General features: G+C 47.2%; 5 protein-coding genes and 1 long non-coding RNA gene across 7 annotated transcripts; all 6 read left to right on the forward strand.

The window, feature by feature from the left end:
• The first annotated feature begins 12,242 nt into the window (after window positions 1–12,242).
• Window positions 12,243–19,544, forward strand: LOC134492098 (zinc finger protein 883-like). The gene is made up of 4 exons (XM_063296248.1): window positions 12,243–12,505; window positions 14,344–14,470; window positions 15,958–16,044; window positions 17,427–19,544. Exons 1-4 carry the CDS (start codon window positions 12,497–12,499, stop codon window positions 19,061–19,063), a joined length of 1,860 nt encoding a protein of 619 aa, XP_063152318.1. The 5' UTR covers window positions 12,243–12,496; the 3' UTR covers window positions 19,064–19,544.
• Window positions 19,545–22,260: 2,716 nt separating this feature from the next.
• Window positions 22,261–55,134, forward strand: LOC134492099 (zinc finger protein 268-like). Of its 2 annotated transcripts, XM_063296250.1 has the most exons (4): window positions 22,261–22,347; window positions 27,288–29,448; window positions 53,657–53,810; window positions 54,334–55,134. In XM_063296250.1, exons 2-4 carry the CDS (start codon window positions 27,782–27,784, stop codon window positions 54,808–54,810), a joined length of 2,298 nt encoding a protein of 765 aa, XP_063152320.1. In that variant the 5' UTR covers window positions 22,261–22,347; window positions 27,288–27,781; the 3' UTR covers window positions 54,811–55,134. The 2 variants fall into 2 exon arrangements, with proteins under 2 accessions (XP_063152320.1, XP_063152319.1); XM_063296249.1 differs by lacking the exons at window positions 53,657–53,810; window positions 54,334–55,134 and having other exon boundaries at window positions 27,288–31,567.
• Window positions 55,135–57,717: 2,583 nt separating this feature from the next.
• On the forward strand, window positions 57,718–76,759 carry LOC134489798 (zinc finger protein 850-like). Its single transcript, XM_063292664.1, has 3 exons — window positions 57,718–57,834; window positions 59,549–61,827; window positions 74,836–76,759. Exons 1-3 carry the CDS (start codon window positions 57,718–57,720, stop codon window positions 76,757–76,759), a joined length of 4,320 nt encoding a protein of 1,439 aa, XP_063148734.1.
• Window positions 62,665–63,953, forward strand: LOC134492188 (uncharacterized). Its single transcript, XR_010067397.1, has 2 exons — window positions 62,665–62,904; window positions 63,335–63,953. It is a non-coding gene; the product is annotated as an uncharacterized LOC134492188 (long non-coding RNA).
• Window positions 76,760–79,025: 2,266 nt separating the features above from the next.
• On the forward strand, window positions 79,026–81,794 carry LOC134489799 (zinc finger protein ZFP2-like). Its single transcript, XM_063292665.1, has 2 exons — window positions 79,026–79,044; window positions 80,863–81,794. The coding sequence occupies exons 1-2, from the start codon at window positions 79,026–79,028 to the stop codon at window positions 81,465–81,467; spliced, it is 624 nt and encodes a 207-aa protein (XP_063148735.1). The 3' UTR covers window positions 81,468–81,794.
• A 6,200-nt stretch (window positions 81,795–87,994) lies between these two features.
• Window positions 87,995–106,950, forward strand: LOC134489800 (zinc finger protein 850-like). The gene is made up of 5 exons (XM_063292666.1): window positions 87,995–89,954; window positions 96,401–96,616; window positions 98,317–98,404; window positions 102,640–102,969; window positions 104,574–106,950. Exons 1-5 carry the CDS (start codon window positions 88,475–88,477, stop codon window positions 106,696–106,698), a joined length of 4,239 nt encoding a protein of 1,412 aa, XP_063148736.1. The 5' UTR covers window positions 87,995–88,474; the 3' UTR covers window positions 106,699–106,950.
• Window positions 106,951–120,126: the final 13,176 nt, after the last annotated feature.

Consider the following 120,126-nt stretch of genomic DNA (forward strand, 5'->3'; position numbering starts at 1 on the left):
GTAGCGTCGAGCTGCCTCCGTGCGCCGCTTCGGGTGGTCACGGCCATCCCCAGTTGCGAGGCGGATAGGACCGTCCCAATGGTGTCTGGGGCGGGCTCTTCGTCTTGGGGCAGCCGGGAGAGGGCGTCGGCCAGGAAGTTCTTCTTGCCCGGCATGAACTTCAACTGGAAATCAAAGCGGCTGAAGAATTGTGCCCATCGGACCTGTTTTGGGCTAAGGCGTCTAGGCGTTCGTAGGGCCTCGAGGTTCCGGTGGTCCGTCCAGACCTCGAATGGTTGGGTGGCTCCCTCGAGTAGGTGACGCCATGTTTCTAGTGCCGATTTCACCGCAAAGGCTTCTTTCTCCCAGACGTGCCATCGCCTCTCTGTCTCGGAGAACTTCCTTGACAGGTAGGCGCATGGTTTCAGGAGCCCCGTGGAGTCTTTTTGTAGGAGGATGGCTCCCAGGGAGAAGTCTGAGGCGTCGGCTTGGACCACGAACGGCCGTTCTGGGTCCGGGTGCGCGAGGATTGGCTCCGTCGTGAACAGCGCTTTCAGCTTGTCGAATGCGGTCTGGCACGCGGGAGTCCAATTCAGCACTGTGCCTGGGTTCTTGGCGCGTCTGGTGTCCCCCACCCCTTTGGTTTTGAGGAGGTCCGTTAAGGGTAGGGCTATCTCAGCGAACCCCCGGGCGAAGGACCTGTAGAAATTCGCGAATCCCAGGAAGCTCTGTAGTTGCCGTCTGTTGCGGGGCCGCTCCCAGTTTAGTACCGCTTCGACTTTTGCGGGGTCCATCTCGATGCCGTCCCCGGAGATTCGATACCCCAAATAGTCTAGGCGGTCTTTGTGAAACTCGCACTTTGTGGGCTTTGCATAGAGCTGCGCCCTTCTGAGCTTGTCGAGGACTTGCCTGACTAAGGTTACGTGTTCCTCGTATGTTTTTGTGTAAATAAGGACGTCGTCGATGTAGACCAGGACCCCTTTAAACAGATGTTCATGCAGTACCTCATTGATGAGCTGCATGAACACCCCAGGGGCCCCCGCGAGTCCGAAGGGCAGTACCTTGTACTGGAAAGCGCCTAGGGGGCAGTTGAACGCCGTCTTCCATTCGTCCCCCTCCCTGATTCGGATGCGATAGTACGCCTCGCGCAGGTCCAATTTGGAAAAGACTTTGCCCGTGGACAGGTGGGCGAGCATGTCCTTCACCAGGGGTAAGGGGTATTTGTTGGACAGGGAAGCCGCGTTTAGGCCCCGGTAGTCGGTACAGAGCCGTAGGGTCCCGTCTTTCTTCTCCCGGAATAGGACGGGGGCTCCGACCGGTGAGCATGCTGGCTCTATAAATCCCCTGTCTAGGTTTTTATCGATGAACTCCCGGAGGGTTGCCATCTCCTTCGGGGTCATCGAATAGATCTTTGGTCTAGGTAGGGGGACGTCGGGCAGTAGGTCGATTCGGCAATCCGTCTTGCGGTGGGGGGGTAGTTGGTCTGCCTCTGCTTCTCCGAAGACCTCGGAGAAGTCGGCGTATTGTTCCGGTAGGTCTGCAGTGGTAGCGGCGTTGTCTTGTGTGGTCGTCTCCGCTCGTCCTACCGTGGGGTTGCTTTTGCCAGCTGGTACTGGTGCTCGATACTCGCCGTCGCCGAATGTGAAGGTGCGGGTCGCCCAGTTGATCCGCGGGTTGTTTTTCGCGAGCCATGGCATCCCCAGGACTGCAATGGGCCGTCCGATGGGCGTGACTACGAACGATGTGCGCTCGGTGTGAGTGCCCATTTGCAGGGTGACCGGCTCGGTTTGTAGCGTGGCTGGTTTCCCCCCCGCTGTGGAGCCGTCCAGCTGGTGGAATGCCAGCGGCGTGGGGAGGGGGAAGCAGCGGAGTTCGAGTTTGGCGACTAGGTCGGGGTGGATAAGGTTTTTTGAGCACCCCGAGTCCACTAGTGCCGCGGCCGTGGTGGCTCCGTTGCCGGCCGAGAGTTGAATTGCTGCCAATATTACGGAGCTTTTGTCGTTTCGTTGAGGTGGTTCGCGTTGCTGTCCCGCCGCCTGCCTCGCCACGCGTTTCAGGGCAAGCGGGGAGCATTTCCCGCCGGCTGGTCGGGGTCGGTATTGTCCTCTTCTCCCCAGTAAGCGTCCCAGCCCTCTTCCGGTGTCGCTGTGGCCACGGTCATTCGGCGGTGAGGGGGCGGCCCCGGGTTGGGTGGTTTGGGGCTAATTTTCGGGGCGGGCTTGGGCGCGCTGGTCGGCGGTCGGTTGGCGAAGCAGTCCGCCGTCTTGTGCCCTAATTTGCCACACCTCCCGCAGGGCTCCCGGTTGAACTTCTTTTTAGGGTATATGGGGCCGGCCATCCCCCCGTGTGGTGCGGGTACCTTTTTCCCGACGTAGTTTGTGTCTTCCGTGGTTGTCATAAGGAAGGTGCGGTGCGCGTGTTCGGCTTTCCCCGCGAGGTGGATCCACCCGTGTAACGTTTCTGGGTCGTCGCGGTAGAGGGCCCATTGGAGAACGTCGCGGTTGAGCCCCTTTTTGAAGATTTCCAGCAGGGTGGTCTCAGACCAGTCGCAGACCTTTCCCGCGAGGGCTTTGAACTCCAGGGCGTAGTCAGGGACCGTGCGTGCGCCCTGTTTAAGTCTCTGGAGTGCGCTTTTCGCCCGTACTTTGGCTAGGGGGTCTTCGAAATAGTTTTTCATCTCGTTGATGAAAGCAGGGAAGGTGGCGAGGGCGGGGGAGCTGGACTCGTACAGTTGGACGTACCAGTCCGCCGCCCTGTCTTGGAGTTTGATTGCCACGGCGCCGATCTTGTCGGCCTCGGAGTCATAGGAGTGTCCGTGCCGCCCCATGAACTCCCTAGCGTTGGTGACGAAAAACGAGAGTTTTGAGGGGGTCCCATCGAAGAAGATGGGGAAGTCCTTTGGGGCCCGGGCGTTTTGCGCGGCCCCGCCTCTCGCTTCCCGGGATGTGGTGTCGGCCGCCTGTGCCGTCTGCTGGCTTTCCGCTGGCTCGTGTGGGTTCGGTGCTTCGCTCGGGGTGTGGGCTTGTGCGGGGACGTCATTGGGTGGCGCGGGGGGCATAAGCGCCTGGAGCATGGTCCGGAGTTCCGTCAGCTGAGCCCGCATGGCCGCGAGTTCAGCTCGTGCCTCCTCGTCCACAGCCCGCACCGCCGCTGGGGCCGGTTCCGTTGGCGCGTCCTCGGGGGGGGGGGGTTCATCGTCCCTCCGCCGCGGGTCCGCTTCCTCCTCCGTCTGATGGGTGTCTCCGTCGTCCTCCTCCGTGTCGAGCACCGTGGGGCTGTCGCTCCACGCCCGTTGCTGGGGTGCGATGTGGGGCGCGGGGTCCTCCGCTGGTTTCGGAAGTCGTGCTGCTCCCTCCCGCGGTCGGGTTGCCTCCGTCGCCATCTCCCCTTGGGGTTGGAGCTGAGGCTCGGGTCGGGTGGGGCGGGCGTCCATGGCTCCGGGAGTCCGCGGTGCCTCTGGCCTCGGTCGGTCCTCCTCTGTCTCTTGCCGCGCGGCTCGCCCTCCTTGCCCGCGCCGTTCCGGCCTCATCTTGCTGGTCTTCTCGCCGTCTACTCCTCCCGCGGCTCGTTGTCGTCCGGTGGGGCTCGGCGAGGCTGAGTTTATGACTCTCAGCTTTATGTCATGCGCTGCCTACCTCTGAATAACGTTCAGACACTGGGTTGCAAAGCAGGCTCTGGTTTATTTCAGGATAGGTACAACGTTGTTAGAAAAAGCTGAGAGTGACAGGAGCGCGCCGGTGCGGGGTTTAAATACCCCGCGCCGGTCAGCGCCCCCTCGCTCTCGGTCACGTCACCCCCCTTTGTCCCATGCGTTGCCCTGCCATTGGTTGAGGGTTTCTAGGATCGCCCATCCTCAGGTTTTCATTCTTCTGCTGATTGCTTTCAGCTGGGCGATCCCCGTGGTATTGCTGCTGATGGCTTGGGTGGCTCCGTGATCCGTTTATCTATTGTTTGTTAGCCGTTAGTCGTTGTGGGTTGATGGCTACTTAACTTGTACCCCTTCACCTATTTCCTTGTCATTGTCATGAGTGCCATTGCGCTGATTACTTTAGCTCAACGGCACTCATGACATACAAGTTCAGCCAGGTTTTGGATCTCCTCAGGCACTGAAAATAATGGCAAATGGGAGAAAATGCAATAAAAATATTTATTGTGGAGGTTACCAAAATTGTGTTGTGAGGTTCTCCAAAAACACGGTATATAAAATATGAACTAAAAAAAATACACAAGAAGGAAAGTCCAGCTGTGCCCTGACGTTCCTCAGCATCAGACTTTGGACAACCTGGATGCATGTGTGAATTGTATGTGCAGAATACAGGTGAGTAAATGGATATCCTAAATCAGGGAATTGTAGGGCATGTTTTGAGGGTTCTTTGAGGGTGTTTGCTCTGCCTAACACCTCCATTTTTTTTTCTTTTTTGCAAATACAGTTGCTCACCACTGCAATCCAGCAAGGAAGCAATCAAAGGGGGTTGTTTATTCGTTCAGTCGCTTCCGACTCTTCGTGACTTCATGGAACAGATCACGCCACAGCTTCCTGTCGGTCGTCAACACCCCCAGCTCCCCCAGGGACGAGTCCGTCACCTCTAGAATATCATCCATCCATCTTGTCCTTGGTCGGCCCCTCTTCCTTTTGCCCTCCACTCTCCCTAGCATCAGCATTTTCTCCAGGGTGTCCTGTCTTCTCATTATGTGGCCAAAGTATTTCAGTTTTGCCTTTAATATCATTCCCTCCAGTGAGCAGTCTGGCTTTATTTCCTGGAGGATGGACTGGTTTGATCTTCTTGCAGTCCAAGGCACTCTCAGAATTTTCCTCCAACACCACAGTTCAAAAGCATCGATCTTCCTTCGCTCAGCCTTCTTTATGGTCCAGCTCTCGCAGCCATATGTTACTACGGGAACACCATTGCTTTAACTATGCGGGCCTTTGTTGTCAGTGTGATGTCTCTGCTCTTAACTATTTTATCGAGATTTGTCATTGCTCTTCTCCCAAGGATCAAAGGGGGTACGGAACCCCAAAAACGTGTACATGAAGCCACGCAGAAAAGTGAAATATCTGGGCAAAAAATATTCCTGCCTTGAATACCTGGTGAATTCTGGCAGCATTCATATCAAATGTTAAATCTGAGAATGCTGTACCCAGATTAGCCTGGGGGAGGGGGCCATAGCCTGTTGTGGGAACCCAGCCAAACTGTTCCAGCATCTTTAGATCGCTGTGCAGGTTGGAAGATCTTCAGCGATCCTTAGCAGCCCCCTTCCCCAAATCAATCCAGAATGGATGGTCCAGCTCCTGAGAAGCTCCTGGTGTGTCTAAATCTTGAAAGTTGCACTTTAAAGATAATTATGCATTCCGCTGACTGAGAGTTCGTACAAAAAAATAGATAAATCAGAAATGCTGGGGTGGATAGTCTTTGTCTCCTCCTGAATACTCTATCCCACCACTTTTTTTAAAATTCACTTTTTAAATAATAAAAGTTAATCAGGAAGCTGGGATGTTGTACTGTAAAGCGAAACACTGCCTTCTGGTATCATCAGGGATGCCCACAGGGTGTGGTCAGAAAAGTCAAGATGGCAAACATGATGGTGTGACTGAAGCAATGCACCTAAAAACCATGGCCGCCATCTCGACCTTTTCAACCATTCCATGCAGACGCTCTGAATCGCACCCTTTTGCAGGAATGACTTGGTTGCCCCATTGCGCCCTTCGCAGGGTTGTTTGCCTGTTGAATTTGGGGATTGGCTGTTCCACAAGTAGGCAGCCTGCTGGTGGCAGCCATTTTGGGAATGCAGCTATGACGTGCTCCCCTAATTCCAGAGGCCTCCCCTGCCAGAAACAGTTTCCTGCCCTGAGAGGCTCCCCCTTGTAGACACAACCACTCAGCGTGGCACAGTGGCTGCGCTGCTCAGCTAGAAACCCGAGGCCATGAGTGGGTGACTTCGGGCCAGCCTCTCTCTCTCAGCCCAGCCCACCTCACAGGGCTCTTGTGGTGGGAAAAATAAGAGGTGAGAGCATTATGCATTCCCACCTTAAGGTGTACAAAAATAAAAGCGGGATAAAAATATACAAATAAATAGCTGGTAAAATAAATGTGCCACTGTAGAGTCACGAATTCTCTTCTAATCCGAGCCTTCTCCAATGCATCTCAAGGGCGTCAGGGCGAGGACCACCTTTATAGAATGGAGGCATTTTTCTCCCACTTTTCCTTTGCTTACTCTGCCAACCCCCTTTTTCCCTTTTTCTGTTGCATTTTTTCTCTCTCCCTCCCTGCCCCCCAGGAAACTTCTGAACTTCTACCATTAAAAAATATACATATTAACCTTGGAAGTGTCATAAGAAATTCAACCATTTCCTCTGTAATCCCCATTAAAATTTAACTGCCAGGATCTGGTTATAGGCCCAGAGAGTTCCTCATCAAAATAAATACTTGTTGCTCTATTTCCCTCCTTCTACCAGCATCAAGCGTCATGCCAAAATTGCTTTCCAAAGGGTCTTTGTTGGTGTTATGTGAGTTTTACAACAGCCTTGCAAAGTAGGCCAGTATTACTGTCCTCACACTGGTGTAGCTGGAAGGAAAAGAGTTCTGTCTAAGGCTTTATGGCAGAGAAGAGATCCAACCAACACACACACACACACACACAGACACCTTTTCTTAACATACTGTAGTTCCTTGAGCTGATAAAACTGTGTGGGAATCAGACCAAAGTTCACCCTCTTGTGACTCAGGTTGTGTTTCATCGGGTGCAACTGGAGAGTGAATCTGTCTCCACAATCAAAGCATTTGTACAACGTGCACTCTTGGGCATTCTGGGGTGAGCTTAGATAAGAGCCAAAGAGGCCCCGACGTTCCCCCAGCAGCAGCTCTTCGCCTGTCTCTCAGGGTCTTTCCCACACGCCCTCACAGTTAGGGACAGCAAGAACTGCTATTGAAAACAGATGCCGATATCACAGTGCTCTTATAGAAATCAGTGATGCAACCGCATCTGGAATATTGTGTGCAGTTCTGGTTGCTGCACCTCAAAAGGGATATAGTGGAGCCAGAGAAGGTTCAGAGGAGGGCGACTAAGACGATGAAAGGGCTGAAACAGCTTCTGCATGAGGAAAGACTGCAATGTTTGGGGCTTTTTAATCTGGAAAGGAGGTGAATGAGAGGGGACCTGATCAAGGTGTACAAAACTGCGCATGGTAGGGATCCAGTGGGCAAGGAGAAGCGATTTCCCCCTTCCCCAAAGACTAGAACCAGAGGTCACCCAAGGAAATGGACTCCTGGAAGAATCAGGACAGACAGAAGGAAATATTGTTCTACACCATGCAGAATTCAAGTCTGGAATTTGCTACCGTGAAGACTGGTGCTGGCTACCGGCTTGGCTGCTTCAAGGGAAGGTTGGACCAATTCATGGAAGTCTGGGGGATCCATGGCCATTAGCCTCCACGGCAGCGGCCTGGCTCTGAAGGCCCTCCTCTGGGAGGCAGTGGGCTTCCTGGTGTGGGTGGTGGGCCACAGGGAGAGCAGACTGCCGGACTAGATGGGCCAGGGGTCCGATCCAGAGGCACTGCTTAGATGCTTATGTTCTTGTCGCTGAAGGGGTTCCAGTGCAAGATGCCTGTCTTCACTTCCCATCATCTCGGCCTGGGGCCTCCTGGTGCATGGCATCTCCTGACTGCTCCTTCTGCCTTGGACCACCCACAGGCCTGGGCTGCCGGCCTGAAGGAGGCCAGGAAGGCCTTGGCATTGCTTTGTGGGCAAGGGAAGGTCATCCTGAGGAAGGGGTCTCCAGCATCTTGAGGAATTCCTGCCACTGGGTTTCCTACCCATCCAGAGCTATGAGGAAACGGCCCTCCCCAGGACCTGAATTCCCCCAGCCTGGATAACAAAAGGCACTTTTTCAGGGACCGTCATTCCGTTCTCCAGTTTGGCATCCAGCTCCTTGGAGTTCCTGGGAGTCAGGCAGCATATAAATTTAATGTATCCTCATCCTCATCCTTCTGTTTTTATTCAGTCCTTCCTTCTTGTTCAGATGGCCATTTGCACTGGGGCATCCCAGTGGCTCTTTCTGATCTTCCCATTTCTCCCCTCCTCTCCCCAAGGCTGGTCTCTTGCAAGAGCCTTAGTGTTGAGCAGAAGAAAAAAATCACCACCCCAGTGTCCAGATTTGGGATAAAATATGTTGATATCACCCATGGATCACAAGAGGCCAGTCTGCAATCACTTGGCCTAAGAAAAGTTTGGGGAAATTAAAAACTTCCATTCCCCCTTGTGCCATTATGCTTCGTCCTCTAATAAAAGCATTGCTCCATTATGGATTGATCCCCTTTGGGGATCAAGAGGACTAGCATCCTGCAAAATCTTTTCTTTAACTAAAAGGTCTCCTTTTTGCTTCCTGGGCAGCTTTTTCATTACTTGCACCATATCATCCTTCAAGCTATCTTTAAATACATTTTTACCTGCAGAATTCATTCAGCAGAACTTGTCTTGCTAAACAGAGCTTTCTATTTCCCCCGTCAAAACTAGAAAAGGGAACAATTTATTTGCCCTCTTTTAACCCCCCCCCCTCAGGATTTGGCTTCTTTACTTTGGTTTTTATTCAACGCATATCAGAGACAAAAGAAAAGGAAGAAAGGTGTAATGGGACTTGGGGCTATGCGAAGTAACCCTCCCAGCAGGAACTCTCTTTTCATTGTAGCTGCGGGAAGCAAATTTCAGTCTGGTGCTTTTGAAGGGCACTTTGTGAATCAACCTGAGGTTAGGAACAGTGGTCAATTTTCCAAAATAAGGAATTTGAGCCCAAAAAAGTCATTATTGTCCCCAGGGAAGAATTAATCTGCCCCGTTTGTATGCAGGCTGGTGAGTTTCTATCCTTTGATGCCCTGGGAAATCAGGGTGGGAACTTTAAAAAATAAGTCTTCAAGCAGAGCTTCACTCTAGGTGATTTTGTGGAAACACCCCCATCATTTTCCTGGCAACAAAAATCAATGTCGTTTCCTTCTGGGATTTTTTTTCCATTTCGCACTGTAGCCCACTCTCCTGGGATTTTCTTGCGGTCTCCCTTCCAAGAAATATCCATGTCTGACACATCCTTAAAACGTTCTCCATCCCAACACTGTCTTTTTTCTGGAATACTTTTTCTGACTTCCCGGTCCAGCCTCCAGCCCTGGGCTTTCCTGGTGGTGTCCCATCCTCTCGGACCGGGCTTAACTTTTGAGATCAGCCAAGGACGTCTAGGACAGGGTTAGGGCCTTCCGTACCGTTTTCTCTTCGCTCTAAACCCCCTCCCCGGTTTTCAGCATCGAGTCCCTTTGCAAGGTGCCCGTTCCGCTGAGCTCCGTTCCGGTTTTTACACCGTCCCCGTGACGCTCCTCTCCCACTCGCGTCCATTTTCCTGCTGCGACCTGCCTGCGGCCGGCGCGCAGAGCAGAGGTAGGTTGCGTAAGTTTGGCTGTTCCTGGGTGAAATCGAGATGAGCCCCACCCCGCGGGGTAAAATCGAGATGAGCCCCCCTCGTTTGTCTTGCACTCACACTTGCATTTGCACTAGCCCTTTGCGTGCTTTGGCTGCAAAGGGCTAGGGCGTCCCCCTCCCCTCCGTTTCCTCGCTTATATTCCTTAGCATCGCTGCCTCCGCTTCTCCTTCATTGCCGCCATTTCCAGTTTGTACCCCAGATGCCCAACCCGTCTCCGGTCACTCGTGACTCGCCTCGCCCGCCCTGAAATGCTCTGGCTGCCCGCGAGCTGATCAGCTGCTGGGGCTGCATCTCCCATAAGTCCCGACCATTGGCGGAGCTGTCAGGATTTCCTTGGTATTTCGTCTGGCAACCGGGCAGGACTGCGTTGCCTACTCCTGGGTCTTAACTCTGCCCACCACCCCCTCAAATAATTGGCTGTGAACTTAACTAACATTGTATTTCCTCTGTGCAGCACTCACCAATGGTGGTTGAACCCTCTCTCCCAAAGCTAAGGTGGGACCTGGCTAATGCTTGGATGGGAGACCACCAGGAAATCCCAAATGTAGGTTGGCATAGGAAATTGAAAACAAATTAAGGAAGGAAGCAATGGAATGCTGTAGCAGTTCCTACAAGAAAATTATATGGCTGCCAAGAAACCTCCCTCTAATGGAGTGGGTACACTTTGGCTTCCCTCTTTGAGCCAGTGCCATCTGATGGGACCCTGATGGTGTGCCTTTTCAGTAGTGGTGGCTACCCTTTGGAATGGTCTCCCACCCCCATCCCCCAAATTTTCACTTGGCCCCAACCCATATGGTTTTCAGAAGAATTTAAAAACGTTTTTCCCCTGAGGGTTGGGGCTGGGATGAGTAAATTCCCATCCAGAGAAGGCAGGAATGTAATCCAAGGAGGCCCATTGTGTGTGTATTGTTTTTATTTTGGTTGTTTTTTCTAAGCTATCCAGGGTTGCACCATTCAAGCTGGGAGGCCATATAAACTTAAGAAAGAAAGAAAGAAAGAGGGGAGGGGAGGGGAGGGGAGGGGAGGGGAGGGGAGAAAATTTATGTTACACAGTACAGATAGAAATGCAGCTTGACTCAAAAGTGACTTTTACCTTCTTTTCCTGCATTAGTACCCCTTGGCCACCTTTGTGAATGCCCTGATTCCAAATTTCCCAAATTGACACCTTCCTCATGGATTGAACATCATCTGCCTAGGATGAAGGATGCTGTAGTCTCCACCTTCCATTTCCAGGTGGCTCCACTTCACCCCTTCCTGGGATCTCCAAGTGCTGAGATACCTTTCAGGTTGCTTGAAACAGGTAATGGCAACGAACGAAGGAATTCTCTTTGAGGAAGTGGATTAACCTATTTTTTGCTTGATGGCATCTACCTAATACACATCTTCCTGTAATCCCAGCTCCCTTTCCTCTCCACCTAATCACCCCTTAGCAGCAGCACATGGTTCCTTGATGCTGAAGTTATGATGTTCTTCATCAGCATTCATCAGCTTCTCCTTTAGTATTACTGTCTTCAGGTATTACTGTCTTCACCCTGTAGTATTACGGCCTTCATCCTTTTTTGAGCCATGATGGAGCTTAACTAGAGGCAGCAAAGGAATCCATGAAGCCTAATGACATTATTTTTCACATGCTTTATGCAGCTGTGCCTTTTCCCTGCTTCAGGTCATCCTCGGTTAACAACCACTCGTTCAATGACCATTTGAAGTTCCAACGATGCTGAATGAGTGGGACTTATGACCGGTCCTCAAAGTTCCATCCATCCCAGCACCCTTGCAGTCATGTGATCGCAATCTGGGCTCTTGGCAACTGGCTCGCACTTAGAATCATGAATCATAGAATCCTAGGGCTGGGAGGGACCTTAGAGCAGGGTTCCTCAACCTTGGCAACTCTAAGCTGTGTAGACTTCAACTCCCAGAATTCCCCAGCCAAAGTCCGCACAGCTTAGAGTTGCCAGGGTTGAGGAACCCTGCCTTAGAGGTCTTCTAGTCCAACCCACTGCCCAAGACACTTACACCCTTGCAGCATCCTGCAGTCATGTGGTTGCCATTTGCCCCTGCCAGCTTCCCACAAGCCAAGTCAATGGGGAAAACAGCAGGAAAGTCGCAAATCACTCCGGAAAGTTGCCTGCATCCTCATCCACCCAGCAGCAGCCACTTACCTGCTGGCTGGCTGGCTTGTGAGCCACCTGGGACTCTCTTAACGACCCACAATCCTTGCTTAACGATGGCAGTGGGGAATGCCAGGATTGCCGTTGCTGAGCAATGCAGTCACATGACATCACGCTTTATGACCGCATCACTTAGCGACAGAAATTCCGGTCCCAGTTACTGTTGTTAAGTGAGGACTACCTGTACTGCAACATCCTGTGTGATAACTGGGACTGTGGCAGCGTCTTCTCACCTTTTTCCAAACTGGTTGGGAATTGCAACCCCAGCACTTTTGAAGCGTGTCACGTTGGGGAATGTGTTTTCAGAAAAGACCCGTCATTGCTTAGAAAGGTGACTTAGAGCCAGATCTTCATACAAGGCTTTTAGGGAAAGACTGGACAGCCATTTGTTCGGAATGGTCTGAGGATTCCTGCCCCGGGCAGGGGGTTGGACTAGAAGACCTCTGAGGTCCCTTCCAGCCCTATGATTGTATGATTCTAAGTATTTTAGCTGAAACACTGCTGCAGTTGGGCTCCACTTATGTCACAAAGAACGTGCTAGTTTTTAAAGTGTCACCAAGCTCAGGGTTGCAGCTGAATTTAATAAGGGAAGGAAAATAAGAAGGGGAACTACCTGTATCTCAAGCTACCCCAGTTTCTACTCCTGTAAAGTTTGAAGGAGCTTATGCTGACTAAATCCACGAGACCCAAAGGTGTGGCAGGTCCTCCTGTCACCTCTTTCTTTTGCCCTACAATGAGTCTCCAGGAACCAGCTTTGCTTCTCTTCCAGAGCAGCCGATCCCAAAATCCCAGGAAAGACCCGGTGTACCCTCCTTCTGCCTGCAGTGGAAACTGAAGTGCCATTGGGATCCTGTCTTTCTCGGGCTGGCGGGGAAGGAGGTGTTGGGCAGATGTGGCAGGTAAGAAGGGACATTTAAGGGCAAATTAATTTTAGGAAAAGAGAAAAACTGTATTTGGGGGACAGCACTCCCATACTCTGCTACAGGTTACAGCCTGGAGTCCTGGGCTAGGAAGGTCCATGCTCTATATTATATTATTATTTTATACACAACAACGTGAAATCACAGCTGCCAGTTCTTTAGTTGGTGTTGGTCTTCATTTGCATCGAGTTTTTCCCAAGAACCTGGAATGTCGTAATGTATCGGCGTAGTATATGTGTGGATCTAAGCAGTGTGGCCTTTTTAATTGACAGGTGGACATTTTATTTATTGATTGATTGATTGATTTTCTAACCTGCCTTTATTATTTTTATAAATACCTCAAGGCAGCAACCATACCAAATACTCCTTCCTCCTCCTCTTTTCCCCACAACGGAAACCCTGTGAGGTGGGTTGGGCTGAGAGAGAGCGACTGGCCCAAGGTCACCCAGCCGGCTTTCATGCCTTAGGCAGGTCTAGAACTCACGGCCTCCTGGTTTCTAGCCCATTGCCTTCACCACTAGACCAAGCTGGCTATGTACATGCACAGATTTCCTAAGTGCCCTCCAAGGCTTTTTGGAATGGCACCCAGCGTGCCGATAACTCTGCATTGCTTTTATTTTAATTTTTGCTACTATTACCATAAAGTGGATTTCTTTAGATGGAAATCAACCATCTGCAAGGGAAAGGGCCAACCTCAGGCATAATCTCCTAATGAGCAGCTCCTGGGTCCCACGTGGGGGAGATGGGTGGTGATAAAAATATAGATAGATAGATAGATAGATAGATAGATAGATAGATAGATAGATAGATAGATAGATAGATAGATAGATTTCAAGAGAAATTCTTAGGGGAGCAAAATTTGAGTGAGGCCCAGTGCTGATGGAATAGCCTGGCTAGAAGAAAGGTGCTAAATGAGATGGTAGAAGAGCCATTGGATAGAGGCCAAAGGTGGTGGTGGGAGAATAATTGATATTTGGGGACTGGCCATGCTCCCCCAACAGCCATTTGGCCTGTTTTCCAGACTGCCTGTTGAGAATGCTCTCTAGACCAGCCAAGATTGGCCAGTGATGCCTATCCATGAGATAACCAGATAATGAATCATAAGCAAAGAAGATGTGGTGGCCTATTAAGACGATCCCAGGCTGACATTGAGGTGGGTCCCTGAGCTCCTTGGAAGCCTAGTTTGTTCTCCAGGTGTCCAAGGGACATTTTCATTCCTGTTTCGGATAGTTTTTATCTATGCCTTTGGTACCTGGTTGGGCCCATTTGGAAGGATGAAATTCGGTGGGTGCTCCCCCAAAATGGCTGTTGGACAGAGGCTTGTCCACAGACCAACTGGCTGCCGTTGGGAATAGAAACAGTGCCAATGCTTGGATTTCTCTGATATCTACCAACCCTTCAGGCTGTGCCCACCCACCCCTGCTCCCCATGGAGATTTCCTCCTGCCCCAGTTGACTTAGTTGCTTGCCATTTCTATTTGTTAGGAAAACTTTGGGACCCTCCTTGGGAATAAAATGAGGCATGAATGGGGATAAGAAGGATGCTGTGGATGAGCCCTTAGCTTTTTAGCAAGTCAACTGCCTTTGTCCTAAAGAGGGGATTAAGGTTTGCAGAGAACTGGCATCCCCAGACACAGTGCTGGGGATCTGCAGCCCTCCTGCCTCTACCGTATTCTCTGCTCATGCAGAAATGGAACAAATGTAAATAAAATAAAAAGCATAATCGAAAGCATATGCAGAGGGGTATCTATTAAGAAGGCTCTTTTTCTATCTGTGAGTTGGTGCCATCTTTCTGAACGCAACCTTTTCTTCTTTCAGCCCCTGGTGTCCTTTGACGAGGTGGCCTTGTATTTCACAGAAAGGGAGTGGGATCTACTGGATCCCAGCCAGCAAGCTCTCTATAAGGATGTCATGCTGGAGACTTATAGCTACGTGGCCTCTGGAGGTGAGGACCTGATTCATTCATTCATTTATTTATTTATTTATTTATACATACATACATAAACATATACATATATAATATTATATATTATATATAGATACAGACAGACAGACAGGCCCATTGGCTCATCCATGATTAAATCAAGGGTGGTTGTTGTTTATTCATTCAGTCGCTTCCAACTCTTCGTGTCATGAGCACTGATGGTGAGCAGGAGGGGGCCCCTATCCAGTGGGGAAAACTCATGCGTAGTAGCGAGGAATTGAGCAGTCATTCAAAGAGACACAGAACAGACCCGCCTTGACTTTTGGGGGTTACCTGTCTGGATTTTCTCACGCTTCTTCAGTTTGGTAGGATTTTCTGTCTACTGTAGCAGTAATAAAACACTAGAGATTATTCCTCATCTCAGCATGGTTCCTGCCTGTTAGGACATCAATCCTAACAAACTGAAGAAGCGTGAGAAAACCCAGACAGGTAACCCCCAAAAGTCAAGGTGGGTCTGTTCTGTGTCTCTTTGAATGACTGCTCAATTCCTCGCTACTATGCGTGAGTTTTCCCCCCTGGATAGGGGCCCCCTCCTGCTCACCATCAGTGCTCATGACACTTCGTGACTTCATGGACCAGCCCATGCCAGAGCTTCCTGTCGGTCGTCAACACTCCCAGCTCCCCCAGGGACGAGTCCGTCACCTCTAGAATATCCTCCATCCACCTTGCCCTTGGTCGGCCCCTCTTCCTTTTGCCCTCCACTCTCCCCAGCATCAGCATCTTCTCCAGGGTGTCCTGTCTTCCCCTTATGTGGCCAAAGTATTTCAGTTTTGCCTTTAATATCATTCCCTCAAGTGAGCAGTCTGGCTTTATTTCCTGGAGGATGGACTGGTTTGATCTTGCAGTCCAAGGCACTCTCAGAATTTTCCTCCAACACCACAGTTCAAAAGCATCGATCTTCCTTCGCTCAGCCTTCCTTATGGTCCAGCTCTCGCAGCCATATGTTACTACGGGGAACACCATTGCTTTAACTATGCGGACCTTTGTTGTCAGTGTGATGTCTCTGCTCTTAACTATTTTATCGAGATTTGTCATTGCTCTTCTCCCAAGGATTAAGCGTCTTCTGATTTCCTGACTGCAGTCAGCATCTGCAGTAATCTTCGCACCTAGAAATACAAAGTCTTTCACTGCTTCTACATTTTCTCCCTCTAAAATCAAGGGTAAATGTAAACAAAGCTCAATTCTGATTTTACCATGGTTATTTTAATATTGTTTTTATCCTTGGATGTTTTTATTTGTTGTTTACTGCCCGGAGTCATTTTGGCAGTGAACATATCTAATAAGAAAGACAGAGTTCTGTTTGGGCCCTGGGTTCTCCCATTTCCTTCATTAGCTGGAGGTTTTTAGTCTTGTTTTTCCACCCTCTTGGTTTCGGGGGAGTGCCATTGCATTTGGAAGACCTGAAGATTTTAGATTCAGAATGACCTGCTGGTCTCTTTGTTTGACAGATATCCCCAAACCTGAGCTCATTTCTCGACTGGAAGAAGGAAGCGATCTGCTTGTTCAAGATGCCAGAGAAGGAGATCCGTGGAGAGGTAGCCAATTCAGCGGGTGGTGATGCTATTAAAAGCGAACAGAGGATGAATAATGCCATGGAGAAGGCATCAATTCAGGGTTATTTCTTCGTTGGCTGGATTTACTGTATATCCCGCCCTTCAGAAAAGGAGGTAGACTCAAAGGGAGCTGGCCCAGGGGCTCCACGGGAGCTTTTACGGCTGATTGGGGATCAGAAGCTGGGTCTCCCCCTCCCCGTAGTCCAGCCCTTTCCCCACTACCCCACTCTGGCTGTCTCTGATAAATTGTCATGAGTAAGGATGGCGAGCAGGGGGCTCCCATCCAGGCTGTAAAGCGCATGCGTAGTACTGAGGAATTAGGTGGCCATTCAAAGAGACACAGATCGGGCCCACCTTAGCCTTTGGGGTTTATATGTCTGGGTTTTTCCCACGCTTCTTCAGTTTGTTAGGATTCTCTGTTATGTAGCAGTAATAAAACACTAGAGACCTATTCCTTGTCTCAGCGTGGTTCCTGGCTGTTAGGACATAAATAAACACTATTTATTTTATATGGAAAGCAGATACGGCCTACTCCAGTGCTTTTCAGCCCTAGCAACTCTAAGATGTGTGGACTTCACCTCCCAGAATTCCCAGCCAGATTTTCAGCCTGGTCAACCTTTTTCTTTTCTCAGACATTTTCACCCTATCTACTGTGAATCGCAGTAAATCGTTTTTATTACATGAGCGCCCATTGTTGTCGTATGGCGACAATTCTGAGAAATTATACTTAACCCTCAAGCGGGCACAGACTATAGCATTGCAGCTTTTCACTTTTTTATTGTGTTTTTCAGAAGTCTTTTCCATTTTGGTGCCCCCAAAATTGGGCGCCCTAGGCCTAGATAAGTCGGTGTAACCGGGGAGAGGCGGTCCCTCAAATAAGCTGGCCCCGTGGCTTTAAAGGTCATAACCAGCACCTTGAATTGGACCAAACTGGCAACCAATGCAACTCGCGGAGCAGAGGTGTAACATGCAGTTGTGGAAACAAACATAACTGCCTGCGCTGCTGCATTATGCACCAGCTGAAGCTTCTGGATACGCTTCAAGGGAAGCCCCACATAGAGCGGATTACAGCAGTCCATCCGGAAGGTGACCAAAGCATGAGTGGCTGAGAGGAGAGCAAAGATTCCTTTGCCTTTTATGATTCTAGCCAGAGATAAGCCACCCAGAGTCACTTTTGGGAGTTGGGTGACCATAGAAACCAAATAAATAAATTTATCTCCTCCTCTAAGCCAGGTTCATATAGCATACTAACCCAGGACCAGGAACTTTCTAGAGTTAAAAAGTGAAAAGTAATTCAGGGGACTAAAATTTAATGTAACTGTTATTTTTTTAACTTGCTTTCCTTTTCCTTTTATCCTGAGCAGGTGAGGAACAAGGCAGTGACCGTCATTGGGAGCTGACCCTCTTGTCATTAGAAACAGCCAGACATCAGAGAGGAAAAGGGACGTGTGAAAGTCTAGCGGACATCAAAAACCAAGAGAGCACCCAATCAAAGAAAGGGAAGAAGAAATGCTGTATTTCTCGTGGAGTTGACATCCCGAAACATCTAATCTCCAGAGATGTGATGGGAAACAGAAAGAGAAACTACTCAATGAGTGAAAAAATGGAGAAACCTAAATCGAAATTAAGTACCCAAAGCGGGATAAATGCAAAAGAAAATCCACACGAATGTATAGAATGTGGAAAGAGCTTCCGTAATAGTCAGACGCTCGCTAAACATGAGAGGATCCACACAAGGGGGAACCCTTATCAGTGCCTGGAGTGTGGAAAGAGCTTCAGGTGGAATTCACACCTGCTTTTTCATTATCGGAGTCATACCCGGGAGAAACCCTATCCATGTGCAGAATGTGAACAGAGCTTCCGGGTCAAAAGTCACCTCACCTTGCATCAAAGAACTCACACAGGGGAGAAACCCTACAGATGCAGCTGGTGTGGAAAGCGATTCAGCTGTAGTAGCAGCCTGACTATCCATGAACGCACGCACACGGGGGAAAAGCCCTATAAATGCCTGAAGTGTGGGAAGACCTTTGTCTTGAGTTCTCTCCTCATTGTACATCAAAGGAGTCACACGGGGGAGAAACCGTATAAATGTCTGGAGTGCGGAAAGAGCTTCAGTCATAGGAACACCCTCACCACACACGAACGAACCCACCGAGGGGAGAAGCCCTATAAATGTATGGAATGTGGAAAGGCCTTTGTGCGAAGTTCACTCCTTATTCTGCATGAAAGGAGCCACACAGGAGAGAAGCCATACAAATGCATGGACTGTGGGAAGAACTTCAGCCGTAGGAATAGCGTTACTATCCATAAAAGAATCCACACAGGGGAGAAACCTTATAAGTGCACAAGGTGCGGCATGAGGTTCAGCCAGAGTGCGCACCTTACTCAACATCAGAAAAGCCACACAGGAGAGAAACCGTATAAATGTAAGGTGTGTGGAAAGAGCTTCAGCGTGAATGGATCCCTTACTTCCCATCAGAGGACTCACACGGGGGAAAAACCGTATAAATGCGGCGCATGTGGGAAGAGCTTCAATTGTAAGAGTAACCTTACCTTACACGAAAGAACACACCTGGGGGAGAAGCCGTACACGTGTCTGCAGTGTGGGAAGAGCTTTGTCAAGAGTTCAGTCCTTATCGTTCATCAGAGAACCCACACAGGGGAGAAACCGTATAAATGTATGGAATGTGGGAAAAGTTTCAGTGTGAATGGGTCACTTACTTCCCATCAGAGGACTCACACAGGGGAGAAGCCACATAAATGTAGTGAGTGCGGAAAGAGCTTTGGCCGAAAAGGTAGCCTTACCATACACGAAAGGACACATACGGGGGAGAAACCCTATGAATGTACTGAGTGCGGAAAGAGCTTCGTGAAGAGTGCAGTCCTTACTGTACATCGAAGGACTCACACGGAGAAACCATTGAAATGCGTGGAGTGTGGGAAGAGTTTCGGTCAGCGTGGGAAACTTGCAACGCATGAAAAAGCCCACAGCAGGGATTAATCATCATCATGCCTGCAACATGGAAAGAAGCGTCACAGGCCACATCTTTTCCCTTCTAAGACTATAGAAATGCAGAGACTACCAAGAGAGCTTCTACCAGATAGATACCCTTCTTTTTCTTCAAAGAACTCCCCTGGGAGTAAATCATTAAAATACAGGGCAACAGTCAGTAGCTTTCTTCGCCATGTGTGAACTCATTACCGGCACAAACTGTTTTAAGGCGTCAGAGGAAACTGACTTGGCTGGGTTCACACAAGAAGATAAACCATGGTTAACTAGGCAGCATTCAGACTTGGTTAAGGTTTTTAGATCTGGCCTGCAAAAATGCAGACAGCCACTAGGTGGCTAAATGAGTTAGTTTTTTGAGTATCTGCTGCCACCTAGTGGGCATTGCAGCCTGGATAAATTAAAACCAGCATGCCACGCAGGGATGTTGTTGTTGTTTATTCGTTTAGTCGCTTCCGACTCTTCGTGACTTCATGGACCAGCCCACGCCAGAGCTTCCTGTCGGTCGTCAACACCCCCAGCTCCCCCAGGGACGAGTCCGTCACCTCTAGAATATCATCCATCCATCTTGCCCTTGGTCGGCCCCTCTTCCTTTTGCCCTCCACTCTCCCGAGCATCAGCATCTTCTCCAGGGTGTCCTGTCTTCTCCTTATGTGGCCAAAGTATTTCAGTTTTGCCTTTAATATCGTTCCCTCAAGTGAGCAGTCTGGCTTAATTTCCTGGAGGATGGACTGGTTGGATCTTCTTGCAGTCCAAGGCACTCTCAGAATTTTCCTCCAACACCACAGTTCAAAAGCATCGATCTTCCTTCACTCAGCCTTCCTTATGGTCCAGCTCTCACAGCCATATGTTACTACGGGGAACACCATTGCTTTAACTATGCGGACCTTTGTTGTCAGAGTTTTGAGGCTGCAATCCTGATGTTTTTGACCCTCGATGCCACATTCTGGCTCAGCATGTTGTTTTATGACAAAAGGGCATAAGATTTAAGATTCTGAGAAGAGTTGCTAGATTAGATAAGTCTACTTACCTACTTATCTACCATCCTCTTGTTTCATACCACCCGGTTAAACATTTCTAAGAAATGGGGCAAGGAGACAGTGGTTCCGTCTCTCAGCCTTGTTCCCCAGGAGCTGACACTCAGTGGCAGAATTATTTTGGTCTGTATAAAAGACTTTTAACCTCAGTCCTGTCTGAAAGATAGCCAAGCGTTTCACCATCACCCTATCTTGTAGCAGTGAGTTCCATAAGACCATAAATGTATTATCTGAAGTCATAAATTTAATTTGGCTTGAGAGTCAGGTCAAAGCCCCCGGACCTTGCTGATGTGGGCTATGGGCTGGGGTATCCTTGGATGGGGGGGAGATACCTGGGAGCAGAAGCTGTTGAGGGGGGAGATGTGTTTGAGAAGTTGAACATGTAATGAGACAATTCTTTGGGGGCTACCGATGGGGAAGGCTGAGATTTCCAGTCAGGCAGCATTAGATAACCAGTATATGCAAATGTTTGTGAGACTGAAAATAAAATTTATACCAAAAGAAAACACATGCATTTTCCCTCTTTGCCACTATATACTGTCTTCTTCATTTTCTTAAAACCTTCATTGTTATTTAAGCACCTTGTCTAGCCTGAATTAAAAAGAGATGTTTTCACTTTTCTTGTTGACACTGGTGAAAGTTTTGGCAGCAGTGGTAGAACACAAGATGAAAAGCAGAAAAAGAAATTTCTGCTCTTTTTACGTTGGTGTGTTTTTTGAGTAATTTTATTGTTGAATTTGGAGGGGCACCCTGCCCTGCCACTTTTGATGCAGATCTAACATGGTGTGGAGGGTGATGGTGGTTGGACGGGGCCGTTTCAGCTCTTCACTCTAAACTCTCTTCCATGATGGGATCTGGATTAAAATAAAACTGACATAAAGAGGCTCTTTCCCTCATTTTATTCCCACTTACCTGCCTTCCTACCTACATGAACAAACTTTTTGCCTCTCAGGATGGCATGCTTTAATGCCAACGGTTCTCCCCACACAGCTCCCCAATTATCAAGGTACTGAGTTAAAAACAAAGAAAAAAATTCCCTGGCATAGGATACAGTGAAACAAAATGATGAGCATTCAAATGATCCCTTTGCCCCCTTGGCTCTCCAGTATTCGGGCTCGCTCAGATGGAATTGTGTAGCAGACAGTGAAAAACTTCTAATTTCTAATGAATCAAAATTTCTAATGAAAAAAACGAATGTCTCTCAGACAAAGAGTATGGCACTTTGTATACACTTCTGCGTGCACATGCGTAGTACCACCCTTTTGACAACCCTTTGAAATGTTTCTCTGGAAAGTTTATCAGTTCCTTTTACCATATAGAGACAGTCTCCCCCTCTTTCTAAGCCCCTTTTTCTAGGCACTGCTGCGTAGGTGTCTCTCTCGCTTTGACCTAAGGGAGATTCCTGTGCAAGCGAATTTACAGGCGCACATGGCATTGATTGAGCCTTTAGCAGATTTAGAATTTCCTCCTTCAGGAACAAAGCTGGCTTCGTGGGAACGCCGGCTCCAAGACCCTGGGCATGCTTCAAAGCAGCCCTGGCCACGTGAGAGAAAAGCTGGCTCTCTTGGAGCCTGTGGCCTGCTGGGGTTCCCGGCACCTAAATCCTTTTGAGCCCCAGGAAATCAGGAACAAAATTTTAGGAGGTAGAGAGGTTTTGATCTCCACCAAGAGCCAAGCCCTGTGAAAGCGCAGGATTCTTTCCATCAGCTTTTGATCTGCAAGCTGGTGCCCTCCAAGTGTGCCCAAGCGGCCTGGGAATTCTTCAGGCTGAAAGCTCACTCGTCCTTTTGCCCAGTTGCAGTGGCGATGAGTGCACCCTTGGGAGACCTCAAAGAACAGGTTAGGGATAGATCGTCATGGAGAAAATCTATCCATGTGGTCGCCGGGAGTCGAAAAGGACTGGATGGCTCAAAATCAATCAAGAAATCTTGCCAAGCCTTAGGGTAGAGACCAGACCGGTGGGGTTTTCAGCCACGTGTCGCTAGATGGCGCTGTAGAAACAAGCAAACCCCGCGCCAGAAAGCTGTCAATCCAGCAGCGGCCTCTGTGGTTGCTGAGGACCGACATGCAACGGGAGGGGGAGGGGCAGAGCTGAAACAATGGAGTATTGGATGGCTAGAGGGGATGTCGGAGGAGTGGAGGGGGGCAGAGGAAGTTCCTGTTCCGGCTCCCGCCTGGGGGGAGAGCGGCGCGGAGGAGCGCTCTGTGGTCTTCGCGGGGTCGGAGCAGCAGCGGCGGGAGGTGAGCGGAGGCCGGGAGGGAGGCGAGGGCGGGAGCGCGCGGGGCTGCCTCGTTTCCTCCGCGGGGAGAGCCAGGTGAGCGACCCCGCCGGAAAACGCCGGCTGCGCCCCGCGCCGCCCCTCCCCGCGTTTCCTGCCTCGGGAGCTGCGCGCTTTGAAACCGGGGCAGGCAGTTTCCTGGCGGTCGGGAGATTTAGAGGGTCTCCTTCGCGTCCGCGTTGACGCTCTGTGATTTTGGGGAGATGCTGTTTCCTTGGCAACCGCACGGGACGGATCTGCCACTGCTGCCTCCCGGGACGTTTTGGTTTTTTTTTCCTTCCGAGTCCAGCCAACAGACTCTCCCATCCCTGTATTAACCAGGTCCGACCCTGCTTGACCCAGCCCTTTTTTTAAAATAGCCACTGGGGGCGATTTGGGGCGTTCAGGTGTAGAGGTAGTCCTCGCTTACCTCTTGTTTAGTGACCGTTCAAATGGCACTGAAAAGGAGACTTCCAACCGGTCCTCAGAGTTGTGGCCCTCAAAGCGATTTGGGTGCTGGCAAACTAGCCAGGGTGGTCTAGTGGTTAAGGCACCGGGCTAGAAACCGGGAGACGGTGAGTTCTAGTCCGGCCTCAGGCATGAAAGGCGGCTGGGAGACCTTGGGCCAGTCGCTCTCTCTCAGCCCAACTCACCTCATGATTTGCTTAATGACTACAGCCAGAACTGATGTAAGTCAGCACATTCGTGTGACGTCATCTCTATTTTTTTATTTCTATATCCAATTTTCCCCCCAATCATGTCACTCGGAGAGCAACTTAATGAGCAAGCTGCTTAGTGACAGAGTTGCTGGTCCCAATTGCAGTCAGAAAGGAGGACTACCTGTATTGTACAGTGATGTGCCCAGAGTGGTTGTGAACAGGATTTTCTGCCCTTTTCTTATTTGGACCTGAGGAGTTGAATGGACAAAACTCGTGCTTTAAAACTTGCAGAGGCTTTGGGCACCATTTCATCTGTTGAAGCCTCCCAGCCCTCTCAAAGTAGCCCCAAAGGTTTGGCCATACCCACTTCTGGGACATTTTGTAGGCTGAATTACAGATGGATTTTCTGTTGTTTTTTATTCGTTCAGTCGCTTCCGACTCTTTGTGACTTCATGGAACAGACCGCGCCAGAGCTTCCTGCTGGTCGTCGCCACTCCCGGGTCCCCCAAAGACGAGTCTGTCACCTAGAATATCACCCATCCATCTTGCTGCTGGTCGGCCCCTCTTCCTTTTGCCTTCCACTTCCCCTAGCATTAGCATCTTCTCCAGGGTGTCCTGTCTTCTCCTTATGTGGCCAAAGTACTTCAGTTTTGCCTTTAATATCATTCCCTCAAGTGAGCAGTCTGGCTTTATTTCCTGGAGGATGGACTGGTTTGATTTTCTTGCAGTCCAAGGCACTCTCAGCATTTTACTCCAACACCACAGTTCCAAAGCATTTATCTTCCATCTCCCAGTCTTCCCAATGGTCCAGCTCTCGCAGCCATATGTTACTACTGGGAATAGGTAAAGGTAAAGGTTTCCCTTGACGTAAAGTCCAGTCGAATCCGACTCTAGGGGGCGGTGCTCATCTCCGTTTCTAAGCCTTGGAGCCGGCGTTGTCATAGACACTTCCGGGTCATGTGGCCAGCATGACGACTCGGAACGCCGTTACCTTCCCGCCGAAGTGGTACCTATTGATCTACTCACATTTGCATGTTTTCGAACTGCTAGGTGAGCAGGAGCTGGGATTAACAACGGGAGCTCACCCCGCCGCGCGGTTTCGAACCGCCGACCTTCCGATCGACAGCTCAGCGGTTTAACCCGCAGCGCCACCACGTCCCCACTACTGGGAATACCATTGCTTTAACTATGCGGACCTTTGTTGTCAGTGTGATGTCTCTGCTCTTAACTATTTTATCGAGATTTGTCATTGCTCTTCTCCCAAGGATTAAACGTCTTCTGATTTCCTGGCTGCAGTCAGCATCTGCAGTAATCTTTGCACCTAGAAATACAAAGTCTGTCACTGCCTGTACGTTTTCTCCCTCTATTTGCCAGTTATCAGTCAAGCTGGTTGCCATAATCCTGGTTTTTTTGAGGTTTAGCTGCAAGCCAGCTTTTGCACTTTCTTCTTTCACCTTCATCATAAGGCTCCTCAGTTCCTCCTCACTTTCAGCCATCAAAGTGGTATCATCTGCATATCTGAGATTGTTAATGTTTCTTCCAGCGATTTTAAGCCCAGCCTTGGATTCTTCAAGCACAGCACATCACATGATGTGTTCTGCGTACAAGTTGAATAGGTAGGGTGAGAGTATACAGCCCTGCCGTACTTCTTTCCCAATCTTAAACCAGTCTGTTGTTCCATGGTCTGTTCCTACCATTGCTACTTGGTCATTATACAGATTTCTCAGGAGGCAGACAAGATGACTTGGTATCCCCATACCACTAAAAACTTGCCACAATTTGTTACGGTCCACACAGTCAAAGGCTTTAGAATAGACAATAAAACAGAAATAGATGTTTTTCTGAAACTCCCTGGCTTTTTCCATTATCCAGCGGATATTGGCAATTTGGCCCCTAGTTCCTCTGCCTTTTCTAAACCCAGCTTGTACATCTGACAATTCTCGCTCCATGAATTGCTGAAGTCTACCTTGCAGGATCTTGAGCATTACCTTACTGGCATGTGAAATGAGTGCCACTGTTTGATAGTTTGAACATTCTTTAGTGTTTCCTTTTTTAGGTATGGGGATATAAGTTGATTTTTTCCAATCTGATGGCCATTCTTGTGTTTTCCAAATTTGCTGGCATATGGCATGCATTATCTTGACAGCATCATCTCGCAAGATTTTGAACAGTTCAGCTGGGATACCGTTGTCTCCTGCTGCCTTGTTATTAGCAATCCTTCTTAAGGCCCAATCAACCTCACCCTTCAGGATGTCTGGCTCTAGCTCACTGACCACACCGTCAAAGCTATCCCCGATATTGTTATTCTTCCTATACAGGTCTTCTGTATATTCTTGCCACCTTTTCTTGATCTCTTCTTCTTCTGTTAGGTCCTTGCCACCTTTGTTTTTGATCATACCCATTTTTGCCTGGAATTTACCTCTGATGTTTCTAATTTTCTGGAAGAGGTCTCTTGTCCTTCCTATTCTATTGTCTTCTTCCACTTCCACTCATTGCTTGTTTAAAAATAATTCCTTATCTCTTCTGGCTAACCTCTGGAATTTTCATTTAATTGGGTATATCTTCCTCTATCGCTATTGCCTTTTGCTTTCCTTCTTTCTTGGGTACTTCTGGTGTCTCAGCAGACAGCCATTTTGCCTTTGGTTTTCTCTTTCTTTGGGATGTATTTTGTTGCCACCTCCTGAACAATGTTGTGAACTTCTGTCCATAGTTCTTCCAGGATCCTATGTACTAAATCCAGTCGCTTCAATCTATTCTTCACTTCCACTGCATATTCCTTAGGAATATTAGTGAGCTCATATCTAACTGATCTGTGGGTCTTCCCTAATCTCTTTAGTCTGATCCTAAATTGTGCAAGAAGAAGTTTGTGATCTGAACTACAGTCAGCTCCAGGTCTTGTTTTTACCAACTGTATAGATGTCCGCCACCTTTGGCTGCAAAGGATGTAGTCAATCTGATTTCGGTGTTTTCCGTCTGGTAAGTCCATGTATAAAGCTGTCTCTTAGGTTGTTGGAAGAGAGTGTTTGTTATGCAGAGTGAGTTGTCTTGGCAAAATTCTATCAGCCTATGTCCTGCTTCATTTTGTTCTCCCAGGCCATGCTTACCTGTAATTCCAGGTGTCATTTGACTGCCCACCTTAGCATTCCAGTCTCCTGTGATGAAAACAACGTCTCTTAGGCGTATTGTCCAGTAGGTGCTGCAGATCCTCATAGAACTGCTCTACTTCAGCTTCTTCAGCATCTGTGGTTGGGGCGTATATTTGGATCATGTGATGTTAGATGGCTTGCCCTGAATTTGAACTGAGATCATTCTATCGTTTTTTGGATTGTATCCAAGCACTGCTTTAGCCACTTTACTATTAATTATGAAGGCTACTCCATTTCTTCTGTGATCCTCTTGTCCACAATAGTAGATCTGGTGGTCATCTGATGTGAAGTGGCCCATTCCAGTCCATTTCAGTTCAATGACACCCAAAATGTCTATCTTTAATCTTGACATCTCACCAATAACCACATCCAATTTGCCCTGGCTCATAGGTCTTACATTCCAGGTTCCAACGGTGTGTTGATCCTTAGAACATCGGATTCGCCGTTCACCACCAGCACTGTCGGCTGCTAGCCGTCCTTTCGGCTTTGAGCTAGCTGCATCATCAGATCTGGGGCTAGATGAACTCATCCTCTGTTCCTCCCCAGTAGCATTTTGACCATCATCTGACCTGGGAGTCTCATCTTCCCATCGGACATATCCCTGGTTGTACTGATCCATTTAGTTTTCACGGCAAGAATACTGGGGTGGGTTGCTGTTACCTTCCCCAGGGATCTTATTTAGTCTGAACTCTCTGTCATGACCTTCCTGTCTTGGGTGGCCCTTCACAGTTTTTCTACATACATATTTCATACATACATACATACATATTTCATGGATTTTCTACATACATACATTTGTGGGTGTGTGTATCTGTATTTCTCTCTGTGTGCATCTTTGTGTATGTGTAGAATCTATCCCCAGCATTTCCAGATATCCTTGAAGATAGTCCTTTAAGTGTTAAGAATCTGATTGACCCAAGTAAACAAGTGAATTTAAGGATTTGAACTCAGACCTCAATAGTCTTCTATGTGTCAAATGAATCATAATGACTGTTAGAGGTTAATCTAGCGTTTTGGCACTTTTCCTTTTTCATTGTAATGTATGCTGTTTTGTTGTTGTTTGCACATGTTGCGCAGCCATTTTATAGATAATAATTAATTTTATGTGAATCTTACAGAGAAAAAGGATACCAATAAGAGCCTTTGCGACAACTGAGAATCACAAGCAGCATTAAAAAGGAAAGCAAATCAAGCCAGCAATCAAATCTTTTCCACTTACTCCAGAGAACCCCAAAACTCTTCTCCTTCCACAGCAGGTGACAGACAAGGAAGAGAAAAACTGGAAGAGAGTTTTTGAGCTGGAAAAAATTGATTATGTGGAACTCAAATATTCCATGAAAACATCAAGGGGGACAATTTCCAAATTCCGAGAAAGAGGGAAATATCTGGAAGTCAGTGGGGAGGAAGAGGTCACCTGGCTAGCCACATAGGGCAGACAGTAAAGCAAGCCTAACCCTGTGAGGAAGGAAACAGTCACTTGAATCAAAGCACCACCAAACAAGGGATCAGAAATCGTTTCGATCTCCTCGAAAATCCAAGAATATCATTGGTGGAAAAGCCCAACAGAGGTGTATATTGTGGGAAAAGCACAGATTACAGATCACAAGTGATTATGCACGAGAGGACCCACGCAGATGAGAAGCCCAACCTGTGTTCTCAAGGCACCAAAAGCTTTAGCAAGGACGCCACCCTGGTGAATCACAAGAGGACTCACACCAGGGAGAAACCATATGAGTGTCCAGATCGTGGGACAGGTTTCAGTCAGAATTCCAAACTGTTGAGACACCAGAGGACTCACACAGGAGAGAAACTGTACCAGTGTCCGGATTGTGGAAAAAAATTCAGTCAGAATTCATACCTGGTGATACATCAGAGGACTCACACAGGAGAGAAACCGTATAAGTGTCCGGATTGTGGGAAAAGTTTCAGTCAGACTTCCCACCTGGTGAACCACCAGAGGACTCACACAGGAGAGAAACCGTATGAGTGTCCGGATTGTGGGAAACACTTCAGTGAGAAGTCCAGCCTGGTGATACACCAGAGGACTCACACAGGAGAGAAACCCTATGAATGTCTGGATTGTGGGAAAAGTTTCAGTCAGAATTCCCACCTGGTGATACACCAGAGGACTCACACAGGAGAGAAACCGTATGAGTGTCTGGATTGTGGAAAAAATTTCAGTCAGAATTCACACCTGGTGATACACCAGAGGACTCACACAGGAGAGAAACCGTATGAGTGTCCGGATTGTGGGAAAAGTTTCAGTGAGAAGTCCAGCCTTGTGGTACACCAGAGGACTCACACAGGAGAGAAACCGTATGAGTGTCCGGATTGTGGGAAAAGTTTCAGTCGGAATTCCGAACTTGTGAGCCACCAGGGGACTCACACAGGAGAGAAACCGTACGAGTGTCCGGATTGTGGGAAAAGTTTCCGTTGGAAGTCCAGCCTGGTGACGCACCAGAGCACTCACACAGGAGAGAAACCCTATGAGTGTCCGGATTGTGGGAAACATTTCAGTCAGAATTGTCACCTTGTGTTGCACCAGAGGACTCACACAGGAGAAAAACCACATGAGTGTCCATATTGTGGGAAAAGTTTCAGTTTGAATTCCCACCTGGTGATACACCAGAGGACTCACACAGGAGAGAAACCATATGAGTGTCTGGATTGTGGGAAGAGTTTCAGTCAAAATTGTCACCTGGTGTCGCACCAGAGGACTCACACAGGAGAGAAACCATATGAGTGTCTGGATTGTGGGAAAAGTTTCAGTCAGAATTCCCACCTGGTGAACCACCACAGGACTCACACAGGAGAGAAACCGTATCAGTGTCCGGATTGTGGGAAAAGTTTCAGTCGGAATTCCGAACTGGTGATACACCAGAGGACTCACACAGGAGAGAAACCGTATGAGTGTCCAGATTGCGGGAAAAGTTTCAGCGCGAAGTCCAGCCTGGTGAACCACCAGAGGATTCACACAGGAGAGAAACCATATGAATGTTTGTATTGTGGGAAAAGTTTCAGTCGGAATTCACAGCTGGTGACTCACCAGAGGACTCACACTGGGGAGAAACCCTATGAGTGTCAGGATTGTGGGAAAAGTTTCAGTTGGAATTCCCAACTGGTGATACACAAGAGGACTCACACAGGGTACAACCCTTATGAATGTCTGTATTGTGGGAAAAGTTTCATTTCGAATTCCCACATGGTAACACACCAGAGGACTCACAAAGGAGAGGAATCATATGAGTGTCCAGATTGTGGGAAAGATTTCAGTCTTAGGTCTGGCCTTATAAATCATGTAGCTTTACACATAGGAGAGAAACCCTTCAAATGCCCAGACTGTGGAGAGTGCTTCAGAATAAATTCCTCCCTTAGCAGACACAAGGACATCCACATGAGGCAGAAGGTGATGAGTGTAGAGAAGGCTTGAATTTCACTTCTCATCTCCCATTGAACATCCAGCTGAAACGTGAAGTATTTAATTTCTGGGCTGATTTGTTTTTGGTCAGACGTCTCAGTATGAGAGATGAGGGAGGAGAGAAAAAAATTGTAAAATGTTTGTTTGAGAAAGGCCAACTACCCGTGTCTGGCTCTCAGCAGAACTTCCCAGTAAGCTACTGCAGGTCCTAAAAGATACATGAAAAAAAAAGTGGAGCACTCAGGGTTTATGAGAGAATATATTGGGGAAGTTTGTGACAGTGACAAAAGCCGTGTAAAGTTTCAGACGGAAAGGCTCTTCTGCCTTGCAGTTGAACATGATGGATAAGAGCGGCAGGAAGATTGAGCTGAAGAGAAAAGGGATTGTAGTTTTGAGCGTAGGATCTCCAGGTTTATGAGCAGCCCCTGCTGTGATCGTGTTTGCCTGGAGGTGCCTCTTGTTAGCCTTGGACGGCTGTGGGCGATAGCAGTGCCAAGGGGCTGAGCCTTTTGTTGCATCCCCCTCGGTGGTGGAGGTGGGAGAAAAGAACTGCACAGCGGAAGATGTTTTATGTCTAGAAATGGATTGTGTAAGAACCATTCATGGCTTTTGAGAAGGAAAGAAACTGGGTAGTGTCAGCGTTGCTGTGAACGTGGGGCTGAGAAAAGGCAGAGCTCCCAAGACATGGGAGATGTTTCCATTTCTTTCCCTCCTTTCTCAGGGATTCTTTTGAAGTTTTTCCACTGAATCCCTACAAGAAAAGAGAGGAAAATTACTTGTAGCCGCTAAGTGGTATTTTAGCCGTGCAGATGAGTGATCCTGATTTTGCTGAGTTCAGAAGACCCCAAAGAATTCAAGGCTTGTTCATTTCAGGAACCCAGTTCAGAGATCAGGTGTGACAATCCACCCCTCTGATGTTAATGATATGGACTCTCGCCACAAGCCATGGAAGGACATGGAAAAGTTCTTTAGTCAATAGAAGTGGATAGGGATTAAGAGCAAAGAGCAGATTAAGCAGATGCGGGCGCAAACACAAATTTAAACATGGCAGATTCTCAGGCACTCCCCCACCTCCCCTCCCCCACCGGCTTGCTTCCCGTAACTCTAACCTGTCAGTCTTTGGTGTTCCCAGCTGGACGACCTTGGTGTCTGGTTCCTCTTTTCCCACCTTCAACCACCAGCATGCCATTCCTGTTGGGGACGATGGGCAGTGATACAAATTCAAATAAATAAATTCCTATCTCTAGCAGCTCTTCTTCTGTCTGGCAAGCACTCTAGCTAATCATCACAAGCCTCATGCTAACTAAATCTAGTTACTACAAAACCCGTCTATCTCAGGAAGGACGGCAGGATGGCGTCCTGACGTCAGGTTATCATTTTTTTTCCTAGTAGGTCACTCTGCATATGATCCCTTTGCAGAAGGACACTCAACAAGCAGGACCAGGGTGGGGTGGGGAGGAAGCAAGAGGCTCTTTTGGCCTGAGCCTCAAGCTCGGAGTGGCTTCAAATTTAAAGGTCTGCAAAGTTGTTGAACTTTAAACTGTTCAAATTATATTTACTTCTCTCCCCCTTCCTCTCTCTTGCTCTTTTTTGGTGCCGTATTTTTGTGCACACCTGTTATGACGTCCCATTTTATTATGGGCAGGAGCTGCCAATGCTTCTTTCCCTCAGGATTTATTTTGTAAGTTTGCCATTTTTGGGGCATTGCCAATTGTAGAGCGATATCTTCTTGGACATGGATGGTGTCAGTGCATTTATAGAAAGATCCATCCTGCAGTCGGGACTTTTCTCTTAGGAGATACAGATCGGGAAGCCCTGCTCAGGCCCACCAGTATCTTGCGCTCATCCCGTTCTTGAATTTCTCCCCATATTTAGTGGTTGGTTCTGCAGGGTTAACTGAAGACTTATCAATTCTATTCAAATTGTACTCTGCAGTCTATGCTGTGTTCCCTTCTTGTGAGTAAACAAACAAAAAGCTTCCTTAATGGGCTTTTTTCTGTTTCTTTCTAAAGGAGCCATTCCACTTTTTCCTACCTTTCAGAGGTGCCAGTGGTGGCAGAGGTGAAAATAACCAATGGCTGTGTGAAGCCTCCCTCAGCGCTAAATCCGTTGCTGCCAACCAAACGGGACATTAATACTGGGCCTTGTGGCCTCCTCTTGACTTTTGTGACCCCTCCCCTTCTGAAATCTCTGCAAATTACTGCAATAAGTGATGGAGAAAATGGTCCCATGTGAGGTTTTTCCCCTTATTGCTGATCCCGGTTGGGAAAGGGGGTTGCGTGAAATTCCCTCTGTTCGATTGGCCATGTGACATGGAGCATTGTGGTGGAGGTGCCCGTGCCGAATGTCGTTTCACCCTTGGGGACACTGAATTCTACTGGTGGAAAAGCCTCATTTGAGATGGAAACCCTGAAAACGGGAGAAGGAAGCCAGGAGGGTGACTGTCCTACTCAGAACAAGGGACGCTCCGCGTGTTTGCAGGAGAGCCCTGTTAGTCTGTGGCAGCCCCAGAGCTGAAGGCATCGAATAGCAGCTTTTCAGACTGAGCCAGGCATTTGAATGCAACTGGTTGGACAGAGAAGGTGCTACAGACTCCTCCTGACGTACTCTCCAGGGTTAGGTATTGAGCACATCCCAGGATTGCCAGCCAATAATGCCAGGGGCAGAGGATGGTGGGTTTTGTAGTCCAAGGGCCCCTGCAGTACTGTCTCACCCATCTTCCATAGTTATGAATTACTAATGGGCAACTGTAAATGCAGATCAGTGCATGCAACTTTCTTTTTGAATCTTAATTTCTTTTGATCGTTTGGCTTTCGGGGGGGGACGATGGGGGAGATCCCCTCTTGTGGGGTGGCTGGGAGATTTTGGGATTGGTGAGCCCCACCACCGCCCCCTCCCCACCCGGCTTAAGTGAGGGGTTTGAACGCAGGGAGCTTCTCCTTTCGGCCTAGAGTGGGGGGAGAGATGCGCAGGGCGAGAAAGGGAAACTAAAGGAGAGGGTCAAACCCATTTCCTGTTCCTTCCACCAGGGCTTCAGAACCAACCCCCCCCCCCATGGGAAGGGGTGCAGAAGCAGCGCCAGATGGGCATCTATCTTGCAAGAGGGTGATTAGGTCCCGAGTAGGGGAGGGGTGTGCAATCTTGAGGGGGAGGGTGAAATCCCCAGGTGCAAGAAGGGAAGGGGGGAGGGAGGAGATGGGCTTTTCACAGCGGTCCCACCCCATTCCCGCTCGCCTTCTGATTCCCCATTTTATTCCTGCTTGTCCTCTCAAGTTGCTGCTTCTGCAGAGGGCTGTCTGGTCTTCCTAAAATCCTTCCTCCGAGCCCCCCTCCTTCCCCACTCCAGCTCGCAGCACGAGGCTGCCTGGTGTTTTCCGGAAGGTTTCCCACATTCCCTTGTTGCTGGTGGGGATGATGAGGTCCCAAAGGTCTGAAGAGGAGGATCACAGGGCCCGTAGCTTAGAGGTGCCCCCTCCGTGGGCATGAACTGTGGTAGGAGGAGGCAAGGGCGGTTGGAGGCCCGATGAGAGAGACCTGAGAGGCATCCTGGCTTGGCCAATGGGCAGCCCTGGCTGGGGGGCATCTTTTCAGATGGATCTGCCTCTCTTACCTGTCCAGGTACCCTTCCTGATTGACTGCTGTGGGCTCCCATCCTTGTTCAGGTCGGCCCCCCTAACTGAACAGGACCGCACTTGGACGCTTTCAATTTTTTATGTTTAGTTCTTTTATGAGCTGTATAATTTTACACTGGAGAAGAAGCTTTCTGCCATTTTTACACCCACTGAAATAAAAAGGGCTTTCTGACAGCTCTGGAAACCAAGGATTCCTGGAGTCAGGTTTCACTCCGAATGGCATCTTTCCAGTGTCCCGTGCTGAGGTTTGTTTGACTCCTTAATTTAGTGTACAGCTTGGAGATTTCCTAGTGGGGTTCCATCTCTCATTAACTCGTGCAGCTCTGCCTAATTTGCCTCGGCCAGCTAAATGTGGAGCAGTTTTGTTTATGGGGCAGGTGGACTCTATTTTTTAAAAAAGTCCTAATGCATGTAGAAGGCTATCGCTTAGAATCATAGAATGACAGGGTTGGAAGGGAGCTTGGAGGTCTTCTAGTCCAACCCCCTGCCCAAGCCAGGAGTCCTCATACCATCTTGGAAAAGTGGTTGTCCGATCTTTTCTTGAAAACCTCCAGCGATGGCACACCCTGAACTCCGGGAGGCAAGCTGTTCCACTGCTGAAGAGTTCTACCCGTCAGGAATTTCCTCCTTATTTCCTGGTTGGATCTCCCTCTGAGGAGCTTCCCCCTGTGGCTTCTTGTCCGACCCGCAGGTGCCATGGAGAACACACAGACACCCTCTTCCCTGTGGCAGCCTGTGATGACTGGAATACTGAACTTCCCATTAAATCCGACTCATAAGTAATTACTTAGAATTCTCTGTAATGGTAGGTAGCATACAGGACAGAAGAAAATGTTGCGAATGGAAAAGCCCGTGCTTTTTCCCCATTAAACATCTTCAGTGACTTCAAATTCCACCCCCACTCCCCTCTCAGGTATGCCCCCTCCCTCTCGGGCCAGTAAGCGTAAGCATGTGCAGCTGTCTCCCACATTCTTTGCAGATGACCTTGGCAGTTCAAGATAGTCCAAACAAAATGATTTCACACTCCAAGATGTTCCCCCCTCCCTTTCCTTCAACTCACAAGAAAATGACACGTGTTGAATGAAACATGCATGCGAGTCGAATCACGTGTTCTGAGAACGTTTGAGCTGGAGCATGACACAGCCCTTCAAGTACTGGAAGACGGCTATCATGTCTCCCCCCGTCTTCTCTTCGTTAAGCCGAACTTGCCCAGTTCCTTTTGCCGTTCTTCATAGGATTACGTCTCCAGGCCCCTTGTCTGTTGCTTTTCTTGCTCTGTGGTTTTGTTTTTGTCTGGGCCTTCATTACCTCGTTTTTTAGACTATCCCAACCATCCTGACCTGTTTTCCCCCTTAGGATTTCCACCCGTGGAATCCTTCCTATTCTTCCTCACCATTTGTGGAAGTCAGCTCTCCTAAAGTCTTGAAGACCAGTCTGACCTAGTGTGAGGGTTTTGGTTTTAAGGCCTAATTTTAGAAACTCGCAGCACAAGCCATGATGAACATGCAAAGTTCTTTATTAGGTCTTTCTCTCAGTCTGTCAAAGCCATGACTGGCCCCACTTCCTCCCGCCTCCCTTCTTAAGCCTCCCACCTTTTCTTTGTCCCGCCCCTTCCTCTGCGTTGACAGCTTGCTTGATGGTGGCCTCTCAGTTGTGGATGGGGTTGTTGCTAGCTGCTCTCTTCTCATCTCTCGCCCCTCCATTGTTTCTCCTCTCTCTTTTATTTCCCTTGATGTGGAGGATCCAAGATGGCGACCGGATGCTAGACGCTGCTCTCGGGTGGGAGATTCCCGATCTTTTTAGATCCTTACCCCTTAATTTTGGCCTTGAGTTGGGGTACTGGGGGTGATTGGAAGAGCTTGGCCCCCATTCTTGATGTGTGGGTGGCAAGAACAGGGAAAACCCTCCCAGACAGAGCGGCGGCAAACGGCGGCAATGGCACTAGGCAGCAGGGAACCCTGGCTGGGTCCTCTCGACTGCAGTGGGGTAGTTGCTATTGCTAGCACTAGGGCTGGAACTTCCCACCTTTGCTGGAGCTCTGTCCTCCCTTCCAAGCTGGAGCCTGGTCCTGGCGGCGTGACGAATGGTGGAGCAGCAGGCTGGTTCTGCTGGAACTACTCCTGAGTAGCTGTGTGGCTTGGGAGTGAGTCGTCTCCCCCCCCCCCAGCGAATTCTGGGACAGAAGATCAATCCCAGAGGCATGGTATGTGGAGGAGCTGGCCCTGGTGGGGCTACGAGCGGCACGAGTGGTGGAGCAGCGGGCTGGCCCTGGTGGAGACGAAGCAGCAGACCGGCCCCGGCAGCCAAGCAAGCTCTGGAACTGCAATTTTGCTGGGCACAGTGGAGGACAAGGCAGCATATTGGGGCCTTGGAAGCACGAGCTCTGGCTTTGATTCTGGCATTAGCTGGGATTTCGCTGCGACCTTTGGAGGCCTCTGGTGGTTACATCAGTGACAACGTTAGGGGGACTACCTGGAGCCACTGACTTCTGGACTATAAAATCGCCTTTGATCTCTGGTTTATAAATCTCCAGAGTAGTTGGACACTGTATGACATGAGGCCTGAATTAGAGTTTGGCTATCCCCTCCCAATTCCCTTATCCTCCCAATAATTGGGTGCGGTAGGGGATTAATAAGGTCCCTCCAATGTGAATGGGGGCTCCTTCCCTGCGGGTGAGAGACAAGGGGGGAGCCGGAGTGTGAATATGGTCTGAGTGAGAGACGGGGTTGAGGGGAGTGGATGTGATGCCCCCTGTTGCCTAGTGAGAGAGGCTGGGGGTGGCATAGTGAGTATAGTGAGTGCCTAGGTGACGTTTGGGCCTATCAGCGCCGAGAGCAAGAGCTGGTACACTGCGGGGCCCACCATCCCCTCGTGGTTGTGGGAAGTGTGTATGATTGTATGAGAGGATGGAGGGATCCTTACTTCAAGCCAGGGATTCTGGAGGTCTAGAACTGAAGGCAGCTGGATTGGTGGAGCCTGGGGGATATAGGATGGGACATTTCATCGAGGAGGTGACCGGCAGGGGATGTTATGACAGAAGCCGGAGGGTGAGTCATCATAGAGGAAGACGCTCCAGATGTTTATTATCTGTAGTGTGTTCCAACCCTCCGGGCTTAAACCTAGGCCCTGGACAGCAGATTCATGGGGGCCCTGGCCTCCGACTGCTGCTGCTTAACGCTAGGTCAGTTAACAACAAGGCCTCCCTCATATGTGATTTGATCACAGAGGAGGGGGCAGACCTGGTGTGTATTACCGAAACCTGGCTGGGCCTGGAAGGAGGAGTGGCTTTGTCGGAGATGTGCCCAGTTGGGTTTCGGGTGTGGCACCAGCCGAGATGCCAGGGCAGGGGAGGAGGGGTGGCATTTATCATCAGAGAGTCTCTAGTGGCCTTCAGGGGTCCTGCTCCACAAGTAGCTGGTTGTGAGTCCCTATTTTTCAAGTTGGATGCCCAAGAGCAGTTGGGAGTGTTGCTGCTGTACCAGCCTCCCTGCTGCGTAGCAACCTCTCTGCCTGAGCTGCTGGAGGCTGTCTCGGGGTTGGCGGTGGAGTTCCCCAGGCTTATGGTTCTGGGGGACTTCAACCTGCCATCTCTGGGATGGGTCTCGGAGGCAGCCTGGGAGTCCATGGCCACCATGGCGGCCATGTGCCTGACTCAGATTATTCGGAACCCGACTTGAGATAGTGGCCTCACTCCAGACTTGGTTTCTTGTCAGAGCAGTGGCAATGTTATCTGAGGGGAGAGTTACATCTTTCCTCTTTGTCAAGGTCAGATCACACCCTGGTGACTGTGAGATTCTCATATGCCACCCGCCTCCGCAAGGAGGCAGGACCTATTTGATCAGTCTGCCCCCGGTGACTGATGGACCCAGTGCAGTTTCAGAGGGAGCTGGGGATTATACCTGAGGACCTGCTGCACAGTCCAGTAGAGTCCCTGGCTACAGCCTGGAATAGGGAGGCAGCTGGGGCCCAGGATAGGATCGTGCCTGTGCGGCCTCTCTTGCCTCATTCAACCCGACACTCCCCTTGGTTTACAGAGGTTGAGGGTTTTGAAGAGACTTAAGAGACATCTAGAGCACCACTGGAGGAAGACAAAGACTGAACCCGACTGAACACAAGCTAGAGCCGCAATTAGGCCTACCTTGTGGTGGTAAGAGCAGCGAAATGTCAGTATTTCTCCACTCTTATTGCATTCGCAGAATGCCACCCAGCAGCCCTGTTTAGGATCACACGATCCCTGTTAGGGAAAGGGGTCCCGGAAAATCATCTACAGGTCTGTGCTGAGGAGTTGTCGGAGCATCTGCAGGATAAAATCACTCGGATTCGCTCTCAGTTGGACTCCAAGCATGAAACAGGGTCTGGGGAGATGCCTAGGGAACATACTTACCCAGTTATCTGGGAACAGTTTGATCCTGTTCGACCTGAGGAAGTGGACAAGATCCTCTGGACTGTAAATGCCACCACCTGTCAATTAGATCCATGCCCCTCCTGGCTGGTGAAGATAGCTTGGGAGGTGACGTATGGTTGGGTCCAGTTGATGGTAAATATATCCTTGCAGGAGGGGGGGTTTCCGACGGCCTTTAAGGAGGTGCTGGTGTGCCCCCTGCTCAAGAAACCATCACTGGATCCTACCGTGCTGGATAATTTTCGTCCAGTCTTCCACCTCCCTTTTATGGGGAAGGTGGTTGAGAAGGTGGTGGCACTGCAGCTCCAGAGGATCCTGGAGGAAGTGGATTATCTAGATCCCTTTCAGTCAGGTTTCAGGCCTGGATATGGGACAGAAATGGCATTGGTCGCACTTATGGATGATCTCTGGCAGGAGCCGGATGGAGGCTGTGCATCCATCCTTCCTCTCCTTGACCTCTCAGCGGCTTTCAATACCATCGACCATGGTATCCTTTTGGGGTGGCTCAGGGAGTTGGGGGTGGGCAGCACAGCGTTGCGCTGGTTCACCTCCTTCCTCCAGGGCTGGTCCCAGTAGGTGTTAATAGGGGAGGAGAGATTGGGCTCATGGCCCCTCCTTTGTGGGGTGCCACAGGGGTCGGTACTCTCTCCTCTCCTTTTTAACATCTCCATGAAACCGCTGGGTGAGATCATCCGTCTCCATGGGATGAGGTATCATCAATATGCTGATGATACTCAACTATACATCTCCATCCCGGGGGAAGTAAGTGATGCTGTGACTGCCCTTTCCAGGTGCCTGGGGGCTGTTGGGGTCTGGATGGGGAACAACAGGCTTTGGCTGAACCCTGGTAAGACGGAGTGGCTGTGGGTTAATGGCCCCTTGGCTCCTAGGAATTTGCCATCTTTGGTTCTGGATGGGGTTGCACTGCCCCAGACAGACCCGGTGCGTAACTTTGGGGTCCTCTTGGACTCACAACTCCTGCTCGAAGAGCAGGTGGCAGTTGTGGCCAGGAGGGCCTTTGCGCAACTTTGTGTTGTTCGCCAGTTACGCCGCTTCCTGGAGCGAGAAGCCCTTCGAACGGTCACTCATGCCCTGGTCATCTCCCATATAGACTACTGTAATGCGCTGTACATGGGGCTACCCTTGAAGAGTATCCAGAAACTACAGCTGGTCCAAAATGCAGCCGCGCAGACAGTTTTTGGTGCCTCAAGATCAGCACACATTACTCCCTTGCTCTGTGAGGTGCATTGAGTGCCAGTTTGCTTCTGGGTCCAATTCAAGGTGTTGGTTATCACCTTTAAAGCCCTACATGGCATGGGGCCAGGTTACCTAAGGCACTGTCTCATCCCCGTTACATCAACCCATCCCACCTGATCATGCAGAGAGAGCATGCTAGGACCCCATCTGCAAGAGAATTCCATCTGGCAGGGTCCAGGAGGCGGGCCTTCTCTGCAGCAGCTCCCACCCTTTGGAACATCCTTCCCCTGGAAGTGAGGTTGGCCTCCTCACTTCTGGACTTCAGGAAACGGCTGAAGACCTGGTTTTGTCACCATGCCTGGAGTGGGGAGAGGAAGAGCCACTCTTGAGGCTGGTTGGTTCCCTAGTCCTGCCAGGACTGGTTCCGGTCCCCTTTGGGGGGAATTAGATCTGTCATCACTTGGATTTTATTATATTTTATATGTATATTTATTGATATTATTCTGATTTTATTGTATTTTATACTGTTTTATTGTGAACCGTCCAGGGTCCCCCAAGTGGGGGAGATGGGTGGTAATAAAAATATGATAAATTAAAAAAAATGTGTAAGGTTGGAGCACCCAGTCACAATTAGCTATTGCTTCTGGGTTCTCCAACCTTACATGCCACCCCACTTTTGAAAGATGGCCTCCCCCCCGTTCCGTCCCCTGGACCAGGAGGTACCTAGAAGAAAAAAAAACAATTAGGAGATAAATAAGAGAAGGCAACCAGTCTATCCTACGTTAGGCTTAGTGGGATATTGTTTATGGAATGCCATGACCAGGCAGGGTGCATGGACATGGTGGCTCTCCACCCACTCATTCTCAGCCACTGGTAGGTGTTTCCAGTGTACTAAGTATTGTAATTTCCCCTGTCTTAGTCTGGAGTCTAAGATTTCCTGGATTTTGAAGTGTTGTTCGCCCTCGATTAGGGTGGGGATGGGTGGTAGTGGTTTGGGGTGCCATTGCACCAACGTTCATGCTGGTTTAAGTAGACAGCAATGGAAGACTGGGTGAATATTGCGTAATGTTTTTGGAAGCTGAAGTTGTACAGTGACATCATTTATAAGTCTTGTGATTGGAAAGGGGCCGACATACTTTGTGCCAAGTTTCTTTGATTGGTGATTGGGTTTCAAATATTTAGTAGAGAGATAACCCATGTCTTCCACTTTTAAGGGCCACTGAATGGATATCTTCTGATCAGCATACTTTTTGTAATCAGCCTTGGCATTGTCCAGGGCCTTAACAATCGCTGGCCATCTGTCATGTAGTTGTGCGATCCAGTCGTCCAAGGAGAGTATTTTGGTGTGAGTTCGTGGGAGTTCCGGGATGGCCACAAAGTCTTGCCCATTAGTGACCTGAAAGGGAGTAAATCCTGTGCTTGCGTGTACCACATTGTTGTATGCTACCTTGGCGAACAGGAGTAAATCAACCCAATTGTCTTGTTGGTGGCTGAAACACCACAAGTATTGCTCAAGGACCTGATTCCTCTGTTTGCTTGCCCCATCAGTTTCCGGGTGGTGGGCAGAGCTTAGCGCTTGGTCGACATTGATGAACTTGAGAAATTGCTTCCAGAATCTGGAGGTGAATTGAGTTCCTCTATCACTTATTATATGTTTGGGGGTGCCGGGAAGGTGATAGATATGATGAATGAACATTTTGGCCAGTTGATTGGCTGTGGGAAGTCCGGCACATGGGATGAAATGAGTGTTTTGAGAAAAGATCGGTGACTACCCATATGATCATTTTCCTCTTGCTCTCTGGGAGTTCAACGATGAAGTCCATGGCGATTTGTTTCCATAGATGGTTCGGACTCACTACATTTTGTAAGAGGCCCCTAGGTTTGCCTCTGATGCATTTTGCTGTGGCAACGATGGGGCAAGATGCAATGTACTCCTCCACGTCTTTCCTCAAGGTTGGCCACCAAAATTGTCTTTGTACTAGATGGAGAGTTTTAACAAACCCAAAATGTCCCGCCACTTTGGCATCATGGCAATGCTCTAGAATGTTCTTTTGCAGGGTCTCTGGGATGTACAATTTCTCCCCTTTCCACCACAGTCCCATTCTTTCGACGAGGAAGGTTTTATTGGACCTCAACCAGGTATCTTGTTGAGAGGTGAACTGGAGCTCGGCTTTAAAGTTCTTATCCACTTTTGCTGCTGCTGTTTGACTCTGCATCATAGCTGCCAGCCAAAATTGGGTAGGTGGGATGATTGAGTCTACTACCTCTTCCCGTAGGCTGTTATGCTGAGGTAGGCAAGATAGGGCATCCGCCAAGAAGTTTCTGCCTCCTGGTAAGTATTTCAATGTGAAGTTAAAGCGTCGGAAAAATTGTGCCCAACGTACCTGCTTGGGGTTAAGTTTCTGTGAGGATTTCAGAGCCTCTAGGTTCTTGTGGTCTGTTCAAACCTCGAACGGGTGAGGAACCCCTTCTAGCAGGTGTCACCAGGTAACCAGTGCCCATCGAACTGCAAACACTTCCTTCTCCCAAACGTGCCAGCGTCGTTCAGTGACCGAAAATTTTCATGAGAGGTAAGCGCACAGTTTCAGTTCACCAGGATCATCCTCCATAGCAAGATGGCACCAACTGCTACATTGGAAACATCTGCCTGGACTATTAGGGGGCGTGCGGGGTTGGGATGACGCAGAATTGGTTCAGACATGAACAACACTTTTAGATGGTCAAATGCGGTCTGGCACTCAGCAGTCCATTGGATTGGAGCTCCAGGCCTTTTCGCTGCCTTCGAATTCCTTCTCTCCTTCATCTTCAGTAGATTGTTGAGCAGCAAAGCCACCTGTGCAAAATGTGGGATGAAGTGTCTATAGAAGTTTGCAAATCCTAAGAAGCTCTGCAGTTGTCTTTTGGTTTGCGGGGGTTCCCAGGCAATAATGTCTCTGACTTTAGCCAGGTCCATCCCAACCCCGTTGCTGGAGATTCTGTATCCCAAGTAGTCCAACTGCGTCTTATGAAATTCGCATTTCGAGAGCTTAACATACGAATGGTTGTTCAGCAGTCGCATTAGGACTTCTTTAATGAGTGCCACATGGTCCTTCATTGTTTCGGAATAGATGAGGATGTCGTCTAGATACACGAGGACGTCCTGGTACAAGGAGTCATTTAGGATCTCATTGATGAGATGCATGAAGACACCTGGCACCCCCTGCAGTCTGAATGGCATCAGCAGATATTCAAATGACCCTAGCTGGCAGTTGAAGGCGGTCTTCCACTCGTCCCCCTCTCTTATACGCACCCTGTAATATGCCTCCCGTAGGTCAAGTTTGGTGAAAATCTTGCCCTTCGAGAGGTGGGTAAGCATGTCTCTCATTAGGGGGAGAGGATATTTATTTGAAGTACAGACCACATTTAAGCCCCTATAGTCCATGCAGAGCCGTAAGGATCCGTCCTTTTTAGTTCTGAATAGTAGGGGTGCAGCCATAGATGAAGTAGCAGGGTGGATGAAGCCCCTTTGTAAGTTTTTATCGATGAACTCCCGAAGAACTTTGAGTTCACTAGTGGTCATGGGGTATAGTTTTGCCTTGGGGAGCTCCGCCCTGGGATAAATTCTGTGGCGCAATCTGACTTGTGGGGGGGGGGGGTAACTGGTCCGACTCAGTTTCGCCAAAGACATCCTGTAGATGTCTGTATTGTCTGGGAATGTGGGGTTCCTCTTTCATGGTTTCACTTCTTGCTGATTCCTCGAGGGCTTCCATGAGTTCGGACTGTGTGTTCAGTGGCACTTTGGTTGTGGCCCCCATCAGGGTAATAGATTTGGCCTGACCTCCAATCTACTTGGGGATTGCATTCTCGGAGCCAGGCAAGCCCTAGGACCATGGGATGGTGGGCAATTTACAAGGAATCTCAGGACTTCTTTATGCTTCCCCACCTGCATAAGTACTGGCTCGGTACAGTATTTGACAGGGCCCCCTTTCATATCCTCCCCATCAAGCTGGGTGAAGATGACAGGGCCATCTAGTTTATCCACCCGTAGCTTCAGCCTGGCAACTATGGCGGGGTGTAGCAAGTTGCGCATGCACCCCAAGTCTAGTAGTCCAGGTATTGGAATGGGGCCCCCATCCCTTACCGTTTTCAATCGTGCACACACCATCACTACTGGGTACTTCCCACTTACCATGGGATCCTTGAACCCATCCTTCCATGCCTGCCCTTTGGTGCTGTTCAGAGCAGGCTTGTTTCCTGGCAGAGGGAGTTTGTCTTCGGTAGATGCCTCCAAGTCCTCATATGACTCGCAATGACTCTTTGACGCAGCCACTGCTGGTATCTTGAGTTTTTTAGCCGGGGCCTTCTGGTTGCTCGTATTGGTCTTGGATTGCCCCTGCTTTGTGGGGCCAGTTGGCTGCTCGGTGTCCCTCTTTCCCACATTGAAAGCACAATCCTCTACATGCTCTTCATTCTCTTTCTTCAACCCATGGCTGGTCTGCTGTCCATCGTCTGTTGGGGTTCTTTGTCGTAGCGTGACGCCATCCTGTGGTGTATGATCGTTGTTAGTGCTGTACTTGGGCCCATACTTCCTCTACCTCTCCCACTAGGCATATCCAGTCCCTTAGTGACTTAGGGTTTCCTGGTGCTAGAGACCACTCTAGGATTTCAGGGCACAAGCCTCCCTTGAAATATTCAATCTTTAAGGATTCAGGCCAGTCATTTACCCTTCCAGCTAGGGTTTTAAACTCTGTAGCATAGTCAGATACTGACTTGCTCCCTTGCCTTATGGTTTGCCTGCTGGCTCTGGCTCTCATTGTTGCCAGCGGGTCCTCAAAGCATTTTTAGTGCCTTCATGAAGTTCTGGAAGTTTTGGAGTTCAGGGGCTGCTGCCTCATGTAGTCCCTCCAGCCATTCAGCTGCTTCTGCCCTGAGATGCCCCGATACATAGTGCACTTTGGCATCCTCTGATCGGAATGTTCCTTCAAATTCACTCATAAACCCCTGACATGTGTTAGGAAACATGCAAGTTGCTTGGGGTCTCCAGTGAATTTGATACTGAGGCCTCTGTCCCCCCAAAACTCCTCCCTCATTCTTGGGCTACTCAGCCCTGTAGTGACTAGTGGTTCTAACTGCCAAGTGATCCTTCCCAGCCTGTGGGCCTCTTTGCCATGACACCTTCCCAGCCTGTGGGCCTCTTTACTGTGTTGGGGCTTATTTTGTTTTCCCCTGTAGAGGGTGCCCATCTCCCTTGTAATGCAGCAATGGCTGCTGCTGCCTCCTTTTGATTGTCAGGTGTTCTGACTTCAGCCGGCTCTCTCTCTGCACGTGCTCTACACACCTCCCTTAGGGTCGGGTCTGCTGCTTCCTCAGAACCCCGTGTAGTCTCCCCCCAGGTGGGCAGTCCTCTTTCGAGCACCTCTGCCCTAAATGCCTGGCTGGGTCACATCCCTCTCCCTATTGCTGCAGTGCTGTTCGTGTCAGCTCTGCTCCCTGATTTAAATCTCCTGCCTTGGGGTAGCTCCGCCCTCTCCTGTGCTCTGCTCGCTCGCCTGCTCTCTCATTCAGGGCTCAGGATCCATTGCTTCCAGGGGTCTACTGCCACCCTTTCCCCTGTCACTGCCCTCCCCATCTTGCCTGCGGTAGCCACTTGCACTGGTTTTCCCCCCGTTGCCGCTTGGTTCCTGGTTCCAGGGTTGAACCTCCGGAGCAGACATTCCACTGCCTCGCATAGGGCCGACATGTCCCATTCCAACCTTGCCACTCTGCTCTCCGATTCTGTGGGTGAGTCTCTCATTCTAGGGCCGGGGTTTTCTGCCTTTTCCCCCTCTCCGCTCGCCCACCATGGTGTTTCCGGGGTCTGCAGGTTGCTCAGGATTCACAGCTAGCTGCTCTCTTCTCATCCCTCACCCCTCCATTGTTTCTCCTCTCTCTTTCATTCCCCTTGATGTGTAAGGTTGGAGCACCCAGTCGCAATTAGCTATTGCTTCCAGGTTCTCCAACCTTACACCTGGTTCCGTTCCCCTTTCCTGCATGATGGTGAATCCTAGCATGACATGGTCACTCTCCCGCAAAGCTTCTACAACTTCCACTCCCTCAGCCATTTCATCCCTATTATTAAGTTTTAAGTCCAGCGTTGCTGGCCCTCCAGTCCCCTCTTCCACCCTTTGGATGATAAAAGTGTCAGGAACGTCAGTAATCTCTTCGATCTCCCCCTTGCTGCTGAGCTTGTTTCCCAGGTGATGTCGGGGTGGTTAAAGTCCCCCGTTAGCTACTGCAGTGGTGTGTTTCCTGGACACCTCCGCCGACTGATTGGCAAAGTGCTCATCTCTTTCCGCTCCTTGGTTGGGTGGCCTGTAGTGCACCCCTACGGCAATGTCATCTCTTTTTCCCCTGATATTCACCCAAATGCCTCCAAGAAGGCATTCGTCCTTGATGCCATGTATTTCTCTACAGGTGTAGTAATTCTTTAATACAACACAACTCCTCCTCCTCTTTTGTTGGGTCTGTTTCTTTGGAACGCATTACATCCTTCTAGTAGTAGATCCCAGTCATGGGTTCCCTCCCACCAAGCTTTTGAAACTCTTACAAGAAAATACAATCATGCGCCTTCCAAAGTTTTGGAGAAAACCATTTAATGACAGGGAGTTAAAACCAACTGTCGAATTAAATGCACAGTGCCTTGTATCAAGCTAGACAAGACCGTTTCAGAAATTTTTAAATTCTGACTTTCTTACTCTGAGGATACTTAAGCTGCTCAGAGGCCTTCGGGGACCGGAGAGGCACATAAGCCCTGGGAAGCAAACAAAGCTCAATTCTGATTTTACCATGGTCATTTTAATATTGTTTTTTTCCTTGGATGTTTTTGTTGTTTACTGCCCGGAGTCATTTTGGCAGTAAACATATCTAATAAGAAAGACAGAATCCTGTTCGGGCCCTGGGCTCTCCCATTTGCTTCATTAGCTGGAGGTTTTTAGTCTTGTTTTTCCACCCTCTTGGTTTCGGGGAAGTGCCCTTGCATTCGGAAGACCTGAAGATTTTAGATTCAGAATGACCTGCTGGTCTCTTTGTTTGATAGATATCCCCAAACCTGAGCTCATTTCTCGACTGGAAGAAGGAAGCGATCTGCTTGTTCAAGATGCCAGAGAAGGAGATCCGTGGAGAGGTAGCCAATTCAGCGGGTGGTGATGCTATTAAAAGCGAACAGAGGATGAATAATGCCATGGAGAAGGCATCAATTCAGGGTTATTTCTTCGTTGGCTGGATTTACTGTATATCCCGCCCTTCAGAAAAGGAGGTAGACTCAAAGGGAGCTGGCCCAGGGGCTCCACGGGAGCTTTTACGGCTGATTGGGGATCAGAAGCTGGGTCTCCCCCTCCCCGTAGTCCAGCCCTTTCCCCACTACCCCACTCTGGCTGTCACTGATAAATAAACACTATTTATTTTATATGGAAAGCAGATACTGCCTACTCCAGTGCTTTTCAGCCTTAGCAACTCTAAGATGTGTGGACTTCACCTCCCAGAATTCCCAGCCAGATTTTCAGCCTGGTCAACCTTTTTCTTTTCTCAGACATTTTCACCCTATCTACTGTGAATCGCAGTAAATCGTTTTTATTACATGAGCGTCCATTGTCGTCGTATGGCGACAATTCTGAGAAATTATACTTAACCCTCAAGTGGGCACAGACTATAGCGTTGCAGCTTTTCACTTTTTTATTGTGTTTTTCAGAAGTCTTTTCCATTTTGGTGCCCCCACAAATTGGACGCCCCAGGCCTAGAACCAGCCCTGCACCAGGGACAATAATGCCCATATCGCGTAGATGGATTGCAGCTTTTGCCATGTGGAACAACGTTCCCTCCTGACCTTCTGTAAGGTTCTGAAAACCTTGTTCTCACCCACAGCCCCTCCAGATTTGAGAGGACTGGAACAGGAAATGTGTTGTGGTTGGCTTCATTTATTGCATTTGGAGGTTGTGGTTTAGTTTAATTAATTATTTTTTAAAATGGGTTTTTATTGAAATTTTAAATACATAATTAAAAGTTGGAAATAGAAAAGGAAATAGAAATACAAAATTAAGAAAAAGAAAAGAAAAAGTGTAGCAAAGTAATAGACTGAAAAAAGTATGAAAGATAAATAACTTCCAATCTATCTCTGGTCATTAGTACATAAGAATCTATCCTAAGTACTAGTTTTTCATACAATATATAGAAATAATTCTTTGTCTAATATATCCTATTATATTTACAATCTAATCTTCAAATCCCCATGTAAGCTTTGCCTCTCCTGCATTTCATAAATAATCCAATAATGGTTTCCACTCTTTGAGATAATAACAACTTAAGTTTTCTTTCAACAAACAAGTCCATTTGTCATTTTCTGCTATGTCCATCAATTTTAACAACCATTCTTGTATTGTTGGTAAAGTCTGAGTTTTCCAAAATTGTGCATAAAGAAGTCTTGCTGCGGTGATCATATATTGTATAATTCTGACAAGGTGCTTTTCTATTTGTAGATCCAATATCCCCAACAAAAATAATTCTGGCTTCAATGGTACCTGTATCTTTAATATACTCTGCATCAACATACATATTTGGGACCAAAATTTCTTTGCAACCTCGCACATCCACCACATATGGTAAAACGACCCTTCTTGTTTATTACATTTCCAGCAAACATTGGAAACATTCCCATACATTTTATAGAGTTTTTGGGGGGTCATATACCAACGGAACATCATCTTATAAAAGTTTTCCTTAAGATTATAACAGAGGGCAAATTTCAACCCTTTAGACCACATATGTTCCCATTGCTGCATAGATATATTATGACCAAGGTTTTTCGCCCATTTAATCATCCATTCTTTCACTGTTCTTCCACCATTTCCCCTCTCAACAATAATTTATACATTTTAGCAATTAAATGTTCATCCATTTCACAAAGTCGTACTTCAAATTCCGATTTATTCTGTTCAAATCCAAAGTCTTTTTTATCTTCTTAAATTTCTCTAAGTTGTATATAAGAAAACCATTGAAAGGTATATCCTTCTAAAGCAACTTGTTCTTTCGATTTGATTTTGTGTTCTCCTTGTTCTTTTTCTAATAAATCCTGGTAACTCAACCATTTATCTTTATTTCTTGTTTCTGTTCTATAAAATGCTTCCTATGGAGAGGTCCACAAGGGCATCCTAGGACATAAAATTGGTCTATATTTGTTCCAAATCCTTAGCAAAGATCATCTAACATAGTGGTTTTTAAAGTCCACATTAACTTTGACTTTACCATACCGTAATTATCCGTGCCATCCGAATCTTAAACTATGGCCTTCTAAGTTCAATAATTTGTCATTCTTCAAAACTATCCATTCCTTAAGCCACACTAAACAACAAGCAGCATAATACAACTTAAGATCCGGAAGGCCCAGACCACCTCTCTCTTTTGCATCTTGCAATACCTTATATTTTATTCTAGGTTTCTTCCCTTGCCATACAAATTTAGAGATGTCATGTTGCCATAGCTTAAAGGGCATTTCTATAGCCAATATAGGTATTGTCTGAAAAAGTTATAAGATTCTTAGCAAAACATTCATTTTAATCACTGATATTCTACCTAATAATGACAATTGTAATTTTTCCCATCGATCCAAGTCTTTTCTTATATCTAACAAAGGTGGGATATAATCATTCTGAAATAAATTAACATTCTTTGCTGTTAGATATATTCCCAAATATTTCACTTTTTTTTCTATTGTAAATCCAGTTAATTCTTCCAAGTTCTTTTGTTGATACCAATCCATATTCTTGGTCAAAACTTTTGTTTTCTGTAGATTCACTTTAAATCCTGCTAGCGACCCAAATTCTTTCAGTTTTTCCATTAATACCTCAATCCCATCCAATGGATTTTGTAAAGTAATAACCAGGTCATCAGCAAAACCTCTTCATTTATAAACTTCTTTCTTAACCAGAAATGCCCTCATCCTGCCTAATATCTCAAAGTAACTCCTCTAATACCAATATAAACAAAAGTGGAGAGAGGGGGCAGCCCTGTCTTGTACCTTTTTGAATTTCACATGGTTTGCTAAGGGTCCCATTGACAATTATTTTAGCCGTTTGAGGGGTATATATTGATTTAATCCATTTAATAATGTTTCCCCCAAAGTTCATAGATTCCAATACTTTAAACATAGAAGACCAATTGAACTTGTCGAAGGCTTTTTCAGCATCTAAAAATATCAAAGCAGCCTGTTTTTTGTTATGTTGTTCTAAATACTCCAGTATGCCCAAAACATTTCGTACATTATCTCGGATTTACCTTTTAGGCAAAAAACCCGCCTGGTCCTGATGGATAAAATCCTTAAGAATAATTTTCTTCTTTCCGCCAACACTGTTGTAAATATTTTATAATCATTGTTCAGTAAAGATATTGGTCTGTAATTCTTCACTAAAGTCAAATCTTGTTGATCTTTTGGAATCAGTGCAATATGAGCTTCCTTCCAAGATTCTGGGATTACACCCGTTTTTAAAATCGAATTCATAGTCAATTGTAGAGGGAGGCAAAGCTCATCCCTAAAACGTTTATAATAAGCCGCTGGCAAACCATCAGGACCAGGCGCTTTTCCACTTTTAATTTTCTTAAGAGCAGTTGTTATTTCCTCTACTGTTATGGGGCCATTAAGTATTAGCCTCTGTTGATCAGTTAGAACAGATAATTTTTGTTTACTCAGATATTTATCAATGTCTTCCATCAGAACATCCTGCGTTTTATATAATGTTGAATAGTAGCTATAGAATGCATCTTGAATACCTACATTATCCATCAAGTCCCTCCCCTCATGTTGTATTTTAGAGATTGAGTTCTTTTGTCTTTGTTTACGTATTTTATAAGCTAACCATCTACCTGGTTTATTTGCAAATTCAAAATGTTTCTGTTTCATAAATTTCATCTGAATCTCTAATTCCTGTATCATCAACACTGATATTTGTTTTTGTAAAAATTTAATTTGGGTCATCAAGGTCTCATCGAATGGATTGTCTCTCAAATCAGTCTCTTTATTTTTAATTTCTCCTAAAACCAATAGCATTTTCTCTTGTTTTTGTCTCCTCACCTGAGCATTATACTGTATAAAATAACCCCTCATATATGCCTTACTGGCATCCCAGACAGTATATATATTAGTGCCTTTATCTAGATTCAATTGAAAAAATTCTCCTTTTTTTTCCAAATATCAACTATTTCGATTTTCCTTCAAATTGTCTCATTTAATCTCCATCGAAATGTATTCCTTTTCCCTTTCATAGTCAACATGACTGGGTTATGATCTGAAAAGGTCTTAGGTAATATTTTGGCTTTAATAACATCTATCATCTGGTTTTTAGAGATCAAAAACATATCAATTTGAGAAAATGATCTAAATCTCTCAGAAAAGTATGTATATTCCCTAGAATTTCCATTCAAAAGTCTCCATACATCTTGTAAATCAAACATATTTTTCAGATCAAAAAATGTTTGGGGTAATTTTCCCTGCATAAGTCTCAGTCCTTTTTGAGATTGTCTATCTTCCATCGGGGAGATTACCCCCATTCCAATCTCCCATGGGGCACCAATTTTCATAAGGTAAATCCAACAATTTATCCATTAAGTTTTTATAAAATATTCCTTTTTCAACATTTGGGGCATAAAGTCCAATAATCAACATTTTAGTCTCTTGTATATTAACTTCGAAGGGTTAAACCGCTGAGCTGTTGAGCTTGCCGACCGGAAGGTCGGCGGTTCGAATCCACGTGACGGGGTGAGCTCCCGTTGCTAGTCCCAGTTCCTGCCAACCTAGCAGTTCGAAAACATGCAAATGTGAGTAGATTAATAGGTACCGCTTCAGCGGGCAGGTAACGGCGTTCCGTGTAGTCATGCTGGCCACATGACCACGGAAGCGTCTACGGACAAACGCCGGCTCTCGGCTTTGAAACGGAGATGAGCACTGCCCCCTAGAGTCGGACACGACTGGACTTAATGTCAAGGGAAACCTTTATCTTTTTATATTAACTTCAACTCCGACGTATCTTCCTTCATCATCAGTCAGTATCAATTGTGGATTCAATTTTGGTTGTATATAAAAGACAACGCCGTTAGTTTTCTTTAATCCAGCTGAAATAAATTCTTCTCCAAGTTGCTTATGAATCAGGTACTTGATATCTTTTTTACAAATATGAGTCTCCTGCAAGCAAATTATATACAATTTCAGTTTCTTCAAAGAATGGAAAATCTTTTTCCTCTTTTGGGGTGAGTTTGCTCCATTTACATTCCAAGTTAGATATTTATAATCCATAGACATGTTTATGTTTAATTTTTTTTTTAATCTGATCCAGAAGCCCCCAACTCATATAGATCCCCACCTGTTTCAGTGTCTTCTAAAATAGTTTCTTTTTCTTCTAAATCTTTACCTGCAGCACTTAAATCTGTCTTATATTTCTCTAAGAACGCTCTCACCTTTGGGATAGAATTTAATTTAAATCTTTGCTCTTATACATAAGAGGTACCCCTTCTAATTTCTCCCGTATGAACAAAATATGATGTTGCTTTAATTTATCTGTAAGGAAGGAGTAATCTTTTCTTTTTCTTAATATTCTTAAAGGTATTTCTTTTAAAATAATCACTCCTTTTCCTTTCAATCCAGTATTATAATATCTTTTCAAAACTTGATCTCTTGTAATTTTTCTCACAAAATGTATCAATATGTCTCTTGGGACTTTTCTTTCTCTAGTATAACTTAACTCTAAAACTTTTATTGATTTCAAGGTCAAAATCCTGCTCTCTCATCTCCAACAGTTTAGCTAATGCAGAGACAATCCTTTCCCTTATATTCTCATCCAGGAACTGCTCTCAGTCTCAAAATATATTCTTCCTCCCTCATTTCCGCTAAAGCAATTACATCTAAATTTCGATCTATATATTTAACAATTGTTTCTGATATAAATTCTAACTTCTGCACTCATTCTTGTGTTTTTTTAAAAATCAGTTAGCATATTGTCTACAGCTTCTTTGACTTTTTGAACCTTCTTCCTAAATTCCTGTTTTAAATCCTGAGTCAACTCTCTCTTCATATCTTCCATTTTTTAATCCACTTGGTGACCCAGTGTTGTAATTGCATCTAGTACCTTTTGCATTTCTATAGAGGATCCCTCTGGTGTTTCTAATGAGGGTCTTCTAAAATCTTTCTCTCTTTTTTTCTCTTTCCTCCCTCTTGTGGCCATTATAAAAATATAGTTTCACTACTATCAGACTTTAAAAAGTCTCTCTTCTTAAACCGTAATTCACAAACTATATTAAGTTCAATCTAATCCCAAAAGAGGGGTAACCCTTTTTTGTATTCAAAAAATCTTCTAATCAAAATTTATTAAAAAAAATCCAAATCCAGGCAAAGTCCATTTCTTATTTTCCACCATTTAACAGTTTCATGGCAAAGAATAGAAAGCAATTCACCAGCATCCACATGTGAAGTCCAGAGATAAATCTTATATAATAATAAATTCAAAAGAAAACAAAAAAAAAGCCAAACAGGAGAGCGGGAGGGAAAAAATAAAAATCCTCCTCCTCCTCCCCTCTATGCTATCTAAGAAGTCAGAATAAGCTGACGCTAAAGTCTCTACTTCGAGGTTTGCTGCGTTCCGCAGAGCTTGATGTTCCCCAGTTGCTTTCGCCGCTTCAACTCACCGCTTCTTTTGTGATGGTAAGGACAATAGAGCCGAGAGTAGCAGCAATCCGCAACCCTTTCGGGAAATCTTCTGAACTCTCCTTATCCAGGGGAGTATTTCAGTGGTCACTCTCCCTCCAAGACCCACCGCACACCAAGCGCAGCTGGGACGAATTTCTCAGAGCTTCGTCTAGCGTGTTGCCATGTTCTGACCGGAAGTCATAGTTTAATTAATTAATTTGATAAAATAAAAATTTATTTTATTAAATTTATATAGCTGCCCATCTCACGTTATGACTCTGGGCAGCGTACACTGTCAAAAAACAAAAAATATTCAAAATAATTAAAAACAAAACCATTAAAAATACAAAGAAAATTAAAAACGATAATAAAAACACAGTTCCAATGCACCTAACATTAAGCATAATGCAACCATTTAACGGGCTCCACACTTCCATGGGATCCTCTGATCCAGGCACTAAACCAAATTTTAAGGAACTTTTGGAAGGCCAAGAGGATTGGGGCCAATCTCATCTTGGGGGGAATGGTGCTCCAAAAGGTGGGTGCCACAGTGGAACAAGCTCTCCTCCTGGGTCCTGCCAAACAACCCTCCTTGGCTGATAGGACCCGCAATGTGCTTCTCCTGCCGGACCGGATGGGATGAATCGATATAACCGGGGAGAGGCGGTCCCTCAAATAAGCTGGCCCCGTGGCTTTAAAGGTCATAACCAGCACCTTGAATTGGACCAAACTGGCAACCAATGCAACTTGCGGAGCAGAGGTGTAACATGCAGTTGTGGAAACAAACACAACTGCCTGCGCTGCTGCATTATGCACCAGCTGAAGCTTCTGGATACGCTTCAAGGGAAGCCCCACATAGAGCGGATTACAGCAGTCCATCCGGAAGGTGACCAAAGCATGAGTGGCTGAGAGGAGAGCAAAGATTCCTTTGCCTTTTATGATTCTAGCCAGAGATAAGCCACCCAGAGTCACTTTTGGGAGTTGGGTGACCATAGAAACCAAATAAATAAATTTATCTCCTCCTCTAAGCCAGGCTCATGTAGCATTTGAGCCCAGGACCAGGAACTTTCTAGAGTTAAAAAGTGAAAAGTAGTTCATGGGACTAATATTTAATGTAACTGTATATGGCTGAAGTGTGGGAAGACCTTTGTTTTGAGTTCTTTCCTCATTGTACATCAAAGGGGTCACACGGGGGAGAAACCGTATAAATGTCTGGAGTGCGGAAAGAGCTTCAGTCATAGGAACACCCTCACCACACACGAACGAACCGACCGAGGGGAGAAGCCCTATAAATGTATGGAATGTGGAAAGGCCTTTGTCAGCACCTGCTCATTCAAGCATTCGCACTGGAGTTCTTTGAACTGGTGTATTGAAGCGTAATGAACGGTACAGAAGGAAAGCTGCGAATAAAGACTTCCCGCCAAAAACCTACTTTAAACTACATCCCCTTAGCTAGTTCCCTTTCCCACAAAACGTGTCACTCCCCCTCCCAACCAGATGGCATTTCTACCGTATCTCGACCTCCTGTCCTTGAAGTGCTTATAGCCAAAACAACCTCTTACATTCCAACTTCGCAAACCCCCTTCCACCTCCTTCCCATCCTGCAATCTGTGCGAATGACACAATGGGAGATGTCCTGATAAGGGTTTCTGTGAAACCTTTGATCAGGCAATCTGACAGCCTTTGTGTGAAGTTCACTCCTTGTTCTGCATGAAAGGAGCCACACAGGAGAGAAGCTGTATAAATGCATGGACTTCAGCGTGAATGGATCCCTTACTTCCCATCAGAGGACTCACACGGGGAAAAAATGTATAAATGCGGCGCATGTGGGAAGAGCTTCAATTGTAAGAGTAACCTTACCTTACACGAAAGAACACACCTGGGGGAGAAGCCGTACACGTGTCTGCAGTGTGGGAAGAGCTTTGTCAAGAGTTCAGTCCTTATCGTTCATCAGAGAACCCACACAGGGGAGAAACCGTATAAATGTATGGAATGTGGGAAAAGTTTCAGTGTGAATGGGTCACTTACTTCCCATCAGAGGACTCACACAGGGGAGAAGCCACATAAATGTAGTGAGTGCGGAAAGAGCTTTGGCCGAAAAGGTAGCCTTACCATACACGAAAGGACACATACGGGGGAGAAACCCTATGAATGTACTGAGTGCGGAAAGAGCTTCGTGAAGAGTGCACTCCTTACTGTACATCGAAGGACTCACACGGGGGAGAAACCCTTTAAATGCATGGAGTGTGGGAAGAGTTTCGGTCAGCGTGGGAAACTTGCAACGCATGAAAAAGCCCACAGCAGGGATTAATCATCATCATGCCTGCAACATGGAAAGAAGCGTCACAGGCCACATCTTTTCCCTTCTAAGACTATAGAAATGCAGAGACTACCAAGAGAGCTTCTACCAGATAGATACCCTTCTTTTTCTTCAAAGAACTCCCCTGGGAGTAAATCATTAAAATACAGGGCAACAGTCAGTAGCTTTCTTCGCCATGTGTGAACTCATTACCGGCACAAACTGTTTTAAGGCGTCAGAGGAAACTGACTTGGCTGGGTTCACACAAGAAGATAAACCATGGTTAACTAGGCAGCGTTTACACTTGGTTAATGTTTCTAGATCTGGCCTGCAAAAATGCAGACAGCCACTAGGTGGCCAAATGAGTTAGTTTTTCTGAGTACCTGCTGCCACCTAGTGGGCATTGCAGCCTGGATAAATTAAAACTGGCATGCCACGCTGGGATGGGGGAGGAGTAAAAAAACTCAAGATGGTGGCCATGATCAAAATCCCACCCCCTTTTTTTACATGCATCATATGTTTAAAAAAAAGAGTTTTGAGGGGATGCAATCTTGATGTTTTTGACCCTCGATGCCACATTCTGGCTCAGCATGTTGTTTTATGACAAAAGGGCATAAGATTTAAGATTCTGAGAAGAGTTGCTAGATTAGATAAGTCTACTTACCTACTTATCTACCATCCTCTTGTTTCATACCACCCGGTTAAACATTTCTAAGAAATGGGGCAAGGAGACAGTGGTTCCGTCTCTCAGCCTTGTTCCCCAGGAGCTGATACTCAGTGGCAGAATTATTTTGGTCTGTATAAAAGACTTTTAACCTCAGTCCTGTCTGAAAGATAGCCAAGCGTTTCACCATCACCCTATCTTGTAGCAGTGAGTTCCATAAGACCATAAATGTATTATCTGAAGTCATAAATTTAATTTGGCTTGAGAGTCAGGTCAAAGCCCCCAGACCTTGCTGATGTGGGCTATGGGCTGGGGTATCCTTGGATGGGGGGGAGATACCTGGGAGCAGAAGCTGTTGAGGGGGGAGATGTGTTTGAGAAGTTGAACATGTAATGAGACAATTCTTTGGGGGCTACCGATGGGGAAGGCTGAGATTTCCAGTCAGGCAGCATTAGATAACCAGTATATGCAAATGTTTGTGAGACTGAAAATAAAATTTATACCAAAAGAAAACACATGCATTTTCCCTCTTTGCCACTATATACTGTCTTCTTCATTTTCTTAAAACCTTCATTGTTATTTAAGCACCTTGTCTAGCCTGAATTAAAAAGAGGTGTTTTCACTTTTCTTGTTGACACTGGTGAAAGTTTTGGCAGCAGTGGTAGAACACAAGATGAAAAGCAGAAAAAGAAATTTCTGCTCTTTTTACGTTGGTGTGTTTTTAGAGTAATTTTATTGTTGAATTTGGAGGGGCACCCTGCCCTGCCACTTTTGATGCAGATCTAACATGGTGTGGAGGGTGATGGTGGTTGGACGGGGCCGTTTCAGCTCTTCACTCTAAACTCTCTTCCATGATGGGATCTGGATTAAAATAAAACTAACATAAAGAGGCCCTTTCCCTCATTTTATTCCCACCTACCTGCCTTCCTACCTACATGAACAAACTTTTTGCCTCCCAGGATGGCATGCTTTAATGCCAACGGTTCTCCCCACACAGCTCCCCAATTATCAAGGTACTGAGTTAAAAACAAAGAAAAAAATTCCCTGGCATAGGATACAGTGAAACAAAATGATGAGCATTCGAATGATCCCTTTGCCCCCTTGGCTCTCCAGTATTCGGGCTCGCTCAGATGGAATTGTGTAGCAGACAGTGAAAAACTTCTAATTTCTAATGAATTAGAATTTATAATTAAAAAAAGGAATGTCTCAGACAAAGAGTATGGCACTTTGTATACACTTCTGTGTGCACATGCGTAGTACCACCCTTTTGACCACCCTTTGAAATGTTTCTCTGGAAAGTTTATCAGTTCCTTTTACCATATAGAGACAGTCTCCCCCTCTTTCTAAGCCCCTTTTTCTAGGCACTGCTGCGTAGGTGTCTCTTGCTTTGACCTAAGGGAGATTCCTGTGCAAGCGAATTTACAGGCGCACATGGCATTGATTGAGCCTTTAGCAGATTTAGAATTTCCTCCTTCAGGAACAAAGCTGGCTTCGTGGGAACTCCGGCTCCAAGACCCTGGGCATGCTTCAAAGCAGCCCTGGCCACATGAGAGAAAAGTTGGCTCTGCTGTGGCCTGCTGGGGTTCCCGGCTCCTAAATCCTTTTGAACCCCAGGAAATCAGGAACAAAGTTTTAGCAGGTAGAGAGGTTTTGGTCTCCAGCAAGAACGAAAGCGCAGGAATCTTTCCATCGGCTTTTGATCTGCAAGCTGGTGCCCTCCAAGTGTTGTGCCCAAGCGGCCTGGGAATTCTCCAGGCTGAAAGCTCACTCCTCTGGGAATTGGGAAGGCTGCTCAGAGTAATTCTGCCCTCTAGCGAGATTCAGGCTCCGCAATGTAAGGGAGCTGCGCTTTGTGGCTGCCGTTTCCCCTCAGGATGCTGTCCCTTCGTTTACTTGCTGCTTCTTGCAAAGGACCTTTTTGCTCGGTTGCAGTGGCGATGAGTGCACCCTTGGGAGACCCGAAAGAACAGGTTAGGGATAGATCGTCATGGAGAAAATCTATCCATGTGGTCGCCGGGAGTCGAAAAGGACTGGATGGCTCAAAATCAATCAAGAAATCTTGCCAAGTCTTAGGGTAGAGACCAGACCGGTGGGGTTTTCAGCCACGTGTCGCTAGATGGCGCTGTAGAAACAAGCAAACCCCGCGCCAGAAAGCTGTCAATCCAGCAGCGGCCTCTGTGGTTGCTGAGGACCGACATGCAACGGGAGGGGGAGGGGCAGAGCTGAAACAATGGAGTATTGGATGGCTAGAGGGGATGTCGGAGGAGAGGAGGAGGGCAGAGGAAGTTCCTGTTCGGGCTCCCGCCTGGGGGGAGAGCGGCGCGGAGGAGCGCTCTGTGGTCTTCGCGGGGTCGGAGCAGCAGCGGCGGGAGGTGAGCGGAGGCCGGGAGGGAGGCGAGGGCGGGAGCGCGCGGGGCTGCCTCGTTTCCTCCGCGGGGAGAGCCAGGTGAGCGACCCCGCCGGAAAACGCCGGCTGCGCCCCGCGCCGCCCCTCCCCGCGTTTCCTGCCTCGGGAGCTGCGCGCTTTGAAACCGGGGCAGGCAGTTTCCTGGCGGTCGGGAGATTTAGAGGGTCTCCTTCGCGTCCGCGTTGACGCTCTGTGATTTTGGGGAGATGCTGTTTCCTTGGCAACCGCACGGGACGGATCTGCCACTGCTGCCTCCCGGGACGTTTTGTTTTTTTTTCCTTCCGAGTCCAGCCAACAGACTCTCCCATCCCTGTATTAACCAGGTCCGACCCTGCTTGACCCAGCCCTTTTTTTAAAATAGCCACTGGGGGCGATTTGGGGCGTTCAGGTGTAGAGGTAGTCCTCGCTTACCTCTTGTTTAGTGACCGTTCAAATGGCGCTGAAAAGGAGACTTTTCAAAGTGATTTGGGTGCTGGTCTTCCATTCAAGTATCACGGTTGTTTGACATGTGCTTAATGACCCATGATGATTTGCTTAATGACTACAGCCAGAACTGATGTATGTCAGCGCATTCGTGTGACGTCATCTCTATTTTTTTATTTCTATATCCAATTTTTCCCCCAATCATGTCACTCGGACAGCAACTTAATGAGCGAGCTGCTTAGTGACAGAGTTGCTGGTCCCAATTGCAGTCAGAAAGGAGGACTACCTGTATTGTACAGTGATGTGCCCAGAGTGGTTGTGAACAGGATTTTCTGCCCTTTTCTTATTTGGACCTGAGGAGTTGAATGGACAAAACTCGTGCTTTAAAACTTGCAGAGGCTTTGGGCACCATTTCATCTGTTGAAGCCTCCCAGCCCTCTCAAAGTAGCCCCAAACATTTAACCATACCCACTTCTGGGATGTTTTGCAGGCTGAAATACAGGTGGATTTTCTACATACATACATTTGTGGGTGTGTGTATCTGTATTTCTCTGTGTGCATCTATGTGTATGCATAGAATCTCTCCCCAGCATTTCCAGATATCCTTGATGATAACGCTTTAAGTGCTAAGAATCTGTGATTGACCCAAGGCAACAAGTGAATTCCAGGATTTGAACTCAGACCTCAATAGTCTTCTATGTGTCAAATGAATCATCATGAATGATAGAAGTTAATCTAGCCTTTTGGCACTTTTCCTTTTTCATTGTTATGTATGCTGTGTTGTTGTTTGCACATGTGCAGCCAATTTGTTGATAATAATTAACACTTCTCTGTGAATCTTACAGGGAAAAAAGATGCCAATAACAGCCTTCTGGACAATTGAGAATCACAAGCAGCATTAAAAAGGAAAGCAAGTCAAGCCAGCAATCAAATCTTTTCCACTTTCTCCAGAGAACCCCAAAACTCTTCTCCTTCCCCAGCAGGTGACAGACGAGAGAGAGAAGGACCGGAAGAGAGTTTTTGAGCTGGAAAAAATTGATTATGTGGAACTCAAATATTCCATGAAAAGGTCAAGGGGGATAATTTCCAATTTCTGAGAAAGAGGAAAATATCTGGAAGTCAGTGGGGAGGAAGAGGTCACCTGGATAGCTACAGAGGGCAGACAGTAATGCAAACCTCACCCTGTGAGGGAGGAAACAGTCGCTTGAATCAAAGGACCCCCAAAGAAATCGTTTTGATCTCCTTGAAAATCCAAGAATATCATTGGTGGAAAAGTCCGACAGAGAGGGAAAAGCAGAGATTACAGCTCACAGGTGATTATGCATGAGAGGACCGACACCGAGGAGAAGCCCAACCAGTGTTCTAGAGGGGGCAAAAGCTTTAGCAAGGAAGCGGCCCTGGTGAATCACCAGAGAACTCATACTGGGGAGAAGCCGTATGAGTGTCCAGATTGTGGGAAAAGTTTCAGTCAGAATTCCCACCTGGTGAGACACCAGAGGACTCACACAGGAGAGAAACCATATGAGTGTCCCGATTGTGGGAAAAGGTTCACTTGGAATTCCGAACTGGTGAGACATCAGAGGACTCACACTGGAGAGAAACCGTATGAGTGTCCAGATTGTGGGAAAAGTTTCACTCAGAATTATGACCTGGTGAAACACCAGAGGACTCACACAGGAGAGAAACCCTATGAGTGTCCGGACTGTGGGAAACGTTTCAGTCGGAATTCCGACCTGGTGATACACAAGAGGACTCACACAGGAGAGAAACCGTATGAGTGTCCGGATTGTGGGAAATGTTTCAGTCGGAATACCCACCTGGTGAACCACCAGAGGACTCACACAGGAGAGAAACGCTATGAGTGTCCGGATTGTGGGAAAAGTTTAAGTGAGAAGTCCAGCCTGGTGATACACCAGAGGACTCACACAGGAGAGAAACCGTATGAGTGTCTGGACTGTGGGAAAAGTTTCAGTCGGAATTCCCACTTGGTGACACACAAGAGGACTCACACAGGGTACAACCCTTATGAGTGTCCAGATTGTGGGAAGCGTTTCAGTCAGAATTGTCACCTGGTGTTGCATGAGAGGACTCACACAGGAGAAAATCCGTATGAGTGTCTGGATTGTGGGAAAAGTTTTAGTTCGAATTCCCGCCTGGTGATACACCAGAGCACTCACACAGGAGAGAAACCTTATGAGTGTCTGGATTGTGGGAAAAGGTTCAGTGAGAAGTCCAGCCTGGTGAGACACCAGAGGTCTCACACAGGAGAGAAACCATACGAGTGTCCTTATTGTGGGAAGCGTTTCAGTCGTAATTCTGACCTGGTGATACACCAGAGGACTCACACGGGAGAGAAACCGTATGAGTGTCCAGAATGTGGGAAATGTTTCTGTTGGAAGTCTAGCCTGGTGACACACCAGAGGACTCACACAGGAGAAAAACCATATGAGTGTCCGGATTGTGGGAAAAGTTTCACTTCAAATTCTCACCTGGTGATACACCAGAGCACTCACACAGGAGAGAAACCTTATGAGTGCCTGGATTGTGGGAAATGTTTCAGTCAGAATTCCAACCTTCTGGCACACCGAAGGACTCATACAGGAGAGAAACCGTATGAGTGTCCAGATTGTGGGAAAAGTTTCAGTGAGAAGTCCAGCCTGGTGAAACACCACAGCACTCACACAGGAGAGAAACCGTATGGGTGTTTGGATTGTGGGAAAAGTTTCAGTTCGAATTCTGGACTGGTGATACACCAGAGGACTCACACAGGAGAGAAACCGTATGAGTGTCCGGATTGTGGGAAAAGTTTCAATTCGACTTCTGGACTGGTGATACACCAGAGGACTCACACAGGAGAGAAACCATATGAGTGTCTGGATTGTGGGAAAAGTTTCAGTTCAAAATCTGACCTGGTGAAACATCAGAGGACTCACACGGGAGAAAAAGTATATGAGTGTATGGATTGTGGAAAAAGTTTCCGTCGGAAGTCCAGTCTAATAATACACCAGAGGACTCACACAGGAGAAAAAGCATATGAGTGTACGGATTGTGGAAAAAATTTCCGTTGGAAGTGCAGCCTGGTGATGCACCAGAGGACTCACACAGGAAAGAAACCATATGATTGTCTGGATTGTGGGAAAACTTTCAGTCGGAATTCCCACCTTGTGTCACACCAGAGGACTCACACAGGGGAGAAACCATATGAGTGTCTAGATTGTGGGAAAAGTTTCCGTTGGAAGTCCCAACTCGTGATACACAAGAGGACACACACAGGGTACAATCCTTATGAGTGTTCGGATTGTGGGAAAAGTTTCAGTCGGTATTACTCCCTGGTGACACACCAGAGGACTCACACAGGAGAAAAACCATATGTGTGTCCAGATTGTGGGAAAAGTTTCATTTCGAATTCCCACCTGGTGATACACAAGAGAACTCACACAGGGTACAATCCTTATGAGTGTTCGGATTGTGGGAAGCGTTTCAGTCAGAATTCCAGCCTGGTGTCGCACCAGAGGACTCACACAGGAGAGAAGCCGTATGAGTGTCCGGATTGTGGGAAGGATTTCAGTCTTAAGTCTAGCCTTATGAATCATGTAGTTTTACACATAGGAGAGAAACCCTTCAAGTGCCCAGACTGTGGAGAGTGCTTCACAAGAAAGTTCTCCCTTTGCAGACACAAGAAAATCCACAAGGGGCAGAAGGTGATGAGTCTAGAGAAGGATTGAATTTCACTTCTCATCTCCCATTGGACATCCAGCTGAAAAGGTAAGTATTTAATTTCTGGGCTGATACTTTTTGGTCAAACATGTCTCAGTATGAGAGATAAGGGAGGAGAGGAAAAAAGGGGAAAATGTTAGTTTGAGAAAGGCCAACTACATGTATCAGGCTATCATCAGAACTCCCCAGTAAGCTGCCGCAGGTCCTAAAAGATACATGAGAAAAAGAGTGGAGCACTCAGGTTTTATGAGAGAATATATTGGGGAAGTTTGTGACAGTGACAAAAGCCGTGTAAAGTTTCAGAGGAAAAGGCTCTTCTGCCTTGCAGTTGAACATGATGGATAAGAGCGGCAGGAAGATTGAGCTGAAGAGAAAAGGGATTGTAGTTTTGAGCGTAGGATCTCCAGGTTTATGAGCAGCCCCTGCTGTGATCCTGTTTGCCTGGAGGTGCCTCTTGTTAGCCTTGGACGGCTGTGGGCGATAGCAGTGCCAAGGGGCTGAGCCTTTTGTTGCATCCCCCTCGGTGGTGGAGGTGGGAGAAAAGAACTGCACACTGGACTATGTTTTATGTCTAGAAATGGATTGTGTAAGAACCATTCATGGCTTTTGAGAAGGAAAGAAACTGGGTAGTGTCAGCATTGCTGTGAACGTGGGGCTGAGGTAAGGCAGAGCTCCCTTCCCAAGTCATGGGAGATGTTTCCATTTCTTTCCCTCCTTTCTCAGGGCTTCTTTTGAAGTTTTTCCACTGAATCCCTACAAGAAGAGAGAGGAAAATTACTTGTAGCCGCTAAGTGGTATTTTAGCCGTGCAGATGAGTGATCCTGATTTTGCTGAGTTCAGAAGACCCCAAAGAATTCAAGGCTTGTTCATTTCAGGAACCCAGTTCAGAGATCAGGTGTGACAATCCACCCCTCTGATGTTAATGATATGGACTCTCGCCACAAGCCATGGAAGGACATGGAAAAGTTCTTTAGTCAATAGAAGTGGATAGGGATTAAGAGCAAAGAGCAGATTAAGCAGATGCGGGCGCAAACACAAATTTAAACATGGCAGATTCTCAGGCACTCCCCAACCACCCCTCCCCCACCGACTTGCTTCCCATAACTCTAACCTGTCAATCTTTGGTGTTCCCAGCTGGACGACCTTGGTGTCTGGTTCCTCTTTTCCCACCTTCAACCACCGGCCTGCCATTCCTCTCTCTAGCAGCTCTTCTACTGTCTGGCAAGCGCTCTAGCTAATCACCACAAGCCTCATGCTAACTCAGTCTAGATACTACAAAACCCATCTATCTCAGGAAGGACAGCAGGATGGTGTCCTGATGTCAGGTTATCATCATTTTTTTTCCTAGTAGGTCACTCTGCATATGATCCCTTTGCAGAAGGACACTCAACAAGCAGGACCAGGGTGGGGTGGGGAGGAAGCAAGAGGCTCTTTTGGGCTGAGCCTCAAGCTCGGAGTGGCTTCAAATTTAAAGGTCTGCAAAGTTGTTGAACTTTAAACTGTTCAAATTATGTTTACTTCTCTCCCCCTTCCTCTCTCTTGCTCTTTTTTGGTGCCGTATTTTTGTGCACACCTGTTATGACGTCCCATTTTATTATGGGCAGGAGCTGCCAATGCTTCTTTCCCTCAGGATTTATTTTGTAAGTTTGCCATTTTTGGGGCATTGCCAATTGTAGAGCGATATCTTCTTGGACATGGATGGTGTCAGTGCATTTATAGAAAGATCCATCCTGCAGTCGGGACTTTTCTCTTAGGAGATACAGATCAGGAAGACCTGCTCAGGCCCGCCAGTATCTTGCGCTCATCCCGTTCTTGAATTTCTCCCCATGTTTAGTGGTTGGTTCTGCAGGGTTAACCGAACGTATATCAATTCTATTCAAATTGTACTCTGCAGTCTATGCTGTGTTCCCTTCTTGTGAGTAAACTAACAAAAAGCTTCTTAAATGGTCTTTTTTCTGTTTCTTTCTAAAGGAGCCATTCCACTTTTTCCTACTTTTAATGGTTTTTATTCCTTTAAATCTATATTTTGCAGCGGTAGAGTTACAAAGCCGTGAGCAACCTTCTACATTCACCAGAAATTCTGAGGGAGGAGTGCCTCTCCCAAAGCTTCAATTCGTGGCAGAATAAGCAGCCAGGAGTGTTAATGCAGAGCGGATTGGTGACCAAACAGAGGTGCCAGTGGGGGGCAGAGATGAAAATAACCATTGGCTGTGTGAAACCTCCCTCAGCGCTAAATCCGTTGCTGCCAACCCAACCAGATGGTGATGATACTGTTCCTTGTGGCCTCCTCTTGACCTTTGCAACCTCCCCCATCTGAAATCTCTGTAAATTAGTGCCATTAGTGATAATGTTCCCATGTGAGGTTTTTCCCCTTATTGCTGATCCCGGTTGGGAAAGGGGGTTGCATGAAATTCCCTCTGTTCGATCGGCCATGTGACATGGAGCATTGTGGTGGAGGTGCCCGTGCCGAATGTTGTTTCAACCTTGGGGACACTGGATTCTACTGGTGGAAAAGCCTCATTTGAAAGATGGAAACCCTGAAAATGGGAGAAGGAAGCCAGGAGGGCAACTGTCCTACTCAGAACAAGGGATGCTCTGCGTTTTTTGGGGAGAGCCCTGTTAGTCTGTGCCAGCCCCAGAGCTGAAGGCATCGAATAGCAGCTTTTCAGACTGAGCCAGGCGTTTGAATGCAACTGGTTGGACAGAGAAGGTGCTACAGACTCCTCCTGACGTACTCTCCAGGGTTAGGTATTGAGCACATCCCAGGATTGCCAGCCAATAATGCCAGGGGCAGAGGATGGTGGGTTTTGTAGTCCAAGAGCCCCTGCAGTACTGTCTCACCCATCTTCCATAGTTATGAATTACTAATGGGCAACTGTAAATGCAGATCAGTGCATGCAACTTTCTTTTTGAATCTTAATTTCTTTTGATCGTTTGGCTTTTGGGGGGGGGGACGATGGGGGAGATCCCCTCTTGTGGGGTGGCTGGGAGATTTTGGGATTGGAGAGCCCCACCGCCGCCCCCTCCCCACCCGGCTTAAGTGAGGGGTTTGAATGCAGGGAGCTTCTCCTTTCGGCCTAGAGTGGGGAGAGAGATGCGCAGGGCGAGAAAGGGAAACTAAAGGAGAGGGTCAAACCCATTTCCTGCTCCTTCTGCCAGGTCTGCAGAACACCCCCCCCCCCCGTGGAAGGGGCACGGAAGCAGCGCCAGGTGGGCATCTGTCTTGCAAAAGGGCGATTGGATCCTGAATGGGGGGGTGAGTGCAATCAGGAGGGGGAGGGGGGAATCCCCAGGTGCAAGAAGGGAAGTGGGGAGGGAGGAGATGGGCTTTTCCCAGCAGTCTCCCCACCACCTCTGCTTGCCGTCTGATTCCCTGTCTTTGAGAAATTTTCTGCTTGTCCTCCCGAGTTGCTGCTTCTTCAGAGGGCTTTCTGGTCTCCCTAAAATCCTTCCTCCGAGTCCCCGTCCTTCCCCACTCCAGTTCCCAGCACGAGGATGCCTGGTGTTTTCCGGAAGGTTTCCCACATTCCCTTGTTGCTGGTGGGGATGATGAGGTCCCAAAGGTCTGAAGAGGAGGATCAGAGGGCCCGTAGCTTAGAGGTGCCCCCTCCGTGGGCATGAACTGTGCTAGGAGGAGACAAGGGGCGGCTGGAAGCCCGATGAGAGACCTGAGAGGCATCCTGGCTTGGCCAATGGGCAGCCCTGGCCGGGGGGCATCTTTTCAGATGTAACACCTGGATCTGCCTCTCTTACCTGTCCAGTTACCCTTCCTGATAGCTGTGGGCTCCCGTCCTTGTTCAGGTCGGCCCCCTAACTGAACAGCACCGCACTTGGATGCTTTCGGTTTTTTATTTTTAGTTCTTTTATGAGCTGTACAATTTACACTGGAGAAGAAGCTTTCTGCCGTTTTTATACTCACTGAAATAAAAAGGGCTTTCTGACAGCTCTAGAAACCAAGGATTCCTGGAGTCAGGTTTCACTCTGAATGGCATCTGGGTTGCTCTCTTGCCAGTGTCCTCTGCTGAGGTTTGTTTGACTCCTTAATTTAGTGTACAGCTTGGAGATTTCCTAGTGGGGTTCCATCTAATATTAACTTGTGCAGCTCTGCCTAATTTACTTCGGCCAGCTAAATATGGAGCAATTTTGTTTCTGGGGATGGTGACTTTATTTTTTAAAAAAATCCTAATGCATGTAGAAGGCTATCGCTTAGAATCATAGAATGACAGGGTTGGAAGGGAGCTTGGAGGTCTTCTAGTCCAACCCCCTGCCCATGCCAGGAGTCCTCATACCATCTTGGAAAAGTGGTTGTCCGATCTTTTCTTGAAAACCTCCAGCGATGGCACACCCTGAACTCCGGGAGGCAAGCTGTTCCACTGCTGAAGAGTTCTACCCATCAGGAATTTCCTCCTTATTTCCCAGTTGGATCTCCCTCTGAGGAACTTCCCCCTGTGGCTTCTTGTCCTACCCGCAGGTGCCATGGAGAATACACAGATGCCCTCTTCCCTGTGGCAGCCTGCGATCACTGGAGTACTGAACTTCCCATTCAATCTGACTCATAAGTAATTACTTAGAATTCTCTGTAATGGTAGGTAGCATACAGGACAGAAGAAAATGTTGCGAATGGGAAAGCCCGTGCTTTTTCCCCATCTTCCGTCATCTTCAGTGACTTCAAATTCCACCCCCACTCCCCTCTCAGGTATGCCCCCTCCCTCTCGGGCCAGTAAGCGTAAGCATGTGCAGCTGTCTCCCACATTCTTTGCAGATGACCTTGGCAGTTCAAGATAGTCCAAACAAAATGATTTCACACTCCAAGATGTTCCCCCCTCCCTTTCCTTCAACTCACAAGAAAATGACACGTGTTGAATGAAACATGCATGCGAGTCAAATCACGTGTTCTGAGAACGTTTGAGCTGGAGCATGACACAGCCCTTCAAGTACTGGAAGACGGCTATCATGTCTCCCCCCGTCTTCTCTTCGTTAAGCCGAACTTGCCCAGTTCCTTTTGCCGTTCTTTATAGAATTCATAGAATTTCCCAAGCATCCTGAACTGTTTTCCCCCCTAGGATTTCCACCCGTGGAATCCTTCCTATCCTTCCTCTCCGTTTGTGGAAGTCAGCTCTCCTAAAATCTAGAAGACCAGTGTGACCTGGTTCCATTCCCCTTGCCTGCATGATGGTGAGTCCTAGCATGACATGGTCACTCTCTCCCGAAGGTCCTACAATTTCCACTCCCTCAGCCATTTCATCCCTATTAGTAAGTGTTAAGTCCAGTGCCGCTGACCCTTCAGTCCCCTCTTCCACCCTTTGGATGACAAAGGTGTCAGGAACGTCAGTAATCTCTTCGATCTCCCCCTTGCTGCTGAGCTTGTTTCCCAGGCGATGTCGGGGTGGTTAAAGTCCCCCGTTAGCTACTGCAGCGGTGTGTTTCCTGGACACCTCTGCTGACTGATTGACTCATCTCTTTCCGCTCCTTGGTTGGGTGGCCTGTAGTGCACCCCTATGGCAGTGTCATTTCTCTTTCCCCTGATATTCACCCAAATGCCTCCAAGAAGGCATTGGTCCTTGATGCTATGTATTTCTCTACAACTGTAGTAATTCTTTACATGCAACACAACAACTCCTCTTTCGTTGGGTCTCTTTCTTTGGAACGTGTTATATTAGAAGATTCTGAGAAGAGTCTTGCTAGATCAGATAAAATGTACTGATCTACCATCTTCTTGTTTCATACAACTCATTTAAACATTTCTCAGAAATGGGGCAAGGAGACAGTGGTTCCGTCTCTCAGCCTTGTTCCCCAGGAGCTGACACTCTGGCAGAATTATTTTGGTCTATATAAAAGGCTTTTAACTTCAGTCCTGTCTGAAAGATAGCCAAGCTTTTCACCATTACCCTATCTTGTACCAGTGAGTTCCATAAGATCATAACTGCATTATCTGACATCATAAATTTAATTTGGCTTGGGAGTCAGGTCAAAGCTGTTAATGTTTCCTACTGCAGATTAAGGTTGCTATAGTAACTAATCATTTTGGCGGGATGAAGAGGTTGAATTTAATTGTCTCCTTTTCATGTGTTAATGGTTGCATCACCTGGGGGGGAGGAACTTGCCTGGACTTGTTTTCTGTTTCTGTTTCTCTTCTGTGCAGACATGTAGAGAGTCAAGCTGCTCTCACTGAGAGCCCAAGACTTTTAAATATGTTTTGCTTTCATTTTGCTTTCTGTAAATAAATTATTTTTATAGAAATGCCTGGTGTGTGTGACTTTTCTGATCTCTCCTGGGCCAAAGGCTTTCCCAGCAATCTGCCAACAATAGCTCCCAGACCTTATTGATGTGGCCTATGGGCTGGGGTATCCTTGGATGGGGGGGAGATACCTGGGAGCAGAAGCTGTTGAGGGGGGAGATGTGTTTGAGAAGTTGAACATGTAATGAGACAATTCTTTGGGGGCTACCGATGGGGAAGGCTGAGATTTCCAGTCAGGCAGCATTAGATAACCAGTATATGCAAATGTTTGTGAGACTGAAAATAAAATTTATACCAAAAGAAAACACATGCATTTCCCTGTTTGCCACTATATACTGTCTTCTTTATTTTCTTAAAACCTCATTGTTATTTAAGCACATTGTCTAGCCTGAATTAAAAAGGTGTTTTCACTTTTCTCATTGACATTGGTGAAATTTCATAATCATGGTGCCATTTTTAATGATGCCATTTTTAATGATGCTCGTGTTTAATCTTTTAAAACGGTTTTTCCATAGCTACATTGATAATGAAAAATTATTTGATAGACAAGTTTTGGCAGCAGTGGTAGAACGCAAGATGAAAAGCAGAAAAAGAAAGTTCTGCCCTTTTTACGTTGGTGTGTTTTTTGAGTAATTTTATTGTTGAATTTGGAGGGGCACCCTGCCCTGCCACTTTTGATGCAGATCTAACATGGTGTGGAGGGTGATGGTGGTTGGACGGGGCCGTTTCAGCTCTTCACTCTAAACTCTCTTCCATGATGGGATCTGGATTAAAATAAAACTAACATAAAGAGGCCCTTTCCCTCATTTTATTCCCACCTACCTGCCTTCCTACCTACATGAACAAACTTTTTGCCTCCCAGGATGGCATGCTTTAATGCCAACGGTTCTCCCCACACAGCTCCCCAATTATCAAGGTACTGAGTTAAAAACAAAGAAAAAAATTCCCTGGCATAGGATACAGTGAAACAAAATGATGAGCATTCGAATGATCCCTTTGCCCCCTTGGCTCTCCAGTATTCGGGCTCGCTCAGATGGAATTGTGTAGCAGACAGTGAAAAACTTCTAATTTCTAATGAATCAAAATTTCTAATGAAAAAAACGAATGTCTCTCAGACAAAGAGTATGGCGACTTTGTATACACTTCTGCGTGCACATGCGTAGTACCACCCTTTTGACAACCCTTTGAAATGTGTCTCTGGAAAGTTTATCAGTTCCTTTTACCATATAGAGACAGTCTCCCCCTCTTTCTAAGCCCCTTTTTCTAGGCACTGCTGCGTAGGTGTCTCTCGCTTTGAGCTAAGGGAGATTCCTGTGCAAGCGAATTTACAGGCACACATGGCATTGATTGAGCCTTTAGCAGATTTAGAATTTCCTCCTTCAGGAACAAAGCTGGCTTCGTGGGAACTCCGGCTCCAAGACCCTGGGCATGCTTCAAAGCAGCCCTGGCCACATGAGAGAAAAGCTGGCTCTGCTGTGGCCTGCTGGGGTTCCCGGCTCCTAAATCCTTTTGAACCCCAGGAAATCAGGAACAAAGTTTTAGCAGGTAGAGAGGTTTTGGTCTCCAGCAAGAACGAAAGCGCAGGAATCTTTCCATCGGCTTTTGATCTGCAAGCTGGTGCCCTCCAAGTGTTGTGCCCAAGCGGCCTGGGAATTCTCCAGGCTGAAAGCTCACTCCGCTGGGAATTGGGAAGGCTGCTCAGAGTAATTCTGCCCTCTAGCGAGATTCAGGCTCCGCAATGTAAGGGAGCTGCGCTTTGTGGCTGCCGTTTCCCCTCAGGATGCTGTCCCTTCGTTTACTTGCTGCTTCTTGCAAAGGACCTTTTTGCTCGGTTGCAGTGCGATGAGTGCACCCTTGGGAGACCCGAAAGAACAGGTTAGGGATAGATCGTCATGGAGAAAATCTATCCATGTGGTCGCCGGGAGTCGAAAAGGACTGGATGGCTCAAAATCAATCAAGAAATCTTGCCAAGTCTTAGGGTAGAGACCAGACCGGTGGGGTTTTCAGCCACGTGTCGCTAGATGGCGCTGTAGAAAGAAGCAAACCCCGCGCCAGAAAGCTGTCAATCCAGCAGCGGCCTCTGTGGTTGCTGAGGACCGACATCCAACGGGAGGGGGAGCGGGGGAGTTGAAACAATGGAGAACTGGATGGCTAGAGGGGATGTCGGAGGAGAGGAGGGGGGCAGAGGAAGTTCCTGTTCGGGCTCCCGCCTGGGGGGAGAGCGGCGCGGAGGAGCGCTCTGTGGTCTTCGCGGGGTCGGAGCAGCAGCGGCGGGAGGTGAGCGGAGGCCGGGAGGGAGGCGAGGGCGGGAGCGCGCGGGGCTGCCTCGTTTCCTCCGCGGGGAGAGCCAGGTGAGCGACCCCGCCGGAAAACGCCGGCTGCGCCCCACGCCGCCCCTCCCCGCGTTTCCTGCCTCGGGAGCTGCGCGCTTTGAAACCGGGGCAGGCAGTTTCCTGGCGGTCGGGAGATTTAGGGGGTCTCCTTCGCGTCCGCGTTGACGCTCTGTGATTTTGGGGAGATGCTGTTTCCTTGGCAACCACACAGGACGGATCTGCCACTGCTGCCTCCCGGGACGTTTTGTTTTTTTTTCCTTCCGAGTCCAGCCAACAGACTCTCCCATCCCTGTATTAACCAGGTCCGACCCTGCTTGACCCAGCCGTTTTTTTAAAATAGCCACTGGGGGCGATTTGGGGCGTTCAGGTGTAGAGGTAGTCCTCGCTTACCTCTTGTTTAGTGACCGTTCAAATGGCGCTGAAAAGGAGACTTCCAACTGGTCCTCAGAGTTGTGGCCCTCAAAGCGATTTGGGTGCTGGCAAACTAGCCAGGGTGGTCTAGTGGTTAAGGCACCGGGCTAGAAACCGGGAGACGGTGAGTTCTAGTCCGGCCTCAGGCATGAAAGGCGGCTGGGAGACCTTGGGCCAGTCGCTCTCTCTCAGCCCAACTCACCTCACAGGGCTGTTGTTGTGGGGGAAATAGGAGGAGGAAGGAGTATTAGGTATATTTGCTGCCTTGAGTTATTTATGCAAATAATAAAGGAGGAATAGAAAATTTTTAAAAAATTATATTAAAAAATTTAGGACGGCAGTGTCTTGCAGTCACGTGACTGCTGTTTGCCATCTTCTCGTCTGGCTTCTGACAAGCCAAATCAATGGGGAATCCCACAGGAAGCTGCAGGTCACGGTCGTCTGACATTGCACTTAATGACCCAAGGTAATATTTCCTCTTGCTGACAAGTCTAGCCAACCAACACAGGATTTCCCTTCCGTTCATGTGTCGGGATTGTTTCACACTGTGCGTAGGCCCATGATGATTTGCTTAATGACCGCAACCAGAACTGATGTTGTGAGTCAGCTCCTTCACTTGCCGTCACTTTTAGTTTTTTATTTACATATCCAATATTCCCCACCCACGTCGCTCGGAAAGCGACTTAATGACCAAGCTGCTTAGGGACAGAGTTGCCAGTCCCAATTGCAGTCCGAAAGGAGGACCCCCTGTCGTGTTGGTGATGTGCCCAGAGTGGTTGTGGACAGGATTTTCTGCCCTTTTCTTATTTGGAGCTGAAGAGTTCAGTGGTATCCTAACGGTATGCCATATTAAACAAATGTTCTTTGGATTGAATGGCTCTTCTCATAGAAACATCTGATACTGAGAGTTTGAATTTGGAGCAGGAAATCAATTCTTTAAAGAATGAGATCCAAAAAACACTGGGAGCAGTCAATTTTGAGGAGAAAGTCACCTCTCTAGATAACCAGGTAATAAAGGAATTTAATAATATTAAAGAAACAAAATTTAAGAAATTTCAAAGAGATCTTAAAGATTATGAGGATAATAGAGTTTATGATTTGTCTAAGAAGAGAATAAACCGTAGTTGTAAGTCAGTTTCTTTTAATACTACTGTTAATGCTAGTTCAGAGGTGGATACAAATAACTCTGAAGACAGTACCATAGCAGAGATTCCAAAAACTTACATCATTCCAGAACCAATACTTTACTGAGGAATTTTTTAGATCGACAGGGCAGGAGGTACATCCGTTCTGTTGCAGGCAAAATGCGGGCTTCTTGGTTCTTCGCCTGGCGCAATTTAACAGCCAATTGGTCACGCAGAGCGGGGGAATCAAGCAGCTATTTATTCAAGACGTCTAGAAGAAATAGGGTCTCCCCAGAAAAAGGGAAGTTTCTTCACGTACAACGTACATCCCACATTGTATCCCATGATAGTTCTTCGCATGTTCTCTGTTTTCCCCTAAATCCCTGCCTTGGGGTGGAGACTTTGGAATGGTAATTAGCTAGGGGTCAGTGCCTTGTGGTTGGGGAAGCTTGGTCAGTCAGGTAGACTTCCCCACCCCAGAGTCAGGCACGGATCACTGGGACATCTGGGAACAGATAACAAAGCCCCCAGCCCTCCTTCTCCAGCCTCCTGGCCAGTGCATAGATAAGCCAGATCCCTTGCGTCCGTTAGTTCGGCTTCCAATTCCTTTCCCTTATTTCTTAGTCCAATTTCACGTTCCAGGCTTCAGAACCACAGAGGCGACGCAAGAGGTACAGGACTTTAAGAACAGGCGTATAAGACAAGACGAAAATCCCAAGAACCAACAGGTAGTTAACTTGTCCAAATATAAATTTTCAGAGATAGAACTACCCTTACTTACTAAAGGGCTTAATCTGATACCCACGCCCAGACATGATCCTTTTAAAACTAATGTAGAAATTCAACGTTTATTCAGGAAGATTAGGTTGTCAGAGTTTTTGGGAAATAAATCACATTCTACACAGGAACTTCCTTTCAGACCCACATCCACTTTCCATCCTAGTACACACAATCGGAGAATCCTGGCTTTCCAGGATTTAGTGCTCGAAGGTACAGAAAATATGTATAGAAATGCGGTGTCCCCTTGGCAAAATCTCACCCACGTTGAGAGACAAGCTGTAGGAACATTGATGTCCCAGGAGCAGGTCATGTTCAAACCACCAGACAAGGGACCAGCAGGAGTTATTTGGGACACGGGTGGCACGGGGACAAATATTTAACGCCATACGTTATAAAGAGATAGATGAGGATCCTACTAATAGGATTGAAAAGGAAATGATTGCAGTACTAGATGAAGGTTCACTTTCAGGTTTTATATCCAGATCTGTATATGATTATTTACATCAATCAGATAACAGAGTCCCCCAATTTTATCTTTTGCCTAAAATACGTAAGGGGACATTTCCTGTCCTTGGGAGACCCATGGTTTCTGGATGTGGTTCTGTTTTTGAACCTCATATTTGGATGAATATCTCAAGCCCTTTGTTTCTTCTATTCCCACTTGTCTTAAGGATGCCCTGGATTTTACAAGCTATATTAATCAAATTCAGTTTGAAGTGGGAGATGTATTATTGTCTGTAAGATTAGATGTGATATCTTTATATGCCAACCTACCGCAGGAGGAAGCCCTAGAAATAATACGAAAGGCACTGGATCAGAGTGGCTGCAGACAGTATTTTCTGCCCTTTTCTACTTTGGAGCTGAGGAGTTCAGTGGACAGAACTGGTGCTTTAACTCTTGCAGAGGCTTTGGGCACCATTTCATTTGTTGATGCCCCCCAGCCCCCTCAAGGTAACCCCAAAAGCTTGACCATACCCACTTCTGGGACATTTTGCAGGCTGAAATACAGGTGGATTTTCTACATACATACATTTGTGGGTGTGTGTATCTGTATTTCTCTGTGTGCATCTATGTGTATGCATAGAATCTCTCCCCAGCATTTCCAGATATCCTTGATGATAACGCTTTAAGTGCTAAGAATCTGTGATTGACCCAAGGCAACAAGTGCATTTTAGGATTTGAACTCAGAGCTTGTTAGTCTTCTGTGTGTCAAATGAATCACAATGAATGCTAGAGGTTAATCTAATGTTAACCCTTCTCCTTTTTCATTGTAATGTATGCTGTTTTGTTGTTGTTTGCACACGTTGTGCAGCCAATTTATAGACAATAATTAAACTAAGACTTGTATATGAATCTTACAGAGAAAAAGGTTGCCAATAAGAGCCTTCTGGACAACTGAGAATCACAAGCAGCATTAAAAAGGAAAGCAAGTCAAGCCAGCAATCAAATCTTTTCCACTTTCTCCAGAGAACCCCAAAACTCTTCTCCTTCCTCAGCAGGTGACAGACGAGAGAGAAAAGAACCGGAAGAGAGTTTTTGAGCTGGAAAAAATTGATTATGTGGAACTCAGATATTCCATGAAAAGGTCAAGGGGGATAATTTCCAAATTCTGAGAAGGAGGGAAATATCTGGAAGTCAGTGGGGAGAAAGAGGTCACCTGGATAGCTACAGAGGGCAGACAGTAACGCAAGCCTCACCCTGTGAGGAAGGAAGCAGTCGCTTGAATCAAAGCACCACCAAAGAAATCGTTTTGATCTCCTCGAAAATCGAAGAATATCATTGGTGGAAAAGCCCCACAGAGGTGTATATAGTGGGAAAAGCACAGATTTCAAGTCACAGGTGATTATGCACGAGGGGACCGACACTGGAGAGAAGCCCTACCAGTGTTCTCGATGCAGCAAAAGCTTTAGCAAGAAAGCAACCCTGGTGAATCACAATAGGACACACACTGGGGAGAAGCCGTATGAGTGTCCCGATTGTGGGAAAAATTTCAGTTGGAATTACAAACTGGTGAAACACCAGAGGACTCACACTGGAGAGAAACCTTATGAGTGTCCCGATTGTGGGAAAAGTTTCAGCTGGAAATCCGACTTGGCGATACACCAGAGGACTCACACCGGAGAGAAACCGTATGAGTGTCTGGATTGTGGGAAAAGTTTCAGTTGGAATTACAAACTGGTGAAACACCAGAGAACTCACACTGGAGAGAAACCTTATGAGTGTCTAGATTGTGGGAAATGTTTCCGTTGGAAGTCTAGCCTGGTGACACACCAGAGGACTCACACAGAGGAAAAACCATATGAGTGTCCGGATTGTGGGAAAAGTTTCACTTCGAATTCCCACCTGGTGAGACACCAGAGCACTCACACAGGAGAGAAACCATATGAGTGTCCGGATTGTGGGAAATATTTCAGTCAGAATTCCAACCTTGTGGCACACCGGAGGACTCACACAGGAGAGAAACCATATGAGTGTCTGGATTGTGGGAAAAGTTTCAATTCAAATTCCCAACTGGTGATACACCAGAGGACTCACACAGGAGAGAAACCCTATGAGTGTCTGGATTGTGGGAAAAATTTCAATTCGAATTCCCACCTCATTACACACCAGAGGATTCACACAGGAGAGAAACCGTATGAGTGTCTGAATTGTGGGAAAAGTTTTATTCGGAATTCCTACCTGGTGAGTCACCAGAGGACTCACACAGGAGAGAAACCCTATGAGTGTCTGGATTGTGGGAAAAGTTTCATTCGGAATTCCCACCTGGTGATACACCAGAGGACTCACACAGGAGAGAAACCGTATGAGTGTCCAGATTGTGGAAAAAGTTTCATTCGGAATTCCCACCTTGTGATACACCAGAGGACTCACACAGGAGAGAAACCCTATGAGTGTCTGGCTTGTGGGAAAAGTTTCAGTTCGAATTCCGGACTGGTGATACACCAGAGGACTCACACAGGAGAGAAACCATACGAGTGTCTGGATTGTGGGAAAAGTTTCAGTTCGAATTCTGGACTGGTCAGACACCAGAGGACTCACACAGGAGAGAAACCGTATGAATGTCTGGATTGTGGGAAAAGTTTCAATTTTAATTCCCAGCTAGTGATACACCAGAGGACTTACACAGGCGAGAAACCGTATGAGTGTCCAGATTGTGGGAAAAGTTTCCGTTGGAAGTCCAGCCTGGTGATACACCAGAGGACTCACACAGGAAAGAAACCGTATGAGTGTCCGGATTGTGGGAACAGTTTCAATCGGAATTGCCAGCTGGTGTCACACCAGAGGACTCACACCGGAGAGAAACCCTATGAGTGTCTGGATTGTCGGAAAAGTTTCCGTTGGAAGTCCCAACTGGTGATACACCAGAGCACTCACACAGGGTACAATCCTTATGAATGTCCAGATTGTGGGAAAAGTTTCAGTCGCTTTTACTCCCTGGTGACACACCAGAGGACTCACACAGGAGAGAAACCATATGAGTGTCTGTATTGTGGGAAAAGTTTCAGTTGGAATTCCCAACTGGTGATACACAAGAGGACTCACACAGGGTACAATCCTTATGAGTGTCCAGATTGTGGGAAGTGTTTCAATCAGAATTTTCACCTGGTGTCGCACCAGCGGACTCACACAGGAGAGAAGCCGTATGAGTGTCCGGATTGTGGGAAGGATTTCAGTCTTAAGTCTAGCCTTATGAATCATGTAGTTTTACACATAGGAGAGAAACCCTTCAAGTGCCCAGACTGCGGAGAGTGCTTCACAAGAAAGTTCTCCCTTTGCAGACACAAGAAAATCCACAAGGGGCAGAAGGTGATGAGTGTAGAGAAGGAAGTTTCAGACGGAAAGGCTCTTCTGCCTTGCAGTTGAACATGAGGGATAAGAGCGGCAGGAAGATTGAGCTGAAGAGAAAAGGGATTGTAGTTTTGAGTGTAGGATCTCCAGGTTTATGAGCAGCCCCTGCTGTGATCGTGTTTGCCTGGAGGTGCCTCTTGTTAGCCTTGGACGGCTGTGGGCGATAGCAGTGCCAAGGGGCTGAGCCTTTTGTTGCATCCCTGGAGGTGGTGGAGGTGGGAGAAAAGAACTGCACACTGGACTATGTTTTATGTCTAGAAATGGATTGTGTAAGAACCATTCATGGCTTTTGAGAAGGAAAAAAACTGGGTAGTGTCAGCGTTGCTGTGAACGTGGGGCCGAGGTAAGGCAAAGCTCCTTCCCAAGACATGGGAGATGTTTCCATTTCTTTCCCTCCTTTCTCAGGGCTTCTTTTGAAGTTTTTCCACTGAATCCCTACAAGAAAAGAGAGGAAAATTACTTGTAGCCGCTAAGTGGTATTTTAGCCGTGCAGATGAGTGATCCTGATTTTGCTGAGTTCAGAAGACCCCAAAGAATTCAAGGCTTGTTCATTTCAGGAACCCAGTTCAGAGATCAGGTGTGACAATCCACCCCTCTGATGTTAATGATATGGACTCTCGCCACAAGCCATGGAAGGACATGGAAAAGTTCTTTAGTCAATAGAAGTGGATAGGGATTAAGAGCAAAGAGCAGATTAAGCAGATGCGGGCGCAAAGACAAATTTAAACATGGCAGATTCTCAGGCACTCCCCAACCACCCCTCCCCCACCGACTTGCTTCCCATAACTCTAACCTGTCAGTCTTTGGTGTTCCCAGCTGGACGACCTTGGTGTCTGGTTCCTCTTTTCCCACCTTCAACCACCGGCCTGCCATTCCTCTCTCTAGCAGCTCTTCTACTGTCTGGCAAGCGCTCTAGCTAATCACCACAAGCCTCATGCTAACTCAGTCTAGATACTACAAAACCCATCTATCTCAGGAAGGACAGCAGGATGGTGTCCTGATGTCAGGTTATCATCATTTTTTTTCCTAGTAGGTCACTCTGCATATGATCCCTTTGCAGAAGGACACTCAACAAGCAGGACCAGGGTGGGGTGGGGAGGAAGCAAGAGGCTCTTTTGGGCTGAGCCTCAAGCTCAGAGTAGCTTCAAATTTAAAGGTCTGCAAAGTTGTTGAACTTTAAACTGTTCAAATTATGTTTACTTCTCTCCCCCTTCCTCTCTCTTGCTCTTTTTTGGTGCCGTTTTTTTGTGCACACCTGTTATGACGTCCCATTTTATTATGGGCAGGAGCTGCCAATGCTTCTTTCCCTCAGGATTTATTTTGTAAGTTTGCCATGCCTGGGGCATTGCCAATTGTAGAGTGATATCTTCTTGGACATGGATGGTGTCAGTGCATTTATATAAAGATCCATCTTGCAGTCGGGACTTTTCTCTTAGAAGATACAGATCAGGAAGACCTGCTCAGGCCCGCCAGTATCTTGCGCTCATCCCGTTCTTGAATTTCTCCCCATATTTAGTGGTTGGTTCTGCAAGGTTAACTGAACGTATATCAATTCTATTCAAATTGTACTCTGCAGTCTATGATGAGTTCCTTTCTTATGAGTAAACAAACAAAAAGCTTCCTTAATGGGCTTTTTTCTGTTTCTTTCTAAAGGAGCCATTCCACTTTTTCCTACGTTTCAGAGGTGCCAGTGGTGGCAGAGGTGAAAATAACCAATGGCTGTGTGAAGCCTCCCTCAGCGCTAAATCCGTTGCTGCCAACCAAACGGGACATTAATACTGGGTCTTGTGGCCTCCTCTTGACTTTTGTGACCCCTCCCCTTCTGAAATCTCTGCAAATTACTGCAATAAGTGATGGAGAAAATGGTCCCATGTGAGGTTTTCCCCGGTTGGGAAAGGGGGTTGCATGAAATTTCCTCTGCTCTATCGGCCATGTGACATGGAGCATTGTGGTGGAGGTGCCCGTGCCGAATGTCGTTTCAACCTTGGGGACACTGGATTCTACTGGTGGAAAAGCCTCATTTGAAAGATGGAAACCCTGAAAACGGGAGAAGGAAGCCAGAAGGGTGACTGTCCTACTCAGAACAAGGGACGCTCCGCGTGTTTGCAGGAGAGCCCTGTTAGTCTGTGGCAGCTCCAGAGCTGAAGGCATCAAATAGCAGCTTTTCAGACTGAGCCAGGCGTTTGAATGCAACTGGTTGGACAGAGAAGGTGCTACAGACTCCTCCTGACGTACTCTCCAGGGTTAGGTATTGAGCACATCCCAGGATTGCCAGCCAATAATGCCAGGGGCAGAAGATGGTGGGTTTTGTATTCCAAGGGCCCCTGCAGTACTGTCTCACCCATCTTCCATAGTTATGAATTACTAATGGGCAACTGTAAATGCAGATCAGTGCATGCAACTTTCTTTTTGAATCTTAATTTCTTTTGATCGTTTGGCTTTGGGGGGCAATGGGGGAGATCCCCTCATGGGGAGCCCGGCCAGGAGACTTTGGGATTGTTCAGCCCCACCAATGCCCCCTCCCCACCCAGCTTAAGTGAACGGGTTAAACGCAGAGAGCTGCTGCTTTTGGCAGAGAGAAGAGAGACATGGAGGGCGAGAAAGGGAAAGGGAAGGAGGGTTGAACTCGCTTCCTGCTCCTTCTGCCAGGGCTGCAGAAATTTATATAGCTGCCTATCTCATGTTATAACTGGGCAGCGTACACTGTCAAAAAACAAACAAAAAATATTCAAAATAATTAAAAACAAAACCATTAAAAATACAAATAAAAGAATTAAAAACAATAAAAACACAGTTCCAATGCACCTAACATTAAGCATATTGCAACCATTTAACGGGCTCCTGTCATGAGTGCCGTTGAGCTGAAGACATCAGCACAACGGCACACATGACAATAACGGGGAAGCAGAGGAAGGGACTTAAGATAAGCATAGCACGCACAACAACAGACACAGACCCCGGCCGGATGATTCAGCCATCAGGACACAAAAGAGGAAGAAGGAAAGACAAAGACAAGGCGGATCACGAGGCACACCCAAGCTGTTAACAAAAGCGCAACGGAGATCGCCCAGCTGACAGCAATCACCGGCTGAAGGAGAAAACCGATTATGGGCAATCCCGGGGCACCAGCTGGGGCCCCACAACCCTTCACCTACCGGCACGAAAGCATGCAGGACAAAGGGGGGATGACGCAACCCAAGGTGAGGGGGCGCTGACCAGCGCGGGGTATTTAAACCCCGCACCGGCGCACTCCCTTCACTCTCAGCTTTTTTCACGCCTAGCTACGTTTGAATAAACCTGAACCTGCTCTTCTCTGAATCAGCGTCTGTGTTTTACTCGGCGGTAGGCAGCGCATGACAGCTCCACACTTCCATGGGATCCTCTGATCCAGGCACTAAACCAAGTTTTAAAGAACTTTTGGAAGGCCAAGAGGATTGGGGCCAATCTCATCTTGGGGGGAATGGTGCTCCAAAAGGTGGGTGCCACAGTGGAACAAGCTCTCCTCCTGGGTCCTGCCAAACAACCCTCCTTGGCTGATAGGACCCGCAATGTGCTTCTCCTGCCGGACCGGATGGGATGAATCGATATAACTGGGGAGAGGCGGTCCCTCAAATAAGCTGGCCCCGTGGCTTTAAAGGTCATAACCAGCACCTTGAATTGGACCAAACTGGCAACCAATGCAACTTGCGGAGCAGAGGTGTAACATGCAGTTGTGGAAACAAACATAACTGCCTGCGCTGCTGCATTATGCACCAGCTGAAGCTTCTGGATACGCTTCAAGGGAAGCCCCACATAGAGCGGATTACAGCAGTCCATCCGGAAGGTGACCAAAGCATGAGTGGCTGAGAGGAGAGCAAAGATTCCTTTGCCTTTTATGATTCTAGCCAGAGATAAGCCACCCAGAGTCACTTTTGGGAGTTGGGTGACCATAGAAACCAAATAAATAAATTTATCTCCTCCACTAAGCCAGGCTCATGTAGCATTTGAGCCCAGGACCAGGAACTTTCTAGAGTTAAAAAGTGAAAAGTAGTTCATGGGACTAATATTTAATGTAACTGTATATGTCTGAAGTGTGGGAAGACCTTTGTTTTGAGTTCTTTCCTCATTGTACATCAAAGGGGTCACACGGGAGAAACCGTATAAATGTATGGAATGTGGGAAAAGTTTCAGTGTGAATGGGTCACTTACTTCCCATCAGAGGACTCACACGGGGGAAAAAACGTATAAATGCGGCGCATGTGGGAAGAGCTTCAATTGTAAGAGTAACCTTACCTTACACGAAAGAACACACCTGGGGGAGAAGCCGTACACGTGTCTGCAGTGTGGGAAGAGCTTTGTCAAGAGTTCAGTCCTTATCGTTCATCAGAGAACCCACACAGGGGAGAAACCGTATAAATGTATGGAATGTGGGAAAAGTTTCAGTGTGAATGGGTCACTTACTTCTCATCAGAGGACTCACACAGGGGAGAAGCCACATAAATGTAGTGAGTGCGGAAAGAGCTTTGGCCGAAAAGGTAGCCTTACCATACACGAAAGGACACATACGGGGGAGAAACCCTATAAATGTACTGAGTGCGGAAAGAGCTTCGTGAAGAGTGCACTCCTTACTGTACATCGAAGGACTCACATGGGGGAGAAACCATTGAAATGCATGGAGTGTGGGAAGAGTTTCGGTCAGCGTGGGAAACTTGCAACGCATGAAAAAGCCCACAGCAGGGATTAATCATCATCATGCCTGCAACATGGAAAGAAGCGTCACAGGCCACATCTTTTCCCTTCTAAGACTATAGAAATGCAGAGACTACCAAGAGAGCTTCTACCAGATAGATACCCTTCTTTTTCTTCAAAGAACTCCCCTGGGAGTAAATCATTAAAATACAGGGCAACTGTCAGTAGCTTTCTTCGCCATGTGTGAACTCATTACCGGTACAAACTGTTTTAAGGTGTCAGAGGAAACTGACTTGGCTGGGTTCACACAAGAAGATAAACCATGGTTAACTAGGCAGCGTTTACACTTGGTTAATGTTTCTAGATCTGGCCTGCAAAAATGCAGACAGCCACTAGGTGGCTAAATGAGTTAGTTTTTCTGAGTACCTGCTGCCACCTAGTGGGCATTGCAGCCTGGATAAATTAAAACTGGCATGCCACGCTGGGATGGGGGAGGAGTAAAAAAACTCAAGATGGTGGCCATGATCAAAATCCCACCCCCTTTTTTTACATGCATCATATGTTTAAAAAAAAGAGTTTTGAGGGGATGCAATCTTGATGTTTTTGACCCTCGATGCCACATTCTGGCTCAGCATGTTGTTTTATGACAAAAGGGCATAAGATTTAAGATTCTGAGAAGAGTTGCTAGATTAGATAAGTCTACTTACCTACTTATCTACCATCCTCTTGTTTCATACCACCCGGTTAAACATTTCTAAGAAATGGGGCAAGGAGACAGTGGTTCCGTCTCTCAGCCTTGTTCCCCAGGAGCTGATACTCAGTGGCAGAATTATTTTGGTCTGTATAAAAGACTTTTAACCTCAGTCCTGTCTGAAAGATAGCCAAGCGTTTCACCATCACCCTATCTTGTAGCAGTGAGTTCCATAAGACCATAAATGTATTATCTGAAGTCATAAATTTAATTTGGCTTGAGAGTCAGGTCAAAGCCCCCAGACCTTGCTGATGTGGGCTATGGGCTGGGGTATCCTTGGATGGGGGGGAGATACCTGGGAGCAGAAGCTGTTGAGGGGGGAGATGTGTTTGAGAAGTTGAACATGTAATGAGACAATTCTTTGGGGGCTACCGATGGGGAAGGCTGAGATTTCCAGTCAGGCAGCATTAGATAACCAGTATATGCAAATGTTTGTGAGACTGAAAATAAAATTTATACCAAAAGAAAACACATGCATTTTCCCTCTTTGCCACTATATACTGTCTTCTTCATTTTCTTAAAACCTTCATTGTTATTTAAGCACCTTGTCTAGCCTGAATTAAAAAGAGGTGTTTTCACTTTTCTTGTTGACACTGGTGAAAGTTTTGGCAGCAGTGGTAGAACACAAGATGAAAAGCAGAAAAAGAAATTTCTGCTCTTTTTACGTTGGTGTGTTTTTAGAGTAATTTTATTGTTGAATTTGGAGGGGCACCCTGCCCTGCCACTTTTGATGCAGATCTAACATGGTGTGGAGGGTGATGGTGGTTGGACGGGGCCGTTTCAGCTCTTCACTCTAAACTCTCTTCCATGAGGGGATCTGGATTAAAATAAAACTAACATAAAGAGGCCCTTTCCCTCATTTTATTCCCACCTACCTGCCTTCCTACCTACATGAACAAACTTTTTGCCTCTCAGGATGGCATGCTTTAATGCCAACGGTTCTCCCCACACAGCTCCCCAATTATCAAGGTACTGAGTTAAAAACAAAGAAAAAAATTCCCTGGCATAGGATACAGTGAAACAAAATGATGAGCATTCAAATGATCCCTTTGCCCCCTTGGCTCTCCAGTATTCGGGCTCGCTCAGATGGAATTGTGTAGCAGACAGTGAAAAACTTCTAATTTCTAATGAATCAAAATTTCTAATGAAAAAAAAGAATGTCTCTCAGACAAAGAGTATGGCAACTTTGTATACACTTCTGTGTGCACATGCGTAGTACCACCCTTTTGACAACCCTTTGAAATGTTTCTCTGGAAAGTTTATCAGTTCCTTTTACCATATAGAGACAGTCTCCCCCTCTTTCTAAGCCCCTTTTTCTAGGCACTGCTGCGTAGGTGTCTCTCGCTTTGACCTAAGGGAGATTCCTGTGCAAGCGAATTTACAGGCACACATGGCATTGATTGAGCCTTTAGCAGATTTAGAATTTCCTCCTTCAGGAACAAAGCTGGCTTCGTGGGAACGCCGGCTCCAAGACCCTGGGCATGCTTCAAAGCAGCCCTGGCCACATGAGAGAAAAGCTGGCTCTGCTGTGGCCTGCTGGGGTTCCCGGCTCCTAAATCCTTTTGAACCCCAGGAAATCAGGAACAAAGTTTTAGCAGGTAGAGAGGTTTTGGTCTCCAGCAAGAACGAAAGCGCAGGAATCTTTCCATCGGCTTTTGATCTGCAAGCTGGTGCCCTCCAAGTGTTGTGCCCAAGCGGCCTGGGAATTCTCCAGGCTGAAAGCTCACTCCTCTGGGAATTGGGAAGGCTGCTCAGAGTAATTCTGCCCTCTAGCGAGATTCAGGCTCCGCAATGTAAGGGAGCTGCGCTTTGTGGCTGCCGTTTCCCCTCAGGATGCTGTCCCTTCGTTTACTTGCTGCTTCTTGCAAAGGACCTTTTTGCTCGGTTGCAGTGGCGATGAGTGCACCCTTGGGAGACCTCAAAGAACAGGTTAGGGATAGATCGTCATGGAGAAAATCTATCCATGTGGTCGCAGGGAGTCGAAAAGGACCGGACGGAACATAGTCAACCAAAAAATCAACGTGCAACGGGAGGGGGAGGGGGAGGGGGAGAGCTGAAACAATGGAGCATTGGATGGCTAGAGGGGATGTCGGAGGAGTGGAGGGGGGCAGAGGAAGTTCCTGTTCCGGCTCCCGCCTGGGGGGAGAGCGGCGCGGAGGAGCGCTCTGTGGTCTTCGCGGGGTCGGAGCAGCAGCGGCGGGAGGTGAGCGGAGGCCGGGAGGGAGGCGAGGCCGGGAGCGCGCGGGGCTGCCTCGTTTCCTCCGCGGGGAGAGCCAGGTGAGCGACCCCGCCGGAAAACGCCGGCTGCGCCCCGCGCCGCCCCTCCCCGCGTTTCCTGCCTCGGGAGCTGCGCGCTTTGAAACCGGGGCAGGCAGTTTCCTGGCGGTCGGGAGATTTAGGGGGTCTCCTTCGCGTCCGCGTTGACGCTCTGTGATTTTGGGGAGATGCTGTTTCCTTGGCAACCACACAGGACGGATCTGCCACTGCTGCCTCCCGGGACGTTTTGTTTTTTTTTCCTTCCGAGTCCAGCCAACAGACTCTCCCATCCCTGTATTAACCAGGTTCGACCCTGCTTGACCCAGCCGTTTTTTTAAAATAGCCACTGGGGGCGATTTGGGGCGTTCAGGTGTAGAGGTAGTCCTCGCTTACCTCTTGTTTAGTGACCATTCAAATGGCGCTGAAAAGGAGACTTCCAACTGGTCCTCAAAGATGTGGCCCTCAAAGCGATTTGGGTGCTGGCAAACTAGCCAGGGTGGTCTAGTGGTTAAGGCACCGGGCTAGAAACCGGGAGACGGTGAGTTCTAGTCCGGCCTCAGGCATGAAAGGCGGCTGGGAGACCTTGGGCCAGTCGCTCTCTCTCAGCCCAAGTCACCTCACAGGGCTGTTGTTGTGGGGGAAATAGGAGGAGGAAGGAGTATTAGGTATATGTGCTGCTTTGGTTATTTATGCAAATAATAAAGGAGGAATAGAATTTTTTTTTTAAATTATATTAAAAAATTTAGGACGGCAGTGTCTTGCAGTCACATGACTGCTGTTTGCCATCTTCTCGTCTGGCTTCTGACAAGCCAAATCTATGGGGAATCCCACAGGAAGCTGCAGGTCACGGTCGTCTGACATTGCACTTAATGACCCAAGGTAATATTTCCTCTTGCTGACAAGTCTAGCCAACCAACACAGGATTTCCCTTCCATTCATGTGTCGGGATTGTTTGACACTGTGCTTAGGCCCATGATGATTTGCTTAACGACCGCAACCAGAACTGATGTTGTGAGTCAGCTCCTTCACTTGCCGTCACTTTTAGTTTTTTATTTACATATCCAATATTCCCCACCCATGTCGCTCGGAAAGCGACTTAATGACCAAGCTGCTTAGGGACAGAGTTGCCAGTCCCAATTGCAGTCCGAAAGGAGGACCCCCTGTCGTGTTGGTGATGTGCCCAGAGTGGTTGTGGACAGGATTTTCTGCCCTTTTCTTATTTGGAGCTGAAGAGTTCAGTGGTATCCTAACGGTATGCCATATTAAACAAATGTTCTTTGGATTGAATGGCTCTTCTCATAGAAACATCTGATACTGAGAGTTTGAATTTGGAGCAGGAAATCAATTCTTTAAAGAATGAGATCCAAAAAACACTGGGAGCAGTCAATTTTGAGGAGAAGGTCACCTCTCTAGATAACCAGGTAATAAAGGAATTTAATAATATTAAAGAAACAAAATTTAAGAAATTTCAAAGAGATCTTAAAGATTATGAGGATAATAGAGTTTATGATTTGTCTAAGAAGAGAATAAACCGTAGTTGTAAGTCAGTTTCTTTTAATACTACTGTTAATGCTAGTTCAGAGGTGGATACAAATAACTCTGAAGACAGTACCATAGCAGAGATTCCAAAAACTTACATCATTCCAGAACCAATACTTTACTGAGGATCACGCAGAGCGGGGGAATCAAGCAGCTATTTATTCAAGACGTCTAGAAGAAATAGGGTCTCCCCAGAAAAAGGGAAGTTTCTTCACGTACAACGTACATGCCACATTGTATCCCATGATAGTTCTTCGCATGTTCTCTGTTTTCCCCTAAATCCCTGCCTTGGGGTGGAGACTTTGGAATGGTAATTAGCTAGGGGTCAGTGCCTTGTGGTTGGGGAAGCTTGGTCAGTCAGGTAGACTTCCCCACCCCAGAGTCAGGCACGGATCACTGGGACATCTGGGAACAGATAACAAAGCCCCCAGCCCTCCTTCTCCAGCCTCCTGGCCAGTGCATAGATAAGCCAGATCCCTTGCGTCCGTTAGTTCGGCTTCCAATTCCTTTCCCTTATTTCTTAGTCCAATTTCACGTTCCAGGCTTCAGAACCACAGAGGCGACGCAAGAGGTACAGGACTTTAAGAACAGGCGTATAAGACAAGACGAAAATCCCAAGAACCAACAGGTAGTTAACTTGTCCAAATATAAATTTTCAGAGATAGAACTACCCTTACTTACTAAAGGGCTTAATCTGATACCCACGCCCAGACATGATCCTTTTAAAACTAATGTAGAAATTCAACGTTTATTCAGGAAGATTAGGTTGTCAGAGTTTTTGGGAAATAAATCACATTCTACACAGGAACTTCCTTTCAGACCCACATCCACTTTCCATCCTAGTACACACAATCGGAGAATCCTGGCTTTCCAGGATTTAGTGCTCGAAGGTACAGAAAATATGTATAGAAATGCGGTGTCCCCTTGGCAAAATCTCACCCACGTTGAGAGACAAGCTGTAGGAACATTGATGTCCCAGGAGCAGGTCATTTTCAAACCACCAGACAAGGGACCAGCAGGAGTTATTTGGGACACGGGTGGCACGGGGACAAATATTTAACGCCATACGTTATAAAGAGATAGATGAGGATCCTACTAATAGGATTGAAAAAGAAATGATTGCAGTACTAGATGAAGGTTCACTTTCAGGTTTTATATCCAGATCTGTATATGATTATTTACATCAATCAGATAACAGAGTCCCCCAATTTTATCTTTTGCCTAAAATACGTAAGGGGACATTTCCTGTCCTTGGGAGACCCATGGTTTCTGGATGTGGTTCTGTTTTTGAACCTCATATTTGGATGAATATCTCAAGCCCTTTGTTTCTTCTATTCCCACTTGTCTTAAGGATGCCCTGGATTTTACAAGCTATATTAATCAAATTCAGTTTGAAGTGGAAGATGTATTATTGTCTGTAAGATTAGATGTGATATCTTTATATGCCAACCTACCGCAGGAGGAAGCCCTAGAAATAATACGAAAGGCACTGGATCAGAGTGGCTGCAGACAGTATTTTCTGCCCTTTTCTAATTTGGAGCTGAGGAGTTCAGTGGACAGAACTGGTGCTTTAACTCTTGCAGAGGCTTTGGGCACCATTTCATCTGTTGATGCCCCCCAGCCCCCTCAAGGTAACCCCAAAAGCTTGACCATACCCACTTCTGGGACATTTTGCAGGCTGAAATACAGGTGGATTTTCTACATACATACATTTGTGGGTGTGTGTATCTGTATTTCTCTGTGTGCATCTATGTGTATGCATAGAATCTCTCCCCAGCATTTCCAGATATCCTTGATGATAACGCTTTAAGTGCTAAGAATCTGTGATTGACCCAAGGCAACAAGTGAATTCCAGGATTTGAACTCAGACCTCAATAGTCTTCTATGTGTCAAATGAATCATCATGAATGATAGAAGTTAATCTAGCCTTTTGGCACTTTTCCTTTTTCATTGTTATGTATGCTGTGTTGTTGTTTGCACATGTGCAGCCAATTTGTAGATAATAATTAACACTTCTCTGTGAATCTTACAGGGAAAAAAGATGCCAATAACAGCCTTCTGGACAACTGAGAATCACAAGCAGCATTAAAAAGGAAAGCAAGTCAAGCCAGCAATCAAATCTTTTCCACTTTCTCCACAGAACCCCAAAACTCTTCTCCTTCCTCAGCAGGTGACAGACGAGAGAGAAAAGAACCGGAAGAGAGTTTTTGAGCTGGAAAAAATTGATTATGTGGAACTCAGATATTCCATGAAAAGGTCAAGGGGGATAATTTCCAAATTCTGAGAAAGAGGGAAATATCTGGAAGTCAGTGGGGAGAAAGAGGTCACCTGGATAGCTACAGAGGGCAGACAGTAACGCAAGCCTCACCCTGTGAGGAAGGAAGCAGTCGCTTGAATCAAAGCACCACCAAAGAAATCGTTTTGATCTCCTCGAAAATCGAAGAATATCATTGGTGGAAAAGCCCCACAGAGGTGTATATAGTGGGAAAAGCACAGATTTCAAGTCACAGGTGATTATGCACGAGGGGACCGACACTGGAGAGAAGCCGTACCCGTGTTCTCAATGTGGCAAAAGCTTTAGCAAGGAAGCGACCCTGGAGAATCACAAGAGGACTCACACTGGGGAGAAACCGTATGAGTGTCCAGATTGTGGGAAGCGTTTCAGTTGGAATTCCGACTTGGTGATACACAAGAGGACTCACACCGGAGAGAAACCGTATGAGTGTCCCGATTGCGGGAAATGTTTCAGTTGGAATTACAAACTGGTGAAACACCAGAGGACTCACACCGGAGAGAAACCATATGAATGTCCAGATTGTGGGAAAAGTTTCAGTTGGAATTCCAACTTGGTGATACACCAGAGGACTCACACCGGAGAGAAACCGTATGAGTGTCCCGAATGTGGGAAAAGTTTCAGTTGGAATTCCAACCTTCTGGCACACCGGAGGACTCACACAGGAGAGAAACCATATGAGTGTCCGGATTGTGGGAAAAGTTTCACTTCGAATTCCCACCTGGTGAGACACCAGAGCACTCACACAGGAGAGAAACCTTATGAGTGTCCGGATTGTGGGAAATGTTTCAGTCAGAATTCCAACCTTCTGGCACACCGGAGGACTCACACAGGAGAGAAACCATATGAGTGTCCGGATTGTGGGAAAAGTTTCAATTCGAATTCCCAACTGGTGATACACCAGAGGACTCACACAGGAGAGAAACCCTATGAGTGTCTGGATTGTGGGAAAAGTTTCAATTTGAATTCCCAACTGGTGATACATCAGAGGACTCACACAGGAGAGAGACCGTATGAGTGTCTGGATTGTGGGAAAAGTTTCATTCGGAATTCCTACCTGGTGATACACCAGAGGACTCACACAGGAAAGAAACCGTATGAGTGTCCAGATTGTGGGAACAGTTTCAGTCGGAATTGCCAGCTGGTGTCACACCAGAGGACTTACACAGGAGAGAAACCGTATGAGTGTCTGGATTGTGGGAAAAGTTTCCGTTGGAAGTCCAGCCTGGTGATACACCAGAGGACTCACACAGGAAAGAAACCGTATGAGTGTCCGGATTGTGGGAACAGTTTCAGTCGGAATTGCCAGCTGGTGTCACACCAGAGGACTCACACAGGAGAGAAACCGTATGAGTGTCTGTATTGTGGGAAAAGTTTCCGTTGGAAGTCCCAGCTGGTGATACACCAGAGCACTCACATAGGGTACAATCCTTATGAGTGTCCAGATTGTGGGAAGTGTTTCAGTCAGAATTCCAGCCTGTTGTCGCACCAGAGGACTCACACAGGAGAGAAGCCACATGAGTGTCCGGATTGTGGGAAAGATTTCCGTCTCAGGTCTAGCCTTATGAATCATGTAGTTTTACACATAGGAGAGAAACCATTCAAATGCCCAGACTGTGGAGAGTGCTTCACAAGAAAGTTCTCCCTTTGCAGACACAAGAAAATCCACAAGGGGCAGAAGGTGATGAGTGTAGAGAAGGATTGAATTTCTCTTCTCATCTCCCATTGGACATCCTGCTGAAAAGGTAAGTATTTAATTTCTGGGCTGATACTTTTTGGTCAAACATGTCGCAGTATGAGAAATGAGGGAGGAGAGGAAAAAATGGAAAATGTTAGTTTGTACTAACATTTGGCCAACTACATGTACCTGGCTATCATCAGAACTCCCCAGTAAGCTGCTGCAGGTCCTAAAAGATACATGAAAAAAAGAGAGGAGCACTCAGATTTTATGAGAGAATATATTAGGGAAGTTTGTGGCAGTGACAAAAGGACTGTAAAGTTTCAGACAGAAAGGCTGTTCTGGGTTGCAGTGGAACATGAGGGATAAGAGCTGCAAGGATATTGAGCTGAGGAGAAAAGGCATTGTGGTTTTGAATGTAGGATCTCCAGGTTTATGAGCAGCCCCTGCTGTGATCCTGTTTGCCTGGAGGTGCCTCTTGTTAGCCTTGGACAGCTGTGGGCGATAGCAGTGCCAAGGGGCTGAGCCTTTTGTTGCATCCCTGGAGGTGGTGGAGGTGGGAGAAAAGAAATGCACAGCGGAAGATGTTTCATGTCTAAAAATGGATTGTGTAAGAACCATTCATGGCTTTTGAGAAGGAAAGAAACTGGGTAGTCTCAACGTTGCTGTGAACGTGGAAAGGCAAAGCTCCCTTCCCAAGACATGATAGATGTTTTCATTTCTTTCCCTCCTTTCTCAGGGCTTCTTTTGAAGTTTTTCCACTGAATCCCTACAAGAAGAGAGAGGAAAATTACTTGTAGCTGCTAAGTGGTATTTTAGCCGTGCAGATGAGTGATCCTGATTTTGCTGAGTTCAGAAGACCCCAAAGAATTCAATGCTTGTTCATTTTAGGAACCCAGTTCAGAGATCAGGTGTGACAATCCACCCCTTTGATATTAATGATAGGAACTCTCACTACCAGCCATGGAAGGATATGGAAAAGTTCTTTAGTCAATAGAAGTGGATAGGACCAACGGAAAGAGCAGATTAAGCAGATGCAGGCGCAAACACAAATTTAAACATGCCAGATTCTCAGGCACTCCCCAACCACCCCTCTCCCACCGACTTGCTTCCCGTAACTCTAACCTGTCAGTCTTTGATGTTCCCAGCTGGACGACCTTGGTGTCTGGTTCCTCTTTCCCACCTTCAACCACCGGCCTGCCATTCCTCTCTCTAGTAGCTCTTCTACTGTCTGGTAAGCACTCTAGCTAATCACCACAAGCCTCATGCTAACTCAGTCTAGTTACTACAAAACCCATCTATCCGAGGCAGGATGGCAGGACGGCATCCTGACATCAGATTATAGTACTTTTTTTTCCTAGTAGGTCACTCTGCATTCGATCCCTTTGCAGAAGGACACTGTGAGGTTTTTATTTTAAGGCCTAATTTCAGAAACTCATAGCACAAGCCACGATGGATATGCAAAGTTCTTTATTAGATCTTTACCTCAGACTGTCAAAGCCACAACTGGCTCCACTTCCTCCCACCTCCCTCCTTTATCTTCCCACCTTTTCTTTGTCTCACCCCTTCCTCTGCATTGACAGCTTGTGTGATGCTGGCCTCTCAGCCTCTCAGTTGTGAATGGGATTGCTGCCATCTGCTCTCTTCTTATCCCTTGCCTCTTAATTTCCTGTAGTCTCTCCTCTCTCCTTCCTTCCCATTGATGTGCAAGCTTAGAGCACCCAGGTGCAATTAACCATTGCCCCTGGGTTCTCCATCCTTACATGCCACCTCCCTGCGGAAAGATGGCCTCCCCGTTTCGTCCCCTGGATACAAAGGCACCTGGCAAAAAAAAGAGCTAATTAGGAGGTACATATGACAAAGCATTCTGTTTCAGTTATGTATGTTTAGTGGGATATTGCTTATGGAACGCCCTGACTAGGCAGGGCGCTCGGACATGGTGGCTCGCCACCCAGCCATTTTCTGTGTCTGGTAGGTGTTTCCAGCGTACTAAGTATTGTAAGCCCCCCCCCCCCGATGTAGTCTGGACTCTAGAATTTCTTGTATCTCGAAATGCTCTTCACCATCAGTGTGGGGGTGGGTGGGGTTGGTTTAGGATGCCATCGCGTCGACGTTCGTACTGGTTTAAGAAGACAGCAATGGAAGACTGGGTGAATATTGTGCAACGTTTTTGGAAGTTGGAGTTGCACTGTGACATTGTTGATAAGTCGCATGATTGGAAACAGGCTGACATACTTTGGGCTGAGTTTCTTTGATGGCTGATTCGATTTCAAGTATTTAGTAGAAAGATAAACCATGTCTCCCACTTTTAGGGGCCACTCGGTGGACCTCTTTCTATCAGCATATTTTTTGTAATTGGCCTTGGCGTCGTCAAGCGCCTTGAAAATTGTAGGCCAGCTGTCCCTGAGTTGTGCAATCCAATCATCCAAGGAGAGTATTTCGGTGCGGAGTTGGAGTTCTGGGATGGGCACGAAGTCTTGGCTGGTGGTGACCTGAAATGGCGTAAATCCTTGCTTGCGTGTACTGCATTATTATATGCTACCTCGGCGAATGGGAGTAAATCAACCCAATTGTCTTGCTGGTGGCTGACATAGCAGCGCAAGTATTGTTCAAGGATTTGATTCCTTGGTTCACTCACCCCGTCAGTTTCCGCGTGGTGGGCAGAGCTTAGGCCTTGGTCAACACCAATTAACTTGAGAAATTGCTTCCAGAATCTGGAAGTAAATTGAGGTCCGTTGTCACTTATGATAACGTTCGGGAGTACTGTGAAGGCAATAGATGTGGTGAATGAACATCCTGACCAGTTGACTGGCTGTGGGAAGTTTGGCACATGGGACAAAGTGAGACTGTTTTGAAAAAAAGGTCCGTGACCACCCATATGACCATCTTCCATTTGCTCTCAGGGAGTTCAACCGTGAAATCCATGGCGATTTGTTTCCAAGGGTGCCTTGGACTTGCCATGTTTTGTAAAAGGCCTCTAGGCTTGCCTCTGATACATTTAGCTATGGCACGGGTGGGGCAAGCCGCTGTGTATTCTTCCACATCTTTCCTCAAGGTCGGCCACCAAACTTGTCATCGAACTAAATGAAGGGTTTTCACAAATCTGAAATGTCCCATCATTTTGGCATCATGGCAACACTCCAGGATGTTTCTTCGTAGGGTCTCTGGGATGTACAATTTCTCACCCTTCCACCACAGTCCCATTTTTTCCATGAGGAAAGTTTTATTGGAAGTTAGCCAGATATCTTGTTGAGAGTTGAGTTGGATCTTGGCTCTCAAGTCTTTGTCCACCTTCGCTGCTGCTTCTTGACTCCGTGTAGTAGCTGCCAGCCCAAATTGGGTAGTTGGGATGATGGAGTCTACTACCTCCTTCCGTAAGCTGTTGTGTTGGGGTAAGTGAGAGAGGGCGTCCGCCAAGAAGTTTCTGCCTCCTGGTAAGTATTTTATTGTGGAGTTAAACCATTGGAAAAATTGTGCCTATTGTATCTGCTTGGGGTTCAATTTCTGTGGAGATTTTAGAGCTTTTAGGTTCTTGTGGTCCATCCAAACCTCGAACAGGTGAGAAGCCCCTTCTAGTAGGTGCCACCATGTCACCAGTGCCCACCGGACTCTGAATGCTTCCTTCTCCCACACGTGCCAGTGTCGTTTGGTGTCTGAGAATTTTCGTGAGAGGTAAGAGCACGGCCTCAATTCACCAGCATCGTCCTTCTGTAGCAGAATGGCCCCAATTGCCACATCCGAAGCATACGCCTGGACTACTAGGGGTCGTGTGGGGTCAGGATGGTGTAGAATCGGTTCTGATGTGAACAATACTTTCAGTTGGTCAAATGCGTTCTGACAGTCAGAAGTCCATTGGATTGGAGCTCCAGGCCTCTTTGCTGCCTTTGAGTTCCCTCGCTCCTTTGTTTTCAGGAGGTTGGTCAGTGGTAAAACCACCTGTGCAAACTGTGGGATGAATTGTCGGTAAAAGTTTGCGAATCCCAAGGAGCTCTGTAGTTGTCTCCTGGTTCGAGGAGGTTCTCAAGCGATAACGTCTCTGACTTTAGCCAGGTCCATCCCAACTCCATCACTGGAGATTCTGTGTCCCAAGTAATTCAACTGCTTCTTATGAAATTCGCACTTTGATAACTTGACATATAAGTGGTTATTTAGCAGTTGCGTTAAGACTTTGTTGACAAGTGCCACATGGTCCTCCATTGTTTCAGAATAGATGAGGATGTCGTCCAAATAAACGAGGATGCCCCGGTATAAAAAGTCATGTAGAATCTCATTTATGAGATGCATGAAGACACCTGGCGCCCCCTGTAGTCCAAACAGCATTATGAGATATTCAAATGATCCTCGCTGGCAGTTGAAGGGAGTCTTTCACTCATCACCCTCTCTTATACGTGCCCAGTAATATGCCTCCCGTAGGTTAGGTTTGGTGAAAATCTTGCCCTTTGAAAGGTGGGTCAACTTATCCCTCAAGGGGAAGAGGGTATTTGTTTGAAGTGCAGACCGCGTTTAAGCCTTGATAGTCTGGGCAGAGCCGTAAGGACCTGTCCTTTTTAGTCCTGAATAGTATGGGTGCAGCCATAGATGAAGTAGCAAGGCAGATGAAGCCCCGTCATAAGTTTTTATCAATGAACATGCGAAGGACTTCAAGCTCTTTGGTAGTCATGGGGTATAGTTTTGCCTTGGGGAGCTCCGCCCTGGGATAAGTTCTATGGTGCAATCTTATTTTTGGTGGGGTGGTAGCTGGTCTAACTCAGTTTCTCCAAGGACCTCCTTCAAGCGTCTGTATTGTCTGGGAATGCGGGGTCCCTCATTTGCAGTTTCCTTCTTAGCTGATTCCTCAAGTGCTCCTGTGAGCTCAGATTGTGTGTTCAGTAGCCCTACGGATAATTGGTTGTGGCCCCCATTGGCAAAATAGATTTGGCCTGACCTCCAATCTTTCTTGGATTGCATTCTCAGAGCCAGGCGAGTCCTAGGATCATGGGGTGGTGGGCAATTGGGGTTATAAGGAATCTCAGGACTTCTTTATGCTTCCCCACCCGCATAAGTATTGGCTCGGTACAATATTTGACAGGGCCCCCTTTCATATCCCTCCCCATCCAGCTGGGTGAAGGTGACGGGGTTGTCTAACTTATCCACCCTTAGCTTTAGTCTGGCCACCATTGCAGGGTGTAGTAAGTTGCATGTGCACCCCGAGTCTAGTAGTCTGGCTATTGGGATGCGGTCCCCACCTCTTCAATCGCGCACGCACCAGCACTACTGGGTACTTCTCACTTATCATGGGGTCTTTGCACCCATCTTTCCATGCCTGCCCTTTGGCTCTGCTTAAAACAGGCTCACATCATTTCCTGACAGGGGGGCTCATCTTCGGTAGAGGCTTCGGAGTCCTCATATGACTCCGGCCATCCCTTCTCAGGTGCTGCCGCCGCCAGTGTCTTGAGTTTTTTAGCTGGGGCCTTCGAGTTGCTTGTGTTGGTCTTGGGCTGCCCCTGCTTCATGGGGCCTGGGCAGTTGGCTGCTCAGTGTCCCTCCTTCCCACGTTGAAAGCTCAAGCCTCTACGTGCTCTTTGTTCTTTTTCTTCAGCCCATGGCTGGTCCGCCATCCATCGTCCGCTGGGGTCTTTTGTAGTGTAGCGCCGTCCTGTGACGTATGATCGTTGTTGGCATCGCGCTTGGGCTCGCACTTCCTCTACCTCTCCTGCTAGGCATATCCAGTCTCAGCGATTTGGGGTTTCCTTGTGCTAGGGACCACTCTAGGATCTTGGGGCATAAGCCTCTCTTGAAATACTCAATCTTTAGGGACTCTGGCCAGTCAGTTAGCCTTCCTGCTAGAGTTTTAAATTCTATAGCATAGTCAGAAACTGATTTGTTCCCTTGTCTTATGGTTTGCATGCTGGCTCTGGCTCTCATTGTAGCCAGTGGGTCCTCAAAACGTTCGCCTTCATGAAATTCTGAAGGTTTTGGAGTTCAGGAGCTGCTGCCTCATGTAGTCCCTCCAGCCATTCAGCTGCCTCTGCCCTGAGGCGCCCAATACATAGCGCACTTTCGCATCTTCTGAGCGAAATGTTCCTTCAAATTTACTCATAAATGCTCTGACATGTGTTAGAAAACATGCAAGTTGCTTGGGGTCTCCAGTGAATTTGATATTGAGGCCTCTGTCCCCAAAAAACTCCTCCCTCATTCTTGGGCTGCTCAGCACCCCCATGATTGGTGGTTCTAATTGCCAAGTGCCTGGGGTGACTCCTCCCCAGTCTGTGGGCCTCCTTGCTGTGTCTGGGCTTATTCCGTTTTCTCCTCTAGATGCCTGGCTCGGTTGCACCCCTCTCCCTATTACTGCCACACCGTTCGCTTCAACTCCATTCCTTAATTCAAATATCCCGCCTTTGGTTAGCTCCACCCTCTCCTGCATTCCCTTTGCTCGCATGTTCCCTCGCCCAAGGCTTGGGGTCCTCAATTCTTATGCACTCTGCTGTCCAGGGCTCGAGGTCCATGGCTCCCAGGAATTTGTTGCCACCCTCTCTCCAGCCATGGGCCCCCCCATCTTGCCTGCGATCGTTCCTTGCACCGCTCCCTCCCCTGTTGCTACTGGATTCCATGTTCTGGCCTCAAACCTCTGGAGCAGGCATTCTACTGCCCCGCGTAGTGCTGCCATATCTTGTTCCAGCCTCATCACTCTGCTCTCCGATCCCACTGGTAAGCTTCTCATTTTGGGGCCGGGGTTTTCTGCTCTTCCTTCCTCTATGCTCACCCGCGATGGAGTTTCTGGAGTTTCTTCAGGTTGCTTGGGAACCACGTTTCACTCAGTGGGGTGTGTGGAGCTTCTAATCGTCTCAGGGTTTGCTCTGGGTAGGCCTCTGCGGTTCTGTAGTTTGGCCTCCTCCGTTCTCCCCCATTTGAGGTGATTGGCCTTCCGAGGTATCCGCGGTGTCTCCCCATGTCGTTGCCTCATGTGGGTCAGCATTGGGGCATTCCGTTCTCTCCAGTAAGGCCTCCGTGCTGCCAGTTGTGGCTTTCTGTGAGGTTTTTATTTTAAGGCCTAATTTCAGAAACTCACAGCACAAGCCACGATGGATATGCGCAATTCTTTATTAGGTCTTTACCTCAGACAGTCAAAGCCACAACTGGCTCCACTTCCTCCCGCCTCCCTCCTTTGTCCTCCCGCCTTTTCATTGTCCCACCCCTTCCTCTGCATTGACAGCTTGCGTGATGGTGGCTTCTCAGCCTCTCAGTTGTGAATGGGGTTGCTGCCATCTGCTCTCTTCTTATCCCTTGCCTCTTAATTTCTTGTAGTCTCTCCTCTATCCTTCCTTCCCTTTGATGTGTAAGGTTAGAGCACCCAGGTGCAATTAACCATTGCCCCTGGGTTCTCCATCCTTACAGACACTCAACAAGCAGGACCAGGGTGGGGTGGGGAGGAAGCAAGAGGCTCTTTTGGCCTGAGCCTCAAGCTCAGAGTGGCTTCAAATTTAAAGGTCTGCAAAGTTGTTGAACTTTAGAATGTTCAAATTATATTTAATTCTCTCCCCCTTCCTCTCTCTTGCCCTTTTTCGGTGCTGTATTTTTGTGCACACCTGTTATGATGTCCCATTTTATTATGGGCAGCAGCAGTGGGCAGCCCTGGCCAGGGGGGCATCTTTTGAGATGCAGCGCCTGGATCTGCCTCCCTTACCTGTCCAGCTACCCCTCCCAATTGACTGCTGTGGGCTCCCGTCCTTGTTCAAGTTGGCCCCCCTAACCGAACAGGACCGCACTTGGACGCTTTCAACTTTTTATTTTTAGTTCATTTATGAGCTGTACAATTTACACTGGAGAAGAAGCTTTCTGCCGTTTTTATACCCACTGAAATAACAAGGGCTTTTTGACAGCTCTGGAAACCAAGGATTCCTGGAGCCAGGTTTCACTCCGAATGGCATCTGGGTTGCTCTCTTGCCAGTGTCCTCTGCTGAGGTTTGTTAGACACCTTAATTTAGTGTACAGCTTGGAGATTTCCTAGCGGTGTTCCATCTCTCATTAACTCGTGCAGCTCTGCCTAATTTCCCTCGGCCAGCTAAATGCGGAGCAGTTTTGTTTATGGGGCACGTGGACTCTATTTTTTTTAAAAATCCTAATGCATCTAGAAGGCTATCGCTTAGAATCATAGAATGACAGGGTTGGAAGGGACCTTGGAGGTCTTCTAGTCCAACCCCCTGCCGAAGGCAGGAGTCCTCATACCATCTTGGAAAAGTGGTTGTCCGATCTTTTCGTGAAAGCCTCCAGCGATGGCGCACCCTGAACTCCGGGAGGCAAGCTGTTCCACTGCTGAAGAGTTCTCCCTGTCAGGAATTTCCTCCTTATTTCCCGGTTGGATCTCCCTCTGAGGAGCTTCCCCCTGTGGCTTCTTGTCCGACCCGCAGGTGCCATGGAGAATACACAGATGCCCTCTTCCCTGTGGCAGCCTGCGATCACTGGAGTACTGAACTTCCCATTCAATCTGACTCATAAGTAATTACTTAGAATTCTCTGTAATGGTAGGTAGCATACAGGACAGAAGAAAATGTTGCGAATGGGAAAGCCCGTGCTTTTTCCCCATCTTCCGTCATCTTCAGTGACTTCAAATTCCACCCCCACTCCCCTCTCAGGTATGCCCCCTCCCTCTCGGGCCAGTAAGCGTAAGCATGTGCAGCTGTCTCCCACATTCTTTGCAGATGACCTTGGCAGTTCAAGATAGTCCAAACAAAATGATTTCACGCTCCAAGATGTTCCCCCCTCCCTTTCCTTCAACTCACAAGAAAATGACACGTGTTGAATGAAACATGCATGCGAGTCGAATCACGTGTTCTGAGAACGTTTGAGCTGGAGCATGACACAGCCCTTCAAGTACTGGAAGACGGCTATCATGTCTCCCCCCGTCTTCTCTTCGTTAAGCCGAACTTGCCCAGTTCCTTTTGCCGTTCTTTATAGAATTCATAGAATTTCCCAAGCATCCTGAACTGTTTTCCCCCCTAGGATTTCCACCCGTGGAATCCTTCCTATCCTTCCTCTCTGTTTGTGGAAGTCAGCTCTCCTAAAATCTAGAAGACCAGTGTGACCTGGTTCCATTCCCCTTGCCTGCATGATGGTGAGTCCTAGCATGACATGGTCACTCTCTCCTGAAGGTCCTACAATTTCCACTCCCTCAGCCATTTCATCCCTATTAGTAAGTGTTAAGTCCAGTGTCACTGACCCTTCAGTCCCCTCTTCCACCCTTTGGATGACAAAGGTGTCAGGAACGTCAGTAATCTCTTCGATCTCCTGCTGCTGAGCTTGTTTCCCAGGCGATGTCGGGGTGGTTAAAGTCCCCCGTTAGCTACTGCAGCGGTGTGTTTCCTGGACACCTCCGCCGACTGACTGGCAAAGCGCTCATCTCTTTCCGCTCCTTGGTTGGGTGGCCTGTAGTGCACCCCTACGGCAGTGTCATCTCTTTTTCCCCTGATATTCACCCAAATCAATCAATCTGTCTGTCTGTCTGTCTGTCTGTCTGTCTGTCTGTCTATCTATCTATCTATCTATCTATCTATCTATCTATCTATCTATCTATCTATCTATCTATCTAATTCATCCCCGCCCATCTCCTCCCGTCGGGGGACTCTGGGCTGTTTACAACAATCGATTAAAAACCATAACTATAAATACACAGAATAACATACAGTAATAAATAATATAAATAGAGGTAAAAATAAAGAATCCAAGTGGTGAAGAATCTAAAACAGTCCAAGTGTGGGAGGAGTGGTCTATAGCAACCACCCCCTGTAGACCTATTCCGCTCTCCACCCCAAACAAGGCGGCAGAACCAGGTCTTCAGACTCCGCAGAAAGGCCAGGAGCGATGGGGCCAATCTCACCTCTGGGGGCAGCCTGTTCCACAGGGCGGGAGCTACTGCAGAGAAGGTCCGCTTCCTGGACCCCGCCAGATGAAATTCTTTTACAGACATGGTCCGCAGCATGCCCTCTCTGCGTGACTGGGTGGGACAGGTTGATGTAATGGGGAAGAGGCGGTCCCTCAGGTAACCTGGCCCCATACCATGTAGGGCTTTAAAGGTGATAACCAACGCCTTGAAATGGACCCGGAAGCAAACTGGTACCCAATGCAGCTCGCGCAGCAGTGGTGTTATATGTGCCCTTCTGGGGGCACCAAAAACAGCTCGCGCAGCTGCATTCTGGACAACCTGGAGCCTCCAGATACTTTTCAAGGGTAGCCCCATGTAGAGCGCATTGCAATAGTCTATCTGAGATAACAAGGGCATGAGTGACTGTTCGAAGGGCCTCCCGGTCCAGGAAGGGGCATAACTGGTGCACAGCACGTAGCTGCTCAAAGGCTCTCCTGGCCACAGCTGCCACCTGCTCTTTGAGCAGGAGCCGTGAGTCCAGGAGGACCCCCAAGTTATGCACTGGGTCTGCCTGGGGCAGTGCAACCGCATCCAGAACCAGATGGTGTTCGTCCTTGATGCCATGTATTTCTCTACAGGTGTAGTAATTCTTTACATACAACACAACTCCTCCTCCTCTTTTGTTGGGCCTGTTTCTTTGGAACGTGTTATATTAGAAGATTCTGAGAAGAGTCTTGCTACATCAGATAAAATGTACTGATCTACCATCCTCTTGTTTCATACCACTCGGTTAAACATTTCTAAGAAATGGGGCAAGGAGACAGTGGTTCCGTCTCTCAGCCTTGTTCCCCAGGAGCTGATACTCAGTGGCAGAATTATTTTGGTCTATATAAAAGACTTTTAACCTCAGTCCTGTCTGAAAGATAGCCAAGCGTTTCACCATCACCCTATCTTGTAGCAGTGAGTTCCATAAGACCATAAATGTATTATCTGAAGTCATAAATTTAATTTGGCTTGAGAGTCAGGTCAAAGCCCCCAGACCTTGCTGATGTGGGCTATGGGCTGGGGTATCCTTGGATGGGGGGGAGATACCTGGGAGCAGAAGCTGTTGAGGGGGGAGATGTGTTTGAGAAGTTGAACATGTAATGAGACAATTCTTTGGGGGCTACCGATGGGGAAGGCTGAGATTTCCAGTCAGGCAGCATTAGATAACCAGTATATGCAAATGTTTGTGAGACTGAAAATAAAATTTATACCAAAAGAAAACACATGCATTTTCCCTCTTTGCCACTATATACTGTCTTCTTCATTTTCTTAAAACCTTCATTGTTATTTAAGCACCTTGTCTAGCCTGAATTAAAAAGAGGTGTTTTCACTTTTCTCGTTGACACTGGTGAAAGTTTTGGCAGCAGTGGTAGAACACAAGATGAAAAGCAGAAAAAGAAATTTCTGCTCTTTTTACGTTGGTGTGTTTTTAGAGTAATTTTATTGTTGAATTTGGAGGGGCACCCTGCCCTGCCACTTTTGATGCAGATCTAACATGGTGTGGAGGGTGATGGTGGTTGGACGGGGCCGTTTCAGCTCTTCACTCTAAACTCTCTTCCATGATGGGATCTGGATTAAAATAAAACTAACATAAAGAGGCCCTTTCCCTCATTTTATTCCCACCTACCTGCCTTCCTACCTACATGAACAAACTTTTTGCCTCCCAGGATGGCATGCTTTAATGCCAACGGTTCTCCCCACACAGCTCCCCAATTATCAAGGTACTGAGTTAAAAACAAAGAAAAAAATTCCCTGGCATAGGATACAGTGAAACAAAATGATGAGCATTCAAATGATCCCTTTGCCCCCTTGGCTCTCCAGTATTCGGGCTCGCTCAGATGGAATTGTGTAGCAGACAGTGAAAAACTTCTAATTTCTAATGAATCAAAATTTCTAATGAAAAAAAAGAATGTCTCTCAGACAAAGAGTATGGCAACTTTGTATACACTTCTGTGTGCACATGCGTAGTACCACCCTTTTGACAACCCTTTGAAATGTTTCTCTGGAAAGTTTATCAGTTCCTTTTACCATATAGAGACAGTCTCCCCCTCTTTCTAAGCCCCTTTTCCTAGGCACTGCTGCGTAGGTGTCTCTCGCTTTGACCTAAGGGAGATTCCTGTGCAAGCGAATTTACAGGCACACATGGCATTGATTGAGCCTTTAGCAGATTTAGAATTTCCTCCTTCAGGAACAAAGCTGGCTTCGTGGGAATGCCGGCTCCAAGACCCTGGGCATGCTTCAAAGCAGCCCTGGCCACATGAGAGAAAAGCTGGCTCTGCTGTGGCCTGCTGGGGTTCCCGGCTCCTAAATCCTTTTGAACCCCAGGAAATCAGGAACAAAGTTTTAGCAGGTAGAGAGGTTTTGGTCTCCAGCAAGAACGAAAGCGCAGGAATCTTTCCATCGGCTTTTGATCTGCAAGCTGGTGCCCTCCAAGTGTTGTGCCCAAGCGGCCTGGGAATTCTCCAGGCTGAAAGCTCACTCCTCTGGGAATTGGGAAGGCTGCTCAGAGTAATTCTGCCCTCTAGCGAGATTCAGGCTCCGCAATGTAAGGGAGCTGCGCTTTGTGGCTGCCGTTTCCCCTCAGGATGCTGTCCCTTCGTTTACTTGCTGCTTCTTGCAAAGGACCTTTTTGCTCGGTTGCAGTGGCGATGAGTGCACCCTTGGGAGACCCGAAAGAACAGGTTAGGGATAGATCGTCATGGAGAAAATCTATCCATGTGGTCGCCGGGAGTCGAAAAAGACTGGATGGCTCAAAATCAATCAAGAAATCTTGCCAAGTCTTAGGATAGAGACCAGACCGGTGGGGTTTTCAGCCACGTGTCGCTAGATGGCGCTGTAGAAAGAAGCAAACCCCGCGCCAGAAAGCTGTCAATCCAGCAGCGGCCTCTGTGGTTGCTGAGGACCGACATCCAACGGGAGGGGGAGCGGGGGAGTTGAAACAATGGAGCATTGGATGGCTAGAGGGGATGTCGGAGGAGTGGAGGGGGGCAGAGGAAGTTCCTGTTCGGGCTCCCGCCTGGGGGGAGAGCGGCGCGGAGGAGCGCTCTGTGGTCTTCGCGGGGTCGGAGCAGCAGCGGCGGGAGGTGAGCGGAGGCCGGGAGGGAGGCGAGGGCGGGAGCGCGCGGGGCTGCCTCGTTTCCTCCGCGGGGAGAGCCAGGTGAGCGACCCCGCCGGAAAACGCCGGCTGCGCCCCGCGCCGCCCCTCCCCGCGTTTCCTGCCTCGGGAGCTGCGCGCTTTGAAACCGGGGCAGGCAGTTTCCTGGCGGTCGGGAGATTTAGGGGGTCTCCTTCGCGTCCGCGTTGACGCTCTGTGATTTTGGGGAGATGCTGTTTCCTTGGCAACCGCACGGGACGGATCTGCCACTGCTGCCTCCCGGGACGTTTTGGTTTTTTTTTCCTTCCGAGTCCAGCCAACACACTCCCATCCCTGTATTAACCAGGTTCGACCCTGCTTGACCCAGCCGTTTTTTTAAAATAGCCACTGGGGGCGATTTGGGGCGTTCAGGTGTAGAGGTAGTCCTCGCTTACCTCTTGTTTAGTGACCGTTCAAATGGCGCTGAAAAGGAGACTTCCAACTGGTCCTCAGAGTTGTGCCCGTCAAAGTGATTTGGGTGCTGGTCTTCCATTCAAGTATCACGGTTGTTTGACATGTGCTTAATGACCCATGATGATTTGCTTAATGACCCATGGTGTTGTAAGTTAGCTCATTCATGTGATGTCATCTATTTTTTTATTTATATATCCAATTTATTCCCCACCCATGTCACTCAGAGAGCAACTTAATGAGCGAGCTGCTTAGTGACAGAGTTGCTGGTCACAATTGCAGTAAGAAAGGACTACCTGTATTGTATGGCAAGGTGCCCAGAGTGGTTGTGGACAGGACTTTCTGCCCTTTTCTACTTTGGAGCTGAAGAGTTGAATGGACAGAACTGGTGCTTTAAATCTTGCAGAGGCTTTGGGCACCATTTCATCTGTTGAAGCCCCCCAGACCTCTTAAAGTAGCCCCAAACATTTAACCATACCCACTTCTGGGATGTTTTGCAGGATGAAACACAGATGGATTTTCCACATAGAAAACATTCGTAGGTGTAAGTATCTGTATTTCTCTCTGTGTGCATCTATGTGTATGTGCAGAATCTCTCCCCAGCATTTCCAGATATCCTTGACAATAACCCTTTAACTGCTAAGAATCTGTGATTGACCCAAGCCAGCAAGTGAATTTCAGGACTTGACCTCGGACCTTGTTAGTCTTCTATGTGTCAAATGAATCATCATGAACGTTAGAGGTTAATCTAGCCTTTTGGCCCTTTTCCTTTTTCATTGTAATGTATGCTGTTTTGTTCTTGTTTGCACACGTTGTACAGCCAATTTATAGACAATAGCTAAACTAAGACTTGTATGTGAATCTTACAGACAAAAAGGATGCCAATAAGAGCCTTCTGGACAACTGAGAATCACAAGCAGCATTAAAAAGGAAAGCAAATCAAGCCAGCAATCAAATCTTTTCCACTTTTTCCGGAGAACCCCAAAACTCTTCTCCTTCCCCAGCAGGTGACAGATGAGGGAGAGAAAAACAGGAAGAGAGTTTTTGAGCTGGAAAGAATTGATTATGTGGAACTCAAATATTGCATGAAAAGGTCAAGGGGGATAATTTCCAAACTCCAAAAAAGAGGGAAATATCTGGAAGTCAGTGGGGAGGAAGAGGTCACCTGGCTAGCCACATAGGGCAGACAGTAACGCAAGCCTCACCCTGTGAGGAAGGAAACAGTTGCTTGAATCAAAGAACCACCAAAGAAGGATCAGAAATAGTTTTGATCTCCTTGAGAGTCCAAGAATATCATTGGTGGAAAAGCCCCACAGAGGTTTTGTGGGGGAAAGCACAGATTACAGGTCACAGCTGATTATGCATGAGACGACCAACACTGGCAAGAAGACCTATCAGTGTTCTCGAGGTGGGAAATGCTTTATCAAGGACACGACCCTGGTGAATCACAAGAGGACTCAAACCAGAGAGAAATTGTATCACTGTCCAGATTGTGGGAAATGTTTCAGTCGGAATTCCAGCCTGGTGACACACCAGAGGACTCACACAGGAGAGAAACCATACAAGTGTCCAGATTGTGGGAAAAGTTTCCGTTGCAGTTCTGACCGGGTGAAACACCAGAGGACACACACAGGAGAGAAACCGTATGAGTGTCCAGATTGTGGGAAAAGTTTCATTCGGAATTCGGACCGGCTGAAACACCAGAGAACTCACACAGGAGAGAAACCGTATGAGTGTCCAGATTGTGGGAAAAGTTTCAGTCAGAATTCCCACCTGGTGATACACCAGAGGGCTCACACAGGAGAGAAACCGTATGAGTGTCCGGATTGTGGGAAAAGTTTCAGTCTGAATTCCAACTTGGTGATACACCAGAGCACTCACACAGGAGAGAAACCGTATGAGTGTCCAGATTGTGGGAAAAGTTTCAGTCGGAATTCCAACCTGCTGATACACCAGAGGACTCATACAGGAGAAAAACCGTATGAGTGTCTGGATTGTGGGAAAAGTTTCAGTTGGAAGTCCAACCTTGTGATACACCAGAGGACTCACACAGGAGAGAAACCATATGAGTGTCTGGATTGTGGGAAAACTTTCCGTCAGAATTCCAACCTGGTGATACACCGGAGCATTCACACAGGAGAGAAACTGTATGAGTGTCTGGATTGTGGGAAAAGTTTCAGTCAGAATTCCAACCTGGTGAGACACCAGAGGACTCACACAGGAGAGAAACCATATGAGTGTTCGGATTGTGGGAAGCATTTCAGTTGGAATTCCAACCTGGTGAAGCACCAGAGGAGTCACACAGGAAAGAAACCATATGAGTGTCCAGATTGTGGAAAGCGTTTCAGTTGGAATTCCGACCTGGTGATACATCAGAGGACTCACACAGGAGAGAAACCATATGAGTGTCCAGATTGTGGGAAAAGTTTCATTCGGAATTCTGACCGGGTGAATCACCAGAGAACACACACAGGAGAGAAACCGTATGAGTGTCCGGATTGTGGGAAAAGTTTCAGTCAGAATTCCAACCTGGTGAGACATCAGAGGACTCATACAGACAAACCGTATGAGTGTCCGGATTGTGGGAAAAGTTTCCACTGGAATTCCCACCTGGTGATACACCAGAGGACTCACAGAGGAGAAAAACCTTATGAGTGTCCGGATTGTGGGAAAAGTTTCCGTTGGAATTCCCAACTGTTGATACACCAGAGGACTCACACAGGAGAAAAACCATATGAGTGTCCGGATTGTGGTAAACGTTTTAGTCGGAATTCCAACCTTGTCTTACACCAGAAGGCTTATGCAGGAGAAAAACCGTATGAGTGTCCAGATTGTGGGAAAAGTTTCATTCGGAATTCTCACCTTGTGATGCACCAGAGGACTCACACAGGAGAGAAACCGTATGAGTGTCCGGATTGTGGGAAACGTTTCAGTCGGAATCATGAACTGTTGATACACCAGAGGACACACACAGGAGAGAAACCCTATGAGTGTCCAGAATGTGGGAAAAGTTTCAGTTCCAAGTCCAAGCTGGTGATACACCAGAGGACTCACAGAGGAGTTAAACCATATAAGTGTCCAGAATGTGGGAAAAGTTTCAGTCAGATATCCAACCTAGTGATACACCAGAGGACTCACACAGGAGAGAAACCGTATGAGTGTCCAGATTGTGGGAAAGATTTCCGTCTTAGGTCTGGCCTTATAAATCATGTAGCTTTACACATAGGAGAGAAACCCTTCAAATGCCCAGACTGCGGAGAGTGCTTCACAAGAAAGTTCTCCCTTAGCAGACACAAGAAAATCCACAAGGGGCAGAAGGTGATAAGTGTAGAGAAGGCTTGAATTTCTGATCTCCCATTGAACATCCAGCTGAAAAGTATTTATTTAATTTCTGGGCTGATTTATTTTGGTCAAACATGTCTCAGTATTAAGAGATGAGGAAGGAGAGGAAAAAATGGAAAATGTTAGTTTGTACTAACATTTGGCCAACTACATGTACCTGGCTATCATCAGAACTCCCCAGTAAGCTGCTGCAGGTCCTAAAAGATACATGAAAAAAAGAGTGGAGCACTCAGATTTTATGAGAGAATATATTAGGGAAGTTTCAGACGGAAAGGCTCTTCTGCCTTGCAGTTGAACATGAATGATAAGAGCTGCAGGAATATTGAGCTGAGGAGAAAAGGCATTGTGGTTTTGAGTGTAGGATCTCCAGGTTTATGAGCAGCCCCTGCTGTGATCCTGTTTGCCTGGCGGTGCCTCTTGTTAGCCTTGGACGGCTGTGGGCGATAGCAGTGCCAAGGGGCTGAGCCTTTTGTTGCATCCCTGGAGGTGGGAGAAAAGAACTGCACAGCGGAAGATGTTTTATGTCTAGAAATGGATTGTGTAAGAACCATTCATGGCTTTTGAGAAGGAAAGAAACTGGGTAGTGTCAGCGTTGCTGTGAACGTGGGGCTGAGGTAAGGCAGAGCTCCCTTCCCAAGACATGATAGATGTTTTCATTTCTTTCACTCCCCTCTCAGGGCTTCTTTTTTAAGTTTTTCCCAAAAATCCCTACAAGAAAAGAGAGGAAAATTATTTGGAGCCGCTAAGTGGCATTTTAGCTGTGCAGATGAGTGATCCTGATTTTGCTGAGTTCAGAAGACACCAAAGAATTCAAGGTTTGTTCATTTCAGGAACCCAATTGAGAGATCTGTTTATAATACTTCTTTTTTTCCTAGTAGATCACTCTGCATATGATCCCTTTGCAGAGGGACACTCAACAACCAGGACCAGGCCGAGGGTGGGGAGGAAGCAAGAGGCTCTTTTGGCCTGAGACTCAAGCTCTGAGTGGCTTCAAATGTAAACCTCTGCAAAGTTGTTAAGCTTTGAGATATTCAAATTACATTTAACCCTCTCTTCCTCTCGTTTTTTTTTGGTGCCGTATTTTTGTACATACCTGTTATGATGCCCCATTTTATTATAGTTAGGAGCTCCAAATGCTTGAAATGGTTCAAAAGCCTCTGGATCTTTGAGGGGGCCATACCATAATGCAAAATCTTGCATTCTAAAACAGTGTTTAGAATCCACCCCAGGGAGGACAAAGTATACTATGTGGCTACGGAATACTGATGTCTTTGGGGAATAAAATGGGACAGTAGGACAGAGGGAATGGAATGGAATGACTTGGTGGAGGCCATGGCTGGCTGGCTACGGCAAGGGTTTCTTGTCTGTTTCTTTTGATTACCGTTCTGCGAAGACTACATATTTTTTCTTTTGGGAGGTGTCTCATGCGTACACCCAGAGCCCCAGCGGCAAAAAGTGGGGCAATGGGTATGAGTCTGAGGATAACATTAACAATTTATGTAATGCTTAAGAATTAAGTGCAGAAGAGAAAGGAATGTGTTTTGCACCTCTGGAAAAAGTACAAACCAAATTTATCAGAGCATTACTTCAGATGCCCAGCTGCGTGTCAAACGTTCACCTACGGCTTGAAACTGGCATGGCTAGGGTTGTGCCTAGAGTGTGTCTAGCCTCTCTCATCCTCTGGCTAAAGTTTAAACTTATCCTAAGGGCCTAGCGCCTCTTATTTTTCAAGACACCTTTCAGTCTTCATGGATGAAGCCCATTAATTCAAATATTTTAAAGCTAGGATACACTCCAGCTACTCTTCTAGAGATGAACTTTAACAAGCAAAGCTAGAGTTAAAGCAAAGGATAAAGGATATAGAGAGGCAAACAGACACTTTTCCTGTCTCCTGCGCATAAAAAATACATTGTTTCTGCCGCTAGCTACCTCGAGCAACTTGAAATTCCCACCCATCAGAGAGCCTTCTCTTTAGCCCGCTGCCATGCTCTCCCATCTGCAGTATTGGAGGGCAAGTATAAAAAAATTCCATTGGTCGCAAAGCTTTGCCCATGTGACTCAGGGGGTGGAAGCCATAGACCACGTCCTTCTGCACTGTGCCTTCTACTAAGACATCCGCATTAAATTCATTACACCACTGATTAGTAAACATCCTGGATGCACAGATCCTGAGTCTGTACAATTGCTGCTTATAGACAAAATTTCTACAGTGACGGCACAGGTAGCCAGGTCCTGCACTGCAGCAACGAAGGTCCAACACATCAAGAGAGGCCAACCTTTGTAAAAAAAAAATATAAACTTTATATAATACTATCTACATATGCAACATAGTCATAATGTAGTTTTTCAGGTTTTATATTTTATATCTAATACTCCCTTGAAAAATTCTCTATTCTCAAATAGTTAAAATAGGCTACACCCTAGACCTTGCATATAGAGTTAGATAGATAATTAGCGTATTTTAACTGGTTTTAATAGATATATTTTATTATATGTTAATATCTTAAGCGTGACTATGTTTGTCTTACAGAATAACACTATTGTATGGGTCTATGACCATAATAAAGATTTAACAGCTAACAGAGAGAGGAATGTTAATTGAATTTGCATATGCAGACATACAAAATGGACCCGTTAAATATGGCAGTTAAGGGAACAGTGGAATACCCAACAAGTAACCCCTTTACAATAAAAAGAATAGATGAATTAGACCCCAGAAAACCTACTAAGAATATATCTATTTACTGCTAAAACTCTTGTGTCTGTTGGTTGGTTTGTAACCTCCAGTTGCGCAAAACAGTGCATCAGAGGGCAACAATCTTTGAACCAGGGTACCTCACATGGGCTAACTTACCGAATGCCAAGACCTGTTACTCCCATGTGAATGAAATTTCGGGAAGTTGTGGCTATTTCAGCACCGTTGCGCTGCTGCTGCTTCAGCATTGTCGCGGTCAGCGGAGGTCACGTTCCTCATTTCGAAGTCTTGCTGACACCTCCCCACTAGTCAATGGGGAAGCTGGCAGTCTAAAACTGGATGGTGATTTCTGAGGCTCCCTGCCAGCTTCCTACAAGCAAAGTCTGGGCTTGTGGGACTTTTGCAGGGAGAAAGCCAATTAATTTTATTTTCTATACCACCTTTATTATTTTTATAAATAACTGAAGGCAGGGAACATACCTATTACTCCTTCCTCTTTTCCCCAGAACAACAATCCTCTGAGGTGAGTTGGGTTGAGAGAGAGGGACTGGCCCAAGGTCACCCAGCTGGCTTTCATGCCTAAGGCAGGACTAGAACTCACCACCTCCTGGTTTCTAGGCCGTTGCCTTAACCACTAGACCAAACTGGCTTAAAAATGACTCATTTTTAATTTGGAACTTGTTGTGCCAGATGCCACATGGAAGAGAGCCTTTTCTGCTGAGGCACCCACCTGATGTGGCACATCGTCCAGTGGATATTAGATTGGCCCTGGCCCTGCAGGCTTTTTGTGAGGCCCCAAAGATGTGGTTTGGCCAAGGGGCTGGGGACACTGAAGCGTGGTGGAGCCATGCAGTAGCTGCACTTACAATTCTGACTAATGGGATTACTGTCTCCCCACCTGCGCACCCTCCCCGACGCTTGCTGCACCTCTTGAACAAGCCCTTGCAGCCTCATATATTCTCCCTGACCCACGCCGCACCCTTTTGCAGCTTCCCTGACCTGTGCTGCACCGCGTGCATGCTCAACACACCTTCTCGCACACTTGCGCACCCTTGCAGTCCCTGACCTGCACCATTATTATTATTATTAAATTTATGTCACCGCCAGTCTCCCCCAATGGCAGACCATGCCTCAAGCATACACTGTGACCCATGCCGCACCCACACACACCTGACACATACCACTCTGCTTGCATGCAACTTTGCTGCACCTTTCACACACTCCTTGAAGGCTTGAGCACCATTTGTTTCCAACCCCACATCTGTCTTGCACACTCCCCAACCCACATCTCGCCTTTGGTGCAGCCCTGCAGACCCCTTGCTGCACCTCTGGCACACTGCCTTGCATTTTTGTGCACCCTCCTTGACCCATGCTGCATCTTTCGCGCCCCCTCGCACCTTCGTGTGCCCACCCTGGCCCGTGCTGTGCTTCTCACATGCCCCCACACGGCCGACGCCGCGCCTTATGCGTATCCTTTGCAATATATCCCTCACTTCCCTTACTCCCATATGCATGAAATTTGGGGAAGTTGTGGGTGTTTCACCGCCATCCTGCTGCGCTGCTTCAGCACCACCACATTGTCGCGGTCAGTACAAGACACTGAAAAGGTTCCATAGTCAAACCGTACAATAAGTCAGCATATTGACGACACGTCACGTGATGCTGAAGAGGTTTTGTGTGATCAGCTGCTTTTCTATCCGCGTTGATGAGTCAAGAGATTTCACCAATAAATGTCATGTTATGTCATTTGTAAGAGTTGTAAGTGATGGTGAAACTCCTTTTCTGCTGCAAAGAACTACCTGAAACAAGCAAAGGCCAAGAAGTATTTAATGTTTTGTCTTCGTATCTGGAAACAAAAAGTCTGTCTTGGAGGAACCGTGTTGGCCTCTGTTCTGATGGTGCTCCCTCAATGGTTGGCTCCACGAGGGGTTTCATTTCTCTTGTGAGAAAAGAATCCTGATGTTGCCACAACACACTGCTTTCTTCACAGAGAGGTGTTGGTGTCAAAAACCCTTGGAGATGAGATGAAGAAGGTTCTGGGTGATGTTACACAACAGGTTAACAAAGACCAGTTCACTCCAGAATGCTTAAAAAACTGTGTGAAAACCTGGGCAAAGAGCACATAAGTCTCCTGTTGTGCACAGAAATATGGTGGCTCAGCAGAGGAAGGGTTCTCAACAGGGTGTTGAGCGGAAGGCAGGATTGCAAGTGTATTTCCGAGAAAACGGTATTCCGCATTTTGCTGCGGGCTTTGGAGATGGAGAACGGCTGCAAAAACTAGCGTTCTTAGAGGACATCTTTCACCACATGAACCAGCTGAACAAGTCTCTCCGAGGCACCGGAGAAAATGTTTTGACTTCGAGTCACAAGATTCCTGGATTTAAAAGAAAACATTTCAGTATTCAATCAGGTTGCAAAAGGAAATACTGAAATGTTTCCGCTGGGGACATGATATGCATCCCGCCTGGCACTAAGCTGCCCCTAATCATTCATGCCAGTTTGAATGTGCAGGTGTGCGTGCTGTTCCTTCTGTGGGCAACATGGCTACTTCCACACACTCCAAAAGAGCTGTTTAACAACCTTGAGGTAACCCCTAGGCTTTTAGAAGCAGGTCCCTCAAAACAGCCCCGTGGGAGAGAAACTGGATAGCTGAGGGAGCATATCCTGAGGGAGAGGAGGGAAGGCTGGTAGGAATCTTGGGTGGCACCACTCAAGTTCCATCAAAGTGTTACCTTCATTCAACAACAATTTGCTTCAGGCCCACCATATGGTTTGTCAAATCTGTGCAGGGCTTGGCATTGTCTAGCTGTAAGCTTGACAAAGGCAGGCAGTTTGGTGTAGTAGTTAAGACACCAGGGCAGAAGCCAGGAGACCCTGAGTTCCAGTCCTGCCTCGGGCACGAAGCCAGCTGGGTGACCTTGGGCCGGCCCCTCCCTCTCAGCCCTCGGAAGCAGCAGCAGGCGAGGGCAAAGCACTTCCCAAAGCTTGCCAAGAAAACTGCAGGGAGTTTTCCTGACAATCCCCAGGAGTGAACACTGACTCAAAGGCGCCACAGACACACACACGCAGGTTGACAAAAATGGTTTTTATCTCTCTGAAGATAAAAGGGGTGAACTGTGAGAGCACCATATTTAAGGGTGCTGCAAGGCAGAATCTGAAGTGGGGACTTAATTTATGGTTCTGTCTATATCCGTCACCTCCCAGGCGCTTTTGCTCATTTTTCTTTTTGTAGCAATTCCAGGCCGCTGCTGTTAGAATTTTATTTCCTTAGCAGGTTCACTTTTGAGCCGGGATGAAAGAAATAGCAGGCAATTGCATGAAATTAAGCTCTTTATTCTTCACTCAAGAGCAAAAGCAATGACAGGGAGCTGTGAGGTGGGCGATCACACCGGACCCCCTCCGTAGGGCACCTTACATACATTCCCTTCAACCCCTCCTTTAGAATACCTCCCCTTACTCACTTAGCCATACCCCACCTTATCATTATTCCATATCAGGACCTTCCTTCCTTCCTTCCTTCCTTCCTTCCTTCCTTCCTTCCTTCCTTCTGTCCGTCCTTCCTTCCTTCCTTCCTTCTGTCCGTCCTTCCTTCCGTCCTTCCTTCCTTCCTTCCGTCCCTTCCTTCCTTCCTTCCGTCCTTCCTTCCGTCCTTCCTTCCTTCCTTCCTTCTGTCCGTCCTTCCTTCCGTCCTTCCTTCCTTCCGTCCTTCCTTCCGTCCCTTCCTTCCTTCCTTCCCTTCCTTCCTTCCTTCCTTCCTTCCTTCCTTCCTTCCTTCCTTCCTTCCTTCCGTCCTTCCTTCCTTCCGTCCTTTCTAGGGCCCCTTGACTGTTAACTAAACAATACCTGTTCTCTGTCCTTGGAATGTACACCTGATCTTGTTTCTATGGTAACAGCTATCTGTCAAGGCCTGTGAGAAAGGAAGAGTAAGAAGACCAACAGAACCCTTCAGGGAAATAAAACAGGGTTTCAGAGCCATAATAAAAGTGCACATGTTCTAAGATACCAATGCAAAATATAAAATATATGAATCCGAAATACATTTGTATTTAAGTTCTATCTATGTAAAATCTTCTATCACTGTCTCCAACTTGGAAAAGGATGCAGGAGAATCCAGGAAGGTGTAGCCACCTAGCAAAACTCACCAAGAAGGTAAGAGAGAGACACTGACTGTTTCCAGTAAGACTTTGTCAGAATTCTGGGATTTCTCCTGTTACCTTAATGTAAAATCAGGAAAGCTGTTGATCCAAGAAGGGATCTCAGAAAGGGGTAAAGAAACGCAACAGGGTTTTAACACTTCGTAATCAGATATTTCTAAACGATTCTGTCTTCCCCTTCCATTCCCCCCCCCACCTTAACTTAAATACTACAGGAGTTTAGCCACTCTGTGAAGTGAGGTGTAGTTCACAAAAGTTTATAACTTGGAATTAAATTTCTTAGCCTGAAAAACTGCTACCGGTTTCCTCTGCTTTTCCACCCAAGAAAACTCTTTCTCTCCCCCACTTCTTCCTTAGATACGAACCTTTTAGATCCTGCTTACTGAACAAATGGAGGGAGGATCCCCCGGTTCTTGCAGACGGGCTGGGCTGGGAATTCATGCCTGGCCCAAGAACATTCAGAGCCTTCTTGGGCATTGATCCTGACTTCCCAGCCCCGGGCACTGCAACAGGTTTCTTTGGTTATCATTCCAATTTATATAGCCTCCCGCTGCATGCATGCATGCATGCGTGCATATATATGACTTTAGGTGGCTTACAAACAATTAAAAGAAACATCAAAAGAACAAAAAAGAACAATGCAACAATTTAAAACCAAGATAAAATACATAAAGCTTACAAAAACCATCATGGAGTACATAAAACAGCAGAGGCAATCCCATTATTTAGAACCGCAAGTACAGCCACTGCACAGCTCCACCTCGCTCCGTTTTCCCCAGCCCGTTGGCCAAACCACGTCTTCAGGCCCTTGCAAAAAGCCCGCAGGTTCGGGGCCAATTTGATATCCAGGAGACACTGTGCCATCGGGTGGGTACCACAGCAGAAAAGGCTCTCTTCCATGTGGCATCTGGCACAACAGGTTCTGGATAAAAATGAGTCATCATGACATAGGTTATCCCGGAGGAGTATGCCTCACCTAGCAATGGGAATTGGACCAAAATTTCCACCACTAAGTGATGCAGGAGTAAAGCACAATGTCATGTGACCACATTGCTTAGCAATGGCAATCCCAGCAGTCCCTGTTGCTATCGTTAAGCGAGGACCTCCGTACAACTTCCTGCCGTCTTGCAACAAGCAAAGTCAATGAAGTTGGAAGTCGCGGGCGGCTTAGGAGCATGCTGGCAGGTGGGTAAGTGGCTGGTGAAGTTCGAGTGCAGCCAGGCCAGGGGTGGCTACTGCCGGGTGCAGGAGGGCATGTCAATGGCTGCTCCAGCACCCCCCCCAATGTGGTTGGGGAGGTGGGCATGTACTATGGAATATGGGTGGGGGGTGCTGTGAGCACGCACGGGCTGCAGAATAAGACATCCCTTTTGTTGTTGTTTATTCGTTTAGTCGCTTCCGACTCTTCGTGACTTCATGGACCAGCCCACGCCAGAGCTTCCTGTCGGTCGTCAACACCCCCAGCTCCCCCAGGGACGAGTCCGTCACCTCTAGAATATCATCCATCCATCTTGCCCTTGGTCGGCCCCTCTTCCTTTTGCCTTCCACTCTCCCTAGCATCAGCATCTTCTCCAGGGTGTCCTGTCTTCTCATTATGTGGCCAAAGTATTTCAGTTTTGCCTTTAATATCATTCCCTCAAGTGAGCAGTCTGGCTTTATTTCCTGGAGGATGGACTGGTTGGATCTTCTTGCAGTCCAAGGCACTCTCAGAATTTTCCTCCAGCACCACAGTTCAAAAGCATCGATCTTCCTTCGCTCAGCCTTCCTTATGGTCCAGCTCTCGCATCCATATGTTACTACAGGGAACACCATTGCTTTAACTATGCGGGTCTTTGTTGTCAGTGTGATGTCTCTGCTCTTAACTATTTTATCGAGATTTGTCATTGCTCTTCTTCCAAAGATTAAGCGTCTTCTGATTTCCTGACTGCAGTCAGCATCTGCAGTAATCTTTGCACCTAGGAATACAAAGTCTTTCACTGCCTCTACATTTTCTCCCTCTATTTGCCAGTTATCAATCAAGCTGGTTGCCATAATCTTGGTTTTTTTGAGGTTTAGCTGCAAACCAGCTTTTGCACTTTCTTCTTTCACCTTCATCATAAGGCTCCTCAGTTCCTCTTCACTTTCAGCCATCAAAGTGGTATCATCTGCATATCTGAGATTGTTAATGTTTCTTCCAGAGATTTTAACTCCAGCCTTGGATTCCTCAAGGCCAGCTTGTCGCATGATGTGTTCTGCATACAAGTTGAATAGGTAGGGTGAGAGTATACAGCCCTGCCGTACTCCTTTCCCAATCTTAAACCAGTCTGTTGTTCCGTGGTCTGTTCTTACTGTTGCTACTTGGTCGTTATACAGATTCTTCAGGAGGCAGACAAGATGACTTGGTATCCCCATACCACTAAGAACTTGCCACAATTTGTTATGGTCCACACAGTCAAAGGCTTTAGAATAGTCAATAAAACAGAAATAGATGTTTTTCTGAAACTCCCTGGCTTTTTCCATTATCCAGCGGATATTGGCAATTTGGTCTCTAGTTCCTCTGCCTTTTCTAAAGCCAGCTTGTACATCTGGCAATTCTCGCTCCATGAACTGCTGAAGTCTACCTTGCAGGATCTTGAGCATTACCTTACTGGCATGTGAAATGAGTGCCACTGTTCGATAGTTTGAACATTCTTTAGTGTTTCCCTTTTTTGGTATGGGGATATAAGTTGATTTTTTCCAGTCTGATGGCCATTCTTGTGTTTTCCAAATTTGCTGGCATATAGCATGCATTACCTTGACAGCATCATCTTGCAAGATTTTGAACAGTTCAGCTGGGATGCCGTCGTCTCCTGTTGCCTTGTTATTAGCAATGCTTCTTAAGGCCCACTCAACCTCACTCTTCAGGATGTCTGGCTCTAGCTCACCAACCACACTGTCAAAGCTATCCCCGATATTGTTATCCTTCCTATACAGGTCTTCTGTATATTCTTGCCACCTTTTCTTGATCTCTTCTTCTTCTGTTAGGTCCTTGCCATCTTTGTTTTTGATCATACCCATTTTGGCCTGGAATTTACCTCCAATGTTTCTAATTTTCTGGAAGAGGTCTCTTGTCCTTCCTATTCTATTGTCTTCTTCCACTTCCGCGCATTGCTTGTTTAAAAATAATTCCTTATCTCTTCTGGCTAACCTCTGGAATTTTGCATTTAATTGGGCGTATCTCCCCCTATCACTGTTGCCTTTTGCTTTCCTTCTTTCTTGGGCTACTTCTAGTGTCTCAGCAGACAGCCATTTTGCCTTCTTGGTTTTCTCTTTCTTTGGGATGTATTTTGTTGCCGCCTCCTGAACAATGCTGCCAACTTCTGTCCAGAGTTCTTCCGGGACCCTATCTACTAAGTCCAGTCCCTTAAATCTATTCTTCACCTCCACTGCATATTCCTTAGGAATATTAGTGAGCTCATATCTAGCTGATCTGTGGGTCTTCCCTAATCTCTTTAGTCTGATCCTAAATTGTGCAAGAAGAAGTTCGTGATCTGAACTACAGTCAGCTCCAGGCCTTGTTTTTACCGACTGTACAGATGTCCGCCACCTTTGGCTGCAAAGGATGTAATCAATCTGATTTCGGTGTTGTCCATCTGGTGAAGTCCATGTATAAAGCCGTCTCTTAGGTTGTTGGAAGAGAGTGTTTGTTATGCAGAGTGAATTGTCTTGGCAAAATTCTATCAGCCTGTGTCCTGCTTCGTTTTGTTCTCCCAGGCCATACTTACCTGTAATTCGAGGTGTCATTTGACTGCCCACCTTAGCATTCCAGTCTCCTGTGATGAAAATAACATCTCTTTTAGGCGTGTTGTCCAGTAGGTGCTGCAGATCCTCATAGAACTGCTCTACTTCAGCATTTGTGGTTGGGGCGTATATTTGGATCACTGTGATGTTAGATGGCTTGCCCTGAATTCGAATTGAGATCATTCTGTCGTTTTTTGGGTTGTATCCAAGCACTGCTTTCGCCACTTTACTATTAATTATGAAGGCTACTCCATTTCTTCCGTGGTCCTCTTGTCCGCAGTAGTAGATCTGGTGGTCATTTGATGTGAAGTGGCCCATTCCAGTCCATTTCAGTTCACTGACGCCCAGAATGTCTATCTTTAATCTTGACATCTCACCAATAACCACATCCAATTTGCCCTGGCTCATAGATCTTACATTCCAGGTTCCGATGGTGTGTTGATCCTTAGAACATCGGATTCGCCGTTCACCACCAGCACCGTCGGCTGCTAGCTGTCCTTTCGGCTTTGAGCTAGCTGCGTCATCACGTCTGGGACTAGTTGAGCTCATCCTCTGTTCCTCCCCAGTAGCATTTTGACCATCTTCCGACCTGGGGGTCTCATCTTCCGATGGTATACCGACATATCTCTGGTTGTACTGATCCATTTAGTTTTCACGGCAAGAATACTGAGGTGGGTTGCCATTACCTTCCCCAGGGATCGCATTTAGTCTGACCTCTCTGTTATGACCTTCCCGTCTTGGGTGGCCCTTCACGGTTTAGCTCATGGCATCATTGAGGTGCTCAAGCTCCAGCACCACGACAAGGTAACGATCCTTTGCTGAAGAAGACATCCCTAGGGGGGTGCATTAAAGTGAGGCTTCGCTTTACAACCACATCGCTTAGTGGTGAGAATTCTGATCCCAATTACCATCGTTAAGCGAGGACTACCTGTACGCCCCTCTGTGATACCTCATTTCATAACGACTCATTTTTAATGGGGGTAGCTGAGGACTCCGTGTATAATAATCTTGCTGCAGTTGTCATATATAAAAGCAAAGTTCCATGACTTTTTTCCAACTGTTTGTCCATCAATCCCAAAAGAAAACCCTCTGGTTTCAATTGTATGTTAATGCACCAGATGTTTGTTTTTCTTTCTGGTGCCTTCGAGTCAGTCCTGATGCCCGGCGACTGCCTGGACCGGTCCCTGCAGTTTCCTTGGCAAGGTGTTTTGGAAGTGGTTTGCTATTGCCTCCTTCCTAGGGCCGAGAGAGAGGGGCTGGCCCAAGGTCTGGGAAGTTCCTCTGCCCTCCTCTCTTCCAACATCCTCTCTAGCAATCCAATACTCTATTATTTTATTCATTCATTCATTCAATTTCTATAGCCGCCCATCTCAACAAGTGACTCTGGGCAGCTTACAACAATAAAAACCATAAAACGATAAAACATTTACAATTAAAGCTATTACAATAAAAATAAATATACATGGCTGCCAAGTAAACAATGTAAGATGTTAATACAACCCAGAAACGGGACCATTACCGCACTTGGGGACCCAGACCCAGGCACATAGCCAGGTCTTCACAGCCTTATGGAAGGCCAACAGGGTTGGGGACATCTCTGAGGGGACAATATTCCAGAGGGCAGGTGCTACGGCTGAAAGGCACACCTTCTAGTCCCCACCAACCAACATTCTTTGGCTGACGGGATCCGTAGCATGCCCAATCTACCAGATCGAATTGGACGGGTAGAAACAACTGGGAGAAGGCGGTCGCTTAGGTAACCTGGTCCCAAGCCATGAAAGGCTTTAAAGGTGACAACCAGCACCTTGAATTGCACCCGGAAGCACACCGGCAGCCAATGCAGCTCCCATAGCAGTGGTGTTACGTCTGTCGAATATCTGACTCCACTTACTACCCGTGCAGCCGCATTCTGCACCAGCTTGATGCTCTTCAAGGGCAGCCCCATGTAGAGTGCGTTGCAGTAATCCAGACGGGAGGTCACGAGGGCATGAGTGACAGTGAGTACTGCCTCCCAGTCCAGGAATGGGCGCAACTGGTGCACAACCTGAAGGCGTGCAAAGGCCCTCCTAGCCATGGCTGCCACCTGCTCTTCCAGCAGGAGCCATGAGTCTATGAGGACCCCCAGATTGCGCACCAGGTCTGTCTGAGGCAGTGCAACCCCATCCCAGACCAATGATGGAAAAACCTTGTCACCGGAAGGCCCACAAAACCAAAGCCATTCCGTCTTGCTTGGGTTGAACTGAAGCCTGTTGCACCCCATCCAGACCCTTACAGCCTCCAGGCACTGGGTCAGGACATCCTCAGGCGGCCCGGGGTGGAGATATAAAGCTGGGTATTGTCAGCATATTGATGATACCTCACCCCAAATTGTCAGATCACCTCCCCCAATGGCCTCATGTAGATGTTGAACCGAACTCTGGGGCACCCCACAAAGTAGGGGATGTGGGCTGGACCTCTCCCCCCCTATCAACACCGACTGGAAACAACCCCGGAGGAAGGAGGAGAACCAGCACAACGCCGTGCTGCCCGCCCCCAACTCCCAAAGCTGGTCCAGAAGGATACCATGATCGATAGTATCAAAGGCCGCTGAGAGGTCAAGAAGGGCAAGGATGGTTGCACTGCCTCCATCCTGCTCCCGCCAGAGATCATCTAAGAGTGTTATCACTGCCATCTCAGTCCTGTAACCCGGCCTGAACCCTGACTGAAAAGGGTCCAGATAATCTGCTTCATCCAGGCTCCTCTGCAGCTGCCACGCGACCACTCTCTCCACAACCTTCCCCCAAAAGGGGAGGTTGGAGACTGGACGAAAATTATCCAGGT

This window comes from Candoia aspera, chromosome 2 (assembly GCF_035149785.1).
Source record: "Candoia aspera isolate rCanAsp1 chromosome 2, rCanAsp1.hap2, whole genome shotgun sequence".
Lineage (NCBI taxonomy): Eukaryota > Metazoa > Chordata > Lepidosauria > Squamata > Boidae > Candoia > Candoia aspera.

What these genes read in the sequence shown, in the direction of transcription:
- LOC134489800 (XM_063292666.1), top strand. Translation starts at nt 88,475, where the DNA reads ATGCACGAGGGGACCGACACTGGAGAGAAGCCGTACCCGTGTTCTCAA. An exon ending in TCTGCTCTCCGATCCCACTG is followed by an intron (nt 96,617 to 98,316) that starts GTAAGCTTCTCA and finishes TCCGACCCGCAG; the next exon opens with GTGCCATGGAGAATACACAG. An exon ending in TCCTCCGCGGGGAGAGCCAG is followed by an intron (nt 102,970 to 104,573) that starts GTGAGCGACCCC and finishes CCTGTGAGGAAG; the next exon opens with GAAACAGTTGCTTGAATCAA.
- LOC134492098 (XM_063296248.1), top strand. An exon ending in TAGCTACGTGGCCTCTGGAG is followed by an intron (nt 14,471 to 15,957) that starts GTGAGGACCTGA and finishes TTTGTTTGACAG; the next exon opens with ATATCCCCAAACCTGAGCTC. An exon ending in AGAAGGAGATCCGTGGAGAG is followed by an intron (nt 16,045 to 17,426) that starts GTAGCCAATTCA and finishes TATCCTGAGCAG; the next exon opens with GTGAGGAACAAGGCAGTGAC.
- LOC134489798 (XM_063292664.1), top strand. Translation starts at nt 57,718, where the DNA reads ATGTCGGAGGAGAGGAGGAGGGCAGAGGAAGTTCCTGTTCGGGCTCCC. An exon ending in CGGAGCAGCAGCGGCGGGAG is followed by an intron (nt 57,835 to 59,548) that starts GTGAGCGGAGGC and finishes TGAAAATCCAAG; the next exon opens with AATATCATTGGTGGAAAAGT. An exon ending in ACTCACACAGGAGAGAAGCC is followed by an intron (nt 61,828 to 74,835) that starts GTATGAGTGTCC and finishes GAATCACAATAG; the next exon opens with GACACACACTGGGGAGAAGC.
- LOC134492099 (XM_063296250.1), top strand. Translation starts at nt 27,782, where the DNA reads ATGCACGAGAGGACCCACGCAGATGAGAAGCCCAACCTGTGTTCTCAA. An exon ending in GGGAAAGATTTCAGTCTTAG is followed by an intron (nt 29,449 to 53,656) that starts GTCTGGCCTTAT and finishes CTTTGTTTTGAG; the next exon opens with TTCTTTCCTCATTGTACATC. An exon ending in AATGTATGGAATGTGGAAAG is followed by an intron (nt 53,811 to 54,333) that starts GCCTTTGTCAGC and finishes GCATGTGGGAAG; the next exon opens with AGCTTCAATTGTAAGAGTAA.